The sequence below is a fragment of the Zeus faber genome (genome assembly GCF_960531495.2).
Source record: "Zeus faber genome assembly, chromosome: 17".
Taxonomy (NCBI): Eukaryota; Metazoa; Chordata; class Actinopteri; order Zeiformes; family Zeidae; genus Zeus; species Zeus faber.
Window position 1 is genome coordinate 21,882,435 of NC_137204.1, and position 144,179 is coordinate 22,026,613.

Below are 144,179 nucleotides of genomic sequence, written 5' to 3' on the forward strand. Positions count from 1 at the left end.
AAGAATTCCGTTATATTTTAATAAATCTTCACGTTGATAATTAACCACGCTCACATATTCATGGTTATAAACAACAGTTTCCCTAAGGAACGGAAGTCATTCGATTCACTCAGCTTTTAAATATTTGCAGAGGTGGGATTGTCAGAGAAATCGCATCGGGACGCAGGATTCCTCCTCCAATATAATTATTTAGCCGAGATAAAAAATAACAATAAAAACGAATGAAGAGGAACGCGCCAAAAGTGGACTAGTATATTCCTCTGTTTTTTTTGTTTTTTTTAATATATTTTTATTTCATATTCAAACATCTCTTATCGTATTTAGCTTGATTGTGTCCGTTGTGCTTTGACATCCATACGTAGAACGTAGAGAGCCGCAGCGGAGTGAAATGTGCAGCGGCTTATTGTGGCAAAGGTCAAAGTTTGGGCATTTCCAAATTGTCATCACGCGCGTCCCAGCCGTCGAAGCCACAATTCCCACACGCCTCGAATGCGGCACGAGCGGCCCTACCGACGCTGCATTCCAACGGTTATTTGGAAATCCGTCAAACCGACTCGTTTGTCCCCGCGTCCGAGCTCAATCGGGCCCCATTGCTCCTCCTCGGAAAACGTCGACCCCCGTATGGAACGCTGGTTAGTTTGACACGCCCGCGACTCCCGGAAGCTGCAAAACGTTGTGTCGACACGGCAAAACAACTGCCGAGCAGTAGAGGGCGAAGGTCAGACGTCTTTAAAATACGTATACACCGTTTTGAGTGGGTGTCGCCCGCCATGCCGTCGTGGCGTCAGTTGTGTTGTCTCGGACACCTCGGGCTCGACCGAGCTTCCCCGAAAGTGAAACCGGGACTTCCGGCGTGAACGGTCGTTCCGGTGCACGTTTCCTAGGCGGGCGGCGTCCTTTGTTTCCCGATTCACCTCGTCCCAGGGAACGCAGCACGAGTGACGTAGCAGCGTGTTTTCGGAGACTCCCAGGAAGCTCGGCGGCCAGGACGTCAGTTGGCCGGGGCAGAGCAGCCCGGCAGTCCGGTGGCAGCTCCGCACGCAGGGGACCCTCGTCTACGTGTCACCGACCGACTTGCCTCGCGGTTAGCCAGCTCTTCACCAGGTGACGGGAACGGGTTTGAGTTCCAGGCTCAGCGGCCCCTTTGCCGGTTTGCTTAGCTAGCTACCTCGGCTAGCTAACGTACTAGTTGTGTCTTCTGTGGCTCAGCTCCGGTTGGACCGGCACTTTGTTTGGTGAATGCGGGTTTATTTTCACTTTACACCAATGGCTTGATTGATACCCATTATCCACAACGCCGATGGGGTTTTTACTTTGTTTTCTAACTTGACAAACTTCACAAACCAGCCGTTGACGTTGGGATATTAGCTGGCGGGTCGCTGCTTCCATTGTTTACAAACAGCGCCGTGTCACCTGGGGGGGGGGGGGGGGGGGGCTTCACGATCCTCTGGCCATAAAAAAATAAATACATAACACACACATACACGCGCTACTTGGGTGGCGGAGCTCTGGACACGATGCCGGGAGGCAGCTAACGTTAAACTGGACCATTAAAGCCACACACCAGCTATTAGGTTTATGAGGAGGAGCCAGGTTGAGGTGGAGGCGAGTCGTGGCAGCTGAACTGTTTGATTTTGCGTGGGCACGGGGTCAAAGGTCAGTGCCTCTGTGTGTATGTGTGTGTGTGTGTGTTGCACCGTTTGCAACCTGATTTAAGAATAAATGAGGACATCCAAGGATAGGTGATTAATAGGAAATGGAACAATAGGAAATCATCATTCCTTGAAAGCGGGCTGTCCTCTCGGCATTTGGAATGATGCTCAGGACTCTGCTTCTGACCAGTGTTATTTACTGGGCAAGCGGTCAAGAGAGCCAGACTATGACGCCAGAGGAGAAGATCGGCATCAGGTAAAATAAACACGAAGAAATTGTGTTTGCGTGTTTTCCAAGTGAGAGAGTGTGCAGAGCATAATCTTTCAGCAAATTCCATCACACTCCTCGTCTTCTCTAAATTGTTTGCTCTTTTGTTTGTTTTTTGTTTTTTTTTGCAGAGACCAGATCGTTGAGATGTTTGATCACGCGTATGGAAGTTACATGGTAAGAACCTTGACAAAATACAATATTTAAATTGTGAAGTTTGGTTTAGCTCTAATGTGCAAAAATCTTTCCACGTGTTCCTTTTCTTTTGTTCTCCAAACGTTGTCCAAGATTCATAATATTAACAATATCTGGTTATAATTCTCACTATAGACAAAAATGTGCTTGAGGATCCCTTGACCGGAAGGATCAGAATTTGTTACAAGACGAGACCCTGTTCGGTCCTGGCGTGCCTTGAGGGGTCTGACCACAACTGGGCTGTTATAAATACCAGTCTGAATGCAAGACGCATAATGGGGTCAGGGATTACTGTGACCTGACCACATTCAGTGAGCCTGTTTGCTTTCACATGTTTATCTTTTATTACATCAGTTCAAATAAAAAAAATCTATAATTCGCATTGTAGCTATACGCTGTACAGGAGGTTGTTTTGCCCCCAATGTGGAGGAAGACGGCCACAGGCAAATGGAGCAGCAATGACAAAGAACAATTTAAAACAATTTGGTTGACAGAAAATCCCACAAGCAAAGTGGTGTCGCTATTTGCTTATGGAGCAGAGGACCAAAACCAGCTCTTAAGTGATCACCGTTGCTAAGAAACATGTTGACGCTGGGTGTGACTGTAATCCATCTCAAACTAATCTCAACACAAACATAAATATATTTGGACACAACACGCCAGGTCTGAACCGGGTCTGGAATCATCCTGATTAGTCGTCATGGTTTTCCTGCTGTTGGAACAGAGCAGCTTGGTCTGGTTGAGGCAAATGGGATGCCTCAAAGTGAAGTCCAGGCAGTAGAACTGATGGCAAATATATCTCTTACAATACACCTCTGAAGAGGATAATTATGTAAAATGGTGTGTGTGTGTGTGTGTGTGTGTGTGTGTGTGTGTGTGTGTGTGTGTGTGTGTGTGTGTGTGTGTGTGTGTGTGTGTGTGTGTGTGTGTGTGTGTGAAACGTAAATGTGTCTCCTGTGTGCTCCAGAAATACGCCTACCCCGCTGACGAGCTGATGCCCCTGAGTTGCCGGGGAAGAGTCCGTGGTCTGGAGCCCAACAGAGGTGACATAGACGACTCCCTGGGGAAGTAAGTTTATATATATATGGCAGAGGAAAAATGGTAGCAGGAGCACTTTGGGCGCTCTCCAAAACCTCTGGTGCTCTTGGAGCGGAAGTATGACCCAGAAAGAAAGAGGAAACGCTATAACCACAAAGAGTGAAGGTGGCATAACAAATTCAGGTGCAGGCACTCAAGTAGGTTTGAAAAAAATGAAAAATGAAGTTGTGACTTAAATACTTTTTCAGAACTACTTGAGTGCCCGGGCCTGGTTTGTTATGCCACCTTTTACTCTTTGCGGTTATAATGTTTCCTCTTTCTTAAATATGGCGTGTGTGAGTGAGGTGTGAGTGGGTTAGTGATTTTTAACACATGGTGGCAAAAATGAGGCAACATCAATCTGGTATTTTTGGATTCGCAAGGCGGTTTGACTTGCGAATCAACAAGTTCCTCATGTAAAACCTAAAAATACGGAAGGTTCCGTGTTTGTTCCTGTTAAAGCATGTTACCATAATGGCCTCGCTCTCTCATCGATTGCATATAGGGATGTGGTGATGCCACTTTTTCACATGGGGTCAAAAAACCGAAGATGAAATTGGGGGTATCCGCCAATAGCGAGCCACACAGCTGCCTACCAATGCATGAAATGACAGTGTTTCTGCGCAGCATTGTATTGCATTAGTTCAGGGTTCAAGTTCAAGTTCAAATTCAAGAGATTTTTCGTCACGTTCCAGCCAGGTGCTGGAAGTGCCTGAATTTTGACCTCAAAAATGGAAAAACTGGAATATCTTGAAAAAAGCCCCTTTCGTGCTTGAAAACCTGTGATATTCCCCCTGTTTTGTTATTCAAATCATAACAGGATAAAACATTTCTAGAATCGCTTTTTTTTTTTTTTTTTTTTTTTTTTTTTTTTAAATCTCGTAGTAGTCTGGTAGTGGTATCTCTTCTCCGTATGACAGCTGGAAACGACATAGATTATGCCAGGGAAATGTTTATATAATAATGTAAAGAACACTGAGATGAAGGTCATATTATATTTTAATATAAATCCAATGTATTACATTTGTTTTGCGTGAAGTTCTTGGAAATGGAAAAAATAGTACTTGAAAGTCCTTGGATTTCCTTTTGTAACGCCAGAATGAACCCTGTTACTTTCAGTAGCACTCCACTCCAGAACCGTTGTTTGTAATGTTACACCTTGTACCGCTTCACTCTATTTATTTTGCCTATGGAAATGATCAACAGTGTTGCTATGTTCTTATTGGGCTTGTAGATTTACCTGTAGACAATACTCTGTGTGTTTATCCTTTATTTGTTACATTTCTGACATTACTGCAGATCAGTTGAGTACACGTTATCATACCTCTGGTCCAATATGTCACTTGAGTAAAGAACTGCTAATTATAGTCAGCAATTCTATCAGTCATGTGATCACTCAGATGGATATTATGACTAATTCCAATGTATTTCTCAAGAGCCCTGCCATTTCTCTGTCTTCCAGGTTCTCTCTGACACTTATCGACACCCTCGATACCCTTGTGGTGAGTGCATACTATACAATTTTCTCGTGGGGTTTTCTGGGAGTTTTTCCTTGCCCGGATGGGGTTCAGACCAGGGGGTGCGGTGGGTGGATTTCTATGTGCAATGTAGAGCTTCACCCTTTGAGACTGTGCTGTGTATTAAGGGCTATATAAATAAACTTGACTTGGCATGACATTGTGCTCTTAATTTAACCTCTCCCCATCCTATAGTGCTCACTTAATGGTTTGGGACATTCTGTTAAATCTTTGTTTGGACAGTCACTGAATGGACCATTGAATGGATCATTACATAGATGATCAACTGGTTTAAGTTTGCTGTAAAATAAAATCACTATCAATGTTTCACAACCTGTGTGTGTGTGTGTGTGTGTGTGTGTGTGTGTGTGTGTGTGTGTGTGTGTGTGTGTGTGTGTGTGTGTGTGTGTGTGTGTGTGTGTGTGTGTGTGTGTGTGTGTGTGTGTGTGTGCGTTCGCTCGCGCAGGTGTTGAACAAACTGGATGACTTTGAAGATGGAGTGAAAAAGACAGTGAAGGATGTTCGATTCGACAACGATGTGGTGGTGTCTGTGTTTGAGACAAACATCAGAGTGCTGGGGTAGCTAATATGTATTCCCATTCACATTGTATGGACTTCTGCACTAAAAGTAAATAGACACGCATGTGACTGGAATTGAAGACAAGTGAAATATGCACATTTTTTTGGGTGGAACAATATATACATTTGGATTGATTCAAACAAATATAATGCAATTGCTCCACTTTGGACATGAGTTTGGGAACCCCTGCCATAGAATGGACTTTGGTGCGGTTTCTCGGGGTGCATAATGAAATACAAGAGGTCTTACATTATGAATCACATCTTCTCATCACATCTGCATTTAAACTTCATTGAAATTTATCACAGTAAACACTTCACCGATTATATGTCTTATATTTATAAATAATGTTTATAATACGTATTAATGGAAATTCACGAAAACACAAAGCTTTAATTCCCCTGATCCTCACTGTATGTATTCATTGCTGTGTGCAGCTGAAACACAATGTAATATTGTAACTGCTGTTGTTGGATCACATATAAAAACAAGCTATCATATTCTGTTGTATAGAATTTGAACAGATTTTGTAATATTACCAAATATATGTATACAGTATGTATTGGCATATAACGCTTAAGACACATTGGCACACCATATTTACTTTTAAAAATTTTCCATTGTTAACTTTCTCCCGAAATGACTTGTTCGACGTCTCCTCAGGGGCCTTTTAGGAGCCCACGTGATGGCCAACCTGCTCCGTCAGCGAGGGGAGAGGATGCAGTGGTACGGCGACGAGCTGCTTCACATGGCCAAGGAGCTGGGCCACAGATTACTCCCTGCCTTCAACACCACGAGTGGCCTTCCCTACCCCAGGGTACTCTTCACTGATAAACTGTTGTTTGACGTAGAGCGTCATCATCGTCTGACCAGCGATGGACACTTATCACCTGGTCCCCGGGCGCGTCCACGTATGCTGCCCACTGCTCCTGGCTGTGCCCCCGGAGGAAGGACAAGCCAGGAGGGGTCAAAAGCAGAGGAGCCATTTCACCGGCCACCATCAAGCATGTGCATGTGTGTGTGTGTGCAAGCATGTGTTGTGGAGTGTCGTGTGACGAATAAAGACTGTTTCTTGTTTCTTCGATGCATTACCAGTCCCGGGCTATAGGGGGTACCCTTGTCCATAGATTTTCCTTAAGTTTTCCTTCTTCTTATTGATTGATTTTATTTTTTTATTTTTCTCTCCTTGGTCACTAGAGGTGGTGGGGATATCTTTTCATCACAGGGTGCTGACAGTTTACTGAACACGACCAGCTACGCTGGTTAATCAAATTCACCCCGGCTGCCTTTCACTTCTTGTACACTCCTGATCTTTGGTGGTGGATCTTGGCACCAACAATGAAAACAGCATCGAAATGAGCACATGCATAATGGAAATGCATGGAATGGTTGTTTCTTAAAAAGTGCTAAATAGGGTTTTTGGTTTTTTTGTTGGTGTTTTGTTTTTTTTATGAAAATTATTTTACAGATTAACAGATTATTTTAAAACAGGAAATATTTCAATCAGATGTATGCCTCCAGTCGCCTTATTTACTAACACATTAAATATCTCAAAACGATCTGTTAATGCCCGGTTCTTTTACATTTGGAATTGCAGGTGAACCTGCGGTACGGAGTCATCAACCCCCTCTCACGCACAGGCACCGAGTCAGACACCTGCACAGCCTGTGCGGGCACCATGATCCTGGAGTTTGCTGCCCTCAGCAGGCTCTCTGGAGAAACAGTGTTCGAGGTGTGTGTGTGTGTGTGTGTGTGTGTGTGTGTGTGTGTGTGTGTGTGTGTGTGTGTGTGTGTGTGTGTGTGTGTGTGTGTGTGTGTGTGTGTGTGTGTGTGTGTGGTTTCTATCCTACTCTGCCTCTCCCTGTTGTACCTACGGCAGAAGACCAGACTTTAATCACTTTATTTATTGTCATCTGTTATTATATTAATATATTCATACAACAATGTTCAAAATGTTCTGTGATGTCATTTGCATATCAAGTGACTCCACGTGGGGTCGCAAACCTAAGGCTGAGAATGTCTGGTTGATATATTCATATTATTTTAAAAAGGTAAAACACAAAAGAATACAATTGCTGTTAATGGAGTAGGAAGCTAAATCAATTCCTTTTTCTGGCCCACAAGAGGTACAGTGGAAATTCTCACTTGATGCTAGGGCAATGCTAGCGATAGATCTCCCACATGAAGTTTGTATTTAATTCGATTGCATATAAATACATCCTGAATAAAATCAAGATACTTTCATATTTCGTCTATAGTTAGGCCATAATGCACGTTTCTATCGTACAGGAGTATGCAAGGAAAGCCCTGGACGTCCTGTGGGAGAAGAGGCAGAGGGGAAGTGATCTGGTGGGGACGGTCATCAATATCCACAACGGAGACTGGGTGCGCAGGGGTAAGGTGGACACAACGCGCACAAGCACGTTTCCAACAAACACGATTGTGTGCGAACTCGAGAAACGGATTGGACGAGAGAGCGCGGCCGTACACCTCGCATGCGATTTCCACGAGTAATATCCTCACCGAGTCATCCTCTGTGTCCGCAGACAGCGGAGTGGGTGCCGGCATCGACTCGTACTACGAGTACCTCATGAAAGCCTACATTCTGCTCGGAGACAGTGTTTATTTGGATCGGTTCAACATCGTAAGTCCATATTTGACTTGCTTATAGATATGTGAAACCTAAATCCGCGCTACGGTGTGCCTTTGTTGAATTTTGGCCTTTTGTACGTAGGGCTGACTTCAGATGACAATTTGAATACATATTTTCTGTGTGTGCCCATATTATGGTATCGTCTTCCTACGCTGCAGCATTACAGTGCGATAATGAAATACATCAGTCAGCCTCCCCTGCTGCTCAACGTACACATGCACAACCCTACCGTGAGCGTGCGCAGCTGGATGGACTCTCTCCTGGCGTTCTTCCCGGGCCTGCAGGTCAGTGTTCCGGTCTCTGTAAACGAGCGCCGCAAAATATTTATGAACGCATTTAAAAGCGATTTTGAGGAAAGAGCTGTACACCGAGAACATCCCGTCAACCTCACCCGCAGGTGTTGCGAGGAGATCTGAAGCCCGCCATCGAGACCCATGAGATGCTCTACCAAGTGACCAAACAGCACAAGTTCCTGCCAGAGGTTGGGTTTGAGAGCTGGGTTCCAAAATAAAAATAAAAAAACATACTCCGAGGCAATTCCGTTCTCTCGGTTGCCTTTTTTTTTTTAAATAGATTTAAGAATTGTAAAGTGGATTATTTGTTAGGAAAGTTTTGGTGTTTGTTCCGTGAAATATTTCTGTAATGCTTTTTTTTTTTTTTCTAAATATTAATGTTATCAGATGTATCGTGTGTATCATATGTAAAATGTCACAATATCCATATAGAGTCATATCATGAGCCATATCTTCAATATTGCATTGAAACAATACTGTGCCTAATCGTGACCTTTTGTATTGAAATCATGAGATTCTGCCCAATACTCAGCCCTAGTCACCTCTGAGGTGTGTGTGTGTGTGTGTGTGTGTGTGTGTGTGTGTGTGTGTGTGTGTGTGAGAGAGAAAGTGATTAATTAATAAAAATTAGCAACAGCCAATAACCAGCATTTCAGGCATGTTAAATCCAAGATCGGAAAACATTTGAACGCTAATGGGCTTTCCTTTGGCTCTCATCTCTCTAGGCTTTTACCACAGAGTTCAGAGTTCACTGGGGCCAACACCCGCTGAGACCAGAGTTTGCAGAGAGCACTTACTACCTCTATAAGGTAAACATACATTGAAAGGGCCTATGTAGTCACTAAGCATTACCATTAAACACTGAAAGGAAGGCAAGGACTGCTGTGGAAACCTATGATGGGTGTCGTTTTATTGTAATAGTCGCCCAGTGGTGCTATCTTGGATGAGGAGGGGATAGATAGAATTTCTTGAATTTCAGCAGCATTAAGTACTTTTTGGAGCTGAATGAAGCTTGCCCATAATTATTGATCAACTTATATAACTAAAGTAAAAAGGAAAAAAAAAAAAATATATATATATAAACACAAAATTGTGGTGTATGAGTTGAGAGTATATAAAAAAAACAATCCATTGAGGTTGACATACTTAAGCATCATTTTCGAAAGTACACTAAGCCGTAGGTGAGCTTCATGAAGTTCTCTCCGTAGGCCACAGGTGACCCCTACTACCTCCGGGTGGGGCAGTCCATTGTGGAGAAGCTCAACGCCTACGCCAGGGTGCCTTGCGGCTTCGCTGCCGTGCAAGACGTCCGCACCGGGACTCACGAGGACAGGTACCGTGTGTGTGTTTCCCCTTTTAACGAGCGGAACAGTGGTTATCGAGGAAGGCTTGGAATCTGTAAAAAATAAATAAATAAATGTCCGTGTGACCGCGTCGGCAGGATGGACTCCTTCTTCTTGGCGGAGATGTTCAAATACCTCTACCTGCTGTTCTCCGAGAAGAGCCAGCTTCCCTTGGACATCGACGACTACATCTTCACCACGGAGGCCCATCTCCTGCCCGTCTCCCTGTCCACCACCCAGCCGCCCTGCCAGGGGAACGGCACGGTGAGCGCACGCACCCTCTCTCAGGGCGGAGCTATATGTTCTATTAAATCTGTTCATAGTAACAACGCTGCAAACAAAAGCAGTATCTGTGTTGGGATTACTGTAGTCTTACATCGCTTTACCGTACTCGTCCATTTCCCCTGAGCAACTACATTGGTCGCTAGAAAATAAAAACGGAGGAAAACTGGAAAACCACGCACCTGGAATCAGAGTTGCCAGGTGCGTGGTTTTCCTGTGGAGTGGAAGTGTTGAAGCAGGTTTTTATTTTTATTTTTATTTTTTTGGGGGGAGGGTGGATGGGTGTGTCATGGAAGCCTGGCAACCCTGCCCCGTGTTAAGTTTAGCAGCACAGGCCGGTCCCGCAGGGCCACAACTAGAGCAGCGCGTTGGACAGCAACGACCCTGGCGATGGCCTCCTCCAGCGGTGATGCGGCCCCCCCTGCACCCACCGCGACTGATGGAGGCCAACGTCCGTGGCCATATTTTAGAGTTTAACATACGTCTCACTTGCATGAAGTGCCTCTTATGCTTACCGAAGAAAATAGAAATTTTGGCAACCAGAGCAAACAAAAAAAAAAAAAAAAAGTCTGCCTTTTTTTTTTCTCCACAGCATTTTCTTTTACTTTTAGTACTTAAGTACTTTTAATACCATCTAATGACTTTTGGTACTTAAGTACATTTAATATCAGAGTGAGTGACTTCCACTATTTTCTTTTGTAAGATATCTCTACTTTTACTCAAGTGTGGCTTTAGAGTACTTTGTGTGTGTGTGTGTGTGTGTGTGTGTGTGTGTGTGTGTGTGTGTGTGTGTGTGTGTGTGTGTGTGTGTGTGTGTGTGTGTGTGTGTGTGTGTGTGTGTGTGTGTGTGGGGTTTCAATATTTGAAAATTGTAATATTGATACTTTGTCTGGAAGTTATGCAGCCATTTTCCGCTTGAATTTAATATTACCATAGTAATATTATATAGTAATTTCTAATGTCCTCTGCATTTTCATAAGAGTATATGCAGTGTGCGGAAATGCCATGGTAAATTACTTCTAAATGATAAAAATAACATTTTCTCGGGTAATTGACATTCCATTCCCACCTTTTATTCCCACCTTTCATTTTTTTTTTCTTGATATTTGACATATTTTTTCCCCCAGGATGCTGCTCCTCTAAACCAGGAAGAAGATCTCTTCACATACTCCTGCCCGAGCACCCAGACCCTGTTCCCCAACAACCCCTCCTTCGCCAAGACCATCAGGGACGGCTACAAGTACCTCACCGGGGTCGGACGGGCGTTCCACTCGTTGCCTGTTAGGTGTGTGTCGCTGGAATTCGTGGGTCACCGTGATGAGTCGTTTTTTAATCTCCTGTGTTGATGTGTGCATGTTATTACATTTTTATATATTTTTTTCCACAGGGAAATTGAATTGCCGCTTCATGATAGCGGAATGGAGCCGGTGGAGTTTCTGAAAAGCATGGGGATCACTCTCACCCCACTGACCGAGGCTATAGCTGGAGAAACAAGGAGTGAAATGGTTTGTAACCAGATTTACGCCTTCTGACTCTGGAGTCCATTGACAACATCGATGGTGATATTGATATATTAGTACATACATAGAACAAGGTTTATAATAGTAATGAGCCATGAAGCAAATTATGAAGCCATGTTCCATCCCTTCAGAATTGTGCAATGCTTAAAATTGTTATTTTGTGTTTGAATTAACCTGTTTGCCCCCCAATATTATTGGAAGTGCATGTATAATACCACAGTGCTAGATTTGGGGAGAACAATACACATGATACCAAGCAACACAAACCTACTAACATACTACAAAATAATACTTTTGTCATCGCTGACTACATTTTTAATTTAAAATTTAAATCTATTTAGGAGCACAAAGGGGTGTATCGGGTAAAGCTCATAGCGAAGGTAACCCACACCCCAGAGGAGGAGGAGGTGGTGCCACACATTGTCCAGGTCATATCCCCCCCCTACTTGGGAAGGACCGTCCTCACCGCAGGACCGGCCAAATTTGGAATGGACCTCACGAAGCACGAACACGGGGTAAGCTGCTTTGCGAGCGGGCTTCACGAAGACCCTTTAGAATAAATGGCCATAAATAGACACACAGTTCATGCTTTTTTGTCGTAGGAGGATTTTAGCATTGTGGAAATATTAGCGCTCGGCGTTAGTCTCTAGGTTTGTTGGCTCTAACACTCTATCTCTGACACTCATATGACAGGTGAAGGGCAGCATAGTCAAGGCATCACCGTACACGGCGTGTGGGCCGCTAGATAACGCAGACGAGGTCAAAGGTCACATCGCCTTGGCTCTACGCGGCGACTGTATGTTCGCCGGCAAGGCGCGGAGACTGCAGGAGGCCGGGGCCATCGGAGTCGTCTTCATAGGTTTGTATGTCAGGAACCTGGGGACCCGAGGTTCACTGGCTCTGTGCCAGTGTCAGTCTTTTCACCAATTATTTTTTTTCAACCCTTTCAACACTCAATTTCCCTTTATTCTGAGGAAAAAAAAAAAACCCTCTCATCTCTTCTCCAGACCACCGAGAGGGCAGTAACATCGAGGACACGCCTCTGTTCCAGATGGTTGGAGACGGTGACTCCACGGCAGACATCACCCTCCCTCTGGTCTTCCTCTTCAGCCGCGAGGGCGGCGTGCTCACCACCGCTCTGGAGGAGCACCGCAACGTGGACGTGCTGCTGCTGCCGAAGGAGAGGCAGCTTGGCCACGGTGAGGGACGGGAACGAGCAGCACCCGCCTCTACACGGTGCACCTCTCCAACTGTCTTTTTTGTTTAATGCTTTTCCATACCGGTACAATACGGTACAAAGTGCTACTGTAGCCTTGATTCTGCAGATGTGTGTTCATGCAGATTCTGATGAAATTTTCAAAAAGAAAATAGTAGAGGTGGTGTCGTTAGCCGCGTTTCCACCCAAAGTACCCGGAACTTTTGTTGTCTGTGTTTCCACCGCGGTCTAAAGACCCATGTGGATTATGCTAATTAGTCTGCCGCTTATGAAAAAGCGACTACTCTTTTTACACTGAATTTTTGAATGCAACTGTACAACAAACTGCTCCAGTCCAGTCCAGTAGGTGGCGGTAATGCAGAAGACTATACACCAACAAGAATAATATAATGGATAAAGAAAGACAACAGGAGGGATAAAGTGGAATATCACTTAGGTTGTCTTTCTTCATCCATTTTATTTTTCGGGCCTTGAATTTACTGTCAAAATAAATATTAAAATACATAATATAATATATATATTAGTATAATATTATTAATTAATTATTATCCATTTTATTTTTCGGGCCTTGAATTTACTGTCAAAATAAATATTAAAATATATAATATAATATATATATTAGTATAATATTATTAATTAATTATTTATTTATTATATTAATAAATATATAAAATCTATTATATTAATATAATAGATTTTATTATCAAGTTTGAAACATATTGAAAAACATGAGTTCACACAAAGGGAACTGAACCTGGGTCTACTGTGTAGGAGGGCAAAATATTACTCACTATACTATACCCACCACATGTCTGTTTGTGTGTGTTTATACATATATATATACTACATTGTGTTCAGTTTTTCTATGATCAAAAAACGCCTTTTTTCCATTTTTTGTACAAACTGAACATTTTTAGAACAAAAACCAACGGTACATACGGTCGGTATACAGCTACAAATTAAAAAAAAATGGAGGCTGAATTAAAATGCTGTGAGTACTTGACCAATTAGAAATGTTCAGCGCTGCAAGCTCCACCCCCAGTTCCTGTTCCTGGACTTTTGAAAAGAACTACCCCCACAAGCAGGGACTTTTTGTCCCCGGAGCTTAATTTAGGCCCTGGTCCCTGCGGTGGAAACGCACTGAGTTCCTCCAAAGGTAACTAGTTCCTGGGGAAGGTTCCTGCGGTGGAAACGCGGCTATTAGGTGTTTTCGCACCGACCAGTTGTGGGGACTCCCTGAGGGGAACGAGGAGCTGGAGAGGTCCCCCGAGGAGAACCAAATACCTTTCAAGGGCTTTTTTTTCTGGTTGCATTTGCACCGGCAGTAGGAACGTCTCTGAAGTGACTTCAGCCAATGGGGCTTCAGCACGACTTCCGTGTTGTATTTGCTCCGTAACTTTCACTTATTTCACCTTATCAGTCCACCAAAATCTGTTTCTGAACAAATTTCAGGCGAGAAATAAGCAATCCAGTTGCTGAATCTTCACTCATATTAGATCCACAAGACGTAGTCGAAACAATTGTTCCAACTTTCATAAGGCACGGGCTTGCACTGCGTGGAGATCTTTTTGTTTTATTTGATAAACGCCGGAAAATAAAATAAATGAAATAAATACATCGACAATAAAACATAACAATTTTTATTGCATTTTATTTTTATTGGTTATTAATTTTATTACCGGGAGTGTACGTGGGCTGGGCCCCGCCCTCAGCGATGCGACTCAACCGGGGGGCCCAGCGAGAGACTGTGCAATTCCATCACTGAAGCTTCCTCTTGCGGCAGTTAGTCCCTGCCCTGGAGTAGTAGCTAAAAAAAAAACAGTCCCTCAAGAACGGCGTTCTCAGAACTGCAATCGTTCCTAGTTCCTGCAGTGCAGTGCAGACGCAGAAAAAAGGGACGGTTCCTCCAAAAGTTCTTAGAACAATGAAAAGGTTTCTGCGGTGTGAAAAAACACCCATTGTGTGATTGATTTAGTGTATTGGGGGAGTACAAATAAAGACAAAAAAAAAGTAATGGGACTCAAAAAATGTAGTAGAGTAAAAGTCGAAAGTGTATATAGTAATTTGAGCTTGGAAGTAAGTACAGCAAGAAAGTACTTTGAGTGACTGTTACTTTCCGCCACTGCTTGGTTCCACCATTTGCTTTCCTTCCCTTTTTTTTTTTTAATCTCAAGACAAGCCGGAGAAACCGCTGGGCATGAACATCAAGTTCCGTCTGGCTGAGGAGGGAGAGCTGGAGGATGGGGCCTCCAGGGGCCCCACTCTGGAGTTTGTCCTGGAGAAAGGGGAGATGCTGCCGGAAGAGGAGGAGGAGGAGGAAGAGGAGGAGCTCCGAGGAGCCGGGCAGTCCCAGGAGCGCCGCCGGAAGGCGTTGGGCACCGAACCGTGCTCGGCGGGGCGGGATCCTCCTTCGGTTCTACCCCGGGACACCGACGGCGGACCGGAGGCGGACCCCCTGACGGATTAAAGTTTTCGGAAATCGGGCTCAGCCCTGTGATTCTCCCTGGACCGGACCGGACCGGACCAACGGGAGTTGTTGTTGTTCAGACTGACCCTGATGCTCGGCCGGTATGGAAACAGCGCGTTTCCTCGGTCCCCACTGCCATGGGCGGAGCCAAGGCGAACTCAAACCGCGTGCCAATTACCAAGAGAAGGGAGTTGCACCACGGCAGCCTGGATGGATTCCACCCCTGAATACAAAACCTCACGTTTGTTCCCTAGTTAGTTGGGTATTTCTATAGGAAGTTTTTATTGTCTGGTGTGAATGAGAGTGGTTTCGTGTGGGGGCGGGCGGTGGGGGGGCTAAAGGGGCTGACGCCGGTTTGTGGAAGCCGAGCCGTGGAGTGCGGCGGTCCTCTTAGGCGCTTCCTTTCCGGTAGAGACAATGATAAAAAAAATAAAGATAAGTACCTCGTTTAGAGGAACATAATCAAGATTAATGTATTTAGTTACTTTTTTTATGCAATGCAGTTTGTTGTATAGATTGCACTTTTTTTTTTTTTTTTTTTTTTCTTTCTCACTGTTGAGATTGATAACGAATTTGCAGGGAAGGAGGCGCCGAGCGCGGCGTTCCTTCAACTCTGCCACCTGTCTGGTAGTTTTTGCTCCATTTGAAGAAGTACTGTTTTAATTTACGGAGATCGAGGATGTTATTTTATATGCTCGGTAAGTTAACCTCAAATAATGAAGGGTCTATAACGGGGCCAATTTCGAAACAATTTTTACTTTATTTTATAGTTAGGCAACTTCAGGGAATTTGCAGAATGAATGCGGACAGAAGTTTTGCGCGGGAGAGTGTGTATTTGTACGTGTTCATCGGTTTGTGTGCATGAGGGAGTGTGATTACTGTACCCGTTCACCGCAGCCCCCTCTGATCTGATACGGCACATTTCGGAGGGGGAATTTTCCACCTCCAAAAGTCACGCTTTTAGTCGTAAAAAGGGGTTGACAACAACTCATTTTGTCAGCCGTGTAATCACTCATCACCAGTGATGTGTGGAAACGGCCAGAGGCGCTCCGGACCGCAGTGGCACAGTCGCCCACGGGGCTCTGCGTTCATTCCGGACGCGCTGGTACTCAAGTCAGGAACGGCTCCATTCCCAGAATCCAATGCACCTTGTCAAACGGGCACCTCCCTCTACAGTATGGTCCACCACTAGAGGGGTGACATCGCAAGCTCACCCCTTTTCTGACGCACACACACACATACACACACACACACACACACACACACACCCCATTCACAGAATCACAAGGGCATTTAATAAGTTTGACGACTATGTCGAAGATCAGAAAGTTCATCGTCTTTTCTTTCTTTATATGCAGTTACTTAGGATTGTCGTATCATCGATTCTGTCGTTTGATCTCATAAAAACAAAAAAAAAAAAAAAAAAAAAACATTTTCCTGCATGGATTTTTTTTTTTGGGGGGTACTAAAATACAGTGTATACGATTATAGCACTTGGGTGTGTGTGAGTTGGTTGGTGTTGAAAACAGTGTTCTGGTGCTCGAGTATGAAATCCCTTTGCTTTTGCGGTGGACCTCTTAAATGCTGCTCGGTTCATTTCAAGTCTTAACTCTGTGTGTCTGTGTGTCTGTGTGTGTGTGTGTGTGTGTGGCATTGCCAACCTGTATACCTCAAGACTGAATACGTGGTCCGCAAGACCTTATGCTGTTCACTTAGAGAAAAAGACTTATCTATTAATTTTGATTTTCATCAGTTTGGAGAGCGTTGCTGAGGGTCCAAGCTCAAAGAGTGCCAAAGGGATGCATGACATACGTCCTACCTTCTGTTTCATAATATTCTCCTGTGCTTTGTGAGAAGTGTTTATTTACTGACTGTGCATCTGAAGCAATCTCACCAATAAATTTCCAGTACTGATCTAAAACAAAAACCAACGTGTTTTGTCTTGAATAAATATTCATATATATATATATATATATATATATATATATATATATATATATATATAAAATTTGATATAAAGTCTTTTTTTTTTTCATTATTATTTTACATTACAAAACAAATGTTGAAACTGGCTTAAAGAACAACAAAATAATAGGACTAAACCTTCCTTGTGACCGCATGTCCTTGTCATGAAAGAGAACATTAACATTTTATATGGAATAATGTTTAAGCACAGTGGGAAGCTTCGGCAGAGTGGTAAGTTTCTCGAAAGTAAATTATCCAATGAGTTTGTGCTATGGACAGTTTAAGGGGAGCCAATATTTAACAAGAAAAATAGCCAACCTATCCTTTAAATCGAATAGAAATGCTCAAAAAATGGCAATTTGGGACATTTAGAAAAAAATATAAATAATTTAATTGCTGTTTAAAGTGGAAATCCGTAACATTGTCTGTGTTGGGGGCAGTGGTGTCGTTAGGTGTGGGCATCCGGGGCTTCAGCCCCAAATATTTTATGAATAGCCCCAGATCTAAAAAAAATAATAATAATAAATGTTTTTTTTTTACAAAATTACGAATAATAAAAAAATAGCCCGAGATATTTTCATCCATCACTCCGATCATGCATGAAAGCCCTCCTGTCCTGGTTCCTGTCATTCATCCCTGTAACTCAAGAAGCAGATCTGCTTCACAATACTTGGCACGTGAGCATTTTGTGGAAGTATGAGAGAGAGAGAGAGAGGGGGAGGAAGAGAGGTGCACCGGTTACACGGCTTGTCAGTTTGGCATCCAATCAGAGCCAGCGCTACCTATAGGCCACATAGGGGGGGGGCGGCCTAGGGCGCCGTCCCCCAGGGGCCGTGGAGAGGGAGCAATCGGGGCGCAATTTGGGCCCGCGATCTCCGCTCGGCTGCGCGTCACCATGCCCCGTCCCTTGGATGATGTCCCCGTTTGGATGTAAGATTCAAGCGTCAAGATTCAAGAGGTTTGTTTTCTCACATACATATACATACGTTCATACATACATGCAGTGAAATGTCTGTGCAACGCTCCCGGAGATTATGCACAAAAGTTACTAAACTGAAACACAATAGCTAACCTAATTCCTACCTAGGAACTAACTGAAACTAACTGATTCCTAAAATGTAATGCAGTTGGTGAATAGAATAATATAAAATTGAATTAAAATCAAAACAAGACTCAAAAAGATAATACAGAGCGGTTGCACGAAGCAGAAGTGATTTTGTTTTACTCCGTTTCCTCATTGAACTGAACAATAAGCAACAGAAAAAAAAAGCGCCTGGCGTAAACGGGGACACTCCCTCGGTCACTCTCCCGGGATGCGTCTCTTTTTTTTTTTTTTTTTTTTTATCATGCGAACGTCCTCCCCCGTCCACGGTTCACCGGCCACAACTGGCTACGCCGCTTTCTAAAACCTCACCGTGGCAGCTTTTCGCCGCCCGAGATCCCGATCGGCCGGGAATGCGCTGTCACTTCAACATATGGCAGCCAACAACAACAACAACAACAACAACAACAAAAAAAGGATCAATTATGATGGAATGATAACGATCTAAAAAATTTAAAAAACGACATTTTTTTTGTGATTTGTGATTTGTTTTCGTTTACAAGGGGGGGGGGGGGCGGACAGGAAGTTCTCCCCCAGTCACTCAGACGCGCAAAACAACGACGCGACGTGTGCGACGCGACGCGACGCGACGCGACGCGTGGAACGTCACTGGACCTACGCGCGCGCGCACCTGCCCTGCGCGATGACGTCGGCAGCCTGCGTCCTCCGCCCCGCTCTCCCTTGGGTTCCGCCCCCTCGCCCGGAGCCGAGCGCCGCTATCTTTAGCTCCGTCCGTCGCGGGGGGATTAGTGACCGAACAGACCGGGAGACGCCTGCAGCCTCCCTCTCCTCTCCTCTCCTCCCCCGGCCCAGACACACACACACACACACACACACACACACACCTGCCGAGACGTTCATCCCCCGCAGCCTGTCCCGGATTCTCGCGGCTCCTTCCACCTCGGCGCGGTAACGCGGGGAGGGCGCAGGCGGGGGGTGGGGGGCATGGGGGAATGACGAGCCCCGCTCGCTCCTCCGCCGCCGGTTCTGCTTCTCCGTCCGCACGCCCGCTCGAAGGATGCCGCTCGACAGCCCGCCGAGCGGAGCGCCGCGCGGGGCCTCGACGCGACTCGCCGGGGCGCTGCTGTGCGTCCTGCTCGTCAACGTCTGCGCTAGCCTTCCAGGTAAATATGTGTTTTTATATATATATATATATATATATATATATATATATATATATATATATATATATATATGTATGTATGTATGTGTATACACACCACCCTCATTTTTCAACTCAATATAAGTTTATTTCATTTTTATGTTTAATTAAAGACCTCTGCTTGGGTTCATGTTTTGTTAAAAAAAAAATAAAAACCTTGTAAACACATTGAAATTATATTTATACATCATATTATGCATTCCAGTATATTTACGTATAGATATATAATTTCCTGCTTTACATTTAGAATTGTTGATATGGCTATTCCCTCTTTTACTGCTTTTTCGTTTATTGTCAGGTGTATTGTTTATTAACTTATAAACTTGAAAAAAAAATTGGAAAGGGTGTTTTTTTTTTTTTGTTGTTTTTTTTTTTTTCAAATGTTTGTATTTCTTTTATTATTACTTCCCCGTCTCGCTTGCTGCTGTCCCACGCAGCCTCACCGCGGGGTGTCGGGGGCGTCAGGGTGCGGGGGTGGCTGCCTCCAGCTCGGTGGGAGCTCTGGTCTGGTTGAACTGGTGTGTCCAGCAAGAATGTGAAGCAACACCGAAAAGACAGTGGACAGTTCTGGATTTAACTTATTTTGAATGCGGTGGCAGTGGATTCAGTTATGAGGATATATGAATAGAAAGAAAGCAACACAGCGGATGATGGCTGTTGGCAGCAGTTGATGTGGGATTAGAACAAGCCCCTTTGGGCAGCGGACAGCCAAGGAAAGCTCCTTATAATGATTTTATGGATAATTCAAAAAATACCACATGGAAGCGATCGTGCACGACAACTGTTTTCGGTGGATTTATTTTGCCTCGTCTTTGTGTTATTCAGGTGTTCTGTGTTGCGAGGACGGAAAGGACGACATTTTTGTTTGTTTGTTCATTGGTTGTTTGCGACGCACTTCATGCATTTTGCAAGGCCGTATGCAAATAGTTCCCCTTAATCCTCCTTTATCACATGCACGTCTTGCCTCCAGCAGAAGGTCTTGCTGTCAGCCGTTGTCATGTCGACGTTGCATCCCAACTCAGCCGGTGCGAAGCCACAGACAAAGTATTGATCATCCGCGTTTGATCGATCGATTGGTGTACACGCTTATGACGAGCGTGTCTTTTACGTTCACTGTGGACCCAATCAATACCGAATCAATACCCAATCAAGGCCCAATCGATACCATCACAACATGCTCCGATGTTGTTGTTGTTGTTGTTGTTGTTGTTTTTAAATAAATATCCTCGGTAGTTCAGTCTGGGGTTCGTGCAGTTTGTGATGTTAGACGCTGTGATTCAGAGTCCTCCCATTTATTTGACCTCACGTCCAAGGTAATTTGTTCCTGTGTTATTCTAGTTCTTTTAAATACGGCGACTGATTGATGATTGTGAATTACTCAACAAAATATTTGTGGTAGAGCGCATTTGGGGATGGACAAATAAAACTTCCAAAACATTGATATTCTAATGCTGAGTACTGTTCCAATCCCATTACTGTCACCGAGGAGGATGTTGACCATTAGATTGAAGTCGTTAGGTCATAATGATTCACATATAATGCATTTTCCCCATTAGAGGGAAATTACATGGTTCTGTGTGTCAGAAAATAAATCGACTCGAATACGTCACATTGGTGATGGGGATCCGTGTCTCAATTTTTTATACCGGTGATTCATGATTGGTGGCTGGCTACTGGATCCATATCGGATATTGGTGTTGGTCGCCCTTAATATTGATGTCTAACTTTTTACGAGGAAAAAAAAAAACATACTTTTGTTAATGATTGGCAGCAGATCTGAGAATTGAGTCGTCTAAAATATCTATCTGTAAATGAGAGGTATATCTTTATATCACGGGTAGAACTGCTGTATAATCATCGCATCCTGATCGGTGGTTCGCAGTGTTTGCTCGTGTCTCAGATAATGCAGTGAGCGTGTCATCGGCTTCGAGAGCCTCATAAATATGACTGTTTATTCGGCGAGCAGGGACACCACCTCGCCGTATTTGATAATAATCCAAAGCCCAATGTTCCTCAGACTGATACGAGTTAAAGGAGCACGGCTAATGAAGTCCCGTAGGATCCGGGTCCAGTTGGTCACATAAGACATGGTGCCGGAGATGTAAAGTAAAATTTTCATGTTTGTATTTTGATATTTTATTTAAAATGTAAATATTTGAAATTGAATTGGCAGCACAAGAACTCCATGTGTCGGCATTCCAGCCGGAAATACTGTTTTCTCCGTTTTTATTCACTGCTTACCGCCCCCCTCGGCAGTAAGACATCCGGGAGCAAACAAAGATGTTTGTATGCGTGGTCACCCTCAGGTTCTCTCTCTCTCTCTCTCTCTCACACACAGATGCACTAATCAATGGGGTTTTTCTGGGGTTTTTTTTTTTTTGTACACCAGCCGGCACCTGCCTGCTCTGTAAGCGGGATTATTCATTCGCTTCATTGTGGGAAGCGAGTGCACACGGGGAGAAAATCGGCCGGAATGACACTTACACACGCTCGGACCTGACGCCTCTATTCATGCATCTGTATTCTGCCTCTGGCCTGTTGTGAAATCTGAGCCAGGCTTCATTTCCATTTCAGTTTTGTTTTGTTCCACTTACGGACGATCAATATGGAGCTGCCACTTTTATTTTTATTTTTATTTATTTTTTTTGAAAGAAAGAAACAGCCATTCAGTGCAGTTGCATTATGCATGCGCTCCTCTATTTGCAGTTTCCTTGTCGGTGGCGGAGTCTCCGCCTCTCCTGGCAGTCTGACGGGTTACCACTTTAAAGTGTTGATCTCGTCACGATACTGTACCAGTTAAAAGACAAATCATTTGTCAGCGTTTTGTTTTCAAGGGAAAAGACACATCACGACATTCCTTGAATGCGTAGTCACCTGGATGGCCGGCGTGTTTGCGATTTATTTAACTTCCCCGATTTAAATAAGAGTCATTATGAGACACGGTGAACTTTTTAGTGATGGGAGAGCACTTGAACTGGCGAATGCATTTTTCATAAAATTTTTTTTAAGTACTTATGGGAAGCTCCGGCGCCCGCAGATCCCGCCGCCGAAGCTTCCCATAAGTACTTAAAAAAAAAATATATATATATATATATTAAAAACCGGCTCCTTGAAAGGAAAGGAGCGGCGCGTCTGGTTGCAAATGGACCTGTCGTGCAGCCGGCGCGTTTTTTTTTTTTTTTTGCGAGGGAAACGGATGTCGCCGACGGTCTCCGGGGAGCGAGAGAAGACCGATTGAAGCCAAGGCGTCGCACTCGGATTGTGTAACGGCGCCGGGGGAGGGGGGTTTTCTTGTTATTATTGATCTGCTCCGTTTATGCCGTTGTGGTAATTGGCTTTTAAACTTTCAGCAGCTCTTTAGGTCCAAGTTCAGTTGAAAGGAGGGAAAAAAAAATAAAAAATAAAAATTGGGGTCAGGGAAGATCAGCTGCGATCTCGTCTCCATAGCAACTCTGAAATGCTTTTCTGAATCTGATCGCGTTCATTTGAGCATAGATTTTTACATAAGGATGTTCAGCACCAACAGACTCTACATACGGTGGGTGTGTTACACTGTTACAGGCTTATATGACAGTGTCATAACATGTACAAAAACCACGATTAAACCATGAGCTGCAATTATTTGTTTGACAATTAATCGCGGGCCATAAATCCCCGACCGCGACGGCCCTGAATACGAAAAATAAAAAGGTTATTGATTCAGGAAAATTTGGGGACACTCGACCAAACCCAGGCTAGCCCGACAGCGTTTCAGTCTAGAGTGAACAACATTTGCGAAGAGCTCAATTTGACTGATTTTAGCGACGTGACAGAATCAAAATGAAAAAACTGATGTTTCTGTGCCGGTGGAGGAAGGTGCCCGGGAGCTTGCGTAGGCTGGTTTCGTTAGGAATGCCGGTGCCCTGTTAACATCGACGCCACAAAGTCGGAACGGCCGAAACCAGCCGGAGGGGGAAAGACGACGGTAAATAGTATGAGGAAAAAGCATTGGACGGAGAAAAGGCGTTGCTGCGGCGGGGCGAACATTCCCAAACCTTTGTTATGTCTCGCTGACTATGGCATTAAAAACCATCATGGGTAATAAACATCAGTGTGACGGGCTGTTGGGAGGATCATCTCTATCTGTTCCGTACATTCTTTGACTATTTACCTGTTTACTTCCTCCTACCTGGCTCTCTCTCCCTTTCTCTCTCTCTCTCTCTCTCTCTCTCTCTCTCTCTCTCTGTAACTCTACCTCTCCCTTCCTGTCAATCTCTCTCTCTCTACCTGTTGAACTACTACTGTAGTTTGTCAGCTCTTTTAAGTGTGTGTGTGTGACCCAAATATGGTGAATGAGGGTTTAAAAAAAAAAAAAAAAAAAAAAAGTTGCTCATGGGAAACTGACAGACACCCACGCGGCAAAGCGGCTCCCCGCGGCCGCCAGATAAGAGAGAGTTTCCAGGTACTTACCGATCGGTTGTTTCTGCACCCGTCCGCCTTCTGAGAACGGGGACAGCTTGAGTCAATACGGCGGCTCTTTCCGCAGCGTTATCGCGCTAATTGCGTGGAAAAGATGATGCAAGGCACAGGGAGTGCCGCCACACTCGTTGAAGGACAACGAAGTACATTTTGGCGTTTGTAGACTTGAGGCCGCCAGCATGGATAGCAGCATGCTTTGAAACGCTTCATGCTGAGGGCCGGACGATATTGCCAAAATCAAACATCACAATATATTGCAATGAATATTGATATCATAAGGAGATATGTTTTTAAATGTTTTATTTTTTTTGGTGTTGGCTTTTAGCGCTTTCATAAGATATTTACACACAAGAAACATAAGAGAAACAATCGTTAGTGATGTGGATATGATAACTAAGCAGGTACTGTAGGTATTATGACCAACCAAGCATTGCTCAGCTGGAACGCTCTCTGATGTTCAGAAAACTGCATTATTTTACTGTAATGCAGCCTTAAAGACAGCATTTAACTACATCTCTTTATTACAATAAACAAAGTCCCATACCACGTATATTACGTTTTTTCCTGATTCCAATATCTTAATTCCACGGTACCCATAGACATACCGTAGACACACACTCCATCCAGTTGTAGTCAGACGTGATCGTCTCTGGACCAGCACAGAGTCTCATGTTGCCACTTGATGTGAAGTGTTTGGCTCACTTCCTGTGTGCAATCCAAAGGGCAGGAAGCTCAAACAATAGGAGAGTACGACCTCTCCCGCCTGCCCATTTCCTCCCGTGCACCCATCTGGCATACTGATCCGGCCGTCGTACTCTCTCTCTCACTCTCGCGCTCTCCCCCTCTCGTTCTCGCTCTCTGAAACACAAAGTGTGTGTGTGTGTGTGTGTGTGTGTGTGTGTGTGTGTGTGTGTGTGTGTGTGTGTGTGTGTGTGTGTGTGTGTGTGTGTGTGTGTGTGTGTGTGTGTGTGTGTGCGCGCATCGTCTCTGCACCTGCACACTGAAAGAACATTATTAGATGGGAGTCATTGGATCAACTTTGAAAAATGCTTTGATTTGAAGAACTTACACTTTTTTGCGGTAGTTTCCTCAATTAAACGTGTGCATCATAATTTCTCAGTTTCAAGTTGAGGACACCCTGGGAAATAGAGATAATGGATCATTTCAGCAATTTTTATGTTGACCCAATGACCATTTTTTTAGTGTAGACGCCACGCGACACAGTAAACCTTCATAGTACACAGTACACACGACACACACGACACAGTACACAGTACACACAACATACACGACACAGTACAAACGACAAACACGACACAGTACACACACGACACAGTACACACGACACAGTACACATGACACACAGTACACAGTACACACACGACATAGTACACACGACACACACGACACAGTACACACGACACAGCACACACGACACAATACACAGTACACATGACACAGGACACAAGGTACATAGTACACACGACACAGTACACACATCACAGTACACAGTACGTGGCGTATGGACTTTTGTGTGTGTGTGTGTGTGTGTGTGTGTGTGTGTGTGTGTGTGTGTGTGTGTGTGTGTGCGTGTGCGTGAGCGGCCGCTGTGCCACCGGGCCGTATCAAAATGCTGGTGTTTCCAGCTCCTCATCGTGCACAGCGGCAGCAGATGGTTGCCAAAGTCGTTTCTCACTTTTAAGGACTAGTCATACACGCACACACACACACACACACACACACGTTGCCAGTATTCAAAGTCTGAGTGTATCGCTTTCTCCCAGCTCCTCTCCTTAACCTTTTTATTTTCTGCCGCGCTCATTGCTTTGTACCTCCGTCCTCTAATTAGCGGCAGGGCCGTGTGGGAGGCACGTCGAGGCGAGGCCACCTACGGCGTCTTCTACCGAGACCTTTTGTTTGTCCTGCGGGGAGGAGGGAGCATTCTGTGGGTCGGGCTGCCGCTCACATACTATAAGACTATAACGGTGTAATAACACATGTATAGGCATTGCAGAAGAGCTGTCTATTGAATTGGCATTGAACACTGGAACACGTAAATGTGTCTCGAAAAATCAATTCCTCGACTCAACTGATGGGGTTTTATTATTAACACGCGTCAGATACTCATTACTGATGTCAGCGTCTGAACGTGTACATCCATAATGTTCACTATGTTGTGCAATTTAATTTGAGTGTGAATTCTGCCATATTGTCCAGTCCCACTATACATAGCTGTCTGTCTGCGGTTCGCGTGTATATTAAATGTTTTGAGGGATTGAATGGGGGTTCTGTAATTGTGAAGATTTCGCTTTCTCTCACTCGACTCATTTTTCCATGGTTCTTTATTAATACATTTGGACCAGGCTGCACGTCTGTGCGAGGAAGTAGAATTAGACGTCTGTATGTGGTCATTATGTGCATGTGTGCATATTCCGACTCGTGGCCCTTCTCTCTTTTCTCTTTCCGTTTTTTCCATTACGTGTGTGTGTGTGTGTGTGTGTGTGTGTGTGTGTGTGTGTGTGTGTGTGTGTGTGTGTGTGTGTGTGTGTGTGTGTGTGTGTGTGTGTGTGTGTGTGTGTGTGTGTGTGTGTGTGTGTGTGTTGGTGCGTACGCAAAGAATAATCTTCCCGCTCCCTGAGGGCGCAGCAATAGGTTCCGGCACATTAACTTCCATGAGGGAAGCCACGCAGCCATGCGGTGTTGACCCTCAGCGTTGTGGGTGTTTGAGGTGTTGACGAGGAGGAGGGAGCGACAGGAAGCTCCGCGGCCCCAGGTCTCTCCTCCTCCACCTTGCGCGCCCCTTCTCCGTATGGAGGAGAGAGAGAGACGGGAGGCTCCGTGGCCCCAGGTCTCACCTCCTCCACTTGGCACTGCCCCTTCTTCATATGGAGGAGAGAGGGTTTAACTATTTAATTTTGGCAAGGAGTTAGTTCAGAAGTTGATGCATCCAAAAAATAAACACAATACACAAATACAGACTCACAATGCACACATACAAAATGTGTGTGAATGATAATAATTCTTTTAAAAGCACCTTTTCATACACAAGACGCCCATTGAACTTTACATTAATAGAATTTAAATAAATGTAATAATAGTAGTAATAAAATGGCAAACACCAAAAGCATGCATTTAATAGAACTAAGTCAATATTATGCTCAATTTGGGTTATTGGTCATCATTTTAGACCAACACATTGAAGGATCATTAATGGAAGAAAATCAAATTATAATTTTATAAAAAAAAAAAAAAATGCAAAAAGAGAAGCAAAAAACCAAGCTAACGCAGTGCATTAAAGAATAAAAATCAAGTAAACATAGAAGGATAAGTGCACATATATACACATATATATATATATATATATATATATATATATATATATATATATATATATATATATATATTTGCCGCATTGGCATGGAACTGATTTGGCTCCAAACTGGCGTGATAATAAGGACAGGTCAAGGTGGCAGCGAGCTGTGAGTGGTTTGATCCCCGGTGTGATTAGAGTTGTGCTGCCCCCGCCGTCCTGTGTCCGGAGACACAAAAAAACCCCATTAGAGAGCCTGCCGGAGAGAATGAAGGGAAGAATAAAAGCAGGGAGACGTGGAGCAGAGACACTGTCACAGCGCTGGTGCCTTCTGCAGACGCGCCGTGGCACCGGGTGCAGAGGATAGAATAGGTTTGAGGCGGTGAGGGGCGGGTTTGTGCCGTCGGTGTCGTCCTATTTATTTGTGTGGTTTTAAATCGTTGCCGGCATAAAAGAAAAAAAAAAGGAAAATTAAACCCGTAACCATTTAAAAAAAAAAAAACAAAAAAAAAAACAACGAAATGTAATAAACTGCGGGAGAAGTTATCTCGTATTCCGGGACGTGGACGTTTCCTTGGTTGCCGCGTGGTTATTCTCTCTCTCTCTCTCTCTCTCTCTCTTTCACACGCGAGGTAGAAGAAGGGGAAGGTGTTTTAAAGAGACACAAGGTGCGGTGGAAAGGGGCTCTGCTGCCGGCGGGTGGGTTGGTGAACGACCCTGCTCCGATGACGGATCCGGCGTGTTGGGAATAGCGTCCGAGAAAGAAGGGAGCGAGAGTTATCCGTCTACCAGCTCGGGTCTCGTTGGTCCTCGGTGGGACTCGCCAACTCCAGCTTCTTGGAAGTTTTTGGTTTCGACAGTATGGACAAGCCCGCCCCTCAGACTTGACTCCGTCTCGGGAAGCTTCGGGTTTCCCGGGCTCGCGTCGGGACTCCCCGCCTCCAAAGACTCGGTCTTGACTCCGTTCCGGCCCTGGGCTCATCCTGGCGACCATGGCGGGCCGAGGGGCGTGGCGCTGCTCCCTTTTTCCCCGCGGCCTGCCCAGGCCGCCTCGAATCGGGCCGAATCAGCTTGACCACGCCCCCTCGGTCCGTCCCAACGACGCCGTTTAGAAGTGAAGGGCCGATGAAAGCAGCGGAACGTCGAGGTTCCGGCAAAGTCAAAGTCAAAGGATTTGGCTGGATTTACAGAGACATCTTTACCGTGACGGGCCGAGGAAAATTTGGCTATACCGAATAGGAATCAGTACTATTTTAGAGCTTGTACATTTATTACATAGCACACATGCACACACAGAGGTGTGCATGTCGGTTTATCTTTCTCCTCCTCCCATTCCCACTCCCACTCCCACACCCACACTATTTTTCACTCTTTCACACACGTGTACGTGGACTCACACACATACATTTAAGGTACAAGGACTTTTCGGAATAATTTGGCTGCAACTTTTCTTTTGGTATGAGGATTAAAAAGCTTGAGATGAGGCTTGAGGCGTAGACCATAAATTATAAATTGATATTTCAGTGGAATTTTATCGACATGGTCTGATTTTAAAAAATAAAAATAAATAAAAATGTAGTGGTCCCAACTGAATAAAAGAATGTGTTACTCAACATTTCTCTGTGGGCGCCTGAAGTATTTCAAGGAGTTTTATTAAAAAAAAAAAAAGAAAACACTCCTAAACAACGATTCTTGAGAAGCAGATAACGGGGTCTGATAACAACCTCAAGGATGGAGATAAACAGGCGGAGAGAGAGTAACGCGACTGACGCGAAGGAGGCTGGCGCGCGTGGGGAGAACGTATTATATATATAATTATATATATAATTATTATAATTGTTTTTATTTTATTTTATTTTTATTATATTTTTTTTTTCCTCCCCAAGTTGTGTTGGAAGAGTTGAATATGCAACAGATGCGTCGCATAGGCTCACACCTACGTAGTCGCTCTCGCGTCCCGTCGCCGTGCGCCTTACCTTCTCTCCCACGCACGCAGAAAGGCATCGGCAACAACAAAAAAAACCCCAAGACGTCTCAGATTACAGCTCAAGACGCGCTGCTCTGCCGCTTTTCCAGCGCCTCGTAATCGGTGGCGCGCCGTGGGGCTCTGGTCGTGTTCGCCTCCGTAGGTCGCAGCGGCCCTATGTTGGCGATTCACACTAAATTGTATTGATTTATGATAGTGTTAATGTCTTCTTTTGTTGTTATTTTTTTCTACATTTTACATATAACAGTTTATTATGGATTGGATCCGATTACAGCGGCAGTCGGTCGTACTTTACTAACTAACCATATATATATATATATATATATATATATATATAAAGAATATTGCGGCGATTTTTTTTTCACCTGAAATCTAATCTATAACAAAGAGGTTTTTTTTTATCAAGTGCTTATCCCTCTACACACATGCCATATTTAGTGGTTTTCTAATCCCCAATCTCTTGTCTCCTCACGGACAAATCAGACCCATTTAGTCCCCCGTCAATCCTCCCGACCCGCCGCGCTCGTCCACTCTCATCCGCGGCTCACGCCCCCTCCCCGCCGCGGTAGGGATCTAATGGAGGATTATTAGGGCGTCGGTGTTTTTCCCCCACGAAGTCATCAACCCGTTTTACTTTTACTTATGTTCAAGGGAAATTAAGCCTCCGGGTCTTTCTCCGCGCTGCCTGGAAATGCTTCTCCTCGCACAGATTGAAATCGGAGACGCGGCCTCAAACCGCCGTGCGCACTCCCACTTCCTGTAGCTGCTCGTCATCGGGTTGCGCTCGAGGATGACGCATCAGGCCACGACGATTTTGACCGAATCAAATATCACAATATTTTTGGGCCGAAAATATGGAATGTGAATGAGGTGTCTTTTCATATGGCTCTTCTTCGTCATTGTTTCACTATTATAGGGTGGTAGTAGCATTAAATGAACAAAAAGAAATTGTCGATTGCAATTATTTGTGTGAAAATTAACCTGCAACTACTTTTTCATGAACGTGACAGCCTTAACCCAAACTGCACCTCAGGCACTTAGTAAGTAATATTACCCTGCTTATGCCACGTCGACCACTCTGGACACTTCCTCCCTCCTAAAAAGGCTCTTTCTCTCCTCTTGACGTCATATCGTCTTGTTATGCCGTTCTCACTTCCTGCTGTGAGTTCATCTTGAGCATGTTGCGCTGAGCCACGGGGCTCTACCTGCCTGCCCTCTTTTATCCGCCATGGGAAACGCGTCATGTGCTGTCATGACCCATTTATTTATGACAACGTGTGTGTATTTGTCTGAGGTTATAGTGTGTGTGTGTGTGTGTGTGTGTGTGTGTGTGTGTGTGTGTGTGTGTGTGTGTGTGTGTGTGTGTGTGTGTGTGTGTGTGTGTGTGTGTGTGTGTGTGTGTGTGTGTGTGTGTGTGTGTGTGTGCGCGCGCGTCACAAAAGACATCCTGACTGAAGGAAGAGGGTGTGTTTGGATTAGGCTTCTATATTAAAACTGAATAATTTGTGCTGTCTTCCCTAATAATATTTGTTTTAACTTTGTTGCAGCACGAGTTACTTGAGAAAATATTTTGACAGAAGAGCACATGCACATCGTCAAATATACCACACGTCAGGACGGTGTGCACGAACTTTCCAACAGTGTGAATATGCTTGAGTTGTCCTCCAGAGGTTGTCTTGGCAGGCGGCCGCCAAACGGAGGGTTGTTTTCTCGTATAATACGGTTTGACCCTGGACCCGACGTACGTCCCTGAAACACGAGCTCCGACCCCGGGGAAACGGGGCTCCGTCATCTCGGCCGCCGACGCAGAAAGCATGTGCGGCCCCGCCCTCGCCCCGGTTCCGCTTTCCGATGCGAATAGGTCGACGAGGGTGCTTGTCTCGCACCATCAACCCACTTGATGCCGCCAGAAAGGCGTCGGTTCCCGTCTCTGTAGTACGTGGGTTTGAGGTGCAATGTGTGACGCTCTAATATATCTGTGTCCGCATTTGAAACGCCCTGGAAAATACGAGACCGAGATCCTCTTACACAAAAAAAAATTATACATCACAAAGTGTCTTAATTTCATCTTGGAAAATACATACTGAAATAAGATAAGATATATAGTGAACCCAATGAAGGGGAAATAGAATGTACACTTAATTCACAATATAAACTCAAGAACGTACAGCAAATTCATTTAAATGAAATGCAAGATAATTGTTTTTCTTAAGATAAGATACACAAATGCAATACACGAAAGATTCCGATCTAATTATTGCGCTACCTGGTATGATTAAATAGTTCAATCTAAAAATCAGTCGGTCCTAATATGAATCAATTTATTTAATGTCCTGGCAACTAATCAAACTCTTTCTCTCTCCTCCCTCCCTCCTCTCTGTCTCTCAGCCGGCCATAAGTGCCCCCAACGTTTGGACTGCGCCAGCGAGGGCCGGCACTTCTGCAAGCCTGGCTCCGCCCACTGCGGCCCCTGTCTCACCCCATTGGTGGAAAACCAGGAAGGACGCTGTGTGGTCAAGGGTCGGCACCGCCCCCACGGTACGACCCCAAAAATGGCTTCATGGGCGGGATTCATTATCACAATAATCACAGTGAATTCCACGCAATAACAACACGTGTTCACTCCAATTAAAACCAAAAATCGCTCAGGCGATCAAGCGGGACTACTCCGTGTGTGAGTCATTATGTTTGAAAGGTAATTTATTTTTCCAGAATGTCCTTAATCTGCCAATTAAGTTGGCCTTGAAAATAAAAAAAACCCTCCCATTACGTCTATTTGGGCTTTTCATTTGAATAAGTGTTCATGTTCATTTTGGTCATGTATGACCCCAGTCCAACGACAACAACTTCTGCCAAAATAACCCCCTCACCCTCGCAACCACTGCCCTCCCGTCCCACCGTCTGTCCTCCTTCATTTCCCCGTTTGTCCATTTGTCCTGCGTCTGTTTGTGTCTTTGTTCCGCCTCTCGTCGGGTCCGCCCTTTGCGGTTCTCTATCCCTCTCCTTGCGTGTTGACGTGTTGTCGCCCTTCTCTCTTCTCTCCTTCTCTCCTTCTCTCCTTCTCTCCTATCTCCTTCCCTCTCCTTCGCTCCGTCTCTCCTATTTCCTTTTCTACTCTCTCCTCTCTCCTTCTCTCCTCTCCTTCTCTCCTCTCTCCTCTCCTCTCTCCTTCTTTCCTCTCTCCTTCTTCCTTCTCTCCTATCTCCTTCTCTCCCTCTCTCCTTCTCTCCCTCTCTCCTCTCTCATTCTCTCCTTCTCTCCTCTCTCCTTCTCTCCTCTCTCCTTATCTCCTCTCTCCATCTTTCCTCTCTCCTTCCTTCTCTTCTCTCTCCTTCTTTCCCCTCTCCTTCTCTCCTCTCTCCTTCTCTCCCTGTTTTTCTCTCATTTCTCCTTCTCTCCTCTCTCCTTCTCTCCTCTCTCCTCTCTCCTTCTCTCCTATCTCCTTCTCTCCTTCTCTGCTCTCTCCGCTCTCTCCTTCTCTCTCTCACCCCATCCAATCTCTTCTTTTTGTGAGAGCGGTGGTGTGGTGCGACCTGATCCTCTGGTCTCTTTAATCCCGCCAAGCCTCTGCCCCTGATGCTCTCTCTCTCTCTCTCTCTCTCTCTCTCTCCCTCTCTCTCTCTCTCTCTCTCTCTCTTTCTCTCTCTCTCGTGCACAGAAACAGCCCCTGCTCATGGATTTTTTAGCTTTAATCAACCAGATGACACGCCACCCTTTCTCCCTTTGCATCTCTGCCCTCCCTCTCCATCTCTCATTCCAGATGCCTGGTCCTAACTCTAATCGGTCAGAAAGCCAGTCGGGTTGAGAATATTAAACTTTTATCGTTTTTTTCAGATTTAGAAGACACCCATGGCAAGTTGAGTCACGCTGTATACGTAGATTTTATGCGAGCGTTTGGCGTATGTGTCAGAGAGATGGAGGTACGGTAAAGGCACCGTGATGACGTTTATGACGACGTTTATTGGTATTTATTAACTATGTGATTCATAATTCACTATATCCTGCGCCACAAGACGTTTTGTCAGTTTCGCTCTCGGAGTGACAAATTGCTCATTTTGTGTGTCGAGGCAGAGGGTAGGGGTAAGATCTTTTAGCATTTGGAAGTAAGATGGTGAGTGAGGTTTGTTCCCAGATTTCTATTTCTCAGTCTCAGACAGGCGGTCTCAAACTCTTAGGACCTATGATGTGTTTTCTGCATTTGCCTCAATATGATTCTGTGCCTGAAGAACAGACCTACATATTGAGTTATAGTGTGTGTGTGTGTGTGTGTGTGTGTGTGTGTGTGTGTGTGTGTGTGTGTGTGTGTGTGTGTGTGTGTGTGTGTGTGTGTGTGTGTGTGTGTGTGTGTGTGTGTGTGTGTGTGTGTGTGTGTGTGCACGCACGCGTGCTGTCGTAAATGAAGGGGACCATTGCCTTGGTTAAGCTCCCTAAAGTGGTTACATAAGCCCATGACAGATCAACAGAACATACTGATCCAGCTTTCATACCCAGTCTGTCTGGCTCACTCCCTTTCTCTCCCTTTCTCTTTATCTCATGCACACCAATACGCACAAGTAAGGAAAAAAAATCGACCGATTTATTTCAGTTTCTCTCACTTCCATTTTGTTTTGTCAAGGCGGAATAACAAAGAAAGCTCCTGTACGGCTCTTGTCTGTTTAAATCGGAAGCGCTTCCCGTCGAATAGTGATTTTCCACTCATTTCTCAACCATTTGTTAATGGATTTTTCTACATTTCCAACCTCACTGAATCACTGCGTCTCATCTTTTATCCTCCTTATATCTCACTGCCCGTCAAACAGACTGTATATTATATATCTTTTACCGACTCCGCTCTCCTGGTTTAATACAGATAGCCAGTTGATCTCAACATGCCTTTCTTTATCCACTTATAAAGCAATATCTATAATTCAATGAGGAAACACTGAGCCCTGCTGAGGGAATAAAGTCTCTTCCGATTTAAAAAAAAAAAAAAAAAAAAAGATGTTTCAGAAACCGCGGCAGAAAGAAGACGATAATTCAGACGGAATTATGTATTTTATTTCCCACACCGGCGCTTCACTACGCACGAGCCCTGCAGGTCGCGGATAGATTCCTCAAACTGGATGGGAGTTTTCACAAAAATAACCCCACACACACACAGCGGTTAACAGTCAGTTTTGAAGACGGAGTTGTGTGTGTGTGTGTGTGTGTGTGTGTGTGTGTGTGTGTGTGTGTGTGTGTGTGTGTGTGTGTGTGTGTGTGTGTGTGTGTGTGTGTGTGTGTGTGTGTGTGTGTGTGTGTGTGTGCGCAGATCAAATCGGGACACCTACGTCTTATTAAACGAAACATCTATGATCATCGTTGTTTGTGATACATTAAAAGAGTCGACACAAAAACTAAGAACACACCCGTTCATTTTCCTTCTTTCAATTTCTCACGCAAGGAGAGGAAATCTTACACTTTATCCGACCGAGCTTTTGATCAAAAAAATCAATCAAGATCGGACAATGAATAAGGAGTCTTCTGCAGTAAGATGCATTCACTTCTTCTGCTGTAAGATGCATTCTTCTTCTGCAGTAAGATGCATTCTTCTTCTTCTGCTGTAAGATGCATTCTTCTTCTCCTGTAAGATGCATTCTTCTTCCACTGTAAGATGCAGTCTTCTTCTGCTGTAAGATGCAGTCTTCTTCTGCTGTAAGAGGCATTCTTCTTCTCCTGTAAGATGCATTCTTCTTCCACTGTAAGATGCAGTCTTCTTCTGCTGTAAGATGCAGTCTTCTTCTGCAGTATCATGCATTCTTCTTCTACTGTAAGATGCATTCTTCTTTTACTGTAAGATACATTCTTTTTCTGCAGTATGATGCATTCTTCTTCTGCAGTATGATGCATTCTTCTTTTACTGTAAGATGCATTCTCCTTCCGCAGGGTCTGCATACACTGTACATACTTGTGCACGTGTCTTCCTTGCTGTTACATGGTCGGCTCCATTCAGCCATGACCGTCCCTGCACCAAATATGAAGATGCCCGCCCACTTTAGCAAAGACAAATTACTTGATCCATAGCTCAACATGTGGGTCTGTGTCTGTGTTTCATGACCTGGAAGTCTCTAAAAATGCCCCTCCACGCGCACACACACACACATACTGTGTGTATATGTGTGTGTGTGTGTGTGTGTGTGTGTTTGTGCGCGCGGGGGAGCATTTTTTTTTTCACCTTTACACACATCTTCTTCCGACTCCTTAGTCACCCCCACATCCTCCACGTCTTCTATCTCTCGCTCTGAAAATCCTTTCCTGAGCATTTTTTTTCCCCGAAGCACACGATCACGATTTCACCGGGGAATGTAGAATCCAAATATATTTAGTAAACGCGTACAGAACAAACCTGCCGAACAAGTCATGGGAGCCACTTTTCATTGTTCCTGTGCGATAGCTTGTGTTTGACATAGAGGTGAACACTCCCGTCGGTAAACATTTTGTGCCTGGAAGCCGTGTTCCTTGTCCGCTGGGAGGACAAACAGACGGGCAAAGTTACTGTAGGTCTACTGTATACAAAGGTAGGGCCATCCCTCTGTGCCTTCCAGAATCTGTTTTTTCCTTTCTGTCTGCCTGGATTTTGTGTCATTGACAACTCATATGATGTCTGAATTTGATTACCTGTAGTAAGGCCACTATCGGTCTAAAAAAGGGCCGAGTCGACATCAATGTTTGTGAACAGTCAGGCACCTGAAAGGAATTTGTATATGAAAGTGTGGGGCGGCCTTGGGCCTTTGAGAAAAGCAACGATCATAGAAGCAGGGAGAGGGAAAGGGAGGGAGGGAGGGAGGGAGGAGGGGGAGGAGGAGGAGGAGGAGGAGGGGGGAGAGAGAGAGATGAATTATGTATCATAACGTATATAATTCCCATGATAGAGGGTATGTGACCAATCGCATACAGTCTGGTGATATAAGTATGCCGGCCTTCATGGTGATCCTAGTTCATTTTCTTGTTCATTACATTCAAGATGCTTTAGATGTTTGTTTTTAAAATTAACCTTGAATTTATAGAGCGATTAAATAATCTCCCATCGTTAAATTAAACATCATCATTTAATTAAATACTGGTGTTCACCTTGACAAGTGATGCGTATAATAAAATATAATATAAAATCCTGACCATTTGGGTATTACATTACGTTTTTTAGTTAATTCCAAAATAGATGATTCATGTTGTTGTCATTTTTAGGGTTATTAGTATTTTAATAGCAGTGGGTGAGTGCAGAATTATGTGGTAATGGTGACGTGGTCATTTTTCATTTAGAATAGAAATGGATAAGATTATATTTAATTACTCGTTGTGGGGAAGTTGCATTATTGCAATAGATGGCCGTGTATACAAAACCAAAACAACAAACATACTATTATTAGACAAGGGGCTGGGGGGGGGGACACATTTGAGTGGTCTGTTTGTCAAGCTAATCAGAGCAGACTTTCTAATTCAAATGAACATGGATGTTTTCCCTGTGGACTTTAGTTCCACACAGCAAATGCACGGTAGCCATCGTCTGCGTCTTTGGTGGTGGGACAGTTGACCCTCGCTCACAAAGTGTCCACATGGGGGCAGGAGAGCGCCCCGAGTCTAAAATGAGCACCATAAATAACTGTTGGGAACTTGTTTTTTTTATACACTATATTATGGTTGTACACGGTCAATGTGTCAGGAATCTGCTCAAATATTGATTACAATAAATCAATTCTGAATCCACAGTTCGGGGTCACGCAACATTGAGTTTGCCTGCTTTTACTGCGCCAGATCTACATCAAAAAAAGTGTTTTGTATTGAATAGAATGAGAGCAAGAACATATGAAAAGAATTTAGCAAAAAAAGGAAAAAAAAAAAAAAGAATTAAAGGTGCATCAAATACAAACTTAAAAGGAAGGAGATTTCTTCTATTCTTGATTCTATTCCCTGATATTTCTTTCTTTCTTTGACTCTTTTACTCTTCATCAGAGCAGAATCAACAGCAGGGGGGATTTGGGGAGGAAGTGTGTGTGTGTGTGTGGCATGGTTGGGGGAGGAAGAAGTGGTTTGTGAGTGGTTTTTAAGTGGTGAAAAGGAGAACGGCCCAGGTTGTGTGTGTGTGTGTGTGTGTGTGTGTGTGTGTGTGTGTGTGTGTGTGTGTGTGTGTGTGTGTGTGTGTGTGTGTGTGTGTGTGTGTGTGTGTGTGTGTGTGTGTGTGTGTGTGTGTGTGTGTGTGTGTGTGTGTGCGTGAGCCGTGGTCCCTGTTGAGGTATTTAGTGTTTGTTTGTTGTCCCCAGGAGCCCCCTGGGTGCCTCTCAGGGGGTTTAAGGTCATTATCAAACTAGTGACAAAACTGTTAAACATGGAGAGGTGTGCGTGCTTAGTCAGCGCGACAAACTGCTGCTGCTGACGACTCATACGAGATGAACACACACACACACACACACACACACACACACACACACACACATACAAACCCATTGAATGACTGTTTTTTTTCTTTGTGCGTTTTTTTAATTCTCACTAAATTAATTTGGGACAAATATCAATCATGCAATTTCTTCTAACCAAATCATCTCGCGGATGACCACTTTAAAACACTTCCGCCGTCTTACTCTCCCACGTCCTTTGCCGTCGTCTGATGTGAAGGTAGAGGCACTGGGCTCGGCATCAGCGCTCTCACCTCGCGCTCGCCGCGGGCCGGCATGTGCGGAGCGGCTCGGGCCACCTGCGAAGTGCAGATGGCGTGACCCGCCTCCGCAAGACACCTGCTGCGGGGCCACTGAGCGGGGAGTGAACGTGGCGGCACATCATACACGCACGCGTTAACGGGGCCAGATGGCCGTTCCTCTGGAGAGAGAGAGAGCGAGAGAGAGAGCCGACGGGAGAGGTTTCATGAAGGCGTTGACTTGAGTGAGGAGTTGAATGGTGGTTGGTGTCGCATCTATGGAGGTGAAGCTCATCTATGATAAGACAACGCTTGCAGGAATAACAGGAATAACAGGAATGCAGGATGCGCGTGGTCGATGTCCGGATGTTCTGGGTTCAGATGGTGTGTACGTCTGTGCGCCAGGTGTCGTGTTGTGCTTAAAACCTTTTGAAGACATGGAACTGTATTTTCATCGGGATCCGTTTATTCGGCCAACTACATTTTCACACACAAGGAACTTGTTCTGGTTAGAGTCAGCACCATGAGTTCCCAGACACACAGACAAGGAGCATAAAAATTGACCATTAAAAAAAAGAAAATGTAATAACATACACAGAATACACTAAATGTGTTCTCTGCAGAAGATGAACTAAAGGGTTATGGCACGGACTCATTGGCAGCATGGTTACTAGTACTTGGTGATGGTATCAATATAGGTATATTTTTATACATAGGTATAAATGAGGAATGGGGTTATAGATCTATAATGGAATGGGAAGATCATTGATTTTTTTTGATAGGCTGATTTTTTTTTGTACAAAAAAAAAATCCAGTATTTGATATATAGAAGGGACATTGATCACCTCCATTAGCAGCAGGCTCCAGGGGCCATTGAATGTGTAGGATGAGGGTCTTTTGGGGGGTGGGGTGTGTGTGTGTGTGTGTGTGTGTGTGTGTGTGTGTGTGTGTGTGTGTGTGTGTGTGTGTGTGTGTGTGTGTGTGTGTGTGTGTGTGTGTGTGTGTGTGTGTGTGTGATTGGTGGGGTGTAGGGGGTGATTGCTGCTGGCCCCCCTGCGGTGCTTCCTCCCAGGGCCACACACACACCATGAACGCCGGTAACCCTGGAAACCAGGGCCAACCTCCAGGAATGCGGCGCTGTCTGGCCAAGGGGGACTGTTAAACAACACTTTCCTATTGTCTGCCTTTTTTACCGTGGCCCAAACAAACAACACACACTGGCACACTCCCCGTTCGTCACACCGGGAACACGACCCTGAAACACACACACACTCCAAAGTGCATCTGAGCGTGCATGTAAATTTGACTGAAACTCAAGTTATTAGTTAAGAAATTATACATTATATATTATAATTATAATTTATATTCATAAATTCCACAAACATTGGTTCAAGAAAATTGCATATTTATTTTTCATTTAAATTTTTTTATTTTATATAATTTGAACAAATACAAATACCCCCAAGAATATTAAAATCAAGCAGCGTGTTAATGACATCTAACAGTTGAAGAGGCTGTTTTTAAATATTTGTCCTTAAAATCCCATTGGTATCCAGACTTTCCCTTTTTTTTTCATTTACATACTTATCTCTTGAGGCACCGGCAAGACTGGTCAACCGTAGCTTTTCATATCATCTTCTCCTTCCGTCAAAACCGGCAGTTATTACATAACCACCTGAGTGGATTGCCATTCTAAGATCATATGTTGCCGTTAGAAAATGACGAGGGAGTTTTAAACCAGCATCAGGAATGAAATGCAGCCGATAAAATGTCTCCTCACGTCCTCATATCTCTCTGTTCAACACCAACAGGCGGCTCCTTTTTACCGTAGTAGACATGCACCGTAGTGTCACCGGTACAGGCTTCTACCATGATAGAGGCATAACATTAACAAAAAAAATGTTAAATTGGGAATCACATTTATTTGCACATTATAAGTTGACTTAAATGTCCTGGTCGTGACAGCGGTCGAACCCAACCGTTGTACTTACACTGCGCTGGTGAGGGTGGCACGATGCCGGCCACGCCAGTGAGTTGTCCTTTTGGCCATCTCGGTGGGCGGCTATTTAGCTGTCAACAGATTTTAGGATGGAATGCTGTTCTCCATTTTGTCATGATAATTGGCAGCGGGGCTCTGTGATTGGTCACAGCTACTGCGGGCAGTCTGTATCCCCAAAAGTACCAGATGGGGCATGTTTATCAATGGCGGCCGGCGGTGGTGATTGACTGATCGGTTGTCCGTCACAATGACCTATCTGTCGTCTGATTTGCACATTTTATTTTCTCATTATGTTTTAATTTGTAGAACGCCGGTAGGGGGGGTTGCATGGTGGTTTAAAAAAATAAATACATTTTAAAAAAAAATAACAACAAATTTATCTTCAATATTTTATGTGTTTCTTCCAGGCAACGTGATGTCCTACCCAGAGGTGGATCAGGAGATAGACTTCCTGCACTCTGTTGTCGAAAAGCAGCAAGTGGCAGCCGTCGTCCCAAAACAATCCAGAACGCAAGGTGAGAAGTTCAACTCCTGTTTGGGAAAAGCAGATTTGCCCGAAATTTGTGTTTTGAATTTTGATGTAGCATGGGGGTGTTTAATGATATGTGACATATGACTTTTTTTATTCCCACATTTTTATTTTTATCCTAATCTCTCTCTCTCTCTCTCTCTCTCTCTCACTCCCTCCACTTTAAAGCTCCGGAGACAAAGCAGAGAAGCCGTCCCTTGAAGGAGATCTCGGCAAACTCCACCGACATCTCGCCCGCCCCCACCCCCGGCCCTCCGACTCCCCAGCCAAGGGCCACGGGGGCCGTGGGCCGAGCGGGCCCCATCGCGGCGCCGACCTCCAGGAACGACACTCTCATTATCTGTGAGTACGCTGTTGCGCACCGCGTGGGATTTTAACCCATTTTTTGAACATATTACATAGACATTTTTAACCTTTAGATACTGCACGGGAACACTGCGTTGATGACACACACACACACACACACACTCTCCGTGCCCCTTTTTTCGGGGGGAAAAAAACCCCAAAGGTTTTGGGAATTAGGATATTGTGAAATGTACCTTTGTACAGTGTATATATATATTATTTTTCATATTTTAATTACAATATTCACTGTTAGGTATTAAGTGTGCAACTAGAATCAATTGAATCCATTGCAGTTGGTCTATATGACCTGTCAATCAGACCTTCCTCCTAAATTGAGTGTCATCCCCGCTATGCAGTGTTCCTATTCACTCCAACTATGACAATTCAACACGTCATACACCTCAAACTAAATATAGTAAATATTTTGAAAAAAAAAATAATAATAATAAATAATAATAATAATAATAATAATAATAGTAGAAAATAGCAATAAAAATAGTAAGAAAAAAATAAAATAAAAAAACAAACCAATGGGTTTCCTGAAAGTCATGCTCCACATAATCATTAAATTCACCAAATGATGTGACTTCACCCGCCTCGCGTTACACCACCGTGAAGCTGCGCTGCATTTGGTGCTGGATAACTCCCAGTGCAGGGGCAAGAAGGATGCTGGGAATTTGAGAATTCTTACGAATAATTGCCACGTTATCTATCGTGTATTTTCCCTGTCTCTCTCTCTCGCTCTCTCTTTCTCGCTCTCTCTCTCTCTCTCTCTCTCTCTCCCTCGCGCGCTCTCTCTTTTTTTTTTTTTTTTTTTTACCAAATTCGGGCGTTCTCTCTCTTTTAAGTGGCGTGTCATCCGGCCTAGTTTGATTCCCCTGCGATGTGTCGGCGGAGGCCTCGGGAGACGTTATGGTGTCTTCACGCTCATTAACGCATTTGAATGATTCCGTTCAACTGTAGCACACTTACACTTTGGTTTCCACAATAAATAGGTCAGGTCACACCCACCCCCCTCGAATTTGCGACGGCCTCGACTAATTGCCCGTCATTCTTTATGGTGTGTGTGTGTGTGTGTGTGTGTGTGTGTGTGTGTGCGTGTGCGTGTGCTTGTGTGTGTGCGCACACGTGTCTGCAGTGCTGATCACCCTGTGCATCTCCGTGGGCACGGTGGCTCTGGTCCTGGCAGCCGTCTGCTTTATCAGGTAAGAGATGATCCACTCAAATCCTCACTCGAGGGTAATGGCTTCTTCGCGGTGATTTTTGTACGCAGATTTTGTTCCCGCGTCAAACAAAAATGGTCTGGGGGCACGTTAAGGAAGCGCCGTTTCAGCAGAAAACCCAAGCCTCCTGTGAATCTTGAATTTTCGGATCATTTGTCTGAAAAGTCTGAAGGTTACTGAACTCTCCTGAATTCGATGTTTTGATCCGTGGGATATTTACTTCGGGTAAATGAAAATAGCGGTGCATTCATTATAAACCGCATAAAAAGAACACACTTTAACTTTAATATATCACGGGTAGTGGTTATTATTTAATGCTTAAGCCCCCTGCCTGGCTTGATTTCTCCCACGAAAAATAAAGAAAATAAAAAACGAAACTTGTACCACTACATTTAATCTCCCAACCACACTCCAGATGTTTCACTGCCACAAGGAGCTCAGCGCTGTCAAAGACTCAGTTTCATTGCGCCCCCTACAGGTTCCAGAAGGATTCACGCTCAACTCAGAAAGTCGACTACCCTGCATTCAAAGGGGCGGGCATGCCCCCCGCCACCGCAAATACTATCTCGGTGAGATAAATGTTGAGCCACACTACTACTAGTTGTTTTTATTATTGTTTTTTTGTAATCATTATTTTTTTATTTGTATTTTTATTTTTATTATTGTAATATTTTATTTTTATCCATTAATTTAAAGGACCATACTGGTGTCAAATTGAGTTTTAGCCAGCACACACATTTTACTAGACCCCTGACCATTTTCCCGATTCTAGCTCATATCTTTTTCTTTTTAATGTTATTGTCTCTTTTTACCTTTAAAGAATGATCATTTTCCAACACAACATACACGAAAGTGGCCGACAAGGAGCAATATGAAATACAAATGGAAAGAAAAAATAATACGGCCAAAAAAAAAAAAGAATAAATAAAAGTAACGAAAAGTGAAATCCAGTTCATTTGCATGCATTTCCCAACAGGGGGGGGTTTCCAAGCGAGCGTTCCTGTCCTACCAGTCCTGCATCTGTGTGTTTCTATTGTCTTGCATGATGACTCATGACTCCCTGTCTGCTTTCTGTTCTCTCCCTCAGCTGGGTGACAAAACTCTGGCCCAAAGTGCTCAGATGTATCACTACCAGCATCAGAAGCAACAAATGATTTCAATGGGAAAGTGAGTTTCTCCTTTGTTCCGCCTCATCTCCCTCCTCTCTCTCTCTCTCTCTCTCTCTCTCTCTCTCTCTCTCTCTCTCTCGAATACTCTTTTCTCTTTCTCTGAAACCACTTCTTATTTCTCACGTTTCTTCCACACAGTTGACCTCTCTCTTGGTCACACCCACTCCACACACGTTCCAACCAAACCTCTGTGGTGAAAAGTGGTGAAATACTTTTCAATAATGTTTAAAGTGCATCCTAGACCGAGCACTCTGCAACCACCCGATGTCCTAAAAGTAACCTAGTCGATTACATCCCATTATGAATACTTAAGTATGAGCGGAATTACAGGCGGAGGAGGAAAGTAACTAGTTATATCTACTATTATTACATCCAGTACTTTGATTTATTATTTGTTATTTTCTAACAACATATTGCACTTTGCTGTTTTCAATTTTGATAACAAGTACAAAGTCAATATTTTAACATTAATAATAATATTAATAATAATATTAATAATATAATTAAAAATCACACAACATTATGCCCTCTTAACAGACTTTAAAGGGGCATTTCTGTGCCTCTGATTATATGCTCGATGCAATCACCAATATTGTGTGTACAAAATAAAAATAATAAAATAATAATTCATTCATTGTTTTTTGCATTTTTACATTAATTACAAAATGGGTTGTATCCCATGACACGTCAAAAACACTGTTTCCCCTAAACACACAGGGTATTAGAAGTAAACTATAGACAGACAGACAGACAGACAGATAGACATACAGGTACACAGACAGGTAGACATACAGGTAGACAGACAGGTAGATAGACAGATAGGTAGATAGACAGAAGACGGATAGATAGATGATAGATAGGCAGATAGATAGACAGACAGACAGACAGACATATATATATAGATAGAGAGATAGATAGACAGGCAGATAGATAGATAGACAGACAGACAGATAGATAGACAGACATATAGATAGACAGAGAGACAGACATATATACAGACAGATAGACAGATATATATAGATAGATAGATAGATAGATAGACGGACGGATAGATACAACTGCTGCTACTCGTGCTTGTATTCTAGTGACTGAGAAGTCAAGTAAGGATTTCCATGGCTCCTTCCTCCTCTGATTCCAGGCTCAGATAAAAACCAGAAAAGGAGGTGAATTAAGGAAAGAGAAATCACCCAGTCATAGCGTCGTGGGTACTAATCCAGGTCTTTTTACCTCCAACCTTCACTCAGACCCAAGCCGGAGCAGAAAGTCCCCGACTCGGAGGTGACGTCGGACGAGGAGGAGGTGGGAGGAGACTTCACCGTGTACGAGTGTCCAGGACTGGCGCCGGTGGGTTGCCACGGAAACGGCGCAGACGTTCATGTCACACACACACACACACACACACACGCAAACACACTCAAAAGCAAGAAAGCACAAACGCTTCATTTCGGTGTTTTGACGCGAGATTTGTTTTTCCTCCTGGTTGACAGACAGGAGAGATGGAGGTGAAGAACCCGCTGTTTGACGACTCCACTCTTTATTACCAGGGGAATCACAAGTGAACACACACACACACACACACACACACTCACTCTGGGTGCGTCCGCTGGCTGGAGGATCATGGGAAAGGCCCGGGAGTGAATGGATGGAATTCTTGAATTTTCTTTTTCTTTCTCAATCAATACTCCCGGTTCTCTCAGTTTTGTTTTCATTATTTCACTTTGAGATATCAATCTCCTTGGTAATTTTGGTGTGTGTGTGTTTTGTTTTTTTTTCATTTTGAAGCATTCCTCCGTTTAAATATATTAACGTGTTCAGTGTCATCCCTGATGCGTTGCTTCTTCCACCGTTTTGTCCAATTTAAAGATGTGGTCTTTATCACGTCTTTCCCTCCTTTTCCTCCTATCGCTGTTCTTCGTCCTTTCAGCCGTTTCCCAAAGTCTCATTTCGAGTGCGATAGAACGAGAAACACAACTTTATTTACAGCACTCACACTTTCTGTGTACGATACACACACACACACACACACACACAGTCTCTCTCAATATGTTACAGGACAGGTGCCTCCCTCTTCCATTGTCATGCGAGGCTTGTAGCTCCACCGCATTCTTAACAAAATACAAGCCGGCGGGATCAACATGTGACCCTTCCAAAGGTTATTTAACTAAACAGATATCAGTAGAGAAACACACACACACACACACACACACACACACACACATATATATCTGTAATACCTCCTCGAAAAACGCTGTGCAGAAACTCCACAATCCGGCGGAGCCTTGCACCTGATATGTTAGTCGGTGTTGCAAATTCTGAATTGTTGCTATATAAAGTGCAAATATAGATTTTAAAGATATTAATATATATACACATATAATGAATGATGTAACTGATGATGTCCATTGCATGGTTGGAGTTTGGTGTGTTTACATCACGGCGGTTTGCTCGGAGGCATGGGAAAGTGACGTAGAAACGCTCGAGGGATCATCTCGGCGACCTAACCCGAAGGATGTATAGGCGGTGAATATCACTATGTAGTATTTCTTCTTTCTTCTCGCTAAAACCTCCCCCGTCTATTTCCAAGTAAACCCTAGTGCTGTGGCATGTACATAAGGAGAGTGAACTTCTTCACTTTTTTAGATATTTGTACATGCAGAACAGAGCAATGAAATAAAACTTTTTACCACAAGTACAAACGACTGTGTCATATTCCTCTCATGGTAATCAAAGTTCATTTATTGTGCTGAAAAAAGGGCATTTTAATAAGAAGATAGAAGTATTTTAAAAAATATATATTTGTTGTGGTGTGTATTTGTATTGTATATACATTGTTCTATGTAAATATTTGTCTCCTTCTAATACATTCATACACCCTTTACTGTTGTTCTGCAAGTATGAAGAGTCAAATTCCTTGTATGTGTGAGCGTACTTCGCCAAAAAAAAAAAAGCCTGATTCACATTCAGATTTGCCAAAAACAGAAACCACCCTCGATCCGATGCGGTGCCAGTCGCCCTGTTGTCTCGGGAGCTGCATCCTCTGTGACTTAAAGATCCTGTTTGTCCTCACCATACCTTGAGGATAGTAGCAACTACACCCAGAAAGAGTGTGCGTGTGTGTGTGTGTGTGTGTGTGTGTGTGTGTGTGTGTGTGTCTTTGTGTTTCCGCGCAGGGGAGGGGAAGGGCCAGGGCCAGTCTCCTAACTGTCCCCATTGAGCCACATGCCAAGGGCCGTTAAAGCCTATTGTGTGTGTGTGGATGGTGTAAGGAAGGCAGCCATTGGCCAAAAGATGAAGCACTCGGGTGTAGGAACTGCGAAAGGTTGGTGTCAACGGCAGGGCCGTTAGGAAGAAAATTAAAAAGCCATCAAACTTGTTTGGGGGTGAAGACGGTTTTGCTCAACTCAGGCGACTGGTATTGAGAATGTGAATGTGAATGTATACACTTATTAAATCATGCTATTGTTTATCTGTCAGTCTATCCATCCGTCTACATCAATGTATACATGCAACTACAAAGACATCCATCAGGCCCCAGTTTGTCTTTTAATTCAAGCATTTTTTTTTTTTTTTTTTTTTTAATTTAAAGGTCTGTCTTGGCTGTCATTTATATGAAGTGGCCCGAGATGAGGAGGCTCAGTCGCTTGAAAGGAACCACAGGGTCTTTCTGGGGATCTGAGACGGCCACTCCAGGAAAATGCCTCTCATGCTGCCTCTCAAATAATTGGGCTCGTAGGCTCATTAGACCTATATCCGAGAGCCTCCGGTTCCACACGCACAAATCAAGCTCCTGGAAATGTGACCACTTTTCAGAATCACAATGTTTTTTTGGGTTTTTTTTAATCAAAGAAGTTACGTTTCCATTGACGAGGTTGTAATGGGAACATTTCCTGCCAGGGAAAATACCATTTGAACTAAAAATACACGATATTCCCGAAGTAAATGAAATAACGCACAATTTAAAAATAAATAAATAAAAGTTGGAAAAAAAACAAAACGATTTTGAAGATTGCCTGCGTTCACGCCGCCACGACTTTCATCTCAAGACTTTCACTGTTTCCCCGGGACGGCCCCTGCGTGCGGGGAGCACATCTCTGAGGCGTCTTGAAGAGAGGCCACTTAAAAAGAGCTCAAGACAAGATCTGAGGCATCTGCTGGCTTTTCAGCTCAGCCGCTGGGTACTCCCCCCCCCCCCCCTCCTCACTGTACCGGGCCATTCAGGAACCCCACCCCCACCCTCCCCCCAGCCAACCCCACCTCCCCGAGAGCCCCGTGCTCTGCTGTCCCTTTCTCTCTGAAGCCCGGCCTATAGTCTACTGTCTCCCTCGCTGTCCGTGTTTTGCATGACAATCCCTCCTCCCAAGTCCATGGCCCAGGACAATGCCTGTATAGTTGGGGTTTGATGTCTTTTAAGCCATTGACCCCCTACCCCTACGGCCTCCTCAAGGTCCCTGGGCCCAAAAACCTGGATGGCTTTGTATCTGAGGCGCGAGAGAGAGAGAGAGAGTCTTATTGTGTGTGACTTGATGTCAAAGGGATTTGGGGAGATGCATCTGACAAATATTTCAATCACACAAGCAAGGTGTGGATAAGATCTTATTTTGACATAGATAGATAGATAGATTATTTCTTCCTAAAGGGAAATGGCAGTGTCAGCAAAAGCTTACATAACAAAGAAAAATGTGCAAAAATAGCAAAAAGCAATGGAATAAAAAAATAAAATAAGAGAATCGCGAGATAATGAAAATGTGAAAATATAGACTAAAAATGGGTTGACTGTACACAATAAAATATTACAATATACACTAAACCTAATGATAAACAACAAAATATACAACCCACAAAAATCACTGAAAAACAACAATTAAAAAAATACAAAATAAACCATAGATATAGGTGCTGAATGCTAAACCTAAGATGAGAAAATAAAATAAATTAAGTAATTAATTATTTTAAAAAATATATAATAATAATAGTAAAAATAATTATAATTTGGCAATGTACAATAAAGTTAATGACAACAAAACATTAAATAAGCCTCCAAAAAAGGTTGTTAATGGTGGGAAAAAATGTGTGGCAACATGTCATTGTCATTGGAAGTACAGAGCTGCTTGAAATAAATCAAACCTCCTTTCAGAGGGTTAGAGAGACTGTCTTCTAAACTGAAGCTCGGGGTCTTTTGTTTTCTTGTTCGTCTGTTAATCTGTCTGTTTCTTGTTTCTTTGTATTTTGCTTCCTCGTCACTCTTGATGTATCCATATCCATGTCCACGTTATAACGACAATTTAGATGGTGCCTTTGAAACATAACAGGAATAAAAGGTACCACACTACCATCCATGTGTGAATATAGCAATTCTGAATTGTGTTTTGTAATCTAAGATAAAAATAAATAAATAAAAAATACATTGAATATATCAGGTTGCCAAAAATCAATTAAAAAGCATAATGGGGATTAATGGTCCATGGGAAAAGCGGCTGGTATAAACCGCAGTGGAAAGTATCAAAGAACAAGTACTTTGTTATTGTACTTATAAGTACATGTTTCAAGTATATGCAAATATCTATACTTTTCAATCTGAGTCACTTTCATTTCTGAAATAGATCAGGGTTTCATTTCAGTTGAATACTTTAAATGCCTAAGAACTAGTACTTATATACTCATACTCTTGATGTATCCATATCCATGTCCACGTTATAACGACAATTTAGATGGTGCCTTTGAAACATAACAGGAATAAAAGGTACCACACTACCATCCATGTGTGAATATAGCAATTCTGAATTGTGTTTTGTAATCTAAGATAAAAATAAATAAATAAAAAATACATTGAATATATCAGGTTGCCAAAAATCAATTAAAAAGCATAATGGGGATTAATGGTCCATGGGAAAAGCGGCTGGTATAAACAGCAGTGGAAAGTATCAAAGAACAAGTACTTGGTTATTGTACTTATAAGTACATGTTTCAAGTATATGCAAATATCTATACTTTTCAATCTGAGTCACTTTCATTTCTGAAATAGATCAGGGTTTCATTTCAGTTGAATACTTTAAATGCCTAAGAACTAGTACTTATATACTCATACTCAATGTCAATGCGGTACTATCACTTTCCCTAGTGTCCGTTTGTGTCAGGGTGTTTCTTCTTTTCACTGAAGTGTAAGGTCTGAGTTCCACCGCTGCTTGAAGTAGAAATAGTATTACATGCAGTATTTATATATATACAGTATACACACACTGTGTTTTGGTGACCTTGCTTTGGGCCATTTCATGTCAAGCTGGATGCCAGGGTGACCCCTCCCCTGCAGGTGTGAGCAGGCTTGTCCCTCCTCAGAAACCTGGACCTGCTGTTTGTTTCAGGGTGGGTGTGGGACGGAATCAAAGACTTGACACTTATTGTTCCAATCTGAAAAGGAGCTAATGGTCGACCATCGCAACCCGGGCCCCGAATCCACGGGGTGCCCCGGGGCCAGGCCGCACAATGGCGCCCCCCGCCCCTCCCCGCGGTGCGTCTTCCTGCCGCAATCTGCGGCAGCGGCGCACCGGGGGAGCATCTGCGGCCATCCACCTCCCCGAGAGCGGGCCATCCACCTCCCTGAGAGCGAGCCATCCACCTCCCTGAGAGCGGGCCATCCACCTCCCGAGGCCGCGCTGCGCCTCAATGCTGCTGCTTGCCGTTCCCACACGCATCCTCTCGGTCTTTATAAAATAAAACAAGTTGCCCAAATACACCTCGAGCACTGATTTCCTTGGTTAAAAAAATGAGACGAAATGTTCATTGTTTTAAGTAAAAAATAATACACTACAATTAAAAAAATAATAAATATATATATATATATACGTGTGTGTGTGTGTGTGTGTGTGTGTGTGTGTGTGTGTACACACATGTGTGTGTGTGTGTGTCTATAAAACTATAAGAACAAAAAAAAAAAAACCCTCACATAATATAATTTTCTTTCTCTATATAGCTTATATATATTTTGTTAACTTTGTCATTGCAAAATTACATTTTCTGAAAATCCCCCAAACCTGCCCCAAGCCACGACGACACGGTTTATCGTTTGTGCAAGGCTGATTATATTCATTTATTTATTTGACGCCATGCCTGATCATTTCTCCACATAAAGTGTGTGGGTCTGTTAAAAAAACAACAACAACCTGTTTCACCCCATGAACCATGAAGTCATATTTACCCTCTCGGCATCGCGTTAGTCTAAAACGCTGGGCACTGAACTGGATCCAGGGGACGCCGGGAAGTCCATCACATGCATCCGCATTTTAACGTCAAAGCCACGTCCCTGGAAGGGAAAGAATTCAACAAACCGAGCACAGTGATGCAGCACGAGGGGAGACGGCGTTGGTGTGGCTTTTTGGAGACGCTCTTCGCCCCGTTGCGAATAGCTAAGGCACCAAATGGTCAGATAAACGCACAGTATAGACAATTGTTAACGTGCGTAATGGGGGGTGAGGTGGATGTTTGTAATTTTACTCAACACACGACGATTGCAGTGTTTAGTTGAATTTTATTCGTGGAAAACGAAATCGTTGCACCCAAACTCAATCGGTGAACTGGGAATACACGCCCACTTTGTTTTGTTTTTTTTATTGTTTAAGAATCAAGGTCATTCACACATTCACCATCAGCTGTGCGCAATTGTCTCCCGCGGCCAATGGGCGAAGAGCAGACCAGGGGCCCTTGATGTAGGAAACGCTGTGGAGCCCCCAGCCCGCAAACGCCATCTGAGCCGGGAGGTCGGAGTAGATTCTCTATGGACTGAGGTCGAAGCCCTGGGAGGTGTTTGGTTTACATCTGGTGGCGGGACACCAGCCTTGGGACGCTTCTCGGCCGTTACGCACCAGATTTGCCCAAATGAGTTCATAGGGTTCCGTCCGTCTGTGTGTATGTATGTGCGTGTGTTTTCCATCGACAAATCGACCGAGAATGTCAGAGAGGTCCCACAGCTCCACCTCGGACTGTAACAGCCGACCCTACGACTTCAGCCGGGCCAACATCTACTCCCACGCGTTGGGTCAGGATGGTCTGGGGGGCGCCGGGTCCCTGCATCTACCCCACGGCGTCCTGCAGGACTCCGGTCTCTTCTTCAACAAGACCTCCTACAACGGACTCGCGCAGACGGCCGCCCAAACCTTTTTCCCCTTCCCGCCGCCGGTCGGCGGAGACAGAGACTACAGGTCGTCCTCGGACCTGCAGGCAGGAGACCCGGGCCAACCCAAGCATTGGTATCCGTTCGCCGCGACGGAGTCCTACGCCGGGCAGGTACCCGGGGTAGCGGCGGCCGCCCAGCCGACAAACCTGAGCCCTCCCATCGCCGAGACCAGGGAACAGATCAAAATGCCCGATATCAAACCCGAGAAGGAAGACGGCGAGGACGACTACTCCACCGAGATCAAGATCCAGCAGTACCCGACCCCGGCGTCCGGCGCGCTGACGCACGGCGTCTACTACTCGGCCCCGTGGAACCCGTCCTTTTGGCCCGGCCTGACGAACATCCCGCCGCACGCCTCCAACGGCCAAAACCCCTCCGCCTCGTCGGCGTCGTCTCCGTCCCTCTCCCCCTCGCCGCCCAGCAGCGGGGTCCCCGGGAACGCGTTTTTCAACGGGAGCTCCAACCAGGTCGTCCCGGCGCCCCAAGCGCAGAACCCGGCGTCCGCCCGCAGCAGCGGCTCCTCCAGCGGAGGCTGCAGCGATTCGGATGAGGTGAAAGCATTGGGAACACGTGTGCGTTATGTACCATAAAGCTCCTGCCAACTTCATTGAACGTTTTTTTTTAATTACTTTGCAGGAGAACCTCTCCAACGAGGAGCTGGAGCAATTTGCCAAGGAGCTGAAACAAAAACGTATAACTTTGGGATTTACGCAAGCTGACGTCGGCCTGGCCCTTGGTAACCTTTATGGTGAGTCCGGCTCCCGGCAACCCGGTTCCTGTGCTGCAGGGTGCTTTCCCCGAGTCTTCATGCCAGACACGAAGGCGTTTCTTCACGTTGAGACTTGAGAACTCAAAAGTGACTTAAGTATTAAAATAATCAGTCAGTCTTGGTTGCTTGTCTGATATGCCTCACTCTAATCTCAGTGTTTTGCAACTAGACAACTGATCATGTGTCAGTAGCCTATAGATAAATTAAATGCATTATAATAGAAATTATTCCACCTTCAATGTGTTATTACTTTGGTGATATGCGTAACTTTTTTCCTTGACTCACCTGCCATTTTCCTGCTGGCAGGCAAGATGTTCAGCCAGACCACTATATGCCGCTTTGAGGCACTCCAGCTGAGCTTCAGAAACATGTGCAAGCTGAAACCACTTCTCCAGAGATGGCTGAACGAGGCGGAGACATCAGAAAATCCCCAAGATGTGAGCGCTCTCTTTGAACCCTAACCGTTCTTTTTTTTTTTTTTTTTTTGGTCTAATAGTAGGAGAAAGTTGTGCACAGTATTGCCTAGTTTCTCCATGTAAACACACACCGCAACTATCCTGCATGCAAAGTGCACACTGTATACCCTAACAGTGTCATAGTTTTCAATGAACGTTAAGCTTCAAATTATGCAACCATGGGTTTAAATAAAAGTGACCATGGAATATGTCTTGTAAAAAATTTGGCGATTTGTGTCGTCTTGCCGTGCTTGGTTTTGTGGCGTTGTTTAGTTACCATAAGTACTTGAGTCTCCCCCCCCCCCCCCCTTTTTTTTTTTTTAAACAGATGTACAAGATCGAGCGAGTATTTGTAGACACCGTTAAGAGAAAGAGGCGAACCAGCCTGGACGGGACGGTGCGCTCTGCTCTCGAGTCCTTCTTTATCAAGTGTCCAAAGCCTAACACCCAGGAAATTACACATATCTCAGATGAACTGGGACTGGAGAGAGCTGTAAGACATGACATCCCCAGTCAGCATACTTTTTTTTTTTTTTAACCACGTGCTTTAAAAGATAATGTCGCCTGCGCCGTGTCTCGCCAGTTGCATTGACGTGGTTTCTGTACGGCTGTTCCCCGACAGGTGGTGCGCGTGTGGTTCTGCAACCGCAGGCAGAAGGGCAAGCGGCTGGCCTTGCCGCTGGACGAGGAGTGCGAGACTCAGTACTACGAGCAGAGCCCCTCCCCTCTGAACATGGCCCCCTCACCCATACCCAGCCAGGGATACCCTGCCTCAAGCTACCCCGGGGCCCCGCCCGCCCTCTACATGCCCCCGCTGCACCGGCCCGACGTCTTCAAGCAGGCCCTGCACTCTGGACTGGTGAGTCACCTGACTGGATAAACTTGCGCGTCGCCAGCCGGCGCCCCCAGGGGTCTCTCTCCGGGCCCGCCCAATGAAACTTTCTATCGGTCCCCAAAATTGAGCTGAAGACAATCCTGAGCATCTTATCACCGTGGGTGTAGTTTCTTGGGATCGTATGATGGATCTCCTGTGTGAGCGGTCCTGTTGGTGGCTGAAGGAGCGGGGAGACAAAGCCTCGGTTCGCCTTCGTTTGCTCCAGTGTGCCTTTTTTTTTGTGTAGTGACTATTTCGTCCCAATTATTTTTTTTCTGAAAAATGTGCTGCTGTTTTATCAGGATATTTATTCATGGATGCATTAACTTCCTTTAAAATGGGAAAGCAACATGGGTTAAATTGTTAAATTTACTTTTAAGTCATGTATTATATCAGTGGAGAGCTCTGCCCGGGAAAGATGCGTACTCATCTTAAATGTTTTTAACTCTGTTTTAAATGGTTGTTTTTTTTTACCTGCCCATGCAATAACACCTGGGTGTGTCCTCCGTGGGCCAGAGGAGGACTGCATTAGAGGTGGTTGAAGGGAAATGTCCTCCCCTGAAGAGTTGTGTTGCAAGACAAATCCCTCAATTTTGGTGAAATTCAGCAAAATACTGTTGAACAGACTGACGCCCAAAGAATGATTTTTGGACAGGGGCGTTTCATCAGCTCGTTGTAGTAGCGTCTCGATTTTTGAAATGAGCTGTAGCGTGGTTTGTGACGGCAAAATGAGACTTTACAGCATTGGTGCAAAGACAATGTAGCCATGAATGTTAACTATTATTTAGGTATTTTTGCACAATGATTTTTGTGATGTCAGTTTGAATGTTGCAGATTCCAGGCTATGCCAGTCACTTATACTTTTTTTTTTTTTTTTTTTTTTTTTGGTCTGTTATGGATTTTCATGACTGTATTGGTCACAATCTCCGGAAACGTGTACAGGAGATGAAAAGTGTGCCCCTAATTTCAACAAGTGAGTTAACAATTTGGTTCGTCCCAAAGTGTCCGTCTGATGGGTGATCGGTAGGTCAGTCCAGAAGACCTGAAATGGCTCCAGAGTGTCATTTCAAAGTCAGGCAGATTAATAATATATATTAAAAAAAAATTCCATTGTGATCAAATCTGGTCTCTGACTAAACATTCATTTTAAAACTTTGAAAATTCTGTTTAAGGAACGCACTAAATGTGCACTGCTCGAGTTCAGTTGGTGAGCTGGCTGTATTTGACCAATCAATTCAAACATTTACTGTGCCCATTAACCTGCCTATCAACTCAGTTTTATGGTGTACTTTTTTAAATTAAACTGACTAGTCTCATTTTCATGGTACAGCCTGTAAAGCTATTTGAACATGTTCTGATGATGGGTTTAACTTTTATTTCCCTAAATTACCAGTGACTTGCTCAAACTGCTACCGGAAATCTCTATTGGGCCGCGTACTCTGGAATAATTATCTAACATCATGCAATACGCTTCCTGTGGATCGACATCTTTTACATGAGGGGAACAGCGTGTGACTTACTGAAATAGGAGCTGAGATGTGTTTTGAAAAATGAAACCGCCGTCTACCTCATCTGTGTCGAGCAATTAAATTGATTTCCACTAAAATCATGGCGTCATTTCTCTTTATTTCATTCAAAGTGCTATACAGGGTGGATTTTCTCATGCTTGCTTACCTTTTCAAACATGCGCACAACCAGACCTTTCCAAACTGAGATTTTAAAATGACGTTTCCTGCTCATTTGAATGGGATTGTGCTGGTTCACTGCTCTAAACTGACTCGCCTAATAGAGCGGCGTTGCTTGCTCTGCCTTCCAACTCGGCCTCTTTATCCTCCTGCCCTTGCAGTACCTTAAGCCGGCTCCGGGGCTGGAGCGGTTCTTTTGAGTCTTTGGGCAAATTTCTATTCATCTAAAATATCACCTGCTATTTTTGTCTTTGGTTAACCAGCAGCGCAAACACTGTATAAATGACAATCGGTTAAAAAAAAAAAAAAAAAGTTACCTCTAAGTAGGATGACAAGTGCCTGTGGAACTTACTGACGCGCTTTTGTAAAACTGTTAACCGCAGCATGGAAACATGACAGGGTGTCTTTCTCGTTTGTCATGTCGCCGCCCTGGCCCAGGCGTTGAGGTCGGCGTAAACCTTCCGCCGGGGGAAGCTGTCGTACCGCGAGCAGATTTGGCACAGCCTCTCCCTCCAGTCGGTGTACAGCTTCACCTCCCACTCCTGACGCCAGCCGAAATAGCTGCCGTAGCCCTCCTCGTCCGCCGCCAGCTCCTTGAGGCGCCTGCCCAGGTCCTCCGCGGAAACAAACTCGTCGACGTGGATGAAAGAGCCGGGCGGGGCCACGGCCTTGTAGTCATTCGGCGGCGGCCCCAGGACGATGGGCACCGCGCCGGCCTGGTACGAGTTTCTCCACAGCTTCTCCGTGACGTAGTCCTTGGACTCTGAGTTCTCGAAAGCCAGGTAGAAGTAGCAGCGAGAGATGGTCGGCAAGAGGGCCCGGGGCGGCAGGGGGTTGCCGGTCCACCTCCCGTACACCTGGACGGGCACCACGGCTTTGAGGCGACCGTACACTCTGCTCCTCGCGTGCTGGGCCCTGTAGTTGCTCACCACCCAGCAGACCGTGGCGCTCTTGTTCCGGGGAGCCGCGCCCGCCGTCCCCCCGCCGTCCCCGGCTTCCGGCTCCTTCGGCCGGCGCTCCCCGTACGGGATGGTCACGTCGGCGTCCCTCCGGTAGGACACGGTGAGGTTGAAGACGTTGGCGTAGGGCCGCAGGTTTCCGTTGTGGTTGGGGGCCTCCAGGGACATCCAGGCCCACCGCTGGCCGGGCGGCCTCGGCAGATGGAGGGGCAGCTTCTCCTGGCCCTCCATCAGCTCTCTGTTGTGAAAGACGACCACGTCCGCCGAGGGGTACAGGGCGCGGTCGTCCACCAGTCGACACCGCGGTATGTCGTAGCGGTCCCGGCACACGTCACCCGTGATGTCGTAGGGGCCTCCGAAGGGCCAGTGCCACAGCAGGATGGTGACACTGTTGCCCATGTCCTCGTCGCTTATGGTGGAGCGCCGCAAACCCGCCCAATCTAGTAGCCTCCACCACTGACCAAACAGCAGGAGGGGCGAGACGCAGATGACCGTCACAAAGAGAATCCTGATTGAGGGGAAGGCGGTCGGGTGGGTTTTTTCGGGCCCCTGGAAAAAAGGGCGATTAACAGCCTCATATAGTTCTTTGGGTGCATGCTCCTCTCCTCTTGTTGCTCTGACTTTCTCACTCAACAAAGTTGTCGTGTGCAAGATAGATATTTTAGTTTCTTTATTAAATTCTTTTAAAATCACTTTTACTGTTTTCGGAGTATTTGGCTTTATTTGTTTTACTTGTGGGTGATGTAAAATGTGGATGAATGGCATTCCGCAGTGGATTTAACATTTATGCAGCTAATATAAAGACCAAAAAAGTTTAACTTTTAAATGTATAATTGGTTCAAGCCTGAGTTAAATTATGTGCAAACTGGTATTTTGGGTTATCAATAGTCCAGGGTAACCCTGTACAATGTTTGGTTCAGAACTATAAAAGTACCCTTTGCATCGTTAACATAACCCACGCTTGTGCCACAACTTAAAATAATCCATTTTAAAAGAAAATCTGAAACAGTTTCTGCTTATCTACAAGAATCAGCACGTATAGAAAACATCACATCTTAAATACCACTCTGTTTTAGTATTTTCTCGGCTCTTAATTTGATCCTATTTGATCACCTTGTTTTTAGTTCTCCTTTTTTTTTTTTCTGGGCAGTTAAACTTATTTGATTATGGCCTGTGTTGAAGTGCACCAAACATCACCACAAAAACTCCTTTTAATGGCGAAAATAAACCCATTCTGATTACACACAACCAATTTATTTACAGTATTTTTCCACAATGGAGTATGTAGTATTTAAGTATTTTAGTAGCAAAAACATGTTGCTTGAAGGCTGTTGCCTTACATAACTTTCTTAAAGGCTGAATTCCTACGCCAAGTTTAACATTAGAAACATGTTGGCATATATTAAAAAATATAAAATAGTGACTATTAAAAGATTGGGGGCACAGATTTAATGAGCAGGCGACGCAGAAAGAAGGGTTAATGCCTTCCCAAATGAACACAAACATCAATTATTAGTCCAGTACGCTGTGATTTGTGTGGTCTTGACGTATTTGCACTCGATAACAGCATTTCTGTTTTTTTCCTGTTATTTCTGGTGTTCCAGAGTGACGTTCAGCACTCATGGGGAAGTGCGAGCTGCGGGAGGAGCCTGGCTGCGAAGGCCCCTCGCAGACGTGACCATTTTAAGTGCTGTGGAGGTTTGGGGGACGGCCTCTCAGCGCCGCAGTAAACCTAACAAGGGAGTGGTCACGGCATCCATAAATAATTTAAAACATGGGAGCTTACCCTGCCATTTGCTTTGCTTTAAAATGTGTTTTTTGTTTGACAAAGGTTTATTTTGTTAATTTGTAGGTCTGTTGCATATTTGCAATTTTTTTCTATTCTATTCATTTACCATTATTATTGCTGAGGGTTTTTGATGTGAGACACTCATGGGATGAGTCTATCAATCTGTCTATCTGTATCATGTCTATCCGTCTATCTCTATCCGTGTGTCATCTATCCGTCTAGTTATCAGTCTGTCATCTATCGGTCTGTCTGTCTATCGCTCTCTCATCTCACCATCTGTCTGTCTATCACTCTATCCATTGTCTCTGTCTCAATCTGTCTCTATCTCTCTATCATCTGTCTGTCGGCCTATCTGACTGTCTCACTCTTTTTCCTTTCTTTCTCTCTTTGTCCTGAGGGTATACATGGATGTTATCTATAAATACCTACCCATACATCAATCCATCCATCCATCTATCTGTCTGCAATCCAAACGAAGCCACGTAAGAGCACATTGATCATCTACATTCGGGGTTCAGATGAGCTCGTCCTGTGGTTAAAAGTCGCGCAGCTCACACGGGAGGTTTCCTTCCACCCACCTGGTTCGGAGATGAATCCTGTCTTCTGTCCATGATCCGTGCACTCCGCTCCACGCCTCAGTTGGTACCATTGAGAACCTTTTCAAAGCCAGAGCCCCCAGCTTAAGGAAGTCATGTCTCTCGCACACACTTTTTTTTTTTTTTGTTCATTTGTGGGAAGGGGAGAGGGAGGGAGGGGGAGAGAGAGCGAGCGAGCAATGTGTCAATGGTCAGCACCACATCCTGAGTTCCTCTCCCCCACAACCTGTCTGTCGCTCTCTCTCCGTCTCTCTCTTACTGCAATAATTTGTCTTCTGAAGTGATGAAACGTGTTCATGCTCTCGCTCTCTATCGCTCTCGCTCTCTCTCTCTCACTTCCTCTACCAGGAAACCCCTTCTTCATTTGACGACGGGTCGAATTTGTGTCTGTCACATCCACAAACCTAAATGAGATGTTTTCAAATCGTCGAGCACTGACTTTAACTCGATGCAGACGCCCGAGTGAAGGTTATGTTACAGGGGACTAATTTCATGATTTGAGTTGTTGCCTCCAGCTCCGACTTGCACTATATCCAACCCACCTTGAAATATGGATGTATGTCACTTGTTTTATTACTAAATTCATGAAACTTAATTACATTATCAAATGCAAGAAAAGTCATGGTAGCATACGGTCGTCAAGTCAATGCAAGCTTTCTGTCTTTTTAAACCGAGATGGATAGATAAGATAAGAAACCATTATTAGTCCCACACCGAGGAAATTTACATAGTTTCAGCAGCAAAAAGGGGACAGCATAAAATAGAGGGCATATCAAGGTACAAACAATATAAGTATATGGAAAAGAACACCACAAATAGGAACCACAGTACTGAGCGTATTGCACATATTTTCACACATTGCACATCAGGGTTTGTACTTTTTTTTTTTACAAAATATTGCACTTGGATTTTTCGTGTGTGTGTGACACACTTTGGGTGAAGCAGCCTATCGCTGAAGGAGCTCTCCAGTGCCGTCAGTCTCATGCATGGGGTGGGATTCGTCCTCTGTCATGGATGACAGCTCAGCCATCATCCTCCTTTCTCCCACCACCTGCACTGGGTCCAGGGGGCCCCCCAGGACAGAGCTGGCCTTCTTGATCAGTTCATCAAGTCTCTTCCTGTCAACTGTGGTGACGCTGTTGCCCCAGCAGACCACTCCAGAAAAGATAGCTAATGCCACCACGGTGTCGAAGAAGGTCCTCAGGAGAGGCCCCTGCACTCCAAAGGACCTAAGTCTTCTGAGCAGATAGTCTGCTCTGATCCTTCTTATAGAGTGCATGTGTGTGATCAGTCTAGATATACAACTTGTGTTGCCTAATATTTTTGTTTGTCATTTTTAATTCTACAATTTTCTCATTTGGGCGGCAAGGACCCCGGCCTGTGTCTCCTGCATACGCAGGGTAAGCTGTCCTGGCTGAGGGGGCGAGCACAGAGGGTGTCACACCCGCAAAAAATATCTGACATCCTAAATGACTCATTTTGGTGGCGTAATGCGGTCGTGTCAAACACAGGTCAATATCTCGTAGTGTAGCGTAGCGTACGTGTTGTTCACTTCCAAGATGTGGAACATGCAAGGCGAGGTGAGAAACGCATGATTTCAGATAAAGAAAAATCAGACGGGAGGGGTGGGATACATGAATTGGGGAGGCCTTTGTGGGGATGTAAGAATGTTTTGACAAGGAGAAAGATATTTATGAGGATAAGTTTTTTGCGATTAGTGAGAGTAAACAAATCAACAGCGTTAAACACTGTAGACGCCTTTTAAGCAGGTTTAAACTTATTGTAAAATATACAGTATTCAATCTGTTTGAAATAATATTATTGTTCCAATAATCATAACCATCAATGTATAATAACTATTATATACTTTTTACATTAGTAGTAGTAGTGATAGTATTTGTTGTTATTACTATATTATTGTTGGAACATTTCCCAAAGGCTCCATTAAATGACTTAACAATAAATTCAAACAATTAACATACAGTATATAAATTAACAACGCCAATGATTAATGCAAAGCAATTTGTACATAAGGTAAAATTAACAAACATTGAGACGATAACAGCTGACAAGGTGCTATACTCATAACCACCAGTAGAGGGGGGTGCTGTCTTTATAGCCGAGAGAAGCCATTACAACTTCCAAATGACCTTTCAGTTAGTAGTTAAGGAAACATAAAAGTGCAGTCATATTGCTGTGAATGGAATTATTACTTCCCATATCATATTATTCTTTCCTCTGTTTTAGGGAAGCAGAAGCCCTCATTAAGCCTCGTGGCTCCAGGGAAAGCCCCCACTCGGTCAGTGCCCGGGGACCAATTTCAGACGATGGATCCGTGCTGTGGCCAGGAAAACTCTCTGCATGTTTTAAACTGGGGTCCTTTTTAAAGTCGGAGAGGACCCATGTGAGCGCATGCAAACTCCTCGCAGAAAGGCCGCTAATCGGGATGACCCTCTGGAGCACGGCGACAACAGTGCACCGGGCGGGAAATCGAACCCAAGACCTTGTGCAAGCACGGTGCCAAATATCAATACGCCGGTCTTATAGGATATGTAGTATATCTATATGTCAATGTCCTGTGGCGTCTGGCCAAGATGTCAGCAGTGGATCGGGCTTTTTGTTACAGCACATTAAACAGGACAAACTTTAGCTCGTCTTTTATTATCACACACACACACAACACACACTCATAGATGGAGGCTCTAGATTGTATTTTGCACATCCCCCCCCCCCCCCATCGAGGCTTGTCCTCCCTCCAGGGGGCAGGCCAGGAGCGGGGGGCAGCTTACAGCACAGCCCGGGAACCAACTTCAACGTAGACGATGTTTCTTGTGCAGATAGTTCCTACCATGTTATATGGAGGAAACATGTGGAGAACTTGCAAACTCCACACAGAAAGGCCCCTAAATTGGAGATAACTCTCCGGAGCGCAGTGCCAACAGCGCCCCAGGTGGGAATTGAAGCCAGGACCTTCTTGCTGTGAGGCAGCAGTGCAATGCACTGTGCCACAGTCCCACAGTTTGAGTCAGACCCTAACCCCGGCCATCCACACGATGTAGAAGTAAACGTGACTCATGAGAGCAGGCCACCTTCTTCCATTGCTCCATGGTCCAGTTCTGACGCTCACGTGCCCATTGAAGGTGCTTTCGATGGTGGACAGGGGTCAACATGGACACTCTGACTGGTCTGCAGCTACACAGCCCCATGTTTTACTGACACCTTCCTATCAGAGCAGCATTAACTTTTTCAACAATTTGTGCTACAGTAGCTCTTCTGTGGGATCGGACCGGACCGGACGGACTAGACTTCCCTCCCCAAGCGCCTCAATGAGCCCATGGGCGCCCATAAACTGACTGTTCACTTGCTGCCTAATATATCCCACCCCTTGACAGGCGTCATTGGAACAAGATGAGCAATGTTATTCAGTTCACCTGTCGGTGGTTTTGATGTTGTGGCTGATTGGTGTAGAGTTTCACTCTGGCTTATGTTAGAAGCCATGACCAATTAAAACATTCCACCCCTTGACACACACACACACACACCCCCCTCATGCTTCTCTCTTTGTTAAAAAACACCCAGTGGATGAGCTACAGGCCATGAATGCAAACCGGCGGGAGAAAGTTGACGGGAGAGCACGTACAAAACTGACACGGCGACTTGCAATGATGTGTGCAAAAAACCCCGGCGCGCACACATCAGACCGAAACCGGAGAGATGAGACGCGGAGCGGGAGAAAAGTATGCGAGGCAGAAATGCGGTGGTATTTTGTTGGCAGGTGAAGCTCTCCCCCCGCTGAACCTCGTGGGAGACAAAAGCAACCAAAATGAAATGTCATCCCGGTGACAGTGTCCTTCAACTGAATTAGAATGGAACTTTATTGAAAATGGAAGAAGATAGAGTGACGCTGGTCGGGGTAGATAGAGATGGAGGGAATAAAGGAATGTAAAGGAATATGGTCAATACTTTTTCGGGGAGCAAAACCGACGGAGGGAAAAGAAAGAGAAGCGGAATGGAGACACAGGAAAAAACAAGGGATACCAGGAAGGGGGGGGGGGGGTATATACGATGCACATATATGATGCACATTAACAGCCAAGTTGAAGTGGATTAGAGTGAATGCGGCGAGGAGGAAACTCGGCAAGGAGCGGAGATCCGGCTTTGCTGGTTCGACTGGTCAGTCGGGAGGAGGTGCTCCCTCAGAGCCTCACAGGTGTGGTGAGAGATCGAGAGAGAGACAGTGTGACAGACAGGCAGAGAGAGAGAGAGAGAGAGAGAGAGAGAGAGAGAGAGAGCGGTGGGGATGGAGGAGAAAGGGAGTGAATAGAGATATTAGGCGGATCCAGGGATAGAGCGTCGCCGTCGCATCCTCCGAGGTGAGTTTCATCCGCCCTCGAACTGCGAGTCGAGGCGGGGAAAAGTTTCTCTACGGGGTAATAATTTGGGAATGTTTTCTGTGTCACCGGACTCGTTTTACAGCAGAGACAAAACAGAGACGGGTCGGCATTGAGGACCCGGCGCCATCAGAGCGAGCGAGAGAAGAAGTAGAGGCGGGAGAGATGGCCGAGGCCCCGAAGATTGAGCTCTTCATGAAGGTGAGACCGACCGTGCTCGTAACAGGTTTTGGTTGTGGATTGTGGAGACATTTTGAAACGCTCCATGCAGTGTCACTTCAGTGGCGTCAATTATTCCTTTATTATGTATCAGGCCTTTCATCGGTGTTATGTCTGGCAAATCTATCCGTGTATTTTGACATTGAAAATAAATCCCAAAAATGCCGTGGGTGGGTGGGACCCACAACACGAGTCCGTGGAGATGTTTCCACAGATGAGTGATAAGTGTGATATGTAAAAACCTGTGCGGGCGTGGGGAGGTCGGGCACAGACCTCGCTTTGTTTGTTTCCTCAGAGCGGAGCTCAGCACTGTAGGTTGGGCGATTCACTTTCTCAAGGTTTTTCCTTTCATGACTCCTCCAAAGGCATGTTTTCATGACCGCATGTACCGAAATATCATCTGTGTGTGTGTGTGTGTGTGTGTGTGTGTTTTTAGGCCAGCTACGATGGTGGGAGCGTGGGGAACTGTCCTTTCTGCCAGAGACTCTTCATGATTCTTTGGCTGAAAGGTGTAAATTTCACCCTGACCACGGTGGATGTGAAGAGGTGAGATATATAATTTGTCCCCATCTTCCTCTCTCCGCCCTCTTCATCATTCCCTTCACATCTCTTTAGAGATGTTAAAACATTTTTTGCATTGCTATATATTTTATATATATATTTATATACTGTATATATTTATTTATATACTGTATATATATATATATATATATATATATATATATATATATATACATATATATACATATATATATAGTCACTTTTATTTTTCACCCAATGTTTTGAGTTGAATATATATCATATTACATCTTTTCTATGTATGGGTAAGGGTACTTATTTTCTCGGATGAATCTATTTTTCTATCTTTTAATTATCTTTTATTTCTTATTGATTTAATTTAATTTAATTTTATTTTATTTCATTTCATTTTATTGTATTTTGGCTCTCGCTTGTTGAGAACCTGACCTGTTGTGTGGTCTTGTTTTCGTGTCTTCTCGTCCTCCTTGCAGGGCCCCGGAGCTGCTGAAAGACCTGGCCCCCGGCTCTCAGCCACCCTTCCTCATCTACAATGATGAGGTTCGCACAGACACCAACAAGATCGAGGAGTTCCTGGAGGAGAGCCTCGCTCCACCACAGTGAGCCACGCACACACACACACACACCCACACACACACACACACACACACACACACACACACACACATACACACACATGCATGTACACACACACACACGCACAGACACACATGCACACACGCACACACACACGTACACTTGACACACACACACACATGCACACACACACACACACATTTGACACACACATACACACTCATGCATGCACAAACACACTCGAGACACACACATGTACACATGCATGCACGCACACACACACACACACACACACTTGACGCACACACACACTTGACACAAACACACACACATGCACGCACACACACACTTGACACACACACACACACACTTGACACAAACCTACACATATGCACACACACTTGACACAAACCTACACATATGCACTCACACACACACTTGACACGCACGCACGCACACAAACCCACGCGCATGCACATGCACACACTGATATTCTCTGCCTCTTATCTCGGCTCTGGCAGGTATCCTAAATTGTGCTGTCGCTACAAAGAGTCCAATGGCGCTGGAGATGACATCTTTCACAAATTCTCAGCATACATCAAGAATTCCAATCCTGCACAGAACGACTGTAAGAAAAACCTGATTTGGAACGTGGACAGAATGAGCGAAGAGAGAGAGAGAGAGAGAGAGAGAGAGAGAGAGAGAGAGAGAGAGAGAGAGAGAATGTTGTTCGTACAGTGTGTTTCGTGAGATACAGTTGCTCCATAGCTGGGTTTTTCAGAAATGCCGTGAAAAATGTCTGATGTAGAGGAAAAAAAACACACAAACAATAATATTGTTTGACAGTGTAATGTTTAAAATAGTCAACATCACCACCATCAGTTTACAGATCAATTTGATCATTTACCGAATCAAAGTATCGGCATTTAAATCCCTTTATTGTGTTATTGTAGAACACACATTTTTGAGAAATAGCTCAGTGTCAATAAATTATATGGTATCATTGCATTGCACTGTAAAGATAATATTTGCTGAAAAAGGTCAATAAACAAGGCCTTCCCTTCCACAAAGATGTGTTAAAAAAGCATTGCACATTGCATTGTTCTCGTGCAAGTGAAATATGACAAATATGATGGTTTTTATAAAGGCTTTCAATAACCAACAGCATTTAGGAAACTAATAATGGATATTCAAATGGCTATGAAGTGATTGACAGAATGACCGTGTCCTTCTTTCATCATCTAACTAATGGCAGGATTGCACTCGTTCTGTGCCCTGAAGCTCCGGGATGTATTTTGATATCGGGCTCATGACATTGAAATAAGTCCCCGCTGCTGTTCTAGTGCTGGAGATGAAGCTGCTGAGAAGCCTGGTGATACTGGACCAGTATCTGTTGACGCCCCTTCCTTTTGAGCTGGATCAAAACCCGGATATCGCCGAGTCGTCACGCCGCTACCTGGACGGCGACGCCTTCACCCTGGCCGACTGCAACCTGCTCCCCAAGCTCAACATTGTCAAGGTCAGGAGAAGAATTAACAGCTTTGCATAATTTATAATATTGTCAATTTTTGTATTTATTTATATCTTTTTTTACTCATCGATGCATATGAGTCCGGGTGATTGTTATCGGCCGAGCTTTTTACTGGTGGGTCTCTGGTCTTTTTCCTTCAGGTGGTGTGCAAGAAGTACCGGGACTTTATCATCCCGAAGGAGCTGAGGGGCCTGACGCAGTACCTGGGGAAGGCCTACGAGCGGGACGAGTTCCGCTACACCTGCCCCAGTGACTCCGAAATCCTGCAGGCCTACCAATCCGTGGCCAAGTACCTCAACAAATAGAGAGAGGGTGTGAAGGTGACGTTAGATAACGGAGCACGGAGGTTACGTCATCTCAACGTGGTGACGCGAGGAGAAGAGGGCGGGGCTTTGATAACGTGCGACTCCGGTCGAGGCGAGTGATTTCTCGCGATGTGTCGGCCGGGGGTTCAAATATGGCGGTGAATTTTTACTGAGCGGGTTGTAATACGGTAGAAAAAGTGGGCGGATTTCTACGACTAAAATCATATAATTAATGTCTGAGTCTGGATTTACATTGGACCCCTATGAGAGAAAGAGAAAGCACTGTAAATATCAGGAGACGGGTGATTCGTGTGTTCTCGTGAAAGGCAAATGTTTGCGTATGTTTTTCAGTGACGGCAAATTTTTAAGCAGGTGTGTATGACTTCTACATTGTTTTTGGTGTGGAAGAAATATAATACCCATACATGAAGGTTAGAACGTATTATTTCTTACAATGAAAATAACTTAATAAAAATATTTAACGCGGCACCTTTTAATCCAGCATTATTTTTCTTCTGTTCAGTGATGAAACATATGACAGAAGTGGTTTTAATAGAGATGAAGTGCACATTCAGTACTGATTCTGTGTACTGAATTCTAATTGTAAAAACAGAGAGAGAACAGTCAGTACACATGAGGCAGATTAAAAGAAAAAAAAAAATTAACAGTACAGTATGTAAAAGGGAATAAAAACTTGGAGAACCGCGTAAAAGCATTGATGATGATACGTCCCCTTGCTTTACTATTACTTTACTGTTACTTATTATATGTTACATGTACTGCATGCTCTAACATGCATGTGACTGGTTAAATGGTTTAAAATTCATCTTGGAATGATGCATTTCATTGGTCTGTTATGTGTATTTTTTTTTATTTTTTTTATTTTCTTAACACAAGCTGTGCATAATCCAGATTAAAAAAATATTTTGCATCACCTTTGAGAGAAAAGTGCTAAGATTTGTATGACGACAAGAAAATGAGGAAAAATTAGTATTATATAGTCATTACAACAAAAGTGCTTGGTTGAATTTGCATAGCAAACTTCACATAATGATTTGATTGCTAATTGGAGAATCTGTTGGTAAAAAAAAATTGAATGAAATAGTAAAGACAAAGTCCACTCAATGATGATTATTTATATGTTTTTGCAAGAATGGCTGCTAGGATAAAACAGCAAATACTTTAAATGGTTGACATTAACTCATCAGCGGCAAATAACATATCTTATCAACTATCCTATCAGAGCGTTTAGTTTCCTTCCCTTTAGCTTGAAGAAGGTTGTGAAACATGCACGCAGAGCTGCTTAGCGGGCGATGTCATGGCAACATAACCGGGAAAAAAACCAAACCCAATCTCATGACCACTGGTATCACAAGGACGGGGCAGGAATGCAACAGTCTCGGCCCCGACATGGGCATGTAGATCAACCAATAGAAAATAAACCACAAGCTGTTGAATGTCACGATTTCCTGACATACCTCCAGATGTAATCACTTGTCGACTGACACGTTTCTGAAATGCTTGCGTTTTCTTGCCCCCTACTCCCCGCCCTTGAATTCCAAGACGATACCGGGGGCCTGGAAGATAATAATACATTATTTGCATTTACTGTAGCTGACATTCATGGATCACCTTGAAGTTTTGGGGGTCTCATTCGTTGCCTTCCTAATGCTGAACGGTTTCCCTTCGCAGCTGTCCCAAACCGACTCGTGCGCCGTACATGCCCAAACGTAGGCCTGATATTCTGGGAAAAATTTCTTTAAATAGAAGGAGATGGATACTTCTCTATGGAAGACAGTGATTTGCATCCATGGCTCTCCCCGGAGTCAAAAAAAACAACAATCTTCGAACCGCCTGATATTACCCCGATATCGCATTTGTGCTGCTTTTTCCATCTGCAAAGAGGAGACGAACGTCTTGGCGAAAATAATAAAAAATACCCAGGGTTACATGGCTGCAATTTGATGGTTGATTTCGGATTTTTTTTTGGATCGATCACCGGCGGCAATTTCAATTTCCAAAGCGAACACAGTAGCCAACCTCTTGAATCTTGAATCTTGAATCTCGAGTCGGGTTTGCCGTGTTTTGATGGAGTGAGTGCTGGTGGAGTTTGTTTGTTTTTATGGTTAGGGTGTTTTCTAACGTAGAGTGGGTATTTCATTAACAAGAAAGTGGTTTTGAGCGGAAAATTAACTATTGGTCTGAGTGTGTGATGTAGTGTGTTACCGTGTTAACAGTTTTGAAAAAGTTTAGAAAATCTCAAGTATACGCTTGTTAGCAAATGTAAAAAAATGTAAATCAATGCATATATACTATATACACACAGACATAATATTATATATATACTAGTAATAATACTATAAATAACACTATATATTATAGTAATAATACTAAATATACTAGTAATAATACTTTATATACTATTAATCATACTATATATACTAGTAATAATAGTATATATACTAGTAATAACACTATTTATACTACCAATAATATTATTTATACTACCAATAATACTATATATATAATTAAAATACTTAACATTAATAAAAAAAACAATCAAATAACAGGACAAATAACGGAAACGAGCAACAGCGAACCGGTCACGCTTGTAAACAGGAAGTGCGCGGCTCCTCCCTGATTGGACGACTCGGCTGCCCTGTAGCCGAGGGAACCGGCAATGACGCGCGAAGATTGGTGAACGCGGGTCAAGTGGGCGGGGCAAAGCAAGTGACAAGCGAACGGAAAACTTTGGTAGCCTCGGTGCTAAGCGTGTCCTCGGTTTGCGGGCAGTCCGGCCAGAGGCACCCGTCCAAGGGAACGAGGTAACGGGCCGTTTTGTCCCCTGGGGCGCCGTCTTCACCCGCGCTCGCCGCCGTGGTGTTCGTTTCGCGGGATCGTTTCAATCAAACCGACCTTCTAAATCGAAACAGTTAGCTTAGCCGCTAGCTAGCCAGCGTGTTGCTGTCAAGCCAGCGGCTGCTAATGAACGGCGCAGTGCACTGCAGCACTTTTGTTTTTGACTTGAGTAAATAAAAAAAAAAAAAAAAAAAAGAATATTACAGCACAAGAAACTGCCTCAACGACTATAAAATAGTTGAATTTGGCGTAAAAGCGATTTTAACCCGTTTAATCCTAAAATCCTCCCCGGCTATGTGAGTACGTTCAAGATTCAAGATTCACTCATTGCACAATTCACTCAACTGCCTGTGTGACCTTTCCAAAAATGTTTTGGAGAAGTGAGTGGAGAACATGTGTTTATTTTTTTGTCAAAATTGTGACTGGTGGGAAACTATACAGTCAACAATTGCAAGTTGACTTTTCCCAATTACATGTATAAAAACCTATTTAAGTATATTGAAAATGGTCTTTATTTCACAAACAAACAAAATTTAACATAATATAAACAGAATGTGTGTGTGTGTGTGTGTGTACTTAGGGTTTGCTTTCACCTCATGACTTTATTTCATTTGTTATTTATTTAATGCAAATGAAAATGTAGTGCATTATGAACATGGAGTTAGGAAAAAAAATCAAGTTAAACTAACTGCATTCACTTACAGTAGCAGATGTTGTATAGAATGTGCAGTAGGTGCTCGTCCAATTTTGTTAATATATAAAAAATAGACACTAACGATTATTGGCACCAAATATGGTATTTTTATCGGAATTATGTTTAATTTCCTTCCATTATCGAGCTCCGGCATTTATTTTTAAAGTGAAAGCAGGAAGTAAATCCCTGTGGTCATGTGACCATTCACATCAACCACATAAACCACATAATAACATAAATACCCAGACAACCTACAATTAATTTAATTGTTTTTTTCGTGAGTGAAAAATACATCAACAGCTCTTCAAGAACTTGACGAACTAAAAACGAAATTTAGATCACAAATGTGACCGGTGAGATTAAATGGGTTAAATCTGTAAGAAGCGCTTCAAAAAAGGTTTTTGTTTTTTTTCTTTATTGTGTTAAAGATTTGACTTGCTCCAGATGTAATCGAAGGTGAAATATCTTTACAACGTCAACCCCATAGAGTGTGTATCTATGGAGTGCCTCGGCGAGGATGATGGTGACCTGTGTGCCTGGACAAGTTCAGTAAGTGGCTAAGATTAAACAAAGTGACTTCAGAAATGCTCCAAATTGTGTTATTATAAGTTGTATTTGCTCCATGTTTTCAAGCTATTCCAGAGTTACAAAAACACAAGTTTGTTGTCCTTTATCTTAATAGGTATTGATGAACAGCAAAAATGAAATCAAGGCACGAGTGCAGCAGTTTGTGGAAGAGAGGATGCAGACAACTATGGTATGACATCCATAATATATTTGGTATATATGCAATATAGTAGTAGAAGCATGGTAATACATCAGTCACAGAAAGGCCGGTGAATAATGCACATATAAAACATATTTGAACTAAAGTAGCATAGCCAATGTCCGTATTTGTACTGATGTGGGAGTTGACCTTATTGATGTTTACTGCCTCAAATTATTATTTTAACAAACGGAGTAATATTTTTTTTATACCCAAACAATGACATTTAATGCAGAAGAGTGTTAGTCCTGAAAATATCACAGCTTGCTGTTATATGTAATACTGTCCTCTAATTGGTAACATAGTCCTTTACAGATTAGGGTTGACGAGAAGAGCGTAAGGAATTGAGCTTTTAAAGACTAAGCGACGGCTGTAAAAACTCACGCCATGCCATTCATGCCAGTTTGCTCAGGACTCTTCACGCATGACTGCATTTTCATGCCTCTGCTCTTGTGTGTCCTATAGCTCACCGGTGTACTGATTGGAGCTGCAGTAGCAGTGTCTTTGATTGGCATAGTGATTCTCTTCCTTTACAGGAGATACAAACTGGCCCGTAAGTCACTGTTTGCCGAAGATTCATAAAATGAACATTCCAGTGCATTGAACAAAACAATAGAGATGAAGTATATATATAGAGAGCAATGGTTGTCAACTTCGGTCCTCAGGAAAGCAAATTGGCATTTTAATTGGCATCCCAGGACTGAATCTGTTCCTACAACGCGCCGAGAATGAAAAGCACCAGTTTGTGGCTTCTGAGGACTGGAGAGGAGAACCTCTGATATAGGAACATTCAATTGAAACTGGAAGGAAAATATACAAAGATATATGATCTCATGTTGTGAATGTTGTATAAAGTTGAGTTGTTGGTGTTTTTTTTTTTAACCTGATTCATTTTTGATCATTGGGAGTCAATCAAAGTGATTGGCATCAGAATCTTTTAAATTGATCCAGTATTGAGGGAATAGTGCAATCATGATCACCTTCGGCGACTGCACCATTTTTTTACATATTGCAGCTCGGTGCTAGGCAATCCATTGAAGCGATGATATAAACCTTTTCCAAATAAGCTCAGCTATTCTACATTCTGGAGTTTTCCTTTTAAGTTAGTGGATGTGACTTTAATTTGCATAAAATAATAGGATCTAAAGTGGCTTTGTCTGGTTGTTTTTTTTTTTTTGGAAAGGTGAACGGCAGCCTGGTGTACCCCACTATCGCTTCAGAAAAAGGGATAAAGTGCTCTTCTATGGAAGGAAGATAATGCGAAAGGTTACCACGACTACACAAAACAATTCTCACTCCACTTCTCAGTCTATGGGTTATGTTAAACAAATGGATTCCTTTTTTTTATTTTTTAACAGCGCATGCATATTTTGCACTAGATCTATATACAGTACTTACCTTAAACCAATCTGATCTAATCTAAGCAGCATCATACTTATTTATAGCAGCAACTTATGTAATTGTCCGAACTGCCATCTGATGAAAAATCCTGTTATACTCTTATGTTGTATTATAATGTTCCGTGTGGTATTTTAAACTTCCACCTTTTTTAAATGCTGCTTTGCATCACATCCTGTGAGCAAACAACATTGTTTGACTTGTAGCTGCAATTGCTTTTGTTTAAAAGTTGTAGGTTCTGTTCTAGGTTTATTTCAATTCTTCTTTGCTGTTATTTATTTTCTGTGGGGGGGGGGGTAAGGGTAACCCCTTTAATAACTCATTACTGTGTTTGTGTTCCAGGTGCAAACACTGTCCTCCACTCCGTCCGCTTCCACTACCGCAGTGTCCAAGCAACCGCAGCGAATACGCAAAAGAACCAAAGTTTTAAGCATCGCTCGCAAGTATGATCATACACTCAGTTGCTGATTCAGGCGCGTGTTTTGAGTGATGGCATTGAGAACTTGCATTGTGTTTAATATTCTTGGCAGGATCCTCAGAATCCGTAAGGACCCTCCAACCCTCCAGCCCAAGGAGCCCCCTCCCTCCCTGCTTGAGGCAGACTTAACTGAGTTTGATGTCAAGAGCTCCAATCTGCCCTCAGAGGTCCTCTACATGCTCAAAAACGTCAGGTACCTAATGGCGTGTGTCTGTGTGTTCTCGTTTACGAGAGGTAGATATTTCAAGATTAATTATGTATTACTAGGGTTGTTAAATAAAATCATTTTTCATGACCATTAATTGTTATACAAATAATTGTGATTTTACTCGTATTTTTTGTTCATATTATGCCACTATCAATCGCTATCAAGCATATAATACTGTAATAATACACATCTACCCTGTGACAAACAGACACTTACATAGGATATTGTAAAATAAAAATTGAGGACAATTCATTTCCACAACTCAGCTAATGGAAATGCACCTAATTGACGTATATATTGTAGCAATTATTTTATTTATTATAATTTTTTTTTTTTTAACCTGTGCTGTGAGCAGGCTTGGCATACAACACAGGGTATTTGTATGCCATTGCATCCAAGACAGGGTTAATCTGCAAGTGGAGTTGATATACTCAACCTGCAATGCCACTCTTTATTAATCCTCAAGAACTGCTGCAATAACTCTGTCCTGTGGACGAACTGTGGGATGACAAGAGCACAAGAGCACCACCAAGCCCCCTCTTTGGAGAACCATCTTACCATGTTTTTATCTTTAAACAACTGATCGTCATTACTTCTTCAAGCCGGGGAGGGAGAATCACCACGGGGAGACAGATAAACATAGAGACAAACAACAATATTTACTTGACAAAACATGAACATAGAAACGTCAGATCACATGGGTTTGACAAAACATGATTAATCAAGTCGACAAACATCGGCAACAGCAATTGCAGCACGTGGCCTCTTCCAGTGGTAGTTATTGGAGTAAAGGTGTGTGTGTGTGTGTGTGTGTGTGTGTGTGTGTGTGTGTGTGTGTGTGTGTGTGTGTGTGTGTGTGTGTGTGTGTGTGTGTGTGTGTGTGTGTGTGTGTGTGTGTGTGTGTGTGTGTGTCCGTGTCCACCGGTGAATGCACGTGACTCGTCTGTCAATGAACTATACCGTGGTGCAGCAGAAAAGGCCTCACAGCCACCCACGAGTCCCACAGCCGTAGAGACACCCCATGACCCTACCCCTCAGTGAACCCCCCCGCGCTGCGAAAGGGAGCCCGCTCTGAGCACACCCGACCAGGCTCAAGTTCAAGCCTGGTGCCCAGGACCAGACATCCAACCAGTCCCGGCAGCTGACAATGGGACCCAGACCCCATCCCGCAATCCGTACCACCCGCCCCTGAACGGAGCCCAAAACCAACCACCCCGCCACAGACCAACACACGGAAGCCAGCCGCAGGCACCCCCTAAGGGCGCACACACACACACACACACACACACACACACACACACACACACACACACACACACACACACACACACACACACACACACACACACACACACACACCTGGAGAGCAGCCCTACCATTTCACTGTTTTGAAATTCCCATGACATTTTGATGGAGGAATATTATTTTAGGATGTGGCGAAAAGATAGTTTTTTGGTTTATTGCTATCAGGCCACAATGTAATAGTTATTACCGCACTATATATGGCCTATGCTTATCCACTGTTCCTTAGAGTGCTGGGTCACTTTGAGAAGCCCCTCTTCTTGGAGCTTTGCCGCCACATGGTGTTTATTGAGCTGCAGGAGGGAGAGGGGCTCTTCAGGCCGGGAGACGATGATGACAGCATCTATGTAGTCCAAGATGGACGACTGGAGCTCTGCATTCACGAGACTGTACGTAAACTGCTGACTTAATCTCATTTCATGCTCAAGTGTTTTCTTTGAAGTTCAAATATGTGATTCATGCTAGAAATTAGGGCTGAATGATTTGGGAAAATAATTGAATTGCAATTTTTTTATTTTTCATTATTATTTTTCGGTATTATTTAGACCAATATTGCAATTTCGCATGTGATTTATCTATCTATCTATCTATCTATCTATTTATTTGTTTTTGTGTTTATTTTTGATTTTTTAATTTTTTTTAGTTCCTTAACTTATGTATTATTCACTTAACACAAGCAATAAATCATTCTATAGTGTGACCAACACAAAAATAGCTAGAGTCAACATATAAACTGCTACGTGTTATGATGACAATAGAAGAAGTGATGCATAAATTGATACGAAAAATCTTTTTAATTATTATTTAATTATTGAATCGTAAATAGAAAAACCTTCAATCATAGTAGAATATTGAGTCATTTATTTAACATCAAGCATGGTGGTTGTTCCATGCTTGGTGTTTTGCAGTGTTTTAGCAGAAAATAACATTTTTTTTATAAAAACGTTGCGCACAAACAGACATTATCCTGGAAGAGGCTCCTTACGGACTCTACGGGTGTTCTGAGCTCTGCCAGCAGCAGATGCCGCTTCGAGGCCCGGGCTGGAGCACCGGGTCTCACTGGGGGGCGGTGCCGAGGGTTAAAACAATCGCTATGGGGGGGGGGCACGGAGAAAGTGTCCCCATTTAGTTCCATATGCACTTGTTTCGTTCCATTAGGGCCCATGCCCCGTTGCTCCCTTTCCGTGCCACGCCCTCCCCCCGGGATGGCACGCTAGGTGGCTGCCTATCTTGCCTATAGAAAGCTCCGGCCCTCAACGGCCCTATTGGTTAGATTGTGTAGCATATGTCTCTTCTGCTCGTTATTCGTGATTATGATGATGATGATACTTATTACTTATTTTTATTTGTTGTTCTTAATAATAATATTCTCTATGGATCTCTGCTGTCACCGTGAAGACTTAAGTAAAGTCTGAGTTCGTAGGGCACATAAAATTATTTTCTCAGAACCCTTATCTATGGTACGGATTCTTGATGGGAACAAAGCCCAGTGCGCGATGGAATGTTCATGGGTGACATTTCTTAATCCGCATCGGGGCCTCCAGTACGAATCTGCAGAACTGCCGACCGGCACCCATTTTGTGTTCCAACTATGCAACTCTTCGTCAAAATAAGCAGGTATGATATGCCAGCTGAAACTACGCAATATATATATATATATATATATATATATATATATATATATATATATATATACACACACACATTTATTTATTATTTTATTTATTTAATTGTAATTTAATGACATCAATGAATACAAAACAATAGCTTACATTTATTGGGTATTTAAACGACATCCCTGAGATTGTACCAGATGCTTTGACCTGTGGTTCTGTAACCCCTCCCCTCCCTCTCCTCTCACTCAACATCCGCTGATACGCAGCTCACTGAGCGGTGCTTTATTATCCACCCAGGTGTAATGCTGCATTTCTGAGGTAAAATAGGAAGTGGGAGAGTAATCATAAAGCACAAAAATGTGCTGTCATGTTAACATAGGTGCATCAAGGTAAACGGGAAGATTAGATAAATTATTTATTCATCGCCTGAGAATATTCTAAAATTGTGCTGACTGCGTATCTACTGCTGTCACAGCGGAGCTCCGATTGTGATGAGAAGTTCGACTGTTTTTTTGAGACTCGGTTGTTGCCAAGTCACTCAGTAGAACGGGTCGCTCGATTTGATTCAGTTGGTTTAATGCATGGTGAGCGAACGAGGACTTCCACTGAGCGAGAGCAAGAGTCGGCCATTTATTATTATTGTTTATTTTTTTGTAATGATTGCAATTTATTTTCAAAGTACAATATGAATATAATATAAATGTATATTTGCACTTGAAGTGAAAGACTTTAATTTGTAGTTTGAACTGGACATTTCCATGTTAGTTATATGTTGTGTCTTACTAAAACTCAGTGAGAGTTACAGGTTAAATTATAATGAAAAGACTGTCCATATTCTATTTTATTGGAACTCAGTGACAGTTTAATTTTCTATTATTGTTCCATAGCAAATCTTTTTCTTTTGGCTGCTCCCGGTCAGATCACAGGATGTATTTGTCATCAACGTACAGCAGATCAGATATCGGAATCTGCGGGTCAGACTTAAATAATAAAAAAAAAATAATAATAAAAAATCGGGTATCTATATCAGCCAAGAAAATTGCAATCGGTACATCTGTAGTTGGTAAACATGTTCGGTAACTTTACCTCATGATGCATTTCAAGGGCTATATCCTAATGTGATAAATGACTTTATATAGTTAGCAGTAGTGACACGCATACGATGTGATGAGTCTCATCACGAGAGGACTACGGCACAAATAACTAATGGAGTCGTTTAGCTGCAGTAGCTCAAACGTCACGGAGACCCCCTGTTACACGAGTGTGGTACTCAAAATATTTTCCCACAAGTTGGCAGGTCTGAATCCGCTTACTGTCACTGAGGAAGGTTTATCCTTCACATTGTTACCCAAATGTGCACACATTTAGTGTAATGAGATTTTCCACCAGTGTACAACAAACGCGACGCTTGAATGACATTATTGTTCAGTTATGTATTTATTTGCATGTGCTTGTGTTTATTTGCGTTCCAGGATGGCACAGATCCGGTGGTGAAGGAAGTGCTGCCGGGCGACAGCGTCCACAGCTTGCTTAGTATTCTGGACATCATCACCGTGAGTGTCTTATTTCCCTCCTATCTATGCATCGGGCTCCCTCCCCTGACTGTGTCCTCCTCTGCTCTGTTTCTGAATGCTTTTGTCCCCACCTCCTCCTCCACCGGGCTTTTGTTTCCCTTCATTTGGACAGTCTGAGACGTTCAAATGGAAACTGTCGTATCCTGAATTGCCTTCTTATCATCGATCCCTAGGGCTGCCCCCAAACGTTAGTTGACGAGAAGAGTCTTAGATGACCGATTTTTTTGTTGGTTGGTCGGTGGAAAAATCTCTCCCTTTGGAAGTAGGGATGGTCCTAACAACTGATTTCCCTGACATTTAAACCTAACTTTAAACATATACTAGTTGACTTGTCCAAAAGTCAGAAAAAATCGTTTGTATATTATAAAAATATTGCATATATTATAAGAGCCATTTGAAGCCGTTAATCACGTTCTTCAATAACCATTTAACATTCACCAACCCTGGCATACCCTGGCATAGTTAAGAAGAAGAAGAAGAATCTTTAATTATCACGCAACACGCCACACTACAACACATGCACATACTTTGGATGGTGGCCGGTGAAATGAGGCCTCTGCGTTTAACCCATCCTGGCTTGGCCTTCCTCCGGGGGGACAGCCAGGAGCAGTGGGCAGCATTCGTCGACGCGCCCAGGGGGGTAAAGAGTGTCCATCGCTGGTCAGACGATGATGTGTGCATGTTTTTTGTAGGGTTCCTTAATGATACTGTTAGGTGGAGGAAACCCCATGTGAGCACACAGAGAACATGCAAACTCCACACAGAAAGGCTCCTATTTGGGAGATAACCTGCCCGGAGCACGGTGCCAAAAGCACCCCAGGCGGGAATCGAACCCAGGACCTTCTTGCTATGAAGCAGCTCCACTTCCCCGACAGACCGGGCGAAGGCGGGCAGGTGGTTATGCCCAAGCCCCAAGGGGCTCCAATCGGACGGAGAACCAGCTGGGGACAGGGAAGGTGCAGCTAGTAACTGAGTTTGTGTCCCGGAAAATGATCTTCTGTACGCCACATTTCAGTGCAAATGTTGTCAATATGTAATTTAAATGTGTACATTAATGAAGTAATAATGTGGCCTAATTAGTTTAACCTACTGGCATTTTTGGTGCCAACTAGCGAGAGTAGCAGTGTTTAATCGACCAGTCGGCTAATTGCGCACGCCCCTCAGGAGCTGCGCCTTGTCAAAATGAACCTTAAAACCTGTGTGACTGGTTGAAATAAATGTTAACAAAAATAAACGTTCAATCTCCTTGCCGGTTGTTCCGACATATTCGGAAGAATAATTGCATCTTTTGAAGAGCGGCTTTTGCCAGTAATCAACAGGCAGCTCGCTTCATGTGTGCGCGCAGCGTTTGTTAATTAAATTGATATTTTAAAGGTTGGTTATGAGGTTTTGTATTAATCTGTAATGTAGCACGGTGTTAACATTGTTCGTTATAACATTTTTTCTCAGCCCTGGAACTCAAACCTTTTTCTTATGCCCCAATAATATATATTTAAATAATTAAATTAATATCATAAGCGTGCCACGACTAGTCGACTAATAGCATGAGCTGATGACTACTAGTCGACTAGGAAGATCTTAAGTCGGGGGCAGTCCTACCGATCACAACACAAAATAACTGTAGCCGTGACAGTGGTACAACGCTGGATCAAAACTGCCGTTTACAGATGCAGATGGAGCTAATGGCCCTGACCACCTCTTTATATATTTGCTATATTACCTCTTTCCTGACCCTCATGTTCCTGCAATCTTCAGGGTTATCCTGCCCCATACAAGACTGTCTCTGCACGGGCGGCGTCACGCTCAACCATCCTGCGATTGCCCGCCACAGCCTTTCAGTCAGTGTTTGAGAAGTATCCAGAAACTCTTGTGCGCGTCATACAGGTAACTCTCCGAGCAACCGGCATGCATTTAAGCTTTGTTTGTATGTATGTTGTTTTATTTATTTATTTTTATTTAATCCTTTTTAATAACGGGGAAAAAACTAACAAAGTCACAGTAAACTTTATAATTTATTATTATTTTTTTTAATAATAACATTGTTAGTTCCTGTCAGCATTTGGGGATAACAGAAACTAAGTGTATTAATATATTATTTAATTCAGATGAATCTGTATAATACAGGATTTATTAAATTATCAACATGAGTTCCTCTCCACATAATGAACCCTTGGCCAATTTCCTTCATCCCGCCTGCAATACCGCTGGGCCCCCCACTTTGGGAAACACTGCTTTGTGGGCAGAGACAGTTGTACTAAAATTCCAGTGTTTACTACACTTGCTGCTGTGCTTGCCTCAGTGTTTGACTTGGTGTGTGTGTGTGTGTGTGTGTGTGTGTGTGTGTGTGTGTGTGTGTGTGTGTGTGTGTGTGTGTGTGTGTGTGTGTGTGTGTGTGTGTGTGTGTGTGTGTGTGTGTGTGTGTGTGTGTGTGTGTGTTCCAGATAATCATGGTGCGCCTCCAGAGAGTCACCTTCTCGGCATTGCATAACTACTTGGGCCTAACAACGGAGCTCTTCAATGCGGTAGGCGGGAAGCGCACGCACGCACGGTTCCATGCTTCTACTTTCAATCGCGTATCCACAGACAAGCAGATCAACATGCACACTCTCACAAAAAAAAACCACACAAGCTAATTTCACACAACATTAATCACCCTGTCATTCTGTTCTCCATTAATTAAATGAATAACCCCAGCCCCTCTCTGGTTAATTGAGAGCACAGCATTTTTTTTTTTTTTAACTCACTTCCTGTTGAATTTATAGTCTTTTGCTATCTTTAGGGCGGTTTTGGACCTATATTTCAGGACCATGTGTTGTATTTCATTTTCTCCTTCGCTGTAGAAAGTAAGCGTTCCCTGTAAATATGTGCCCTTCCCTACAGCATTTAATTTTTTTTCTTAATCTAATTTTCCGCCAAGGATTTTAACTCAATTGTATTTTCTAACACTTTGCTGTAAATATCAAATACTCTTAACTAATAAACTCTATTTCACTAATTTAAGATCATTTTTATCACTACACACCTCAAAGCCCTCTGTCATTGGTGGAATTGGCAGCGGCTGTAGAATAAAGCAGGGATGGTACCGGTAGACATGCGTAGTGTCATTTAACTAAAATAACTTCTTAATAGTGATACTATCTATAAAAAGTGACAGTTATTATTAATTAACCAATGAGCCGAATACCCCATCTGGTCTGATTACAGTTATTCAATAAGCTAAATATTGACAAACTATAACCTGCCGTCTCTGTTTCGATGCAGTCTGTGCTCAATTGGGTGAATTTGAGCACAAGCTCTGAACGAAAACAAACAGGGAGAGGTGGAGTCAGGTCAGATTGTTATCTTGCGAATCTATTACAACGTCTTTTTGGGCGGATTAAAACAGACGACTTAACGAACTTGTCTTTAACTCTGAGGCACGCGTGAGGGGGGGGGGCACTGATGACATTACCGATTTGAGTAATTTACCGACACCACAGCCTTCACGATGTCATTACAGCACATGCTCAAATTGATGTTGAAATATTCTAATTGTCTGCGCTAAATATAATTAAGGTAACACTTGTGGATTCCCGGCAGGAAATTTAGATGCGGGAGTCGAAAGAGCCAAGAAAAAAAAGGAAATGAAATATACTGTATGTACGAACATCTATAAACAGAAGTTAGCAGGGAGTAGCACTCGTACAGCTGCTTATGTTAACTTGTCAGCCCAATATACTGTAAACAGGTAGCCGGTACAAGAAATGAAAGTACAAGTTTGTTACTTGAGGATGGAGTTATTTCCTGAGGTGCATGACCGTTGAAAAGCCTGTTCCGTCGTTTTTGTTTTTGAGTCGGAGCTTATTTATTTTCACGGGCTCCCGAGGTGCTTTGAACGCACAATGCTATTGTTGGGCGGGACTGGAAAAACAAAACCCCCAGAACGTTACCTGGAACAACACAGGGGGAACAGGGCGTGAGACGCAGGTATGGGACACGCGGGAGGTCCTGGCGAAGGGGTTGTTTACCCAGCATTTCCTCTCATTATTCCTGACGCAAGTGGCAGGTCGGTGCGACGGCGACGCTACGGCGGTCCGAACGGCCCACGGCTGCTTCACGGAGCAGTGAGGTGTTCGGATCGTCGTTCTGACGTCAGGGGTCTGTTTAGTTTTCATAGGAGCTGGGCTTCGTCACGCTGGTCTTACAGCTGCGTGCGCCTTATTTTGTTGTGCTGACTTTTTTCTGTTGTCGTGTCTTTAAAAGCTGCACCATGCAGCATCTCAGCCGATTTTCAGTCTACTCCACCCACCGCTACCAATGAAGAAGCAGCATTGTGTAATAACTACCTAATAATATATGTTCGGAATATCCCCCAAAACTGGAGATATTACATTTTTCATAAAAAAAAGAAAAAATTTGATTTGCTTCATGCAAATTGAATTCGATTGAATTTGCCTCACGTCTAAAATAAACACATGCTCGGTTCTCTGCTTCAGCTGCCTGTGGCTCTTATTTCTCTCCTCCATCACCTGTTGCTGTTCCGTTTTGTGTGGGTATGGGAGGGAGTGGGATTCTCAAGGAGTCTTGGAACAACGCGGCTGCTTTTTTGCACAAAGCAAAGATTGTAGATGACATTGATCAGAAGACTCCTTTAGAAGACTTTAATACGACTCCTCCTTGTGTTGAGGCAAGTGTTTCCCGGTTTATTCATTCTCTGTCATGTGTTGCGTGGTTAACAGGAGCGTCAGGCGGTGCCTCTGTCCAATGTGAGCACGGTGCTCGGAGAGTCGAGTCCTGGAAAAGTCACCCGCCGTCCGGACTGTGAGTCCCTCACAGAAACAGGTCAGAGATTCACTGACCGAGTCAAAGAGTAATCCCCCTACTCACTGCACAATTTTTATAAAAATGCTAAGTGTGTGTGTGTGTGTGCGTGCGTGCGTGCGTGTGTGCGTGCGTGCGTGCGTGCGCGCGTGCGCGTGTGCGGAGCCACCGAAAGTACTCATCGACGTCCAATCCAGCGCCCCTCTGTGCACGCTTTGTGCCAGGTTCAACCAGTAGAGGGTGCTGTGGCGACACACCACACTGTACTACAGTATATGTTTATGCTGTTACTCCTTCCCCCTCTGTACTCATTGCCAGCACAGCTCGGTATGCAACTACTACAACATCACTATTCAACACCATCAAATTTTTCTCCAGCAGACATTTATGATGCTGCGAGTTGCTTTTGATAAGTACTCGTCTAGTTATTCTGAGACTTATTTGAGAATTGCTTAGACTAATAATTGAAGACCAATTGTTCAAGACAAATATTGATTGACAATTATATGCTGATGGAACGACCATGATCCTTCAATTTCCAAATTGACCAAATCTGAAATTGCGTATAAGATTTACTTGTTTTTATTGAAAGCATTTTGTGTGCTTGTTTGTTTGTTTTTTTAAATTATTATTATTAGATTGCCTTCTATTAACGTAAAGCTCTTTGAGTGGCGCGTCGTGTATGAATGTGCAGGAAATGCCCGAGTGTAATTTACCATCCACCCAGACGTTTTCTCCTTAACCATCCTTCCCCATCAGCGGTTACAGGGAACGACCTGAACAGGACGTACGAGCGGACCAGAGTCACCACAGATGACCCACCGGCCAGTCCTGTTAATTATAAGGTATGTGCTTTTAAATCACACCAACCACTCCTCCTCCTTTTCTGCCCTCCTCAATCTAGTGAGCTCTTACGTTGTCCAAAAGCTTTACTGCGTTGGAGGTTTACCTGTACCCATCTAAACGCATCAATGATGCTGCTCAACATAATCCCTTAATAGTCTCTTTTCTGTTTTGTTTTTTTGCACACATGCAAGTCTTATCACGCAGCTCTGTGGCATGCTTGATTCTGATTGGGCAATCAGCAGTCACTTTTTTATTTAATTTTTCTGAATAGAGACCGCTATCTGTTAATAATGACTGTTGTCACAGGCGACCACTTCTCCCCCTGGATTCATGTTCCTCCACCTACATGCTATGGCTACATGCAAACAGGACCAGCGCACACACGAACGTAGCGCACAGAGGGTTCTCAGGCAAAAATGTACGTAGGGCGCAAGGACTGTGATCTGTCCACTTGAATCACTTCAAGTGTCCTTAAGACTGAAGCACTTTACTTTTATAACCCAGCGTGCTACTTCTTAATATTGGACACTTGGTGATTTTTTTTTCTCTGTATTGAAACACCTTCCAACTGAACTTGTCTTCCATCATTCATTACTGTGGATTTATTAAGAGTTTTTATTTGACTGCAAAATCCTGACTTACATCAGGATGACATCAATGACGCAGAACCAAAAGTGCTAGCACTGCCACAGGCACCTCCACCATAGGCACCTCGGCCACGGCAGTACTTTTACGCATCAAGGGCGCAGAAGTATATTTCAGGCTTTACTTGAGATACTTAATTCAATAGGAGAGAGGTGATTCGTCCAAAACATTTCTTAAAATTTAATTCAAATTCTTTGTCAACAATTAATGCGGAGTTCGGACTACATGATTCTGGGCTGATTTTCCCCTCACCGTCGGGGTCGAGTCGGAAGTGACGCCACGAGCTACAGCCAATTAGAGCAGACACAGGGTGGGGTTGGGGCTGGGGAATCGAGAAGGAGAGATGGGAGTGCACGGAGCAGCAGCTAGAAACACAACACACCTATTTAAAATTTCTTCTCACGGTTTTTATATATTTGTTATTAAAATATTGCTTTATTTATATTTATATTTTTTTTACAGTGATCAAGAATGGACAAAAATTTTTTTTATCCTGTCCCGCGCACGGTATCGCGTCATTTCCGGTGTCACTTCTCGCATGTGTTTTTGTGTTTGGAGACCCGGCAGACTCATCGGGGATTCCTCCTGGTGAAAGACAGAAAGTTGTGTAGTGTGAACAGTACAGCCGATCTGACGACTTTGAAAGTCCTGTAGGGTGCCCGTGGCATAAATTGAACTCTCTGAAACCTGCAAACACCCCATGAATAGTTGACAGATCTGTTCTTTCAACACCGCCTCGACGATCACCCTCCGTCCCTTGCTCTGCCACTGTAGTCCATCCTGAAGAAGAGCGTGACGATGCAGCAAACCCCCTCGGCTGTGATTCACTACACAGACAGCGGGGGGCGATCTGAGGCCATCCACAGGAGCAAGGTCAGCGCCGTCTTCCAGGCGGCTAAGAAGGACCTGCTGGGAATCATCCAACTGCAGGTGAGGGAGGGGGCAACAGATTAATAACGGGGTTCACTCAAGGTCCTTTAAGTGCTTAATGTACTAGATTGCAATTTAAGTTTTAGAATACCTGGAAAATCAACATTCCGACCAATACTGTTCCTACATCTTCATCCGCAGTAATGCTATAGAACTTATTAGCAATACTGGCCCAGTCGGGCGAGTGACTGGTCAAAAAACTGGTCCGCACCAACCCCACGGTCGCCATCATTGTGCTCGGAATCGGTAATTCCAGAGGGTCGCTTTAGAGATGCACCGATCAATTGGCCGGTGACCGGGATCGTCCAGCTTGATGGGCCACGATCGGTGACCGCCTGACCAGTGTATCAGATGTATCCCATTCTGTGCCGGTCAAATTTAAACGGCCGATACAGCGCTCACGTACTCGTGCTTTTAAAAATGCTACGATACTCAAAACCGGTACCAATCTTATGAAATGTAATTGCTTAGTTGACACTTAAAAAAGAGAGAAAGAAAGAAAGAAAATGGAAAAGAAAATCCCCTTACAATATTTAAAAAGTGTGCAGAATCTATCTCTGTCACTACAGTGGATGTCATGTGTGCCGCTCGTGATGTATGGTTCGACTCTTTTTACGAGACTCTGTTCTTGACGAGTCGCTCAGTAAAACGAGTCGTTCGATGTGATTCAGTCGTTTTAATGCACGGTGAGTGTAGGAGGACTTCCAGTCAACTTCCAGCGCGCACATTACTTTCATTTTTAATCTCCCTGGTGTTTTTCGGGGCTAAAAGTCTCCGGAACACGACAGCTGCAGTACGCAGAGACGGAGGCTGCGTTTGATGGAAATTCGGGAAAATGTACCTCGTGCTGCGTTTCACAAAACCCCCGAAAACTATAATTGGTCATGGAAGCCGTTTTCTCACCACAGGAAGTTCTCAGAACCTTTGGAGGAAACTTCCCTTTCTTTTGTTTTCGGAGCGATGTTAATTGTTGAAACAGCGTTCTTGAGGGACATTTAAACTCAACAAGAGGAACATCCATTGACAAAAGTGCAATACGATGTGTTTTACGGAACCTCGGAAACCTGTAATACGTGACCGAACAGGACCCTGTGTATTGCTGCTTGCAGCTGTACTGTATTTATTACATTTATTTTGGAATGATAGCAATTTATTTTGGAATGGCAAGTATCATATAAATATAATAGAAAGGTATATTTTCACTTCAAAAGTGAAAGAGACTTTCATTTGAAGTTTGAACGGGTCATTTCCAGTTTAGTTATATGTTGTCCTACTAAAACTCAGTGAGAGTTACAGGTTGAGTTATAATTTGGCTTGTTGACAGTTCATATTCTATTTTATTGGAACTCAGTGACTGTTCCATGTTGTATTTTTTATTTTATTTTATTTGAACTCAGGGACAGTTTTTTTCTTCCATACTGAATAATAATCTCACTCTTGTGGTAGCCGAAAATTGCAACGGTGTTGCATATGTGTAGCTGTCCTATCACGTGAGCGTGATCAGATCACACAATGTATTTGTCATTGCTGTACAGCAGAACGACCAAATGAAAAGAGAATTTGATTTATCCGATCAGGGATATAACCTCAAAATGATTGGAAAGGTATTTGTAATGTAACGTAAAAGTTATGTAATAGTCAATGTTTTATTAAGAACAAACAATTGAATGAAAATTGGAATCGGCCAAAATTGGAATTGGCAGGTCAGACTTAAAAAAGAAAAAAAAAAAGAAGAAAATCAGAAATCGAATCGGCCAAGAAAATTGCCATAGGTGCATCTCTAGTCTCACTGCCATGTCTGATATTGGTGGTTTAATTTGGGGCTTAGTAAACCCAGTTCCAATACCAACATAATTTTAAAGTTAATGTATTACCACAATTTGATTTATGGCATTGAGTCCTTTTGAGGAAGGTTTTGTGTCTGTGTTTTTTTTTTTTTTTTTTTTTTTTTTTAATGAGAATTTATCATATAATTTCTCTAGAATCAATCAAATAATTACCAATGCTAAATTAAATATATTATTTTCTTCCCCAGGACCCCACTCTGTTAGAAGGTAAAGTGACCCTCCACCATGTGGAGGCAGGATCTGTGGTGGCTCGTCAGGGAGATCAGGTATGGGATTTGTATATATGGTATATCTTTATGTTCTGCCTTCCCCACGCCTTTCCATACACACTTCTACTTGCACTGGTGGCCTTTTGGGGCAGACATCTTCAGTTAGTTCAGTGTAACGATGATCTCACCGTGAATTGGCGCGTTGGCTAATATTATGGGTGCACCCAAGTATTTCTCTCACCCCAAAAACACCAAGGTCGATATTTGGCCGGCCGAATGTTAAACCTGGTATATCTGTGCTCAAAACCATGACATGGTGGTGTGAAATGATTTTCTCCACAAAAGGTTGTTTTTCATCCACCTTATGTTGGTGATTTTCTGTGAATTTAAACGGATACAGCAAGAGCAAAAAGTGCGTTTTAAATGTATTTGTACAAAAACGATTGTGAAATATTTTATATATATATATATATATATATATATATATATATATATATATATATATATATATATATATATATATATATATATATATATATATATATAGTTTGGTGTCTTGGTATTCGGCATGCAATATTCACCTGTGTTTCGTTGAAATTTAGCCCCTGCCTCAGTTGAGCTTTTTCATTCTGCTGCATCACTACTAATGAACAGATTTTTTTACTTGTCACACTGGCGAGTGTTTTACTTGCCATCTGGGGCCCTGCTTATTCATCTGATAAATGTGAGAACCAAAATTGGAATCTATAATTAAACAGCTTAATCATTATCTCAACTCTCTGTTCTTCATACAGTATATCTGAGAGTTTTCCCATCGAGTCAATTTGTTGCGGGGGAGTCGTGTGTGTGTGTGTGTGTGTGTGTGTGTGTGTGTGTGTGTGTGTGTGTGTGTGTGTGTGTGTGTGTGTGTGTGTGTGTGTGTGTGTGTGTGTGTGTGTGTGTGTGTGTGTGTGTGTGTAAATATTGGAGGAAACAAGTTGTATTAGCACTATTTACATTAAATGGGTTTTATTTAATCTTCTCTTTTCTCGAGGCACAATCAGACATTTTGTAAATTGCCACAAAACAAGGCCTCGGTTGGGGAAAAATGTCAAACCTATCCTTTAATCCAAGGTCAGGATAGGATATGCGCTGGCTTTTCCCATCACAATTTAGAAAGGGGGGAATGTAAGCGAAAGGGAGCTGACACTTCAGAGCCAAAAAAAACAGCCAAAATATACAGGCAATTAGTGCAATAGTGAGTCAATAGGAGTAAAAGAGTCGATAAAAATCCACGCGTCTCAAATAATCCGTTTGGCTGCTCAGTTCAGCTCGCTGAATTGGTCTCTGCCTCAGAGTCGTTACACTCTTCTTAAGCAAGGTGATAGGAAATATTTTGATCTTCAGCTGAACGCGTTGTTTTTGCTTGCAACTGATTTCCTTTTGAAAAGAACGTCAGCTCTTGATGGACCAGGGTCATGGAGTTTCCCCCTCTGTTGTAGTGCGGTTGTTCCATCCTTCGTGTCCTTTAGATTAATTATAAAGCTGCTCTCAGTGCTCGTGTGTTTTTTTTTGTTTTTTGTTTTTGTTTTTTTCAATCACCGTTTACTTAAGCAACGATAATCAAGAGCTAGATTTAAATTTCAATTGCAGTCAATATGTGTGGGCTAATGACCATTAGATCTGTTAGTGGCAGGCTACAGTGGTAAATTGCGATCTTTGCTCTTATCTATTGTGATTTCCTTTGAAATCGCAATCGTAAAAAATATTGCAAACACTGTTGTTTACCACTTTCAGGCTGGGGACAAACGCAGCACATTATAACTTAAAGGAAAACTGTCAAGCATCCGCCCAATTTTTATATATTTGTGTTGTGTTGTTTATTTAAAATTGAACCCATTCTGGCCAGAGTCTTTCTTTCATATAAAGCAGTATCTTCTAAAGGCAGATCATATTTTTACATCACCCCTCTCCCGTTAATAATATTAATAATATTAACAGTATGGGGTGATATAAAAATATGATAGCACAGGGCCCTGTGCTATCTTATCAAAGAAAACAACGTCCATACGCCCTTCCTTAATCAAATTCAAGTCAATGATGGAACAATTGCAGCGACCTTGGGGCTGAGATGATTAAATATAAATACATTATTATGGTTGTTGTGACAAAGTAGGCCCACCTCATGCCGTCCTGGGTCGCGGTGCAGTCATGACGTCTAATGTGTAAATGTGTGCGGAGTCCGTCAGCCACACGCTCCTTATCTGCCTTACATGAGAAACATTCTCACGAGCGATCATTTCAACAACCTAAGAATCATGTGAGAGAGTGAAAGGCACGTTGTGGATCCATGTCAGGCAGTCCACTATTACCTTGGTGCCTGCTGAGATTTTAAAAACAGGCGGTCCGGTCCCTCGGGCCTGTAGGCGAGGGACGATTCCAAACTCATTCTCTGGCTTTCTTCAGTGAAGTCATTGCTGATTGTGTCTTTCACGTTTGAAGTACATACACATGCTTCTTCTTTTTTTTTTTTTCCTGAAACGGTGTCTCTCCCCTTCTGTGGTTTCTGCGGTTTGTTCTTTAATCTGGCAATTAACAGTGGCCGACAACGGCCCGAAACACCTCAAATCGGAGAAACGCGCCGCAGCTTCGGAAATGACGGCGCTTCAACGCATACGAAAATCTTAAACAAATACGACAACGGAAAGGTGCTGCAGGAAATCCAAAACAAACCGTGAGCAAGGAACAGATACAGAAAAGGATGCATAGTCAAAAACAACGCAGACCAGGAAAACAAATGCGACAGAAAAACAGTGCGTATCCAGTCGACACAGCAGAAGTGCTCCAGGCCTCCGGGGGGGCGCTGAGTGGAAAAGCTTGATTTTTCGACCTGAGAGAGACCAGACGAGAGAGAGTGTTTTGTTTTCGAAGCGGTAATAGAACTTATTATCGACAACAACCTTGTTGGATTTGATCAGATTAACTTCTTTGTTTGGGCTCGTCCTTTTTCGGTCCTCTCATTCTTGCAGCCAGCGCAGGCCCGGTCAAGACGTTTTAAGGCGTTTGAACGGCACGGGTTAACACAATGTCAACGATTCGGCCCTTTATCACGCCCGTTCAAAATGATGAAAGATGAAACTGACAGTTAATGTCATACAGCGGGGAATGACACGCATGCCTGTTCAAAATTTTAAGGCTTTCCAAGGCGTTTTAATGGCCCAGTTTAACAAAAAGTCAATGATTCAGTCCCGTGTTCCACAGCGGAAGATGAAACTGACAGTTAAAGTCACACACCGGGGAAAAGACACTCTTTATTACTCAGCCCCGCCCCCCGCTGGCTCGATGTTCGCTGTTTATTGAAAATGTATTAATATTACATGTTGTGTATCCAAATTGCACCAAATTCGACACCGCATGCCCTCGTGTCCCCAGAAACACATCTGCCAAGTGTGAAGTAGATTGGATGAACAGTTGTCCAGATAACCGCTAACCCCCACGCGCCCGGCGCTCGTCTCCAGCGCTTCCTCTGCCCTCATTTTAGCAATGCGCGCAGCATCGCTTGCCAAGCGTGCGTCTCGCGCTTCACATATTGGATGATGATGTCACAAATCGCCCCGCTTAGTGGAATCGGATGATGTCACAAAGCGTCCCAGCTGCACGGAGCGGCTCGCTGTTGGCATGTTTATTGAAAGTTTATTCACAATTGTTTCGTCAATGATTTAGTCGTGTTTAGGCGGCCTGCCAGGCGCATCGCAGGGGCGTCCTCCCCACGCGCCACGTGTGACGCTGAAGGTCAGGCCCCGCGCTCGGCTCGCATCTCCAGCGCTTCCTCTTGTGCCTCATATACTGGATGATGATGTCACAAAGCGCCCCTGCTGTACAGAGCGGCTCGCTGTTTGCTCGTTTATTAAAAATACACTTGTCGCGTGTCCAAACTGCACCAAATTCGACACTGCACGTCTTTGGGTCCCCAGCGACACACACGCCATGTGTGGAAGAGTAGATCAAATGAACGGTTGTGGAGATAATCAAAGGACATAAATACATTCAGACAGACGGAGATTCCTAGAATTATAGACTAGAACATGCCCGTTTGAAGTGTAAGACTTTCAAAGACATTTTAATGTCACAGTTTAACAAATGTCAATGTTTCAGTCCTGCGCCCTGCATGGCCATGTCAGTTTAAAATGTGCCGCCGTTTAAAACTAAAACCTCTTGTATTAAAACCATGCCGAGTAAAATGAGGATGGAGGGGGAAAAATAAATTTGAAAGGTATGAGAGAGGGAAGATGGATGACAGAAATCAGTAAATCTAGGGGATGATTTAGGGGACTGGAGAATGAGAAGGGAGAGGTGTGTGTGTGTGTGTGTGTGTGTGTGTGTGTGTGTGTGTGTGTGTGTGTGTGTGTGTGTGTGTGTGTGTGTGTGTGTGTGTGTGTGTGTGTGTGTGTGTGTGTGTGTGTGTGTGTGTGTGTGTGTGTGTGTGTGTGAGATAGCAACAACTATAAAATAGTTGATCAAGGTTGTGCCTGCTTCTACGTCCTGTGGAGCACAGGCCTCCTTTCTGGAACAGTCCTGAGGGCAGGCTTGGTTTTGCTTTTCTACTGCAGCAGATGGTTAGTAGTCGGGGGTCGTTTGGGTCATTTGCCGCAGTTCTGATTGGACCATTGTAATTGACGCAACCTCGCATGCTGAGGTAGGGGCAATTTTTTTTGCTTGATTTCCTGAATACAACAAAGTCAGTCTATTTTACGGTTTTGCTGGAGAATGTCACTTTTGCCACTTTGACCTTTTAAATCGGATGAGAAGTGGAGTAATTCTACGCTCCGTACATTTTTGCTAACGCCTGCATAGCTGTGCACGAGGCATGACGAGGCAACTTGATTGCATTTTAAGCTCACGCGAATCTTATTATAAGCTCCATCATTGCGTATTAAGGTGCTGAATACTTCTAAAGTCATTACAATTACAGTATGACTGTCATGAAATATGAATTGTGATTTACACATTTTTTGTTTTAATTGTTTATTCTTTTACATTTCAAGCCACAAACCAAAAACTAATAATAATAATATTGTTGTGTGTGTGTGTGTGTGTGTGTGTGTGTGTGTGTGTGTGTGTGTGTGTGTGTGTGTGTGTGTGTGTGTGTGTGTGTGTGTGTGTGTGTGTGTGTGTGTGTGTGTGTGTGTGTGTGTGTGTGTACATACACACACATATATATATATATCTATATTTTACCTTTATTTTTTTAACCACCACCAACCCCCCTCTTTGGAGAACTAGTTATCATGTTTGGGTCTATAAACAACTGATCACTACTCCAAGAGGGGGAGGATAACCATGGGTCAGGCAAATAAACATAGAAACAAACAGCATTTACACAAATCATAAACATTGGATGACAACGTGCATTGAAAGACTGTTAATTAGGTCCAGGAAAACTGGAACTACAACTGGTCACGTGGCCTCTTCCTTTCATAGTTATGGCAGTAAATAGTTTTAGACGTAAAGTATTTAAATTGCCCATGCTGAGTAACCGCAAGATGTACAGTATTAAGCACTCCCAGTGTAAGCAGTGAGGGATTTTCAGGTCTGTTTCCTCAGTCCTCTCAGTATCCTGATGATGCCTGGCAGAGTAATATGCGCACTTTTTCAAACGGCATGGAGTAACTCTCATCGGTCTCCTGGGTGCTCTCTTTATTTTTGTACCAAAAACGATCCCGCCCCCCCGGCTTTGAACGCAGCATGAGATGGCCTAATTTTCTCCGTTTCAGTCATGACCATTAAGTCGGCGGCTTGTGCATTTCTCTCCCGGCTTTCAGGGCTCACAGTGGAGCTATATCTCAAACTGCTGCCGGGGGTTGAAACACAACAAAAATGCAGATTTCAAAAACACGTGTAATGATCTATAAATATCCACGCCTTCAATAAACCCACTTGTTACACACCTCCCTCTCTCATTCATTCCTCAGGAGGTGAGCATCCAGTTTGTGATCTCTGGCCTGCTCCACGTGTACCAGCGGATGATTGACCGCGAGGAGGAGACGTGTCTGTTTGTGACCCACCCCGGGGAGCTCGTGGGTCAGCTGGCCGTCCTGACCGGAGAGCCTCTCATTTTCACCGTCCGCGCGCTCCGGGACTGCAGCTTTCTCGCCATCTCCAAAACCCACTTCTATGAGTCAGTCGCACCGTCCGACGCGAGCGTGTACTCAGAATCGGAACACTGCCGTTCAAAAAAAAACAAAAACTCTTTATCTTCATCCATTTTCAGATGACAGCCGTACAGTGTAGATTTGCATAATGCATCGCCGGAGAGATCCATTATGTCTTATTTGTTTTCTCTCTCTCTTTATATTTATTTATTTTATTCTGTGTAGGATAATGCGCGTGGAGCCCACCGTCGTGTTGAACGTAGCACACACAGTTGTGAGGAGGATGTCCCCTTTTATCAGACAGACGGACTTTGCCCTGGACTGGATGGCTGTGGAGGCTGGAAGGGCTGTCTACAGGTAGTCTGCAGGTTACCCTGTGACGGCAATTGTCACGTTTTTATTAGTTTCTTGCCCCCTTAAGGGTTTTAGAGCTGTCCTTTTATCATCATTTTGTCACTCGTCGTCATATGAATTGCATTGCTCGCCCTTCCGTTGAAACGCATTTCCAGGTATTTATGTGCATGGTGTCGGGTGTATCTTTCTCTAAGGCAAGGGGAAAAGTCAGACAGCACTTTTATAGTGCTGAGTGGACGTCTGCGCTCTGTCATCATGAAGGAGGACGGCAAGAAGGAGCTGACTGGAGAGTATGGCCGGGGCGACCTCATCGGAGTGGTACGGAGAAAACACAGCAAAAGGGCGGTCCGCATACAAGCCAAGCATTTGCTTATACCCAAATATTCCATCAAAGTAAGATTGCAAGAGTGGAACATTCCAGGTTCAGAAAGTGAAAGTCCTCCACGCCGCTTTGAGTCAACCATCTGGATTTGCTAATTGGCGCAACCAGGTTTTACAACTCGTGAGTGAAATCAGTTGGATCAGTGCGTGGGTACGAGAGCAAAAATATGACAGGATTTTTACTTTCCGGAGCTGGAATTTTCTACCCCTTGTCAGATGTCAAACAGAAATGATGCGATGCGCAAAATGGCTGTTAAGACGCAGAATCACAAAATGTTTAACCAAAACAATAACAAAAGCTGGAAAAAATAGAAACATAAATATATCATTTTGATTATTCTTTTCTGAATTCATGTATTTAATCAACTAAACGTGGATATAAACGTGAATCTGGAGATATTCTGTGAATGTTGCATCGTGGAAAAACAAAACCAGGAGTGCTGCTGTTCTCACATTACTTCGTAAAACTTCCTCTTTTTCTTCCATTTCTGCAGTGATGTTTCTAATTATACAGAGGCGGGTGGATGCTATGGTTACCGTAACTGAGAAGGCTTGGTTACAGTGTCACACTGGAAATGTAGACTCCAGGACATCTTTATCACCTGCATGATGAGCTGCAGAGATCTTATGTTTTTTTACATTATCGTACCTTTTCAGTCTTTACACCTCAAACTTCTGAAAGTCCCAAACATAATGATTAAAAGTATGCTCCATGTTTTTGCATTTTTTGTTTCTTTTCTAAATAATCACTTAATATTTATATTGATGAGCAAATATATTCCTTCTTGTTGCTTATATCGATACTATCGAGCTTATAAAGTAATGCCAAACATTTCAGTTATGTTTTATCGCCAAGTTCATATTGTGAGATAACTTGTCGGTTGTGTTCTCTGCTGTCATCCAGGTGGAGGCTTTGACCCATCAGAATAGAGCCACCACCGTCCATGCAGTACGAGACTCTGAGCTGGCCAAACTACCAGAGGGAGCCCTCAGCTCCATCAAGAGGAAGTTCCCCCAGGTAGGCCGTGCATACAAGGGGTCTTGATTTACTAATGGATATTAGATAAATAATTACCTGCATTTTAAAATATTTGTTTGCCCTCTTGGATTCCTACTAACAAAGATACATAAAAAAAATAATAATAATAATTCCGTCCAGCTGAGGGTGATCTATATGACGGATGCTTTAGATGGTGGTTGCAGGCCTTTCTGACAGTCAGCATGTCATCACATTTTAAATGCTCTCCATTTCAGGTTGTCACCCGGCTGATTCACTTACTGGGGCAGAAAATTCTCCGACAAGTGAACGGACCCCTGACAGGTGTGTGTGTGTGTGTGTGTGTGTGTGTGTGTGTGTGTGTGTGTGTGACTGTTTGAGAGCGTGTGCGTTTGAGTGGCTCTATGTCTGTACGTGCATTGAGGCTGATCATTCTTAATTATCCTTTATCTTTCGTCTGAGTTATATCTTCAGGCAATGAAAATGTTGTCATTTTGCAATACACAATTTTACAGCTTAATTGAAAAATGTATAAAATAAAAAAGAATAATTTAAATTGAAATAAATATTAAGGAAAAAATACAAAAAAATGGGTCACAGTATGAGGTCTAACATAGTTAATCTCAATAATGAATCCGCTACTTAGTAGTTTATCCACATCATCATCTACATTCCTACACTACACTGGTGTAATGTTGTTTATTTTGCTTGTTATTGTGTTGTATAATAAAGTGTATATAGTACAATACACTGATCAGCCATAACATTAAAACCACCAATAATAACCACTTGATATTGTGTAGCTCCCCCTCATGCCACCGAAACAGCTCTGACCTGTCGAGGCATTGACTTCACAAGACCTCTGAAGGTGTCTTGTGGTGTCTGGCACAGTCCCATACACAGCAAGCTGTGATGCACTATGTTCTGACACCTTTCTATCATAGCAGCATTAACTTTTACACCAATCTGTGCTACAGTAGCTCTTCTGTGGGATTGGACCAGACGGGCTGGACTTCACTCCCCACGTGCATCAATGAGCCCATGGGAGCCCATGACCCTGTCGCCAGTTCACCGGTTGTCCTTCCTTGGACCACTCTTGGTTGGTACTAACCACTGCAGACCGGGAACACCCCACTAGACCTGTCGTTTTGAAGATGCTCTGACCCAGTCGTCTAGCCATCACAATTTGGTCCTTGTCAAAGTGGCTCAGATCCTTACGCTTGCCCATTTTTCCTGCTTCCAACACATCAACTTCTGTATTTGAAAATGTTTGGCTAGAAAATGAATCAAGTAATATTCAAAAGTTATACAATTAAGTACTCAGATACCATGATGAGAGTAGAAGTAGTACTAGTCGTTGAAGTCATTTGGTGCTCATCTGGTGCCATTGGAACCAGATGAGCAATGTTATTCACTTCACCTGTCAGTGGTTTTAATGTTGTGGCTGATGTATCTGGTAAATGGAAAACAATTGATTATTACATTATGGCAGAAAGTACTTTTCTTGCTTGCTGCCAGGTTTGAGTAAAAGTCTTTTAGCAGGACACCTCCACTCGGTGTTAGTCTCAAACTCTCTTGAATCTTTTAAACCATATCACTCACCTTCTACAGTATCCTTTCTCTCTTTCTCTCTTTCTCTCTTTCTGTCTTTCTGTCTTTGGACACTTATCTGTTCTGTTTTTTCATATTGTTATAACATGTCAGTGCTTACTGGGCCTAGTACACCAAGGTGATGTTCATGGGTGACTGTGTATATATGATTAACTCTCAGCTCGCAGCCTAGCCCTTCACACCCCAGGGAGTAAATGGGATGCAGGAAATCAGGCCTCCAACCTCTCCACTGTGACCGTGCTGCCGGTATCAGAAGAGGTGCCTCTCACCGCATTTACCCTGGAGTTGCAGCATGCACTCATGGCGATTGGTAAGTCAACAAATACTTTTTATTTTTCAAATACTATACAGTCACATGGCCCATTCCTTGCAAGACACAAACGTTTTAATCAACGTACTGAGGGATTGTGGAAGTTCGGTGAAAATTAGTACTTGGTTAAAAAAATTAATATAATTATTTTGGTTTTTTTTTGTAATATTGTATTGTATTGTTTGGCGGTAATGGCACTATTTTCCACCTAATTAAATACCACCATATTCAGAAATGAACTGAAATATGAAATTTCTGAAAAAAAAATAATTCTGTGAAATATTACTGTACTGCATGTCAAATGGTTTACTGAAAACTTGGCAGCGATTCTCATTATGTATAAAATGACGATATATTAATATAGTATCAGACCGCGAAACATCTCAATATTCAATGCTATTGAACTGAATCATGACCCTTTGGATCAAAAATGTCCAAGTAATTACAAGTTGTTTTTTTTCTTCGGAATCTACAACCTAATGTACCAGTTTTCTTTCTTTGCAGGTCCCACTCTTCTGCTGACCAGCGATTGTATCAAACAGCGTCTCGGAGCTGCTGCGCTGGACAGGTGAGATCTGCGACCATGCAACCTCTGCATTTTACGGCAGTGACATTTTTGAAATTTTCCCCCATTCAAAACAAAGATCGCCTTTGTGTCTGAACGGTCTGTGTTTCTCTTTTGTTGTTTCTCACCCATTTCCTTTTGTAAAATCTCTCCTGATTTGTTTTGTCAATTATTTTCATTATTTCATTTAATTTCATCACATTATTTTACTCATATATTTCATCTCATTATTTGCATTACATTCAGTTCAAGTGTGTTTATTTATTATTATTACTATTATTTATTTATTTGGCGGGGGGTTGGCTTGAAATGGATATAGAGCTACGCTGCCAACTTGGGCTGTGACGGTAACCACAGTACTGTGGTCACGTAACGTCAACATGGGGTTGAGCTCATTACCACCTTCACCACAAATAATAAATATATTTATTTTATTTATTTGTTTTTTTGTTTGTTTGTTTGATTGTATTCAATTTTTTACTTTTATGTATTATATGTTTTTGCTGGTGAAAGTTACAGGAGTGCATTATGGTGTGTGATATCAAATACAAACACAATCATTGTTTAGTTACCATCATTGTCTGTTTTCCATCGCATGTTCAAGGGATTCTGGAGAATCAAAAATTTTCAGTTGCTCCCTTAGCACTTCAGCTTTGCGCGTTGAACGCGGGGGGAGCTACAGTCCATTAAACATATGGGGGATTTATTTTGTGTGTGTCCGATTATTATTATTATTATTATTATTATTATTATTATTATTATTATTATTTATTATTTCTAGGGCCGTACCCAAATTTTGTCAGTCGAAAAAGGATTCGGCTTTTGAATGCGAACGGAGGGCACGGTTCAGTGCGCAGGGAGGAACCGGACATGGCTCTCCGCGATCAGGGAGCACGGAGAGCAATGTTCGCGTCCTGATGCGGATGATTCACACGGACTCAAAAAAATAAAATAAACGTTAAACAAAATTCACACCGTCACAGCCCCACTGCCATCTAAGCCATCCACTGTGACTTTAACGCTCTCTCATCCCCAGTGTCCACGAATACCGTCTGTCCAGCTGGCTTGGCCAACAGGAGGACATCCATCGTATTGTCCTCTACCAGACAGACTACACCCTGACCCCCTGGACTCAGCGCTGCATCCGTCAAGCTGACTGCATCATCATTGTGGGACTGGGGGAGCAGGACCCTGCAGTAGGCGAGGTGAGAGGTGCATAGGACATGTGGGGGGGGGGGGTGGCGGCGATGGATCAGGGCCAAGACATGCAAAGTCATAATTTGTGCATAAAAACTAAAAAAAAGAAATAAAAAAACAGTCCATGGTATGTCACTTGTCACTGTATGGCACTCTATCTCTAGACGCGGGATTTTGAGATTTTTATATTTGGATATGATTAAGTGCAGACTTGGACACCTGTATATACTATAGTAAGAGAAAACAATGAAACTAATCAAAACATTGTCATTATGGTACATTCTTTAATAGTGTACTGTAAATGAAATAATGGGAAAATTAACATTTAACAATTTTACTGGAGAACCCATGGAACCTTTTGAAGGACCCCTGGAACACTTTATTCATCCCTGGAAGCAAAACAAAACAGTGCAGTCGAGAAAGAGATACAAATAAAAATTTGATCTATCTACACAAGCTAACATGAAGTACAATCCTTTCTTTGTAGTTACTAATAAAAAGTAGCAGTGGCATGTTGAGAATCACAGCTCGAGACCATTATTTGCGTACTACTCTAGGGCTGCAGATATTCCTCTATAATCATATTCAAATTTGTATGCTTTATTATTTTCAATATTCGAATATATTCAACATTTTAATTCTCAGATTTAGTACCAGGGGGGAGGGGCACAGGGGGATGTTACGCACGGTTCCGCAGCACCGATCATTGTGATCTTTTCTCCAAAAAAAACAAATAAAAACTCTTGACGTATTTAATTTACTCCGTTTCCTGCTGCCGCTCTACTGTGTTTCTGGGAATATTTCTCCCTAACTGGATGAACTTATATTGAACTTTATTGCTCATCACATGTGAATTAATACGCTACTGGCTAACATTAGCCAAAACATTATAATAAATGATTTTATATATATAAAAAAATACACAATCAATCAAATGGCAATTTCGACATTCGAATGCTGATGTTTTTCTAAATATTCAAGTTCTATTCGAATTTCGTTCCTGCAGCCCTACTACTCTACTCTCTGCAGATTTTATTTTATAAATTGTCATAGACCACAAGCTCTTTAAATCTGTGCCAAGAGGAATCGTCAATTGCTTAGAATGGACGGAGCTTGGCAGGGTGTGTTGAGATGTTGAAGGAATTAATGTCAATTTTGAACATTGTATTGAATCTTGTCTCTATGCGTTTAACCGGGTTCACGTCTATAGACTGCACTCTATACACTATACGCGTCTGCCACTGTACGTGATCATTTTTGGAGCGATGGGTAGAGGGGACCGTGGATGAATAGTATAAAGCGACGGGTATGACGACAGGCTGGCAAAGGTCCTGAAGAAAGGGACGTAGTTACCTAAATAAGGGGGGGGGGGGGGGGGCGTGCCATGAAGATGAATGACCATTTTGTTGCCTTTTAACAAGAGATGAGCAGAGAAATTGAAAGATGGATCAATATTCTTTCATGAGAGAGAGAGACACACACACACACACACACACACACACACACACACACACACACACACATCTCACCTTGCTTCAACACTCAAGTATTATAGTATATAGTAGAGGACCTTACTGCTAGCAGAAATAATGTGTGCTGGAAGGCTGTCTAACCCTCCTTTAGTCTAGTGGTCTGAAGTTGGGTAACCTAAGGGTTGGTCAGCATGCCCTACTTAAGGAACTAAAAGCGAAACCCCCAAAATATTGTCAAATTATCTATATCAAGGTTTTTATTTTTTTTAAAGCTGGGCTAGTCGAAATTTGGTCATTGGAATAATTAAGGGAGTTAAAACTGTTTTATCAAATAATTTTTTGATTGTAGCATATTTACGAAAGGTTTACGGAATATAAATAATAACTTGAGGAAGTTAATTTGGCATAAAGACTCACACATGCTTACCTTACTGTTTCTTTAATCATAAAGGTAACTCACCTCCGCGTCTCAAGTGGTTCTCTGTCTGTGATGGTCTAATTTGGCTGGCCCGTGGTGTTAATGCTGTAAAATTGCTTTCTGTCCCTGCGTGCCGTACATAAAACCCGCTTGCAAATATCTCGTAAAACATTCCTAAAATGTCTGTGCCGGCCACCTTCCCCATAGCTGGAGCGCATGCTGGAGCGAAGTGCGGTGCGTGCCCAGAAGCAGCTGGTGCTGTTGCACAGGGAGGATGGGCCGCCGCCCGTAGGAACTGTCAACTGGCTCAACATGCGCAGCTGGATCTCCAGACACCTCCACCTCTCGTGTCCGCGAAGAGTCTTCTCCAAGAGGAGCCTTCCCAAGCTGGTAGGAACGGGAAAACGTGCACCTAGAACGATACTGAGAGACGGGCTGAACACAGCAGCCTTGCTTCACATTTTTTGAGGAAGTACACCGGCGTCGGCGGACGTTTGGTGTCCTTTCAAATGCCTGACTGTTTCACCATGGCTGAATTGCGTGGCTCCCTGCCGGATCATCCACTTTCTCTCCGCATCCATCAGTCTGGAATTGCACCACTGTAAAACCATTATACCCAATTACCTTTTTTTACCAAGTCGCTCACATTGGGGGCATTTTTGATTCATTTTGTACCTGCTGTTCATTTTATGCTTCATTTATCTGAATCGTGTAAAAATCTTATTTAAAATGTTCACATTTGTTCTCTGACAATTTTCTGTGTTTGCCTAAATCCTTTTAAGTGCACATTGACTTTTAACAAGGTATGTGGCTCTATAGTGTTCTGTAATACGTCATGTTGCTATTAGAGTGTGTGTGTGTGTGTGTGTGTGAGAATTTTTAATCCGCTTGACTGCTTCACTGCTAGATAGAGCAAAGTTAATCATTTTCAACGTCAGCCATTGTTAGCGTGTCGAAACAATGGTGAATCAGGTTTGCATCGCGGTAGTATGTTTATCCTCTTCCTCCTCATTTCTCTTCTGTCACCCCGTCATTCCATTTTTTATTTTTTATATATTTTTTACCCCAAACTATATCAACATCTCATTGAATATTTTCTCCCATTCCCCGGATCTCCCTCATTATCATTTTCTCTCTTCTCCCATGCTCATTATTCACGGCCTCGTCATCTCTTTGCAGAGGGAGATGTATCAGCGTGTCTTCCAGAAGCCGGCAGACAGACACTCTGACTTCTCCCGTCTGGCCCGTGTCCTCACCGGAAACGCTATCGCCCTCATCCTGGGAGGAGGCGGAGCCAGGTAGTCTGGGGTTTTTTGGTATATGGTTTGACATGGCTCAAATGAGTTAAGTTGTTACTGTACTGTTGACCAACAGTACGCTGAATGTAGACAGGCTTTTGAACACCCACCTTTTAAGCGTGAAGAAACGCTATAATCTTTTGGCTACTGAGAAATCAGTTCACGCAATTAGTTCTATTGCATTGCAAACCAACAATTTAGTTCAACTGATTTCTGTATTCAATGCTCTACCATATGTAGGGCTGAGTGAAATGGACAAAATAAGGAATCACAGTATTTTTGGACAAATACCTCCATATAGTTATTTTGACAACATTTTGGGGATGACTTTTGGTACCTTTTTTATAAGAATATAAATATTTGAGAAACAATCATCAGTAATACGTGATATAACCCAGCAGGTTGAGGCATTGACTAGAAAAGCTAGAGCAGTCTATGAATTTCAGAAAATGATTAAAAGATTACTGTACTGTAATCCAGCCTTAAAATTTTTTAACTTTAATTGAACTACATCGCGATTTACTCACGCCCTTGTCATGCGTGTCCATATGACGGCGATAAAGAAGCTGCATTGAGGGGCCATTGTCAACTGCTCCGCTCCCTCCTTAGCCCTCTCTAACCCGTATCTCCGCAGGGGCTGTTCCCAGGTTGGGATACTCCATGCACTCAACGAGGCAGGCATACCAGTGGACCTTGTTGGTGGCACTTCCATTGGTTCCTTGATGGGGGCGTTGTATGCAGAGGACCGTAGCCACAGTCGTATGAGGATGAGGGCCAGAGAGTGGGCAATGGTAAGATGAAGCAGTAGGGATACCAGCCGTGGAAACCTGCTGTTCAGGTCTACTATATGGATATCCTGTTTTTCATCCATTTTCAGCATTTATTGCTTCACAGCCAGTTTTCAGGTGCAAACAACGTTTCGGTATTTTTGGGACATTTATATTTCTATTATTTTTGAACTTAAACTTAAATTAATGTTGCCATAACGAAAATAATACTAACTTAGCACTACATAGAGACTGCCATTATTTATTAGATGCAGTGGCATAAGTACCACCGGTGCAGCTGCACCGAGGCCCAGTGCCCGTTCCCATCCCATTGGTGCGCCACGATCTGCTCTCCACTGTGCGTCCCTGTGCCACGCTCCTCTAAATGAAAAAAAACATGTCTTTTTATTTGAGATATGGGCTATTTTCATTATACACCGTTGAACAAAACAAAAAAAGCACCGCGTGTTACGGGGACACTTTCTCAGACACACTCTCCACAAGATGGATGAAGTTATTATGAAGATTTATGACGTAAAATAAATGGAAAAGAGATGAGCATTTATCATTAAAAATGAACCATATCCCAGCTCATGGTTAGGAAAAAATGTCTATCCTCAAATTAAGTAATATTTAAGGAATCTGTAATTGGCAAAGCATCAACAGAAACAAGTTTCAGCCCCTGACCTCCGTTTCCACTTCCATGAAGGGAGTAACCAATATTTATAGACAAGCAGGGACTTCAATAACAACTCAACGATGATTGTGTGTAGATCATAATAGAATCATTCAAATTAAATCATTATGAATATGATTTCATATCAATCAACGATAAATATGATTTATAATATGAATCATATTTAGTGACCATTTAGTGACCTCTCTGTCTCTCTGTTTCTGATGTTGCTCTTTTTAAAATCGAGTGTCGTGGTGGTGATGTCACCGGTTATTGAGGTTCGTCTATTAAAATTTGTGGGCTGAAACATGTTCCATGTTTATACGGAAGCTGTGCTCATTAAAATCGGTTTCAATAACTTTCCACGGGTGTGGGCTTTTTTTTCCCCCAGCTGCGTGTTTTTGAGTCAGCATCTGATCAGTTGATATCAAGTTTTTGTCCTTGAAATCTTAGGTAGAAAGACTCGACAAAAAAAAGCTTGTACCTCACTGCTGTAAAGCTTAAAAGGAACCCCTTACAGATAGTATAATACAACATTTTAAAGATGTTTAAAGGTTATTATAACTACAATTAAAGTGCCCTATTGAAAGTGATGACAAATGGTTAAAGTGACCAGGATCCCAAATATAAGAAAACATTTTACCACACATTTGCCTTGCCTGGAACAACTCTTCAGACGTATTTGTTGTTTGTTTTCTCCCAGGAGATGACGTCGGTGTTCAAGAAGGTTCTGGATTTGACCTACCCCGTCACTTCAATGTTTTCTGGGGCTGCCTTCAACTCTAGCATCAGCAGCGTCTTCAAGAGCAAACAAATAGAGGTAAGCACAAGTACTACTGATTCCTGCTTCCTCCAGCGGCGATCCAGGAGATGAGACGCCACTCCAGGAATTTAATGGCGGAATTAAATGTGAGGGACTTAATGTAATTTGTGAAAATCACCTCTGTGTGTGTGTGTGTGTGTGTGTGTGTGTGTGTGTGTGTGTGTACAGCGAATGATGCATTACCCTCTTACTATCCATCTTGCCATGTAGCTCTATTTTTTATTTTATTGTGTTTTGTATTGGAGAAATGTCAGCTAGAGTGCTTAACTCATTACACGGTGTGTTAATTGAAATCAAAGGTTGAAATATTGTTTAATATTGTAATTATCAACCAATAAATGTTCCCTCAGCGCACATATTATTTTATTGGCTGTGGCTGGCTTTTCTTTTTCCAGCAATTCGGTGCAAGTTCTGCTGTCAGCAAGATTGGGGTCAGAATAACGTGGGTGGCACAGGAAAGAGCTATTTGGTTTTTCCCTTATCTATATATTCCAAGTCTGTATAGGAAATCGAGCAGCCGCCCTCCACAAGGCTGCCTCTGTATTCGCTTGACTGCCCTTGCCCAAGGGTAGCCTTAATGTTAGAGGGCAGAACAAAATATATGGTTCCCATTGTACAGGATGAAAAGTGGATTCATTAGGTGGGCCTAGTGTGTTTTGTGTGTGTGTGTCTCTTGATTTAGATGTGTGTAATCTACTGTGTATACAGGACCTTTGGATCCCATATTTCAACATAACCACTGACATCACTGCCTCCGCCATGAGAGTACACACTGACGGTAGGTACATACTGTATATGTCCCTCACCTCCTCTCCTCCTTGTGTTTCCTTAGGCAGCTGGTGTGTCTCCACACCTGGTTGTAAGCTTCCCTTCTGTTATTCCTCTGGTGTAATTTAATGTAAATTAAGACAACCATTTTAATTCAGTAGAAGGAAATAATCTATTTTTTGTATTTTTCCCACTTCTACGAGACTTATTCGATATGGCCTTATGAACGTCACAGCTACTTTTGCGTTTGTCAACTGTCGCAGGGTCTCTGTGGCGATATGTGCGTGCCAGCATGTCTCTGTCTGGGTATCTGCCTCCGCTCTGTGACCCCAAAGACGGACACCTTTTGATGGATGGAGGCTACATCAACAACTTACCAGGTTTATTCAAGTCCTTCTGATTGCTTGATACCAAGCAGCTTTCTAGCTGCAATTTCTTAGTAGTATCGCCCACCAATAATTGACTATGTGAGAGAATCTGACCCCATAAAGTTGTATCTAGACTTGACTTTTCAATCAAATATTTTTATGTTTTGATAAGCATTTTTACTAGTTCATAAGTTATACATTATATATTTAAGTCTCATATTGAGAAATGTCTTATTTCTGGGCTTCAATTTAGCAATTTGCAGTCAATATCATGCAGCCAAACGAGCAAACGAAAAGTACTTTTCCCCCATGACCCACCCAGCCCTGTAATGCTATTGTTGACTGGATAAGACAACTGATCAGAATGTGTCAGCGCCACCAGGTTATTCCAAGCGGGCTAGGGCCGGACACAAAAGCCACCTTCAGGCCCGTGCGGAATGAAAAAGATTATTGCCGTTTGTTATTTATTTAAAATATGACGCAGTTCAGTGGCTATTTGGGCTTATTCTACTATATGTAAACTAATTCTGCGCATCGACTGAAAGGCATTTCAGAATCCAACCAGTCCACTACCAAACATCTGCAAACCCCCGCCCCCACTATTATTTCCAGGTGTAGAGAATGCATTTTTATCTCCTTATGGCATTGACTCTTCCTGTTGGACGAGCACTAGCAGGAGCATCCAGCAGCTCCTTTCACCTCCCTTTCTCCTCTACTTCCGGGTTGACCATTGATGTTCTTGTCCCCGCCGCAAGAAAGTTCATCACCTAAGTTCATCACCAAACACATGCCAGCCAGCAGCCTCTGTTCTAATGTCTTCCCCTTCATGTCTCCACCATTCAACACGTTAAACGTTTGGCCTACCCTGAACTTCTCCATTGTATATTCCTAAATCCAGCAGAACTGCCATTTATTATAATCTTAAAATAAAACAAACTAAATGGTTGAACTGAAATTCTCTTAAAATGAACCCGACCTCCTGTTTCCAGCGGATGTGGCACGTTCCATGGGAGCCAAAGTGGTGATTGCAATTGACGTGGGCAGCCAGGATGAAACCAACCTCACCAATTACGGAGACTCACTCTCTGGATGGTGGCTGCTATGGAAACGCCTCAACCCCCTGGCTGAGAAAGTCAAAGTAAGGGACAGGTGTTGCTGGGTAGTGGCTGGGTAAACAAATAAAATGAACGGTATGCTTTAGTAACATAAAACGATATATTATGGCATTTTTTTAAAACATGTCTGTGTTCTCTTTGTAGGCTTACACATTTTACTGAGTTTTTACCTATGACTAGCGATGAACTATCCAGCTCTGGTCCTTGTCTTCGATCTTAGGTATTAAACATGGCAGAAATCCAAACACGGCTGGCCTACGTGTGCTGTGTCCGACAGCTGGAGTCAGTGAAAAACAGTGACTACTGCGAGTACATCAGACCTCCTATTGACAGATACCGTACACTGGAGTTTGGCAAGTTTGACGAGATTGCTGTGAGTCTGAGACGGTGCAATACAGTGTCGTGTTTCCTTTAAAAATAAATACATAAATGTTTTCTTGCCCTTTCATCTGAAACAATGATTGAAAGTGCCTTTTCACTGTATTGACACAGTATCTCACAAATTCTCACAATTTGCTTCAGTTCTGGAACACGCACAGAACGGCCGCAAAAATAGGGAAAGTACGAGCTCTGTAATGATAATTCCTTAATTCCCTGCTCAGGAGGTGGGCTACCAGCACGGCAAGACCGTGTTTGATGTGTGGAGTCGCAGCGGCGTGGTGGAAAAGATGCTGAAGGACCGACACCAGGAGGAGTTCCACAACACGCAGTGCAAAGGCAACGTAAGGACCTGCGGACGGAAATGAGGGCGAAAACACGGACGGGGGTCCGCGTCAGCGTCTAACATTATAGAAAAAGGCGGCGAGAAACTCTTTATCAACCCGTGAAAGGGGAAAGATGTCTGAATAAATGGAAAAAGGCATTAAGGGGAGGCATGCGTAGTTGCGACAGTGATTACTGTATATTTATAGAATTGACATTAGAACAGGTTCTCCAGTAGCAACTGAGCTGTTCCCTGTTTCTACCTTGTAAAGCTCCATCTTTACTAAAATCATGTTGAGTCCGGTATTTGTTTGCGCCGGGTACAGTTATCTGCATCCCACCAAGGGAGGGATGGTGTAATGCGTCACCCTCCTCTGGCTCCCATTGTGCGGTATGCGCCGCCGCTATGTTCACAAGAAAACAAACATCAAGAAAAAAGGGTTGTTCAATCCTGACGTTAGGATTGTGAACGCCGTGCATCCGAGCCTGCCGTAAGGAAGACAAGTTGTAAAACAGTGGAGGGGGTTATGAGGAAAGAAGCAACGTAATTAAGGTAGAAAGTAATAACACGCAAGAGAGGAACTCAGCGAGGGCTGGCGGAAGAGTTGCACCTGACGGCGCGACGTCCCCTAGGCAACAACGCAGCGGAGGACTCGCCGTGTGCGGTACGGTCGGCGGGGAAAGATGGGCGCGTGTCATGTCGGTGTGCGAGGTATTTGAGCTCTTTTGGAAACGGCGTTGGAGTGGACGAGTGTCTGGTTCGTCTGTAAATGCCGCTTCTTGACGTAAACACGTGGCCTCCATTTTGTTTGCCTGCACAGGTCGTGACGTGTCCAAATGCTTCCTTCACTGACCTAGCGGAGATCGTGGCCCGCATCGAGCCTGCCAAGCCTGCTCTAGTGGACGGTAAAATTAACAAAATTAACGCGCACGTGTGCTCGCACACGCACACGCACACACACAAGTACACTAACAGGTACGCCGACTATTTCTCTCCCATTACCCCTTGCTCAGTCACGCATATGTTTTCCCATTTTCTTTTTGTGTCTTAAGCCATGCACACGTTTGTCAAGCAAGCTTTGTTGTCATTTGGCTACAGATCTCCTTCTGCATTTACACACACACACACACACACACACACGTACACGCACACACTTGGGATTCTGTCTCTTTTACTCTTTATTATTTATTATTATTATTCTCTGTTCTCTGGCCTTATTATGAAACTGTCCTTCATCCTGTGGTGGGCAATATAGTGATATACCAGTAGAACTAACCACAATTGTTTTTATTGTAATAAAAATGGTGTCCAAATGACATGCTATCTGCGACACTACCTTAAACATGATGCTCTTAATTTGCCAAATACTCACTTAACTTCTGTTTTTCAAGTGCATTAACTGAAAATGATGTAATCTCATCAACTAAAATGTAATGTATATTGTGATATACAATTACAATTACTATATATATATATATATATATATATATATATATATATATATATATATATATATATATATATATATATATATATACACACACACACACACACACAATATACATGCATAGACGTATTGCCCATCACAGCATCTTTCTCTGTTTCTCTATTGTTTGCCCATGTTCGGTATTTCTCGGTTTAGGCTCTGGAAGAGGCGCTTGTTTTTTTGCTGTCAAAATATATTAGTGAGTGAATCAGTCTGAGATATAAAAAAAATGGATTGCTAAATAGATTGCTTTTTGGCACATTAGTTATAAGTACGCAAACATTGGTTGACACACTGATTGTAACACAAGTACAAGCTGATGAAAAGTGGAACCATGGTAGCTGTCTAATTCCATTTTTTTTTTCCCCGTTTTTCCAATTAAAGAGAAGCCATCTGTACACATGTTCAAATCAAACCTAGAACTTGTGTTTAGGTACAACTTAAAGGGGGCCTATTGTGCTCATTTTCAACAAGTTCAAGTTCATTTTCAAGTGCTCTGAGGTCCCCAAAACATGTTTTTTGCTCAGAATACACTCAAATGATGCATTCTAGCCATTCTAACATGCCTCTAAACCATCCTCTTCCAGGACGGTCTGTTTCAGTGGGTGGTGCCTCCCTCCTGATGACCCCGGTTCTGTGAGCCAATGGGGTTTGAGCTTGACTTCCAGGTTCTGTTGCATATAGTTCGGAAACTTTCGCTGTTTTCACCTTATCAGTCCGATTTTTTTGTTTCATTTAAATGTAGGGAAATAATATAAAATAAATACATCTGCATTAAAAACACACTATTTTTATCGGTTTTGTCGGACTGAGACCCAAATCTGAGCAGCTTGTTTCACCACTATTTCTGAAAACGACAGCTCACCAAAAAACTGACTGAGTTGTCTTATTTCACATTTTGCGTGTAAGTCCGCCCATCAGAGACCCAAATATATGTGCCGAAAAAGTGATTTCCTCATAATAGGTCCCCTTTAAAGCATAGGTTCTCTTTTTTTCCAACCCAGGCCTTATTGAAATGCGGCGCCTCACTGTCTTGAACATATCGCGAGGTAGTGTTATGAACAGTTATAAACAGTGGGAGCCAACATTATAATAAGGTCTGAGGTTTGTCCATTAACGTCGGTTGAAGTGATTGAGAACGAAGGAAGTGTTTCCATTACCCAAATTTCGGATTAATTGTTCAAGGGGGAAATTCAGCGACAGTTTGACAGTTTTGTTTTTGTTGTTTTGTTTTCTGCCCTCTCCCTCCTCCTTCATATTATGCACAATGCGTTCATCGCTGATCACCATCCGCGCTCCACATCCGTGTTCCACACCCCCCCGATCTCCGACACCTTTTAACCCTTGGTTTCATCCCCCGCTGGCACTCTTTACCTCCTCCCCTCTCTTCTGTCGTTCACCCTGCCCGTACTCATTGAACCGTCTCTCTACCTTTCCCACCTCTCTGGTCCCTGTCCTCCTCTGCATCCCCCCACCCCCCCCCCCCCCCCCATCAGAGGAGTCAGACTACCACACTGACTATGAGGAGGAGGCAGTGGAGAGCGCTCTCTCCGACATGGAGCTGTACAGTCACTATGGGGATCACACTGAGTGGGAGGAGACCGCGGACACGGTGCGCAACTCACTGCTGGACTCACACTCCCTGGGTGCATTGTACTAACGGAGCCCAGAAGGGGTCAACCCACACACACACACTGTCAAGGTCATAGGTTCATGAAAAAGCGTCCCAGGGACACACCACTGCAGTCGTATATATTATCTATATTCTTAGAAGTTCACCGTAGTCTTATTACACTGTTCTATACTCATTATACATTGTCTTTACAACTACAATCATAGTAATAATAATTCAGGATAATAATGCTGAATTAATATAGGCTACAAAACAAATGATATACTGCATGCGTTTGACTACTCAAAAAGTCATCCATCCAAAAAGACAGCATATAAGTCATTATACAAATAAATCTCCCTTGGTTTTTAAGATCAAACAAAATTGATTATTTATACAGCACCATTCAGACAAGTAAATGCCATTCAAAGTGCTTTACAGTATATCATAAATCCAGGACAGACCACATCATAAAATAAAATAGAAAAAAACATAGACGATTAAAAGAGGAAAAAAATAGTTGACTAACAGTGCATTCTTCAGTTGTTCTGGCTGTTCCAAAGACGAGAACCATAGACACTAAAGGCTGTCTCCCTATAGGTCTTGGCCTTCGTCCTTGGAACAGCAAGGAAGTCCACGTACCAAGGGAGCTCAGTGAACCACTGGGGAAATACCTTAAAACCATGTTGGACATGTACTGGGGGGTTAGGCCATTATGAGATTTTAACACAAATAAAATAATCTTAAAATCCCCTCGAAAACTGACAGGTAGAACAAATAAAATATAAAAATAAATAAATAATAATATAAAAAAATAAAAAAATCAAAAAAGAGGGGTCTTAGTCACTAGGCGTTCCGCGGCGTTCCGCACTAGCTGTAGCCTGCATCCTCCTTAGGAGCCCCTTAATATGTATATTGCTGTCAAATGTGTGGCGATGAATTCTAAAAGCATGATTAAACCTTAAAGACAGGTCTTTATGAGTGGCTCGAGTAATAAAGTTCAGACATTAACTGCATCAAATTTAAATTCACCTATAACCGACTGGTAAACGTCTCTCCATAGAAGATGTTTTATTGAATGAGTTGGGCCCGGTTCTCCCTGCTTATCATTTTGGTCTAAATTCTCAGGATGAAGAAGTCGGCGTTCCACGAATCCCTTCCGGTGTCGCCGTCAGCGACCTCCCTGCCTCCCTGGATGCCTTCGACAGTCTGCTGGACTCTCCCTCGCCTCCGCACAAGCAAGGTGTCCCAAAACCACTCCAGCTGCAAGTCCCCCCCGGGGATTAAGGGTTCTTCTTATCTTAACATTCCGACCAATGGAAATGCACTCTGAACTCTGCCGGGTCGCGTTCTCAACAGCCTGCCCCGCCGACCGGGTCCCCTAGGTTCCCAAGGCCGTCTCACCTTCCTGCGTCCGACGGGGCGCGATCGAATCCTTCCGGGCGACTCAATACGGGCGGTTAGCGTTAACCACTGCCGGCCGCCACCATTGCTATGCATTCCTTGTCTAGACCAGTGAGGCTGTGTGTCTGCTGAGACTCAAAACTTTCCTTTTCTCTTGCCTGTACACACCATTACCCGCTAAGTTAAATATTCGAGGATCATAGGAATATGAGGATATTGGAGGAATGTAAAATGTATGATAATAGATGTAAGGCTAAGTGTCCCTAAACAAGCCTCATGGCTAGCTTCTTCAGTGCAATCAAATTTACCCCGTGGGTACAGTTAAAAGTGATCTGCGACTCCTCTCTGTGAAACAGACTCGCTTGATTTAGGCATTGATAAATACTACCGATGTGAAGTAATGCCTGCTGTTTGCACATACAGTAAGCCCGCACTCAGGAAAAACGGTGCCGACCCACTAGAACACATAATTCATGCCTGGCAAGCGGGATTGATTTTAAAAGGGAGAAAAGTGAGGCCGCGCTCTCCGGTCGTTGCCTGCCGGCACCGTTTGGCCGAGCGCCGCTTGCCAGTGACATAGAGGGGGAAGCGCTTATTGGGAGTCACTTCAAAGCCCCGGTTTACCCCCCTCCGGGGCGGAAGGGGAGCATCCACCCCATCTGTTTTGCGGCTCGACTCGATCAGACGCAGACTAGGGAGGCAGACAGTACGGATCTGCTCGCTGAACCCCGAGCTCGAGATGCCGTCGCAGCACATACACGTCGACGCAGCTGGACAGTCATTTACTGGAACACATTTCAACGCACATGGTTGGGCTAACGAATAATCAAGGAAAGGTCACGATTCTGAGTTTCTCTCTTTTTGTTTTTGAAAATAATTAAATTGTCTTATTTGCATGGGCAGCCATACGAGAGCCATATGTTTTGAGTGCGATGTATGATTGGAAAAACAATGAATTTATATATATATAAATATATATACACGTTAAATCTACTAATGCGATAAAAGCCTAAGATGTATGCAAGGGCACAATCCGAGAAAAGCTGGACAATCATTCCAGCAGGACTACACTAATGAATCACACAGCCTTGATCACCACCGCCTCTGTTAAAACCCCGCCCCCCGAATTTACGCACCGACTTACCTCCGCCGCCACTATGCCTTTCAACGCAAATACCTTTCGAAACTATTTGGTTACAGTACCGCGTGTGCCTCCAGCGCTATGGTGTGTCACCAGCAACCCCGTAACTCAGCGGTCACCACTGGGATGGGGGGACACGGAACAGTTAAGGAGCTGTTGCCGTTCTCAAAAGGCGGCGGAGCTCCGTCCACGCTCTACTACGGGAGAATTTAATAATCCACGCCGCTGTCAAATGCAGGGTCGGTCCAAAAGAAGCACAATGGATTAACGGAGTAGTTGGCGGACTGTGAATGAATGAATTTTGCTGTTCTGCGCTCAGTGGGTGTTGGTAAAGGATGACGCGTTACTGTGGAGTCGTGCCATGATTTCAGTGTAAAATATAAAGCCTTAGGTCACGCCTATACAATAACAACTACTACTTCAGACGTCGCGCCCGCGATGGCACACATTTTACTGACGTGTTAACCTTGTCGAATGTTTACTAACCTGCCTGCATAACGATGATTTTTATTTATATTTATATGATTCACAAAAGATGTCATTGTCTGTTAAGAATAAAGCGCTCCAGTTGTAATCGTGTTTTTGTTTTTTTACTTTTAATTAGAATAGAATAGCAACTGCACCGACTATCAGTCACAGGAAGTAACATATGGGGCTGGGGCTGGGAGTGAGCAATGACACTTGGACGTCGTGCAAAGAATTGAAAAGGGTGTTTTTTTTTTTTTCTTCTTTCATCGGCGGAGGAAGCCTAACCCTGCCTTGGGTTGTTTACGGAGGCACAAATTAATAAATGGAATGGAAATGAAATTTAATTAGAAATAATGAAAATATACACTAGACAATGAGCACCGCTCGGAACCGTGTGAACTCATTGTGGAGACAAACAGATGCTTATTGGAAAACAGGTTCAGGCATGAACAACAGAAACTTCCCGGGTGACAGGCTTCCCTAAAAAATAAAAATGTGCCGGTACAAAAGGGAAATGGACTTTGTTTAAGTAACCGCATGAATAAAACATTTCAAGACTTTCAAGCCGCCTGCGCGAGCGCCTCGTGTCGGTTATGCACATTTTAGTATTTTTAGAGCTTATAGAGCTTATTGTGCGTAATCACGTCGATAAATTTGCAAAAATCTCAAAAAAAAACTTTTTTCGCTTTGTCATTATGGGGTATTGTGTGTAGATTGATGAGGAAGAAAAAGGAATTTAATCCATTTTGGAATTAGGCTGTGACATAACGAAATGTGGGCAAAGTGAAGGGGTGTAAATAATTTCCGGTTGTACTCTGTATGTGACAAATAATCTCTAGAACGTGAAGTAGTTCTTCGATGGGGGAAAGCCGAACAAACTGGATTTTAAAATATTATTGCCCCCTAATAAATCAAGGACTTCAGATCAAACAATGTCGAAAAAACGGTGTTTCCATTCCGATTCAACACAAAAAAAAAAAACGTTTTAAAGTTCCGCCGTTCTGCAGCCAGTGTCAGAATAAAACGGAAAACAAAAGAAGGGTTGTGAAATAAGTCGTTGGAAGGTGAGGAAAGGGCGCAAAGAGGACTCAGAAAGACGTACGAGCGGCACACGTAATGTAAAAAGTAAGACCGTTGGGTGGAGAGAGAAAAGCACTGTCAAAAATGACAGCCTCAGAATTCATAACCACGAGGGGCGAGGCCACGGGAATATTAAGCCGGCGCTTTGAAATACGCCGTTTGAAATGTCATATCATTTTAGCACAGCACATGGCCCGGAACCGTCAACAATTTACTGTGGCAGAGCGGCAGAATCGGGGAGGAACGCGGTAATGTAGGTTATCAAATATGTGTCAGTTGTACTTAATGGAAATGGATTGTTTACGAAAGAGGGGGGCGTTTTGAAAGGAGATCCATAACACCTGTAGGCCTACTTAAGAGACACACACACACACACAGACACACACACACACATTTACACACACACACACACACACACACACACACACACACACACACACACATACACCAATGGTTGATTAATCCTACCCTATTGATGTGTCCCATAATGAGTTTTTCCACATGCCCGGTCTCCCCGGGGAATGAGGACTTTCATCAGCTGACTAATGAGCATCCAGTGGGGAATTTGGGTCAGAGGAAGGGCTGGCAGCATAAAAAGAGGGAGAGACGGGGAAAGTGAGCGAGGCTCGGCCGGATCAATGCATCAGAGGGGAGGGCGGTAAAAGAAAAAGGGGGTGGGGGCTTTCGGACGGGAACTGCCAATGAGAGGGATCCGTGACAAAACAACAATCATTTTTTTTGGGGGGGGCGAGCAGGAGTCCTCTGTGACGGGCGGTGAAAGACGAGGAGATGGACAGCCGCTTGTAGAAATATGAGGTGGAGGGAAGTGAGTGGCCTCACTGCAACCTGAGGGACATTTGATTTATGTGTGTGTGTGTGTGTGTGCGCGCGCGAATATCTATCTCCATGCCCCTCTCCTTTGTTTCCCTTGTCTAGCAGTGTTTGTAAAATGGGGCAAAAAAGACTTAAACAGGTAAGTGGGTCACGCTCTTACCTCTTACCACTCCTCGCTAGGAGTGTTTAAATACCTCTCTGGCACATGAGTGCGGAAATAGATATCTTGACGCGGAGACGAGCTCCCCGTGAAGCCCCGCCGCCGGTCGAGCGTGTGCTCGTCCTCGGTGTTTGACCGAGGCAGAAGTCCCACCAGAAGTAATACGGGAGCCAAACAGTGCGCTCTCAGAGGATGTATATTTCAACAATCATATGTGTTCTCATACATACAGTGCAGTCGTGGTAAAACAAAAAACAGGTGGGTTATAAGATAACCGGACGGATCGGGATTTGCGCTCTCGGTGCCCACACACGATGTTTCCATGACTTTCTTCTCGCCCTGATGCTCCTTGAGCTTATTATGGAAAAATTCAAGCGGCTTGGACATGTCCTGTTGGTGTTTTGTCTCGAGGTGACGGCGCGGTGCACATGGCTTCAGAGCGTCGTTTGATTAAAATCTCGGAACACACCACGCACAGCGGCAACAGTTCGTCTTCCGTGCCCGTTCAAAAAAATCCCAATGATAAATATTCGATGCAATACTTTCTGCGGACCTTTCTGTTTTGTTTGCCGCCTTTCCTTTTCAGTGTGCCTGATGCTAGCCAACTATCCATTTTGATAATCACATCAAGTTAAAAATTGTACGGGTGCACGTCGAATCTGGTCCGGCTTGGACGTAGTACACCCTAACATAAGTACCTATCTATCAATGATGATGCATTTTTTAAGGTTTGAAAGGAAAAAAAAAAAAAAGTTTTTTTTTTGTTGTTTTTTTAACATTTTAACACTTTTTCGGAATTAATAATTTTTATTTTGTTTTTTTATTTATTTTTTCACTAAGATCGATGTGTTTAGCCCATCATTTGGTGGCCCACTTGCAATAGCACTTGTTGGCCGTGGCCCATAGGTTGGGAATTGCTGGACCATTGCATCATCATGCAATTCAACGGCGTTATCGGAAGTAATCTTTTGAATATTCCTGAAATATAGTCACTACAGTGTGGTGGTCTCCTCCGACATCAAAAAAAAAAAAAAAAAGACCCCCAATTTAAAACATGCAGAAAGCTCTCCTGTCGTGTCCCTGACCGTGTCTCCTGGCTCCAATGAATAAGGGCTGCCCACCGCTCCTGGCTGCCCCTGGGGGGGGGGTGATGTGTGTGTGTGTGTGTGTGTGTGTGTGTGTGTGTGTGTGTGCGTGTGCGTGCGCGTGCGTGTGCGTGTGCGCGAGTGAATTTTTAATCCGCTTGACTGCTTCACTGCTAGATGGAGCAAAGTTAATCATTTTCAACGTCAGCCATTGTTAGCGTGTCGAAACAATGGTGAATCAGGTTTGCATCGCGGTAGTATGTTTATCCTCTTCCTCCTCATTTGTCTTCCGTCACCCCGTCATTATTTATTTATTTATTTTCACCCCAAACTATATCAACATCTCGTTGAATATTTTCTCCCATTCCCCGGATCTCCCTCATTATCATTTTCTCTCTTCTCCCATGCTCATTATTCACGGCCTCGTCATCTCTTTGCAGAGGGAGATGTATCAGCGTGTCTTCCAGAAGCGTGTGTGTGTGTGTGTGTGTGTGTGTGTGTGTGTGTGTGTGTGTGTGTGTGTGTGTGTGTGTGTGTGTGTGTGTGTGTGGAAAATAAATGATTATTTTACATACTTATTTTGTTTTGGCTTTGTACATAGTCAATACCTGTTGGATACTTTATGTACAGTATATATTTTGTTTATCTTGTTGTATAGTATATATATATCGATCTTTATGTTCTCTAGGCATTGTTGTTGATTGTGCCGAGGCTGAAAATGAAATGCTGTGAAGATTGAAGTTGGTTTGGAAATACGATAGTGGATTGGTTCCATTCGGTTGGAGCTCGTTGGATTGGTCGACCCCCTCGGTTAAAGCCACGCCACGGTTCCACTCCGGCTGATCTGACCTTTCCAGCGGCTCCTCGCAAAACTTTTCAATCTTTTTCAACCCTGCAGAACGGCGGCAGAGATGGCGAGAATGCGAAAATCTCTGCGGCGACGGTTCGAAAACCAATATTTACGCTTAATAATACCTTCATTACATTCATCAAAATAAATGACAAATTAATGGAGTGAATAGTGAAGAAATTCATTTCATCGAGATTCTTCAAAATATAAAAATGCATTGATCAATCAATGCAAAGATGCATTGATTGATTGATTTGTCTTTTATTGGCAACTTAAGAGTTCATGTTGAAATAGAGATAACATGCAAATCCAAGCAACGTCCATAGAATGGAACTGAACATCTTATGTGAAACCCAACCTCCCTAACCCTAACCCAATATTAAATGTGGCGCATTGAATCCAAAGCAAAAAGCTCCTGAAACTGCAGATGGGCGCAAGACGCAGGAGACAAACATGGCTGCCAATGGTTGCTCCCGTGTCGGCGGCGTAGCTGAGGTTTTTTTTGTTGTTTTTTTTGGGGTTTGGGGAGAGAAGGTCCACGACCCCGGTGCGACGCGAAGTGACAACGCACACAAACAGCTCGGCTCACGTCGGCCCCGCCTCGTTCCGGGCGACCGAGCGCCAGGTTTATCTCTAGATGCTTGATTGTCTTTTCATTTCTTTTTCCCAACGTCTAGGTTTTGCCCCCCTGCCCCCCCCCCCCCCACCCCCCGTATCTCGCTTGTGTCACAAACGCGTCTCTGATGTGAGGGGGGTTGCGTTCTTCATTACCTCAGGCCTGTGCAGGACGTGCCGATAAAAAAAATTTGGTTGTTTTGCGGGTGCCGGTGCAGGAAGAACGCACCGGCATGCAGGTGTTTGTCCTACAGCAGCGTTCCCCTTTTGTCACAAGCGACGCTGACCAAGGCCGTATGTCCACAATGATGTACAGTGCGCTGTATACAGTATATGTACACACACACACACACACACACACACACACACACACACACACACACACACACACACAGGGGGATACACTCCATTTCACACAATCTCTCTCAAAGAAAAGATAACGTACAGCTGCTGTATGTTCTCTCTTCTCCCATGTGGCTCTTCCTCCATTTGTTTTCCTGCAAGAACATGTACCTGTTCATGATCAACACACGCGATGCCCGCAGAGTGAGATCTGTTTCAATATATATATATATATATATATATATATATATATATATATGCTCAGGGTCTGATGGGTTTCTTCTCATCTGCTGCTGCTGATGATCCCTGTCTGCTCCAGACAAATCCTTTAGAGTTGCACGAACCAATCGCATCCGTTGCAGGAAAACCCTTTTACTCCAGATAAGGGGACTTGCATGTGTCACGTATAAAGTGGAGCACAGCGGGCTGCTTCAACCAAGTGCCCACTTCACGCCCATGCATTTAACAACCAGCGGTGATGATCGGATGCGCCGGGACCGCCGGACCTCATTAACGTCCCGAGCGGACGTCGTCGGGATTGAAGCGGAGATTAACCTCTGAAGGACGGCGATTCATCCCGGGCCGCGTGGGCCCGGACGGTTAATTACCACATCACCATCACCACGACTGAGTCACCGAAAAACCATCCCCGCGCCCTCCGTCGCCATCTGTCTCTTCTCCGCTGCCTCCAACTTGCAGACAATAGACATTTTTCGACATTATTATTCCGAATTGGGGCCGCCGGTGATGGCTGTCAGCCGCCCGGACGCCGAGTGACACCGGGTCAGAAAAGCACCAAAGCTATTGCTCCTGCAAATGCCTCTTGTTTTCCCGCGGGGAGGCCGGACGCCGAGACGAGAAAGACGCAAACCCTGCAGCTGCCTCCCCGGAGGTTTGGCGCCGCTCCGCCTCCCCCGCCGCCCAAACTCCCAAGACCCGGAGCTTTTTATTTTTATCCCTTAAGTGCAACACTAAACTCACACTTCACTCATTTACTGATTGCTTCAGGCAAATGGGTTATTTATGACCTATCTGGCAGCAAATCTGATTTATTTGATTTCTGATTTATGTTTCTGGCGGAAATGGATGAATACTTAAAATAAAATGTCAATCCTCTGCTTGATTTATTTCAGTTAAATTTGATAGCGATTGCAGATGCTTATTTGCTATGTATTTCCTCATCTTTTTTTTATTATTTCTCATTTATTTATTCATTTCGGAGATATCTAATTTCCTCAAAAAATATTCTGATTCCGACTTTACCTTTGAGCACGGCCTAAAACCATCGACCCATCAGCGCTCAGGAACGTCGACAATGGAACACATGGGTAGTCAGCCGAAAACCAAAGCACATCAACTTCTTGGAAATGACATTTTTTGGTGGCAAGCGGTTTGGCAAGTGGTTTTGGATTTTTCCAGTGCCATCGGGAGCCACTGTGGACACAAGCGGGAGTGTTTCCTCTCATCGCAAGGAGCCTGCTTTTACACCGAAGAGAAGACAGTTCTGACCGTCGACTGTTTTCAAGGTTCATATCAGTAACATTTCCTGCCGTTGTGTCGAAATTGCCGGCCCCCCCGCGGGTTTTTTTCGACAGAGCTAAAGCCGATTGACGGTGCCGCCAATAATGCACCCTTCATCGGGCGTCTCCATCAGTTGCATTATTCACACGGCTTCACTGTGATATTGGAGTTGTCGCTGTTTTTGTGGTGAAGTCGGCGACACTAATGCGCGGCTTCGGCTCCGGGGCAGCTGCCTCCTCTCGAGTCGGCTCCTCATTTGTATTTAGAAAGAATGCAGTTTGCAATAAAAATCACAGCTGCCACCGGTCCGATTTTAACTAACGTAATTATGGGAAACCCGATCTGGCGGCAGCGAGACATTACTTGGACGAGCGCACTCGTTTCCGAGAAAGAATTTTGTCGATGCCTTACTTGCCGCTCATTTTGTACGTTCCTAACAAATCTCTCGAGGAAGTATTTCCCCACCCAGACAATTTTTGGAGCTCGCTCCGGTTCTGTCGGGTCATCGTCTCCGAACCCGGAGGCCCCCCCCCCCCCCCCCAAGGCCGCGTGGGCGGACAGCTTCTATCGGTGATCAAATTAACCAGAAAGGTGCAGCGGTGATTAATTGCACTTGTCAGCGGCGTCTCACCCTAAAATACGTCTGCAAACAATCCGTTTCCAACTGCAGCCGTCAGGCCGGAGGGTAATGCAGAAAAATATATTCTGACATTCATCCCATAGTTCATATAGATGCAGCCATGATTAACTACATACTAATGCAAATAAACAAATTCTTACTCAAGTGGAAGTTTAAGTCCAGACAAACAGCTGTGTTGGTACCTGTCTGTGTGCGCATTGTCTCTGTGCTGGTGTGGGAATCTGCCTCTGTCGGGGTGTCGTGTCTAAGTGCTTCTGCATCTATGTACTTTTTTTTTTTTTTTTTTTTTTTTGCGTAGGAAGAAGAGGTCGACAACACCATTACATGCCCGCAGTGCTCAGCGTCTCATATGCTGCAGAGTCGGAGGTAAAGATGAAAACACACAGGTAGAGGCGGCGGTGATGACGGAGCCAGAATTAGCCGCGTGGGCGCAGGGAGTTCAGGCTAGGCTGTTGGTTTCAGGGATGATAATAATAATAATAATTATAATAGTAATAATAATATGCAGCTATCACTGGCGATGAGGTGGGGGCGCAGCGCACGGCCAAGGGGTTTGTGGCTGCTAAAACAGGCTGCATTTCAATCAGGAGAGAGTCGATGGAATGAAAATAATGTTAATAGACAATGGCCGTCCAGGTTGCATTTCAAGGGCCCTCTGGCACAGAGACACAGGTGATGTTGGGTTGTAGACACCAGTTTATTGTAGAGAGGAGTCTCGTGGAATTAGCCAGGAGCAGATAGAACATGTCATGACACGGGCTCCTCTCCTGAGTGTGTGTGAGGATGGGGTTTTTTAACCTGTTGCTCGTTAGCCCAGCCAACGAGCAACAGGCATGCAGCCACCCTGACCCGATCACCTAGATCCAGGTCAGGTGTGGCTGCTCAAACAGACCATCCCCACACCACAAATGGTAAAAGTTTGGACCTAGGAGCTCGATGATCTGCATCATACAGTAGGAATTGTATGGAAAGTAGATCTTTAGGAGAAGCATGAGGATGGATTCCTAGAACTGGAGCTTCTAGATGATCTCTGACCTCTACTGGTGTAGATGGGACTTGATACTGATGGAGAGGGGACTTGATACTGGTGGAGCTGGGACTTGATACTGGTGGAGCTGGGACTTGATACTGGTGGAGACCGGGTTGAGGTGGCAGCACAAGGACGCAGCATCTTAAATGAAAGGGAAGCCTGCAAGAAAACCCAGCAGCACCGCCAGTAAAGATACTGCCCGGCAGGTGTCGTGGGCTCTGGTTGGCTGGAGTGAAGCACCTGTGGGCGATTCAAATCTCTGGTGATGAGAGACAATGGTGAGAAGTCGTCTTCCTGTCTGAACCTCCACCAGAGCTCCACCATAGACACAGACTGCTACAGGTTGTAGACGCAACCTGCGGTGCAGGTTCTGCGGGGGAAGAAGGGGCGGCGGGATTAACAACCTAATGGCGAACCACGTGTTGCCGGGACCAGTTTCATTGGTCAGTCTTTTTACTTTTGTTCGTTCCAGGGACGCGTTTTTATAGAAAAATATGTAAATGTGAGGGGGGAAAAAACCCCAAACATCTCGGGTCTTTGAAGTCTTTGGCAATGACGTCGTGCTCCGCGCTCTCCTGCCTTCGCAGGCAGATTATTGCTTTTGTTTTGACTTGTGCCAGGAGAGAAGAAACTGTTTGTTGGGTTCATCAAACAAGCTTGGACACAAGCGTCTGTTGACAATAAATGGTGAGACGCGCACACACACACACCTGCACACACACACACACACACACACACAAGGACAAAGAGGGAAAACGATACTCACTCACTCCCACTCCCCCAAATACAAACTGCCCAACACACACACACACACACGCCGCCGAGGGAGTTGTCAGCACCAAGGTCTCCCATAGCTCATCCTCCAGCGCGTCGACAACCACTCACTCATTCATCACTCACAGCCTCTCACATGCCCCATCCCCCTGCCCCCCACCCAACCCCCGGATCGCATGTCATCACCTGTCACTAATGGCTCTTCCTCCTGCATGTGAGTGCGTGGGTCCCTCAATCTTTCAGCAGCGCCGGAGTCTCACTGGATCCGGTGTCAGTTTCCCCGTCTAATCTGTCCAATCTTCCCCGTCTCCCCCGTCGGCTGAAGCTGTTCTCCAGGCGCTATCACCATGTCAGCCTCGTTACTCGTTAAACACCAGGTATTTCAGGTATTAGCAGGTATTTGACCGTAGCCCCATTAGATAATGTACAATTATGACCAATGATGTTTTCATCCTAGTTTGACGGTTATCTCCACACTGTAACTATTGACAGGTATGGAGGTTGGCACTAAATCCGATTAAATGATAAAAATATTCTCACATTTGGGTCTCAGCGACAAAATCGAAATGCGATCTGTGGCCTAATGCTTATCAAATTGACATCACTTGCGAGTGGAGGCAGAGTGGGTCGTCCAGTAATCAGAGGGCTCCTGGTTCGATTCCCGGCTTCTCTCCAGCAGCGTCCCGAAGTGTCCTTGAGCGAGACTATGAAACCCCTAACTGCTCTCCATGAGCAGGTGGGCGTCTTGAAAGGGTGTGTGTGTGTGTGTGTGTGTGTGTGTGTGTGTGTGTGTGTATGTGTGTGTATGTGTGTGTGCGTGTGTGCGTGTGTGCGTGCGTGCGTGCGTGCATGCGTGCGCAAAGCGCTATATAAGCTGCAGTCCATTTACTCGACATGAATAGCTTACTTGACATGAACCTTGAAAACATGAATAGCTTCCTCAAAACAAAAACAAGACAAAAAAATCTTTGTTAAATTATGTTATCCAAAAACTAACATTTTTTGGTTTTCTTACCTGTGGCTCATCGTCAACCTACAACTGTGTCACATGTTTCCTGTTTGCAGCCTGTACTCACTTCACAGTAAACACTATTCATACATTCATCATACATACATTCAACATACACTTGTTATCTGGGCTGCAAGGTAGGGAAGCATTTCATTATTTAAACATCTGTTTTGTTTGGTCTCAGAGCCAAGCCCCTCTGCTTGTTAGACGGTTGAATAACTGAATGAGTAATACTCATAGGCATTGTGAACGCTAAATAAACTTCAATCATTTTGCTATATTTATTTTTGGTGTGGGGATGGTGTGGTTTGAGCAGCCACACTTGTCGTGGATCTAGATAATTGGTGGATCCAGGATCAGAGTGGCTGCATACCTGTTGCTTGTTGGTTGGTGTAACGAGCAACAGGTAAAACCCCCATTCCTACACACACACAGGAGAGGAGCCCTTGTCATGACATGTGTCTGTCTGCTCCTGCGTTTATTCCAACTAGCCTGCTCTCTCCAATAAACTGGTGTTTACAACCCCGTCTTCTGTGTCTCTGTGCCGGAGGTCCCTGAAACGCCACTTGGAAGGCATGTGCGAGGCGAAACAGTCACCTTATATTTTTTAAGATCTGCCTCATCCGTGCTTCTGAAGTGTCAAGTTAATATTTGTTTCAGTTGCAAGTGATAGACAGCTCCAGGAAGGAGTGAATAGAATCATTAAACCGAGATGTTTTCTTTTCAGTACCCGTTTTCTGTCTTTGGTTCCGTCTAGGTTCCGACGTATAAGGCACTAGCTCCTATGCAGTCCGGTAACTCATCTGTGCAGCAGAATCTAGTGACGGCAATGAAGCTGGGTGGACGGGTCTTGAATCACATCCAACCCATCCGCCCAGGCTCTTATCAGACGAGCTCAGAAAATCCTCGCTGATCTTAATAATGTCCTGAGTTTCAACTCCCACCTCCCTCCAGGCTCCTACCTACGACCGTTAAGCTCCTCAATGGCGGTAGACAGTTGCCTCAGGGTTTGCACAACAGGCCTCAAACGCGAGAATGTGGAAGCAACGTGACTTGGGTGAACGTGGGCGTGTGTGATTCTGTCATTGGTCTGAAAATTCTTGTGTGTGGGTGTGTGTGTCCGTGCGTGCCTGTGTCCGTGCGTGCGTGTGTCCGTACGTACGTGCGTGCGTGCGTGCCGTGTTCTTTGTCTGAGAATTAGTAGTGAGAGAACTGAGAATAGTTTGTCTTTTAAAAAAATTTTTTTTTTTTTATTGTATATTATGTGTGCAATGCATGCGACCTCTCTTTCCCCTGGTGGCTGGCGATCTCTTGTGAACTCTTGTTTTCACTGTTTACATTTCCAGACCAACTTGGGAGGCCCAAGTTGAAGAAGTAAACAAGCCACTGTTCTCCTGAGGGGGGGGGGGGAGAATCTGGCTTGGCCCCTGAGAGAAAGAAACTAAACCCAGGAAGTGTGTGTGTGTGTGTGTGTGTGTGTGTGTGTGTGTGTGTGTGTGTGTGTGTGTGTGTGTGTGTGTGTGTGTGTGTGTGTGTGTGTGTGTGTGTGTGTGTGTGTGTCTCATCACTGCCTAGTGCTCCGAGATGTAATTTCGAGCCAAAAGTCCCCCGGGTCTGATCCAAGATGTGGTCCTACCGCACAGTGCCGGAAGCTGGAGGCATTGATCACAACATCTACTGCAGAACAGTTGACTAAATGCTGTAAGCTTTACTTTAGCGCAGCCTGGAAAACAACATTTTACCATAACATAATATTACCATAACCAAAATCCCAGACGAAATATATAATCTGTCGTCACATGTGATTGGAAGGACGCTGCTCTGCCAGTGGGCAGACTGGTCATCCCAATCAGGGTCGGCGATAATTTCCCCAAGTGGATTATTTCATCCCCAAACTGCTCTGCCGGGGAGATACTAGGTGCGTATACCAATGCGACCCTCCCTCCCTCCTCCCCCTCCTCTCCGGCCATTCATTTTAATTTTGGTATGCTCCCATGGGCGGCTTCTTTGTAGCCTGGGTGTTTTACGGCTTCCTGTCGCCTTCTGGCAGTCTGCCGCCTGGATCTCGCGTCCCGGGTGGTCGGGGGGTGTTTTGGGCGGCCCTGCGCCGTGGATACTCCAGCGCCACGCCGGCGAGAGAGGAGCCGAGTCGAAGAGAAGTGAACTGACCTTTTCCTGCCTGAGACGCGGGACGGTGAAGTGCACACGGAGGAGGAGTTTCATCAGATCACCGCGCTCTTTTTCCTCCTCTCTGTCGCGCCTCATCCCTGTCCTTCCCTACGTTTGTTGTTCTATCTATTTATTCTGTCTGTTAACTCGTTTTTTTTGTTTTTTTTCCATTTTGTGTGTTATCAGATGTGGAAAGTGACGACTACTACTACTTCTACTCTCATCATGGTATCTGAGTACTTTATTGAATAACTTTTAAATATTACTTGATTTATTTTCTAACCAAACATTTTCAAATACAGAGCCAATAATGGCAAAGGGTTTTTTTTATATACACCGATCAGCCACAACATTAAAACCACTGACAAGGGAAGTGAATAACATTGATCATCTGGTTCCAAGACACCTGTCAAGGGGTGGGATATATTAAGCAGCAAGTGAACAGTCAGTTCTTGATGTTGATGTGTTGGAAGCCGGAAAAATGGACAAGCGTAAGGATCTGAGCCACTTTGACAAGGACCAAATTGTGATGGCTAGACGACTGGGTCAGAGCATCCCTGAAACGGCAGGTCTAGTGGGGTGTTCCCGGTATGCAGTGGTTAGTAGCTACCAAAAGTGGTCCAAGGAAGGACAACCGGTGAACTGGCAAGAGGGTCATGGGCGCCCATGGGCTCATTAATGCACGTGGGGAGTGAAGTCCAGCCCGTCTGGTCCGATCCCACAGAGGAGCTACTGTAGCCCAGATTGCTGTAAAAGTTCATGCTGCTATGATAGAAAGGTGTCAGAACACACAGTGCATCACAGCTTGCTGCGTATGGGACTGTGTAGCTGCAGACCAGTCAGAGTGTCCATGCTGACTGTGTATCTTTTGATACAAGGAAGAAATCAATTGTCAGCTGATATATGGTGACGTCATTGAGGAATAATTTTCTTGCTTTTGGCGTCTGTCTGTCTGTAGAGAGCAAGAGCACACAGACACACACACAGGTCTAACTTAATTTGGTAGTGGTTAATCAAGCAAGGGTACGTTCAGCTGGGTATAAACAAATACGAACAGGCCTCCATAATCAGTCTGCCTGCGGGAAGACGGTCGTCCCGAGCCTCAGGATCTCGTTCGTCCGCCGTCCGGCGCTACGGCGGAGAGGGCGTCGTTCAATCCAAAAATCCATTCAACGTTAATGACGTGTAGGCTCTTCTATTTCAATGTACTGTGTATTACATAGGAAAACGGACAACAAAAAGGAGTGGTTAAAGAGCCGCTTGCAGCTCCAGAGCCGTGGTTGTTGACCACTCGACTCCTCCCTTTCTCTTTTCACACCCTCTCCCTACTTTGTTATTCGTTTTTTTTCCATTATGATGTATGCGTTTCAGAACAGAATCGTATTCAGAGATAATAAAGACACAAAGATAAACAAGCCAATACACTCTGTTTGACAAAATATGCTCTAATATACAGTATGCATAGATAATCATGTGCATAATCTACATTTCTACAATGGAGGCAAGGTCTTAAATCGAGGTTCGCATCAACCCTGGACATCCAGGGCAGAGAAAGGAAATATGAAACATTCAATGTTCTCATTGTTCTTCTTCGCTCCCACCACCGCCGCCGCCGCCGCCGCTCCCTCATCAACCTCCACCTTAGCCGCTCCGTCCCTCTATTTCCTAATGTTTCCCTCAGAGCCTCCCCGACTGGTCTCTGCCTCCTCTCTCAGGGAATCAGACCATTGCTCCTCAGCCAACCGGAGAGCGGGAGAATGTGATAAGCGCAACAGTGGGAATCCGTCACTTGGGAGCGGACGATATATGAGCGATTTAACAGGGGTGAGGGGTGGAGGGAGGGAGTGAGGGGTGGAGGGAGGGAGACGTGCTGCAGTGCCAAGGTGATACAAGGTGGGGATAGGAATGGGTGTCACGTACAGCGAAGGCCTCCCTCTTCCTTCCTCGCTCTCCCACACACACACACACACACACACACACACACACACACACTAGTACACACACTTGTACACACAGCAGCTGCCTGAGCACCACTGAGGGAAAGCCGTTCGTCTTTGGGCCGATGCGAGGCTCCGTAATGAGATCGGAGGACTGTCCTGTTGGAGTTATGCCGCCGCCCGACAGCACGGTAAATCCACCTGCTTACGCTCCAACGAAGCCCTTGTTATCCACTCACCTCAGAGCGTGCGCCACGCCTCTTTCTAAAGCACAAAATGGGTTTTAATTACCGTTTTTCTGCCTCGTGTTGCCACAAATGGGTCTCTTAAGCAGTTCGATGGACTATCAGCTGTTGATAGTTGATGAGCTAGTGACATGCGCACGCAGTCACTAGCGATTTAGCTGTGCAACTCAAAATAAAAAGACGCTTCGCACGATGTTTGTACGAAACGTGACACGCACAGACACACACACATACACACACACACACACACACGCGCGCACACGCACACACACGCTTAATCGGTTAAATGTTTGCCTATGCATGCATGATGCATATATAAATGTGCTTGGTGTGCTGGTGGCTACAGCCTGAGGAGGCAGATGCAGCGTTTGTTCTCACTCCCAGAAACCCTCTCCAGGAGTGAGACGGAGGAGAAAAAAAATAGAAAATGCAGAGAGGGGAAAAAAAAAAAAAAATCTCCCGAATGAGAAATGTAACGGCTTTAAGTGGGGGGAAAAAAAAGAGAAGGACGGTGATGAGGGACTGAAATAATGGCCCCGGCCGCGCCGTCCGCCGCTCCTCGGCCGCTCTCATCATGTAAATTAATTAAGACTGCAGAGCGTCCGCACCGTCTCCAGGATTCCACAGGACATTAAGCGCTCCCACCGAAATGTCACAGGTGGGCGGATGACGTGACGTGGTGGGGTGGGATTCCTGCTAACCGGACAGAGAGTGACAATTACCAGCGCACTGCCGTTGTACAGCCGCGAGCAGAGGAGATGGGGATGAGTCACGACAGACGGGGGCACAAAGAGCAGAAGCCGTGCTCCCCGACGAGACGCATGTCGGTGTACAGCCAGGGCGGAGCCGCCCCTCTGGGGACGCAGGGTGGAGGGGCACACTGCTCCCAGATCAGGCTGAGGACAGAGAGACATGTATATGTAGTGAGTGTGTGTGTGTGTGTGTGCGTGTGCGTGCGTGCGCGCATAAATGTTTAAAGGACAATTAACCATTAACCCCGTAAGGACCACGGTTGCAAAATGACATCACTTTTACTTTGACCGCTTTTACCCAACAAACCAATGACCACTATCTCCAGGCAAAGGGAGCCCAGTCACGCAGACGGTGACGGTCAAGGAGGCCGTTTGAACGCTCGGAAGAGACCAGGGATGGGAGTCCACCACGAGGTTGTCCATACCCCCACCAGCACCAGCACTGGACGTACGCGAGGACCTCATGGGACATTAACCGTGAGGTCCTTGCTTACGTCCAGTGCTGGTGCTGGTGTATCCTAAACCCAGCGTCCCTAAATTTTAGGGTACGCTGCAAACATCCGCGATGAAGGACACACCAGCACGCCTTGCAGCAAGTGGAATGCTCATCTTTGCAACGGTCTTTGGGGCTGTCATTGTAAATGGACATGGCTGAACACTGGGACTACGACGAAAATTCATTTTTGTAAATGCAATTTATATTGGGGTTTTTTTTTTTTTAAATAACAAAAGACAATTCATGAAAAAGATGACTGTTGTGTGATTATTATTCATCATACTGTTAAGGCGCTAAATAAGCAATCAACCCTGCAAATGAACCCTGAGTTGTTCTGTATATTTGTTCAGACAATGTGAGTACAAATACAGAAGTTCTTTGTCATTTAATTTCCATAAAAAACTCATTATGATGTACATTTATTTTAAAACCCTTTCATTTCTGCAACAGAGGCCTCCTACAACAACATTGGAAAGGTGAAAAAATGTGTTTGCTCCTTTTTTTTTTTTTTTCGATATTTGGGCTCTGCAGGGTCAATGGGACATTGTGTGTGTGTGTGTGTGTGTGTGTGTGTGTGTGTGTGTGTGTGTGTGTGTGTGTGTGTCAGTCAGAGCAGCCGTCTTTGTGCAGTCCTTCACCTGTTTTTCCTCTATTCACTGTTCTCTATTTCCATCTCTCTCTCTCCCTCGCTCTCTCTCTCTTTCTCCTTGTCTCTCTCTCTTTCTCCTCGTCTCTCTCTCTCTCCCTCTCTCTTTTTCCTCATCTCTCTTTCTCTCTTTCTCCTCATCTCTCTCTCTCTGTCTCTCTCTCTCTCTCTTTCTCTCTGTCTTTCTCTGTCATCTCATTTCATTAATACGTTCCATTTCCTTTCTGGCTTTTTCCCCTCCTGTCAATGGAAGTTGTTTTCTCCCCCGTTTTGGGGGGGCTACTTGTCCTCTGTATTCCCCGCCCGCTCTCTCCTTTCCCGTCCGTCTCTTTGTTCTCCTGTTTGGTCGGATCAGTGTCGCCGTGGTCTCAGCCAGTCGCTCTGTTTTGTCGAGGTCGTTCCCGACATTAGTATTCAAAGTGGTGATTTGCCTCCCCGCTCCAGAGTCCCAGAGCGCCTCGTTCCGGGACCACCGGGGAGACTCCCACCGTTTGAAATCTTCATTCAGCGCCGCTGACTCAAAGCTGTGAGCGGGCAGCTCATTCATACAGAGGAGCTCCGTGTTTTTCTTTCGGTTTTTTGATCTTCAGTCGGGTTTTCTAATATGTGTCATTTTGAGGGGGGGGGGGAATATATGAATGCATGTATTTCATTTATTTCAAATAGCAATTCAAGAACAAACAAGTCGATCATTTTTTTGGGTCAAATTAAAACGTTTTTTTTTTTTTTTTTACTTCCGTGTACTCCTACTACCATGATGTGAACTTTGTAAATGCATGAAGATTTTGACTTATTTTGTATAAGTGTTATTATTATTATTTTTATTATTATTCTTTTTTTTTTATTATTATTATTTACCATAATAGGAATGGACTGATGCAGATAGTGAGGATATATTGGTCTGATATCAGGTTAAATTAGGGTATCATCAGGTATAATACAAAAACCTGGTACAAAGACATTTTGGAATTACTCTACGCAAAAACAGAAAAATACAACTAAAGCATATTGAAGCATTTCTGCTTAATTTCCGGAACACACATGTATACTGTAGTGCATGATGTACAGTAAAGAGGCGTCATTCTTGTTTTCTAACGGAATATTGCTTTTACTTGAAAAAAAATCGAAGATACTTTCAAGAGAAAATGATCGATCTTGCTTCCTGTTGTTCGTGTTTTTTTCCGGCTGATCGTGTCATGAGTGACAAAGTGTTCCGTTTGGGAGACAACCTTCGCTGGCGTTATGGTGGAATGAGTCATTTTGTCGAGACATGTATGAAGCGTTTCAGTGGTTAAAGTGCATTCCGGTTGTGAGATGAACCCGCCGCGCTGTGCCGCGCCGCGCCGAGCCGCGCGCTCGTAAAGACACGACTGTGCGAAGAGTTTTGAAGAAAAGGCAAACTCGGTATTGAGAAATGTGTGCGGCCACTCGTAAAAACCGTAATCAGGTTTCGGATGTCTGGGTCATATGGAGTGGATGCTTCTTCTTGAACGATGCTGGCGCCTCCGGAGCTCTTTAGCGACCGGAGGAAGGGGGAAGGCGCTCGTATGCAGAGCGTGCTCCCTGCACGTGGGAGCGCTCGCTCTTGGTTTATCGGCTACTGTAGGGCCGCGCCGCGGTAATTGTATTCGCGGCAGGCTCCTCCTAGTGAGATTGATGTGGAGGGTGGACCGCGTGCATGCAGAGCAAAGGCGATGAAAGGCTGCTGCCTGACCTTGTTCTGTCGGTTTCTCCTCCGCCGGCTCCGTGGCCTCAGAAGACAAGAGGATGAAGGAAGAGATTGAAGAGCAGAGTATTTGGCTGCGGACGTGAGATAAGATCCACGGGGAAGACAACAGGCTGCCAGCGAGCTCTCCTTCATGGTGAGCCTTGTACTAGCAATGACACAGATATGGCCTGTGTGTGTTTGTGTGTGTGTGTGTGTGTGTGTGTGTGCTTTGTCTCTCTGTGTGTGTATGAGTGTGTGTGTCCATGAGTCTGTGTTTGTTTTCTGCCTTTCTCTGTTTGTCTGTACTGGTCTGACTTTACTGTGTGTGTGTGTGTGTGTGTGTGTGTGTGTGTGTGTGTGTGTGAAAGAGAGAGAGCGATTAGGAGGGTGAAGTGCAGAATGATAGGTATCTCTCCTGAAGAAAAGTAAGCCTTGTACTCTTATGTACAGTATGTACTCATGTCTCTGTCTTACATTCAGTACACAAACACACACACACACACACACCCACACACACACACACACACACACACACACTGCATATATGTATGACGGTATGTATATTTATGTGGCAGATAATCTCTTGAACTTTTACACACACACACACAAACACACACAGGAACACACTGAATCACAGTGACATGTTTTGTGTGTGACATATTTCCACCACCTTCCTGCTGATTGTGCCATCCATCATCCGTCCACTCTTTGTGTAAGTGTAGATAATGGGAGCACTAAATAAGGGACCTCATGGAAAACGAGGCCCAACTGGAACCTTTTGACACCTTGTCATGTTTCACACTAATGACTGCGAGTGGTGAAACCGTTTTTTCTGTTCTACATTTTTACGTTTTCTCCTGCAGTTCCTTCATTTTATTTTATATTAGGTTTAATGACATGAGATTATTATTTTTATTGATTATATTAAATTAGGTTAGATTATGTTAAATCATATTATATGAATTATATGAATAACACCATAACATAATATAATGTAACATAATATATTGTCTTCTCTTTCTTTGGGCTGCTCCCGTTAGGGATCGCCCCAGCGCATCATCTGCCTCCAACACCTTCTGCTCTGAGCATCTTCCTCCCTCACACCAACCGCCTGCACGTCCTCCCTCACCACATCCGTAAACCTTCTCTTTGGCCCTCCTCTTTCTCCTCTTGCCTGGCCGCTCCATCCTCAGCATCCTTCTCCCAACGTAACCCTCATCTCTCCTGCGCACGTGTCCAAACATTCTCAATCTGGCCTCTCTCACTTTTCCCACCCAAACTGCCCCGACCTGAGCTGTCCCTCTAATGTGCTCATTCTCACTCCTGTCCATCCTGATGAAAATCTCAACATCCTCAACTCTGCCACCTCCGGTCCGGCCACCTGCCTTTTTGTCAGTGCCGCCGCCTCTAAACCCTACAACATGGCTGGTCTCGCTGACGTCCTGTCGATTGCATTGTATTTTGTTGTCTTTGTCGGCAATTTTGCATCAGCAAAGCCAAACGTTGGAATCAAAAATGTCTAGAAATATCTATAGGCATAAAAATGTACCAAGACCAAAACGCCACAACTATCACAGTACAGTATTATATTAATATGCAGAAGTAGTATGATAAAGGTTGTTGCTGAGTAGGTTCAGAGTGCATTATTCCGAGGTAAACATAATGGATACGTACAATCTGCATTGTGCATTTAGTAAAGCAATTTCTGTTTATTATTCGGTTATTTTTAACCGAATTCTGAAAACGAAAGTCACAGATTAACTTTGGTTCTCTGAAACATTCTTACATCAGACTAGTAAAACTATTGCTCTCTCCATCGGAACACTGCCCCTGGCGAACTGCATTGGTTTCATTCAGGCGGCGTTACTATGACGCTCCGTGTTCACAGCACAGCGCCTTCGACTCGGGTCCAAATCATTTTTTTACACGGCGGGCGTATGGTTTCCATGTTCCTGGAGGCCCGTCGTCGCGTGATGAAGTGAAACGCCGATGGAAGTTGAATGGTGACAGAGCTGATCCTGTGCAGCTGCTCAGGAAGCTCAGAGTTTATTGGCGATCCACGCGACTGCCCTCGTCCTGTCAGGATTCCAGGATCGCCCCTCGAGGAGCAGTGCTTTTATGGAGTTGTTTATTTTGGTTCTGGTATGACCAAACCGGTGACCCCACACACACACACACACACACACACACACACACATACAAAAGCACTACGTACAGAATGCGCTGGTTAAGCAGGTGACACTCAACCTTACACACATACGTGCACACACACCACAACTGCGCGCGCGCACACACACACACACACACACACACACACACACACACACACACACACAAACACACGTACATGTCACATAACCTTACACACATCCACAAACAGGTACAAACACACAAACACACATTTACTCGTGCACACAGTGAACAAACCTGGCGTCAACCTGCACTGCACCACGCTTATCATGCAGCTTCTTAATGTCAATGTCATGTTACTCACACATGTAGATACTACTTCTCTAGCATTCAATTTATCTGTTACAAAATTGTCTATGTGATTCTTGTGTCTATCTTATATACTGTATACTGCCGCTGTATATGAAAGAAATATGTATATGAAAATATGCCAGCATTTAAATAACTTTGGTAATCAGTTAACTTTTTACTATTTGCTTTTATGGAGTACAGCCTCCTCTGTCTGCACTAAGATTGTAGTCCCAGTAATATCACATTATTACATTAAATTGCACGGAACACGGCACTAAAGACCACATTTGATGGCATTACTGGTTGCGTCCATTCAGGACAATTCAAATGAGTATTCTAGAATTATCAATAGATTTTAGAACATGTGTATAAACACACACACACACACATATAAACACACATATACACACACATACACACACACAGTGGGTTCCTTGAATGTAATGTTTACAGTTGTACCCTCCTATGAGCTCTGTTCCATTTCAGTACCATAGTCCAATAGAACTGGTTGAAGAGGTGGAAGATGCCCACACATCCACCTCAAAAGGCTACGGATGTCAAGGCCACACAGAAACATTGATTTACCGCCATGGATCTGAGGAACCGTGCCAGTGAGTGCCATACTGAGCTCTACATGTATTTGACCTTCTCAGCAAAGGACAACGCCTTAATTAAATCACGGGGGTTATTCCTAAAACTGAAAGCCTTGTGTGCTGCACAAATAAAAGAGGCTGTTAAACTCCACAGGGCATTGCAAAAATGTTTTTTTAAGCCCCAGTCATACATATACATACAATTTGGTATACAAATTAAAAATTTGCATTGAAATCGTTCCATAGACAGTCATGATGGTCAGCATCAGCTTATATCCGTGATAAATTATTACTCAAAAATTGAAGGAGGAGGACTTAACCCTAACTCTCACCCCAACCCTAACCTTTCACATGTTTAACATTGGGATTGTTTCCCTAGGTGGTTTTAAATTACTTATATAATATTAGTAGAATATATCATTGACACTATTTATTGTACCTGGTTTAAAAAGGGTTAACACTCTCAAAATCCTTTTCAGATGCTATACACATAATAGATATGTAAAACACATATTACCAATGTCGTAATCTAGAACTACACTTGCCATTTGCCACTCAGTCAGTTTTCTTATTTTATAATCCTTTGCATGTCTGATATTGTTTGTTATGCAGGTTATTGCATGAAAGCTCTTTAAAGACACAATAATGGCCGCTGCGGACAGAGACTATCAATCAAACTATCAATATTTCATTCACATCCCTCAGAAAGGCGTCATTATTCTTTCAAGTTGGAAAAACACCAAAACGTGATAGATTCTTCAACACACACTGGGCCCGCGTTGTCTTTTTTTCCCGTCAGTGTGGATTCATTCGGAGTGACACTCTTGTCACCGGCCGTTGCGACCAGAGCAGACTCCATTATCGATCTGAAATCTCATCAGTCACATTGCGTGTGCGTCTCGGGGTCAGGTGAGGCGCTGACGCCCAGGGGAGAAGGGAATTAACGGCCGCGTCCGTCTCCGTTTCCATAGTCTCGCACGTTTTTTTTTTGTTTTTTTTGTTTGTTTTTACACCGTCCGGTCCCTGTCGCTTCGTTGAATCTTAATTCATAGTTGGTTTTCAGGCAACATAAGCCGCTCATTCCTTTATCCAACAGCATAACGCCATTCTGCCCGAAAGTGTATTTATTTGTGGGGCTTCTGTGCACACGGCTGCATTTTCTCTCCGGGTTTTTTTTGGGTTTTTTCGCACCTGCAGTCTGTGCTTTTCATTCACCCCTGAAGCTCCGCCTCCCGCCGCCGTTATCTGCAGTGTGCCCTTCTCTCCCCTGTCCTCTGGTCCGCACGCCACGTGGAGCCGCCTTGTCCTGTCCTGTCCTGAACTGGCTCCATTCATCTCCTCCTCCTTGCTCTCCTTCATTCACGCTCTGCCTTTCCCTACTCCACTCTCTCCCAGGCTGTTGTGTGTGTGTGTGTGTGTGTGTGTGTGTGTCTGCAGTCTTGTCATCCGTCCATTCATCCCTCCCATCCTTAAGATTGCTCATCTAGAGTGTGTCCCCCCCCCCACCCCCACCCTCCCAAGTCTCCTCAGAGCTGCCTGGAATTATTTACTGCTTAATGGCCTATACAGCAGCTCACACCAGCCCAAGGGGGCTTTGCTTCTTTTTTTTTAATTGATTTTCATCCCTTTTGTCTTGTGCATGCGTGCGTGCTTGTGTGTGTGCTTGTGTATGTGCGCGTGCGTGCGCGCGCGTGTGTGTGTGTCAGATACAGATACAAAGCACAAGGATGTTTTGCTCATTTGAGTTTCTCGATGGACAGTGGAACAATGACCTGTGGAGGGACTGATGAAATGATAGATTGGGTTAGGGTTAGGGTTATGTTAAAAATGCTGATGGGACATGAGCGGGTGCTTTGTCATGTGTCCTGTTGTATTTGTGTCGTAGCTACAGTCTTGGTGCGCCGTGTCATGTGGTTCGTGCGTTTGTTTGTTATTGTTGTTGTTGTTGTGAGCACAGGTTTATTTTGAGTCTACTATAGAACTCCCCAAAAAAAATGTCCTTTGTAAATACGCCCACATGCAGCTAAAAATTGACTAGAATATATCAAAACGAATGTATAAACTGGGAATTAACCTTAACGAAAGCCGTGACAGCACACATTCGGTTCCCTAAACAGGTAAATGTCAGTTATTATCTGTCATATTAAAGAAATGGCTCCTTTGATGGGAGACCTGACAGCAACACAGACCGGCGATGATCATTGTGAGGACGTCTCAGTGCCAGAGAGAGAGAGAGAGAGAGAGAGAGAGAGGGAACAGAGGGTTGAGAAATAAAGGAAAAATGTGAGGATAGACAAAAAAACAGGTTCCGAAAAAGGGCGAAGAAAAAGATGGGAGAAATAAGAAAGAAAAACCTGTTTGTCTGGGAGAGAAAGAGAGCGAGGGAGTGGGGGTGAGGGAGAGAGGGAGGGAGGGATAGAAAAAAAGAGAGAAACAGAGTGTGTGTGTGTGTGTGTGTGTGTGTGTGCGTGTGTGTGTGTGTCTGTGTGTGTGTGTGTGCGTGTGTGTATGTGTGTGTGTGAGAGAGAAAGAAGAGACGTCAGAGAAAGAGAGAGTGAGAGGGAGGGGGGTTGGGAGAGGGGGAGAGAACAGTCAAAGAGAGAAAAGAGAGGAGTGTGTGTGTATGTATGTGTGTGTGTGTGTGTGTCTGTGCGTGTGTGTGCGTGCGTGCGTGCATGCGTGCGCGCGCGTCTGTGAGGGAGAGAGGGAGAAAGAGAGACAGTTTCGAGAGAGAGACAGGGAGGGAGGGGGAGTGAGAGAGAGAGAGAGAGATGCGTGTCTGTGTGTATTCTCTCAGAACACGTTGAGAGCGGCGACGCGCCCGCCCCACGCAGAGAGAGAGCGAGAGAGGGTGAGGGAGGGGAGAGAGAGAGAGAGAGCGAGAGGGAGTGAGGGAGGGGAGAGAGAGAGAGAGAGAGAGAGAGAGAGAGAGAGAGGGAGAGAGAGAGAGTGAGGGAGTTGAGAGAGAGAGAGAGAGAGAGAGAGTGAGGGAGGGGAGAGGGAGAGAGAGAGACTGAGTCCATTCTGTTTTTTCCTCTGTACCTTCCGAGCGGGACGGACGCGCCGTGGAATGTGAACGGGACCTCCTTCTACTCCTCCTCCTCCTCCTCCTCCTCCTCCGTTTTTTTCTCCTCCATCACCTTTCCTTCCTTCTCCTCGCATCCCCCCCCCCCCCCCCCCCCCCCCACGGTGGCGCTTTGTAATGATCTGCATTCCAGCCCGCGTCGTTCCCCCATGCCAGCATGGGAACCGCCGTGTCCAAAAGGAAGAATCTGAGAAACGATGCGATATCGTCCGTGGCGGCAAAAGTTAGGTGAGTCCCAGTGCGCACGGCATCCTCCACCCAGACCTCCACCTGTCACTGCCCTGCCTCCATCCATGCATCCATCCATGCATCCATCCGTGCGTCCGTCCGTCCGTGGCTCTCACCCCCGGGGCACGGGTGCGCCAGACACCGGACCGGACCCTCCACCCCTGCCGTGCCAGTCTGTTCCTACCTCTCAGGGCGACCGGGGACGCGCGCATTTTGCACGCATTTGACAGCCCCCCCCCCCCCCCCCCCCCCCCACGCACGCGCAAACACGAGCACGCGGGTTCTCGCGGCGCGCGCGCGCACGCCAATTCCGGGGTCCCGACGCGTTTGGTCCCGTGCGGCGCTGTCCCGCAGGAGGCGTCGGGCGTGCGCGCACGCTTTTCCGGGTCCCTGCTGCGCAACATGTGCACCAAGTCCCAGTTAGCGCCCGGTCATCCCATGTGCATGAGGCGGTAAATATAGACACGCACGTGCGCGTTCAGATGTTTATGGAGGGGTTGTCGTGGTCGGAATCCCACCGTCGGCGCCGTTGTGACGGCCGGGACCCGCCGGTGGCGCCGGAGGAGCTCCGGGTGGCGTCGTCGTTGTGTAACGAATGTCGACGCAAAGGCAGAACGCGCTCCGACCGCGCAGTGCTGCGCGGCACCGCGCCGCGTCCCCACGGTCGCAGCGTCTTCCGTCGGCGCCCTCGTCCCGTCAGCGCTCCGGTTCGGCCGTATTCGACCTCAAAGTCGGGGACCCAAGTGCGTGGTGCCTCCTCCTCCTCCTCACCCTACTGCCTACTGTCCCGTGCTGATCTACTGGTGGTGTATTTGTGTGGTTGTCGGCCCGGTGATGGGGGTTCACAGATATGGCCACGCCACCGTGTGGGGTTTTGTTTACATGGTGATATGATCATGTAGTTCAATCTTGTCTTTGATTCACTTTCTCTGAACGCCACCACCACCCTCACGCTGTTCCGACCAACCCGCTCTGTCTTTAATATCCACTTCCTCTGCCGATGGTGAAAATGTCTCAGGAGAGAGCACCAACAGGTCCTCCACGACATATCCCCCCCGATTTGTGATGAGTGTTTTTGACATTACAACAATTTGTTATTAACGTGCAGGTTCCCACATCCGCAGCAGCCGAGTGACTCTTTCCGCTTTATTTCTAAGCTGTATTGCAGTCCTCCGAAAGCACGTGTGGCTGAGTGTGTGTGCGCGTGCGTGTGTGAGAGAGAGAGAGAGAGAGAGAGAGAGAGACAGCGAATGCGCGCGCCCCCTCTCATTACCCAGACAAATCCCACCGAAATGTGAAAATGGGGGCGAGACTCCGTGCGGGTCGATGCCTCTGATCGAAGGCGAGGCGAGGCGTCCCTCGCCGCCTCCCGCCTTGTGATGCGGGGCGGGCGGCAGGATGACCTTGACGTACGCGTGCAGACTTCCCGACCGTGTGACGGTGTCTCCCCGCGCACGCCGTCGCCGGATGGCTTACGTAAACCCTTTTAGCATTCAAGGCGATGTGCGTGTGTACGTGCGTGTGTGTCTGCCAAGCTCCAGATAGTATTTCTCACTCAGCGGGCGATTGACTGGACTGTCCGCTCTGAAGGGAGACCTTGGAAGGTGTGTGTGTGTGTGTGTGTGTGTGTGTGTGTGTGTTTGTGAGAAAGAGAGAGAGAGAGAGAGAGAGAGGGAGAGAGCTTGCATGTGCACCAAAATGTTATACGATAAATAAAGTTTGCTTAACATGTGTAAACTGTGACTCCACCAGCACCTCGGTCACACTGAGGCGTGAAGAGCTCTTGTTTTTCATGTATTTGTTTAGAAGAATCGGAATCACAATGGGGTTTACTCTCGCCGGGTACATTTACATGGACCTACACATTGGAATCTTTCTTCCGGTGATGTTTGGTGCACTATACTGACCATGAGCATTAAAAAATAAAATACCTTCTGGAAGAAAAAGGGGAATGAAATATACAAATAGTCCAAAAACAATAGTACATATATTTAAGATTTATAAATATGCAAATGCAATACTATGCACAGGATCAATTATTGTTATGTTATATAGGTTATAAATTAATATATGAATAATAATTAATTATAATTATGATACAATATGAATATGACCATGTGCCAAATAGCTTATTTCAGTATGTGCAGTGTTATTTAATGTGTTAATGTACGTTTGCTCAGCGTCTCATATTATTTCTCAGTTTTTTTTTTTTTTACCTTCATGACCTCCTCATCCAAGCACCACCGTGAGGCGAGAGAGCGAGCGTCCTCTCTCTCTCTCTCCCTCTCTCTCTCTCTCTCTCTCTCTCTCTCTCTTTTGTCCCCTATCCCCCTCATGCCTTCTCTCCTTTCCTCTCTCGTCCCTCCTCGCCTCCCTCCTCAGTTTCTCTCATCTCTCTCTCTTCCGCCCCTCTCCCCTCTTCTCTCCCCCCTGTCCGTCCTGCTCTGTTCCTTTCTTTTCTCCCCTCCTGCATTCTCTCTCCTATCCTCTACCCTCTATCCTCTCTTATCTTCCCTCCCCTCTCTCTCGCTCTCTCTCTCTCTCTCTCTCATCTCCTCTCCCTTACCGCTCCTCCTCTCCTCTCATCTCATTTAATATCCTCTTCTCCTCACCTCTTCCCTTCTTCCCTCTCTCCTTTGCCGATTTCCTTCTTCTTGTGTAACCCCTCCTGTCTAAGGAACAGTCCTCAATGTACCCTCTCTGTGTCTGCAATCTCGATGACATCTTTTTTTTATTATTATTATTATTATTATTATTATTATTATTATTATTATTATCCTCACACCACAGACCGTCACAGCACTGACTCACAGTCACTGACTTGGTGTGCTGTGAATTCTTCTGACACCAAAGTTGAGTGTGACCGTGTCATCGTCCCCAAATCCCAATCTGCAGCGTGATGCTGCAATCGACACACAGTTCATCGCTGGCAACAGGGAAAAATAGACCTTCATCCATATATTTAGAGGCCATATAAAACATTGATTCCTTTTTATGTTTTGGGTTTTTTTTTGTTTGTTTTTATATAATCATCTCCCTATGCACGGGCCCGGTGTCACAGTCCTCCATATGGCTTTGCTCTGTGCTGCTGTATGCTGGAGACGTGATGGATGAGGCCAGCTGCGCACACACACACACACACACACACACACACACATACAGTACACACACACGGCCGAGGTGCTCGCCCAGCTGGCTGACTCATGCATGACTCTTTTCCGCATTATTGTACAGTTAAATACTGGATACACAGGACAACCCCAGGTATTATATTGTGTGAGAAGATGTTGACACATGGACACTGGATGCTGTCTCTTCAGGTGCAGTTGTGTTGACATTCTATGTTTGTGTGTGTGTGTGTGTGTGTTTGTGTCACTATGTATACAGGTATACAGTATATATATCTATATATATATAGATATATATATCTATATATCTATATATATATATCTATATATATATATATATATACTGTATATACATATATATATAGAGAGAGAGGGAGAGAGAGAGAGAGAGAGAGCGAGAGGGGGGGTAAAGGAGGGGGTGAGACTAGGGAGAGAGGTGCATATCTGAATGAAAGTCTGAGTCATCACTCTGTTTTGTTCTTCTAAGCCTCCTTAGTTCTTCTAAACATAGCTGGAGGGACAGCGCACGCATACACACACACACACACACACACACTCACACACCAATGGGACCAGGGTTCTTGTCACCATATACCTCAGTTCCTGCAGCATAACATTTACCTGACCTAAATATTGTTCGGGTCTCCGGGTAACAGCAGGTGTTATTGTAGTTTTTACTGCATGGCAGAGGTTAGTCAGACTGATTACAGTAGTTAAACGTCTTGGAGACCAGTAAAACCAACAGACCGCCCTTAGACCACCATGTATAAATGATGTACATGTACAGTATGAAGATGTTGACTTTCTATATGAAGTATTTATGTTACTTAACCACATTGCACGATATTGAATATTTCACACCAAACATCTGCAATACCACCAAAAGACAATGAATGACAAATCACATTATCTCTCAGCCCTAGTGTGTGTGTATGCATGTGTGCATGTGCGTGCGTGTGCGTGTGTGCGTGTGTGTGTGTCTACTTGTATACATGTTTTTCTGATCGCTGGTTATGAAACACCTTTCCTGGCAGCTCATAAGGAACAGTAAGACAGGAAATGAAGAGAGAGAGAGAGAGCGAGCTAAAAAGAGTGTAATCATATCTTGCATCCCATTTACCGTAAACTTCGAGGGCATCGAATTAAAAAAAAAAGCGTTTATATCTGTCCATCCGTCTCTCTCTCTCTTTCTCTCGCTCGCTCTCTCTCTCTCTCTCTCTCTCTCTCTTAGCGATAAGTGTTGTTGGCGGTGGATCAACATTCGGGGGGAGCAGGCTTGAGACGGCGGAGTGCTGCTGGTGAGGTTAGGTGATGATGCAGATGAGGCAGAAGACGGAGGGCTATTTTAGTCCTTGCAGATGTGAATGGGCCGTGGGTCTGGTGCGCGTCCAGACAGGGCAACGCACGCGCGCGCGGGCCTGTTTTTATTCGGGAGGTAGAGGCTCACAGCGGCACAGCGTCAACCTGCGCGAGCGGCGTGCGTTCAGGTTTGGTTGGCCGAGGCTGGTTTCATCATTGCGCCTGGGGGATTTGTCAGTGAATGTTCTCAAAAATTCGCCCAAATCTCACTGATTTCCCTGGAACGCCTCGTACGTGATCATCTGCCTTGGCCTGTTTTTCTTTATTCGTTATTATTATTTTTTCCAATCGGCTACGGATAAGAACGAGCATATGTCCGCGCGTATGTGTGAAAAAGTTGTCGTAGGCGTCGGGTGCTGAACACGGTTTGGGTGCCGTGCGGTCCAGCTCCTTCGGCACGCGGCCCTTAACACCCCTCCCGCGCGTCCCACCGAGGACCGGCGGGCGACGGGCGGGCCCCCTTCACCGGCTCCCAGCTCAAGAGTAGGGGTCCGTCGCGCGGCTTGTCTGTCGCTGCACCTGCCAAGAGAGAGCTGAGGGGGAAAAAAATGGCTCTAGTTGGTGCTCGGGAGAGGCGGATCCGTCGCAGTGAGGAGCGTTCGGCGCGGGACGAGGAGACGGGCTATTCAGACCCCTCTGCCGGGGGAAGTGATGACCTATTTGGGAGGCTGGCGTCTGTCCCGCCTCTAAATGATATTGCAGCAGGCCGTTGAAGCGGATCAACATCCAAATAGTCACGACAGAGCGGTGAGATAAACGCCCCGGAGGGATCCCGGCCGGGGTAGCTGGTTAGGTTCGTTTTGAACAAACATCGCTGTTCACCCCAACGAGAGGGGTTGGTGGAGGCGTGTTTACAGCGTGTTTAACGTTGTGCGTGACGCTTTTATATCTGGTGATGTATTGTTATTTATGATTAGTTGATCAAACGCCCAGCAAGCCTGCCTTTTTAGCGGTACACAGAGGGAGAGATATATGCGCACAGAAATTTTAGGCGGAGAAAAATATAAATGGCTGTGAACCCCCATCTCATTAAAAAATAGTGCTAGATAGATACCCGGAGCCTAAAACGCACGCTGTAAACAATAAATGAAGCGTCCGCAGCGCTGTGCGCCGCACCTCCAGCGACCCAGCTGAGTAAGGGGTTTTTTATCAGTCTTCCTCTGCGTCCTTCTTCCACACACCGAAAACTTTTGAGCACATCCGCTGGATTCTATACGGCTGCAAAGCGCGTCCCCAGAGGCTGTCAGCTTTATCGTTAAGTGGGGAAGAAAACAGACGGATGGAAGAACGAATATGAGAGAGATAACAAATATGCCACGAGAGGGAAGGCGCAGATGAGAAAACAACATAATTAATGTTTGAACCGGAGCAATAATAATTGAGAAATTAGAAAAAAAAAAAGAAATACAGAACAGAATGCAGGAAATTAGTTACGGCTTTATTTCTTTTCTATGGAGTTGCGAAGTTATGGTGCAGTAATTGGCGTGCATCCATTACTGTCACTGTGCGCCTGGATAGTTCGCAGAATTACTAGAAGAATGGGTTCAGGAGGTAATGTGGGTGCAATTTTGCCTGACTCATGTATCTCATAAAATAACAAAGTATATGGCTGTGTGTGTGTGTGTGTTTGTGTTTGTGTGTTTGTGCATGCACTTGCTCACCCATATACTCACTCGCACACACACACACACACACACACACACACACACACACACACACACACGCTCACATGCACGCTCACGCACTTGCACACACACGGACACACACACACAGGCACACACACACACACACACAGAGGCACACACAAACACATACAAACACACACAAACCCACACACACACACACACAGACACACACACACTCAAAATGAATCAAAAATCCTATAGCAATACAGGTAAGCAACATGTTTAATGCTGATAACACCATAAAGGACCGCTTCATTTAAGCACCTACCTGTTTTTTTCTTTACCAACTCACTAAACGTGAGGACACCGAGGGATCCAGGGAAATACTTTGCTGTGTTGGGTTGATGATGGTTGGGTTGTCGTGGTTGGGTTGTCGTGCCTTGCTCAAGGTCACTCACTGTGCTCTCCCTTGTGAGAGACTCTCCGCGCTCGCTTTTCTATTGGAGCAAAGTGTATTTTCTACAAAGCACAAAGGAGCTCTCAGCCAGGTTTTCTCCACATATAATTACCAACCAGGGCCGGCGTGCAGATCATTGCTGGGTACAGTGTACGCATGGAGAGGGGGGGAGGGGACGCCTCGCTCCCTCTCCGTGCGTAATGGGGACTCGGAGAGTGCCCCGTTCCTCCAAATAAAACAAATAAAGAGCCTCATTCATCCCTGGGTGTCTAATGGCGAATGCGCCACGTTTAATTATGTAGACCCCAAATATTGTGTAATCGATCCGTTTTGGGTGGGAATCTCCAGGGTGGGGAAACCCTCCGGAGGTGGCCTTTAAAATGAGGTGTGGAGAGTTTTTTAACAGTTGAAGACGCGCCGGTCGCCGGTCGGCCTGCACCTTCCGCCGTGAACTATCTCGCCCCTTTCTCTCTTTTCTAGATCTCCCTCTCTCGCTCTCCGTTTGGGCCTGACCCGCCCTCGCCCCCTCACGCTGCTGCTTCTCCGTATCCCACCACCCGCTCCGTCGAACTGAATTACTTTGCCGAGCGCCCTCCCTCCTCCCACATTGTCTCGTGGGCTCGTTGGGTTTCTCGCTCTTCTGTGTTTCGGGTTTGCTTTCCCGGCGACCCGCAAAAAGGGGGAAAACTAAATACGGAGGGAGAGGAGGGTTTTTTGTGCGACGACGAGACGGAGTCGGCCTTTGCTTCGCAACCTCTCCAACTCGCTTCCCTCTCATGTATAATATATGCTCTCGAGCCTCCGCCGCCATTGTTTCTTTCCAAACAGGACGCCAGGCCTCTTGAATAATAAAAGGGGTGGGGGGGGGGGTAAGATGAAAAACGTCTGAGAGCTTTGGAAAGACACCTGCTGATTATCTATGAGTCTGGACCGGATTACCGCCGAGCTGGTCTCGACAGGCCCCGGCCTGGCACCCAATCGCCAGCCCGCGTAAACACATGGGGGCCGTTCCCGCTCTGTCAATTTAATAGTCGCTAAATATGCAAACAAGCGCACCCCTGCACGCGTGCACGCACACACACACACACACACACACACACACACACACACGCAAGCACGCACGCACACACACACAGTATCGAAAAGGCGGAAGCAGAAGAGGATTTCTGGCGGCGGCGACGTGATGGTCTTGCAGGGAACCGGGGGACGCTGTGGCGTAACTCTCTTACACTAGGAATGGAACCTCGGCGGGACAGGGGGGACATCCTCCAGCGAAGGTTT

The 144,179-nt window shown here is 44.4% G+C and overlaps 7 protein-coding genes across 8 annotated transcripts in view; 6 read left to right on the forward strand and 1 right to left on the reverse strand.

The window, feature by feature from the left end:
• Positions 1–1,548: 1,548 nt before the first annotated feature.
• LOC307242853 (ER degradation-enhancing alpha-mannosidase-like protein 3) lies at positions 1,549–16,979 on the forward strand. The gene is made up of 20 exons (XM_080017459.1): positions 1,549–1,908; positions 2,052–2,097; positions 3,083–3,183; positions 4,655–4,694; positions 5,176–5,288; positions 5,953–6,106; positions 6,887–7,021; positions 7,579–7,684; positions 7,836–7,933; positions 8,101–8,226; positions 8,340–8,423; positions 8,961–9,044; positions 9,444–9,568; positions 9,677–9,842; positions 10,988–11,145; positions 11,248–11,365; positions 11,722–11,895; positions 12,074–12,239; positions 12,388–12,579; positions 14,771–16,979. Exons 1-20 carry the CDS (start codon positions 1,814–1,816, stop codon positions 15,061–15,063), a joined length of 2,574 nt encoding a protein of 857 aa, XP_079873585.1. The 5' UTR covers positions 1,549–1,813; the 3' UTR covers positions 15,064–16,979.
• Positions 16,980–19,084: 2,105 nt separating this feature from the next.
• Positions 19,085–45,637, forward strand: npdc1a (neural proliferation, differentiation and control, 1a). Its single transcript, XM_080018041.1, has 9 exons — positions 19,085–19,254; positions 31,436–31,585; positions 40,101–40,208; positions 40,391–40,564; positions 41,706–41,772; positions 42,269–42,359; positions 42,878–42,957; positions 44,204–44,303; positions 44,447–45,637. The coding sequence occupies exons 1-9, from the start codon at positions 19,149–19,151 to the stop codon at positions 44,516–44,518; spliced, it is 948 nt and encodes a 315-aa protein (XP_079874167.1). The 5' UTR covers positions 19,085–19,148; the 3' UTR covers positions 44,519–45,637.
• A 5,263-nt stretch (positions 45,638–50,900) lies between these two features.
• pou5f3 (POU domain, class 5, transcription factor 3) lies at positions 50,901–53,230 on the forward strand (the record flags this gene model as incomplete). The annotated part of the gene is made up of 5 exons (XM_080018038.1): positions 50,901–51,677; positions 51,763–51,874; positions 52,202–52,332; positions 52,679–52,843; positions 52,973–53,230. 5 exons carry the CDS (start codon positions 50,901–50,903, stop codon positions 53,228–53,230), a joined length of 1,443 nt encoding a protein of 480 aa, XP_079874164.1.
• A 2,095-nt stretch (positions 53,231–55,325) lies between these two features.
• On the reverse strand, positions 55,326–58,268 carry fut7 (fucosyltransferase 7 (alpha (1,3) fucosyltransferase); the record flags this gene model as incomplete). Its single annotated transcript, XM_080017680.1, has 2 exons — positions 55,326–56,417; positions 58,236–58,268. 2 exons carry the CDS (start codon positions 58,266–58,268, stop codon positions 55,326–55,328), a joined length of 1,125 nt encoding a protein of 374 aa, XP_079873806.1.
• Positions 58,269–62,808: 4,540 nt separating this feature from the next.
• On the forward strand, positions 62,809–66,121 carry clic3 (chloride intracellular channel 3). Its single transcript, XM_080017811.1, has 6 exons — positions 62,809–62,845; positions 63,300–63,409; positions 63,874–63,999; positions 64,498–64,604; positions 65,320–65,495; positions 65,648–66,121. The coding sequence occupies exons 1-6, from the start codon at positions 62,810–62,812 to the stop codon at positions 65,810–65,812; spliced, it is 720 nt and encodes a 239-aa protein (XP_079873937.1). The 5' UTR covers position 62,809; the 3' UTR covers positions 65,813–66,121.
• Positions 66,122–68,550: 2,429 nt separating this feature from the next.
• Positions 68,551–112,155, forward strand: pnpla7a (patatin-like phospholipase domain containing 7a). 2 transcript variants are annotated; one of them, XM_080017903.1, is made up of 35 exons: positions 68,551–68,637; positions 69,794–69,914; positions 70,048–70,122; positions 70,597–70,684; positions 71,315–71,397; positions 71,872–71,972; positions 72,060–72,200; positions 73,747–73,906; positions 76,606–76,686; positions 78,463–78,591; positions 79,149–79,229; positions 81,426–81,528; positions 82,267–82,352; positions 83,773–83,928; positions 85,964–86,041; positions 91,936–92,141; positions 92,341–92,472; positions 92,664–92,787; positions 93,755–93,868; positions 94,105–94,171; positions 95,619–95,768; positions 96,273–96,336; positions 97,370–97,538; positions 99,628–99,810; positions 100,600–100,718; positions 101,353–101,509; positions 102,865–102,981; positions 103,693–103,762; positions 104,016–104,132; positions 105,110–105,258; positions 105,456–105,608; positions 105,838–105,957; positions 106,759–106,843; positions 108,921–109,036; positions 110,165–112,155. In XM_080017903.1, exons 2-35 carry the CDS (start codon positions 69,864–69,866, stop codon positions 110,321–110,323), a joined length of 3,984 nt encoding a protein of 1,327 aa, XP_079874029.1. In that variant the 5' UTR covers positions 68,551–68,637; positions 69,794–69,863; the 3' UTR covers positions 110,324–112,155. The 2 variants fall into 2 exon arrangements, with proteins under 2 accessions (XP_079874029.1, XP_079874030.1); XM_080017904.1 differs by having other exon boundaries at positions 69,853–69,914.
• Positions 112,156–136,258: 24,103 nt separating this feature from the next.
• nsmfa (NMDA receptor synaptonuclear signaling and neuronal migration factor a) overlaps positions 136,259–144,179 on the forward strand; it is a gene marked incomplete at its 5' end in the record, with an annotated part of 35,928 nt that continues 28,007 nt past the window's right edge. Inside the window, one exon of the mRNA XM_080018422.1 lies at positions 136,259–136,329. Within this exon, the coding sequence (XP_079874548.1) occupies positions 136,259–136,329 (71 nt within the window). The remainder of the gene's footprint in view (positions 136,330–144,179) is intronic.

What these genes read in the sequence shown, in the direction of transcription:
- pnpla7a (XM_080017903.1), top strand. Translation starts at nt 69,864, where the DNA reads ATGGAGTGCCTCGGCGAGGATGATGGTGACCTGTGTGCCTGGACAAGT. An exon ending in GTTTTAAGCATCGCTCGCAA is followed by an intron (nt 71,973 to 72,059) that starts GTATGATCATAC and finishes TATTCTTGGCAG; the next exon opens with GATCCTCAGAATCCGTAAGG. An exon ending in GTATTCTGGACATCATCACC is followed by an intron (nt 76,687 to 78,462) that starts GTGAGTGTCTTA and finishes TGCAATCTTCAG; the next exon opens with GGTTATCCTGCCCCATACAA.
- LOC307242853 (XM_080017459.1), top strand. Translation starts at nt 1,814, where the DNA reads ATGATGCTCAGGACTCTGCTTCTGACCAGTGTTATTTACTGGGCAAGC. An exon ending in ATTTGGATCGGTTCAACATC is followed by an intron (nt 7,934 to 8,100) that starts GTAAGTCCATAT and finishes CCTACGCTGCAG; the next exon opens with CATTACAGTGCGATAATGAA. An exon ending in AGCACAAGTTCCTGCCAGAG is followed by an intron (nt 8,424 to 8,960) that starts GTTGGGTTTGAG and finishes TCATCTCTCTAG; the next exon opens with GCTTTTACCACAGAGTTCAG.
- clic3 (XM_080017811.1), top strand. Translation starts at nt 62,810, where the DNA reads ATGGCCGAGGCCCCGAAGATTGAGCTCTTCATGAAG. An exon ending in ACCACGGTGGATGTGAAGAG is followed by an intron (nt 63,410 to 63,873) that starts GTGAGATATATA and finishes TCCTCCTTGCAG; the next exon opens with GGCCCCGGAGCTGCTGAAAG. An exon ending in CCAAGCTCAACATTGTCAAG is followed by an intron (nt 65,496 to 65,647) that starts GTCAGGAGAAGA and finishes TTTTTCCTTCAG; the next exon opens with GTGGTGTGCAAGAAGTACCG.
- npdc1a (XM_080018041.1), top strand. Translation starts at nt 19,149, where the DNA reads ATGCCGCTCGACAGCCCGCCGAGCGGAGCGCCGCGCGGGGCCTCGACG. An exon ending in GGGTCGGCACCGCCCCCACG is followed by an intron (nt 31,586 to 40,100) that starts GTACGACCCCAA and finishes TGTTTCTTCCAG; the next exon opens with GCAACGTGATGTCCTACCCA. An exon ending in AGTGTCCAGGACTGGCGCCG is followed by an intron (nt 44,304 to 44,446) that starts GTGGGTTGCCAC and finishes CCTGGTTGACAG; the next exon opens with ACAGGAGAGATGGAGGTGAA.